The sequence below is a fragment of the Neofelis nebulosa genome, chromosome 14 (genome assembly GCF_028018385.1).
Source record: "Neofelis nebulosa isolate mNeoNeb1 chromosome 14, mNeoNeb1.pri, whole genome shotgun sequence".
Classification (NCBI taxonomy): domain Eukaryota; kingdom Metazoa; phylum Chordata; class Mammalia; order Carnivora; family Felidae; genus Neofelis; species Neofelis nebulosa.
In genome coordinates this window covers 8012689-8125471 of record NC_080795.1, presented here as the reverse complement: position 1 = coordinate 8125471, position 112783 = coordinate 8012689, and the positions used below count along the sequence as shown (strand labels likewise).

Genomic DNA, 112783 nt, shown 5'->3' with positions numbered 1-112783 from the left:
TTTCCGCAGGGCAGATCCTCAGGAGTCAGATAAATGACAGAGGGAGTATATCCAGACTGGACTGAGGGCTAAAGATGAAGAGGTCAGGATGGATCAAGACCATGTCTAGAGGGAACATGGAAACAAGCAACGGTGAGGCCAGTCCAACTGTGTGGAAGGCCCAGGAGGGGCAGCAGAATCCAGGGATAAGCTGGTAGGCCCCGGGGCCACAAGACAAGAAACTGCATATTTCGAATTAAAGGTACCTGTTGGAACTTAAATCCTCAAGTCATAGCCACAGGCTTGGGTTGGCAGCGAGTGTTCAAGGACTCTGGGCCATCTCAGATCCCATTCCGTTGCTTTTCCAAAAGGCAATAATGAACAGCTAGTGAATGAGTGAATTATTTATCGTAACAAGCTATCATTGAATGCTACTACTTTTAAATTGCTAACTGAAGAGATATAACCTGGTATTTAAGGATTGTGTCAACTGGTATTGTGAACTCCCAAAGTCTAGCAGTGCCTGGCATACTTATTTGTTTAATGAGTGATTAGGGAAAAGTACATTTCTTGTGTCTGTATGCTATTTGCATTTCCTCATGGGAAATTAACATTTAGATGCATTTTTTTTCTATTTATTTACTAGAAATGTCATTTAAAGAAAATGAATTTGAATAAAGGGAGCACATGTCTTAAAGAAAGTAAAAACACTTCTCCCGTCCCTCGTTGTGGGGCAGGTTAAGAAGGGATTCCCCAGAATGGCAAATTCCCCAGAGTTCTTGTGGAGTCTGAGTTCTTCATCAATGCCCAGAGCGAGGCTGTCAGGCCTAAAAGAATTAAAGCGAATTCATCCAAGATCCATATCTAGTCTAGGCTCAGACACAAGTCACTGTAACAGTTACAACAAAGACCTTCAGCATATAGGTTTACTATTTGTAATCTCAGCTTATTATTGCCGATTATTTCAAGGGTTAAAAAAATCATGATTATACTTCATTTGAGATAATGATTAATTAGTCCTTAATTTAGGACTTCCTAAGCTTTTATTTGAAATACTGCAAAAGAATCTCACCTTTCCAGTTGGAAGGAGGAAGGCTTGTGCAGTATTTCATCCTGGGTTATAAAATGCAAATCTGGTAATTTTTTCCAGCTTCAGTGACTATGTCTCCCTATCAGCTAAGGATGAAATCTGAATTCCTAAGCATCTGAGATTTCATTACAAGATACCAAAGCCTCAGAATGAAAGTGTTCTTTTTTATTCTCCAGAAATTTAGATCTGCACTATCTGAACGGAAGCCATCAGTGACCAGCCCCCTGTAGGTACCGAATACATGAAGTGTAGCTGGTACCAGTGAGATGTACTGTAAGTTTAAAATACTTACAGGGGTGCCTGGGTGGCTCGGTCGGTTAAGCGTCCGACTTCGGCTCAGGTCATGATCTCATGGTCTGTGAGTTCAAGCCCCGCGTCGGGCTCTGTGCTGACTGCTCAGAGCCTGGAGCCTGTTTCAGATTCTGTGTCTCCCTCTCTCTCTGCCCCTCCCCTGTTCACGCTCTGTCTCTGTCTCAAAAATAAATGTTAAAAAAAAAAATTTGAAAAAAAAATACTTACAGTATTTTAACCAGGGGGTGCCTGTGTGGCTCATTCAGTTGAGCGACCAACTCTCGATTTTGGCTCAGGTCATGATCCCAGGGTCATGGGATCGAGCCTTTTGTGGGACTAGGTGCTGAGTGTGGAGTCTGCTTGAGATTCTCTCTCTCTCTCTGCCCCTCTCTCCTTCTCATGATCTCTCTCTCTCTAAATTAAAATAAAAAAAAAAAACCACACTGGATACTGAAAACTTAGTAAGAGAAAGTAAAATATCTTATTAATATGGATTTATATCATTTACATGTTAAAACAATATTTTCAAAATTAGTTTCACCTGTTGTTTATTTCTACCTTTAAATGTGGCTACTAGAGAATGTAAAATTACATTTGTTGCTTATATTTCTAAAAAAATTTTTTTAAAATTTATTTATTTTCGAAAGACAGAGAGAGAGAGAGAGAGAGAGAGAGAGCACTGGTGCGGGAGGGGAAGGGAGAGAGAGAGACACAGAATCCGAAGCAGGCTCCAGGCTCCGAGCTGTCAGCACAGAGCCCGATGTGGGGCTTGAACCCACAAACTGTGAGATCATGACCTGAGCTGAAGCCAGACACTTAACCAACTGAGCCACCCAGCTACCCCTTCTCCTATTACGTTTCATTGGACAGTGTTGATCTGGAGGATTCCCATTAATACTCTTCAGGATTTCCAAGAGGTGTCTTGCTTAATTACAGAATGCCTTCCCCATTCAAAGCTGGAGAAGTAAACCACTCCACTCTTGCAGAAAGGAGAGTTTTATCCTACGAGGTCTCCAGGAACAGAATGTCTCCCAGGAAAAGTAAGGAATTGCCCACCAGGCTGACACTAACTTGCGTCTCTCATCCGAGCTCTATCTACCTCCTAAACCTCTCTCAGATCTGCCTCTGCCTTTGGTCCTCGGTGCCACACACACATCACTGATGTGGACGAGTGCCTCCTTCCACGCCTCTTGCTTCCCGGGCAGGCTAATTCCTGAGTCCGAGAGATCCCTCCAAGGGAAATCTTCAGCTGCGGTCCGTGGCCCCACAGGGATCAGGGGTGGAATTCACGCAGTGTGTGGATGTGCGTGGCAAACAGAAAACGAAACAAGCTCGTAGCAGTACCTGTGCTCTGCCACCAACGGACATTTACACGGTTTCATGGAACATTCTAGTTGTTGCACCTTTCTTCAAACACCATTTACAGGGCTCACTACTTGGCAGCAGCTAGCAAACCCTCCAGTAGATTTTATTTAATGTGTTGATTTAAAAAAGCTAGCACTCGGGGAGCCCGGGTGGCTCAGTGGGTTAAGCGTCCGACTCCGGCTCAGGTCGTGATCTCGCGGTTTGTGAGTTCGAGCCCCGCGTCGGGCTCTGGGCTGGCAGCTCAGAGACTGGAGGCTGCTTCGGATTCTGTGTCTCCCTCTTTCTGCCCCTCCCCCGCTTGTTCTCTCTCTCTCTCTCCCTCTCTCAAAAATAATGAACACTAAAAAAAGAATTTAAAAAAGCCAGCACTGTGTTCAGGTTGCAGGCACAGGACTCTTCAGCTTCACCAGGAGTTTGACATTTACTGATGTCTAAGCAGATGGCTGCTTTTGCCTTTGTGCCTTCTAAATGCTGTTTCCTTTCTTGGAATGTCTTGTCCCAAGTTGTTAACCTGGAAAGATCCTACTCCTGTATCTCCTCCTGTGATAACTTACCATGATGTTCGAAGGGCAGCCTTTTCATGGTACACGGGACGCTGTGTCACGCTTCTTGGTTCCTTGAGGGGACGATGTGGGTCTTTATCTTCTTTACCATTCACCATCCATTCCACTGTTTCTCAAAGTGTGGTATCTAGCATTGTTTTAGGTAGTTAAATGGATGAGCATCCTTTCTATTATTATATTGTATACAAATACTAAAAGGGATAGTGAGTTTTCATTTTTGGCCGTATTTGAAATTGCTTTTCAAATACATTTTTTTTTTTTTTTTAACATTTATTTACTTTTGAGAGACAGGGACAGAGCATGAGCGGGGGAGGGGAAGAGAGAGAGGCAGGGACACAGGCTCCAGGCTCCGAGCCGTCAGCACAGAGGCCGATGCGGGGCTCGAACTCACAGACCACGAGATCAGGACCTGAGCCGCAGTCAGATGCTTAACCGACTGAGCCACCCAGGCGCCCCTCAAATACATTTTAAGTTTTAAAAATTAGCTGAGTTAAAAAAAACTGCCGCTACACATTGACAACAGGTGTGGTGACATTATGAGGGTAACAGACAACTGCCTGAGGTCTGGGAAGCACTGGCCTGGCCGACGTCTTTCCTCTGCCTGGTTAGGCCATGATCTGGGGGTACATGAGGACTTGGGGAGCACTTCCTGTTGTCTCTTGCACCCCTCTGCTACGGCCTCCAGAATTCATCGGGCAGCCTGAGATAATAACATTTGGAAAATGAGTGAGCTGTCCCCAAAAAATGTTTTATGCTAGTTTTTCAATCATTTTATGACAGAAACCATTAAAAAAAAGTCAATGAAAGGAAATATCGGAAGTGAACGTACTACCTTTATATCAATAGACCAAAATCTAAGTGAAGATATTTTTTCTTCTTTTTAAATTTTATTTAAATCTAAGTTAGTTAACATACGGTGTTAAAATGGTTTCAGGAGTAGAATTTAGTGATTCATCACTTACATTAAAAACCCAGCGCTCATCCCAACAAGTGCCCTCCTCAGTGCCCATCACCCATTTTCCTCACCTCGCCAACCCTCCCTGCCACACCCCCCGTTTGTTCTCTGTATTTAAGAGTCTCTTATGGTTTGCCTCCCTCTCTGTTTTCATCTTATTTTTCCTTCCCTTCCCCTATGTTCGTCTATTTTGTTCCTTAAATACCACAAATGTTGAAATCATTTGATACGTCTTTTCCTGACTGATTTATTTCGCTTTAGCATAATGCATTCTAGTTCCATCCCATTGTTGCAAATGGCAAGATTTCATTCTTTTTGATCACTAGCATTCCATTGTAAATATACCACATCTTCTTTAATGAATGGATATTTCTGAAGAAATTATAAATTATTAAAAAAAACTCACGGAAGGATTAAAAAATGGAAGAAAAATATGATTTTAAAAAATGAAAATATCTTGCTTAAAAAAGCATCAGGCTTAGTTTTCCCGGACTTCTAGCCAAGGGTTGAATGAACCAATAATGCTAATGTTACTTAGGACACAGGAGAAAAAAAAAAAAACAAAAAAGGAAGCATTCCCAAAGCATTCTGCCAGCATAGTCTAATTCTGATACCAAAACCAGGCAAAATGCACAAAAACCAAATATAAACAAAGTAAACTTACCAAGTGAAATCCAGCAGTGAACTAAAACAATACATTATGATAAAGTAGGCTTTAATGATACACGGCCATATTCTTGAATAATTTGACATTTTAAGAGTATTTTAGCACTTTATTAAATAAGAGCAAAAAAAAAAAAAAAACCTCTAGGATACAGTAGTATCTTTAATTCTAAGGCAAGCTCTAACATTGAATAGAAATGCTTCTAAGCTTTCACTGCAAAATAAAAAGCAAGGAGCAGGTGCCGTTATCATAACATTCCTGGCAATCCTAACCAATACAATAGGAAAAGAGTAAAGATTAAAAGGCACACATATTGGCAAAGAGAAACTCGTATGAGGGTGTCATGACTGCCGATTTAGAAAATCAAAGTGAATCAGTTGAAATGCTGGAACTGTTCCAAAGAGTTCAGTGAAGTGACTGGATGTAAGAAAGTAAGAGCGGTTACATGCAAACAATAGTGTAAGAACAAGAAAGATCCTATTCAAAATCAAACCATAAGTGTGAAATACCAAGCAATAAACTTGGCAAAAGTACTAAGATTTATATGAGTATAAAGGCTTTACGGAAAGACACAGATCAGAAAGGGACATTTTAAGTCTTTGGATAGAAAGATTCAATGTTGTGACATCACTCTTTCTAAACTGAAAACTGTAAATCCTAATAGGGACTTAAAAATAGAACTGACAAGAGGCGCCTGGGTGGTTCGGTCGGTTGAGCGGCCGACTTCGGCTCAGGTCATGATCTCACGGTTTGTGAGTTTGAGCCCCGAGTCGGGCTCTGTGCTGACAGCTCGGAGCCTGGAGTCTGCTTCGGATTCTGGGTCTCCCTCTCTCTCTGCCCCTCCTCCTCTCATGCTGTGTCTCTCTCTGTGTCAAAAATAAATAAACATTAAAAAAAAAAAAATGAAAAAATTTTAAGTTCACCTAAAAAAGTAAAAATGCTCAGGAATAGCTGAGAAAAATTTGAAGGACTAATGATGAGGGATTTGCAATTATTAGCACATACAATGAGAACTACAGTAATCAAAAACGCGGCACAGGAATGGACGAGTGACCGATGGGACAAAAAGAATTCCAGACGTAGAATTACACACACACACACACCACACACACACACACACACACACAGAACTCCAAATTAAAGGACAAAGTTTAGTTCATTTAATAGAAAATGGTGTAGTAACTGGCTAGTATTCATTTGGTGAAAAGATTAGATGCCTAAGAGCACACGCACTTGCATAACAAATATATATGAAAAACTGTTCATCCCTCACTAGTTATTAGGACATGCAAATTAAAATAACTTTGATCAGTCTGGTAACAGTAAGAATTGAAAACATGCAACGCTCTGGACAGTTGGGAAGAGTGGCCCTTTCCGTGCATAGTTGGTGAGAATACACATTTTTGAAGGGCAACTTAACATGACATACTAAATACAAAAATTAGCATGACTTTTAACCTAAGTTTCAGTTCTAGGACCCTACCCTACTTAGAAATCCACACTGCAGTAGCGTCTGCAATTGCAAAAGCGAGGAACAACCGCAATGTTCACAGTAGGGTAACGGTTAAGGACCGTCTCAGATCTGTACTATGGGACTGTTGAAAAGTGACAGCACAGGGGCGCCTCGGTGGCTCAGTCGGTTAAGCGTTTGACTTCGGCTCAGGTCATGATCTCACGGTTCAGGAGTTCAAGCCCCGTGTGGGGCTCTGGGCTGACAGCTCGGAGCCCGGAGCCTGCTTTGGATTCTGTGTCTCCCTCTCTCTGTCCCTCCCCGCTCTCACTCTGTCTCTCTCTCAAAAATAAATACAAAAAAAAAAAATAATGATAGCGCAAATGTTTACGTATCAAAATGGAGAAACTTGTACGGCTTATTAAACTCAAAATCAAATGTCAAAATATTATCCTATTATGTTCCATCCCACTGTGTGTGGACAGCTCTGGGAAATGTCTCGAACTACAACATACTAAGGTGCTGCCCACCATTGCCTTTGGGAAGGGGAATGGAAATGTGGGAGACGAGGTGCAGACAAAGCGCTCCAGGCAGGAGGCGAGGGTAGGGGGTGTCCCTTTTTGAGTTGTTCACTTTGTACTCAAATTGAAAATACATCCTTTTTTTTTTTTTTTTTTTTTTTTTATAAAAGCAACTTTGAAGAAGTCTTGTAATTTAACAAGAAGAAAAAGAGAGTTGGACTAGAACAAGGGCTGCTAGCCTCATTTCTGTTTTATCGGAAGCAACTCTAGAAGCTTTCCTTTTATCTGTTTTCCATATTTGGCCTTTTGGTAAGATTTTATTCGAACACAGGAGCTGCACGATAAAGTTCTTTTGAACACTACCAATAGTCTACAAACGAGTCTATGTTATGTCTGCGTGTGATTTAGTGGAGAGTATTTTAATCTCGGCTAGGCTTCCCGTTCTACTCGTATGTATGTTCAGGAAGATAAATTAGTTTTAATATTAACAATATACAAATAAGAAAACGTACTGTGGAAAAAAGATACACATGAAAGGTTAAGGGACACAAACTAAAAAACACTTGGTGATTTCGGAAATCTGCTTTTACTCCTCTAACTCCTACCTCAGTGGCTGAGTACAGTCATGTTCTAGTTCTAGAGGCCCCGTAGTTATGACCAAGGGTGCCATTATTTAAAAAACGATGACAGACTTACGATACACACACTGATGTTCTGTGACGAGAAAGTATAAAAACAAAGAATGTTGATAGATTTTGATGTTGCGGATCAATAAACAATTCATCCTTCATGACCGGCTCTATTGCCACAGGACAACTGGGAACACATTGTAAAGTTTCAAGAGACAAAAATTAGCATTGCTTCTCCATTCCCCAACAAAGTTGTTTTATTTAACAGTTATTCTCCCAGTACTTACTGGAAATTCCAGTTTATTTCAATTCCCCTAGCTCCATCCCAGCCAAAGCCATGTTTTGTCTAATGTTTAACATGTCCACATTATTAAAAGATAAAGGTCCCAGATCCCTGACAGAGTCCTACAGTCCTATCTTTTTACCTACTTGTTAAAATGACTAAACGCACTTTTTATTTATTTTTTAAATTTTCAAAAAATGTTTTATTTTTGAAAGAGACAGAGCGTGAGCAGGGGAGGGCAGAGAGAGAGGAAGACACAGAATCGAAGCAGGCTCCAGGCACCGAGTGTGTCTGCACAGAGCCCAACGCGGGGCTCGAACCCATGAACCGTGAGATCATGACCAGAGCCGAAGCCAGATGCTCAACCAACTGAGCCACCCAGGCGCCCCCTAACTACACTTTTTAGATGAATAATTACGCAACACACATTCCTCCTTTCATTGCCATTTTAATAGAAAAAGAATATAAACCCCATTTTACAAAATATACTTATTATTTTTGCAATGGAAATTTAAAACACATTAATTTTATAAAATCAGAGAATGTTAAAAAGCAAATTCTAGACGGAGCAAAGACACAAACACAGTAAAATTCTAGAAAAAAAAAAAAAAAGCTTAGATCAATGTATGTATTTTCTGGGAATGGAAAAATGTCTTTTAAGAAAAATAAACCCAGAAGCAACAAAGAAAAAGACCGATAGGTCTGACTACATAAAAATTAAAAACTCATGTATGGCAAAAACAAAAACAAAATAGCTACAGAACAAGCAAAGGCCAGTAACAAACTGGAAAAACATATCTGCAATACCTACTGAAGGCAAAGGGCTCTTTAATTTATGAAGAAGTCATGTATATTAATAAGAAAAAGATAACAATCCCTCCAAAACTGATAAAATATAGGAACAGTAAATTTAAAAGGGGAAAAACTATTAAGACCAAAATATATGAAAATATGCTCAAATCTCATTCATAATTAAGGAATACATACAAACAATAAGATACTATTTTTCTGACACATAAGATAACAAAACTAAAATGCTTGATGACGCCTGCAACAGTTGACAGTTGCAAAAAACTGAAAACCGTCCAGGTGTCCATCAACAGGGACCAGTTAAATTAATACAACATGATGGAATATAAGATAGCCACGAAAAGGAATGAGGTAGAGCTCCACGTACGTAAGGATATGGGAAAGGTCTTCAAGATACAATAATGAAGTGTACATAGTTTAAAAAAACATACGTTATGTAAAAAACGGGGGGAGTACTGAACAGTGCATCAATGAGAGGGAAAAAAGTGTATTAAAGTATACTGCAATTCCTTTTCTGTCTTCCAAAGGAATTATAAAATACTGTTAGCTGTCGTTATCTTTAGATAAATGAATAATGGATAGGGGAAGGGGTAGGAGAGTTCTACTTTTCATTTTCTACCCTTCTGTACTGTTTATGTTTCTACCCTTAAAGGCTTAATATTATTTATCTCAGCAGGGGTCTAATGGGCAGACTACAGCTCATTCACTGTTTTTTTATATCGCTGTATTAGAAGAAACACGGTGATTGTTTTTTATACCCACTTACACACAAAGATGTTAAACCAAAACATGTGCGATTCAAAAATATATATAGACACACACACACATACGTATATACACACTGTCTGACATTAAGCACAGGGGAAAGCCTACCTTTTCCATTTCAGATACTGACTATCCTCATGTATACGGCACACAGCTAATGTTATCCAAAGGTGTCCAAGTACCTCATTAATAGTCATGAATCTACCGTAAGCTCCTGTGTCATACGGTGGTGTAAGATCGTGGGTACAAGATATCAGTGAATGCAGACAGAAATTCAAGGGTCTCATCTGAATAATGTTCTGACCACACATGATCCATTTGTCTGTCCTTATACCACCTTCACAGTTACGATTCAGAGGCTGATCTTCGAATCAGGTCCCCAAAATAAGCAGTGATTGTCTTCAATTTATTATTAAGAAAGTTTTGTTCTATTTCCACTTGCCCTCCAGGCCCGGCTAGGGATGCCACCTAAAAAAAGGAATGGAAAAAAGTCACACATAACAGAAGCGTGACTTCAAAATAAATCCTTCATTTAAATGCTTTCTCAAATAGTAAGACTCCGGCTTTTCAATTAAGTCTTTCAAATAACAAGGCATCTCAAATGTCCATCGTTACTTTCCAGGCAGGTATTAATGTAATATTTGGTGGCAGAAATACTTGTTTCAAACACATTTGATCATATGGGTAAGACCATGTGCTGTGTTTCTTGGGCAGAACCCAATCTCTCCAATGGCAGAAGCTAACGCCCTCAGAGGGAGAGAAAATGAACGGACCCTTCCCAAACATCAGGTTTATTTATTAAATAGAAACTTAAAAAAAGAACTCCCTTCCCTGACAGCTTTTGGTCCTGTTCACCTTACCTTCTTCAACTTGCCCTTTCACACATTCAACGATATTCATCGAGCACCTGCTCCCTAATGCTGGGATACACCAGACGGCAAGATAGAAATGATCCCATGCTCCTGTCAGAGTTCTGGTCTCTGCTGTATGCTTTTTCCTTCTCTTGTGCTGTTACCCTGACCAGGACCACTTCCTCCACCTGTTGCTCTTGTGTATTTTTTTAAGTGTTTCTTTAATTTTGAGACAAAGCATGAGCAGGGGAGGGGCAGAGAGAGTGGGGGCCAGAGGATCCAAAGTACGCTCTGCACTGAGAGCAGTGAGGCTGATGAGGGGCTCAAACTCACAGTGAGATCGTGACTTGAGCTGAAGGTGTATGCTCCACTGACTGAGCCACCCAGGTGCCCCTCGTGTGTATATTTTTAAGACCCCCTACTTTTTGAGGTCTACGAGGAAACAGTGACCAACCTTTTTATTAGGAAGCTAAAAAAGCATCACCTCCTCTCTACCTCCCTCCACAGAGTTAACATCAAAAGGATGGTTCAAACTAGCAATGCTGCCCCCAAAGGTCTACAGATAAAATTTTGGTTCATTCCAACAACTTTTCATTCTCACGTCTATCAACTAGCAAATATATTACCTTCTAAACCCACGATTCCGTTACCAGAATCTTTATCAAGATAGCAGCGAGAACGATCAGGGGGAAGGGTATCACAATGGGAAAGTCCTGGGGGTCTGATAACTGAAGCACTGACTGATATTTGGGGATACCCAAAATATCAGGGGCAGGTTCCAACGAAAGGAGACCTGTAGTTTCCGTAATCCATTCTGTGATCCTAATCGGCAAAGCTGAGTATTTTGCAGGGCTGCAGCTGGTTTCGTTCGGCATGGAGGCTGAGAGAACTAACCTCAGCGGCATTACACGTGCTACACCAGCATCTGGCAGAAGGGAAGATTTTTTGTGCATCACCAGTGAGTGTGTATTTTAAAAAAGCATTTCAACTTCCTCTTAGAAAAAAAGTTACAGCTACAGAAATAGGGAAGAAACCACAGGTCATTCTAAAAGAAGCTGTCCCACTAAAAAAGTTAGTATCAACATCAATGCCCACCTGCAAAAAAAACAAACAAAACAAAAAAACAAACAGAGCCCCCCCCCCCCCCAAAAAAACAACAACAAAAATACCACACACCAAAGAGATGGCTGTGTTTTTATCAGTAGGAATAGCGGACAACTCAAGTCAAACACAGTATCTGTCATAGTGATAGAAAGCACACGTGTATCCCACTATTCACTAATAAAGAGTACATTAGGGGCGCCTGGGTGGCGCAGTCGGTTAAGCGTCCAACTTCAGCCAGGTCACGATCTCGCGGTCCGTGAGTTCGAGCCCCGCGTCGGGCTCCGGGCTGATGGCTCGGAGCCTGGAGCCTGTTTCCGATTCTGTGTCTCCCTCTCTCTCTGCCCCTCCCCCGTTCATGCTCTGTCTCTCTCTGTCCCAAAAATAAATAAAAAACATTGAAAAAAAAATTTAAAAAAAAAAATAAAAAAAAAAAAAAAAAAATAAAAAAAAAAAAAAAAAACAAAAATAAAGAGTACATTAAAGTAAAACTTTAGAAATTAAAAGTAGTCAACTAGTCTTTAAGTGGCAATTATAGGAATAATTGTTTCTTCTATTTTGGTATGTTTATGCCAGTCTGATTTTTCTTTATTCATTTCTTTTTTTTTTTTTTTTTTTTTTAAGTAGGCTCCACACCCAACAGGGGGCTTGAACTTACTTACAACCCTGAGACCAAGAGTCACATGCTCCACCGACTGAGCCAGCCAGGTGCCCCTGTTAGTCTGATTTTTCATAAGGACAAAATGACAAATTTTGTCTTTAAACAATAAAAGGCATTCTCACTAGTATATCTAAAATATAATTATTTCATGGTAAGTTTTCCAGGAGTTAGACATAATTCAGGTGCAGTATTTCTCCTGTTCCTTTAAACCAGTGATTTGCTCAAGAGGAAGTGACAAATCGGCAAGCTGAAGTTTTGTCGAGGGAGGCGGGGGTTGGGGGTGGTGACTGGGGAGGAGAGAGGAGGACAAGGCAGGGGGAGAGGAGAGGGCAGGTTAAGAGAACTAGAGTTGAGACCACAGCAAAAGTCTACTAGGAGAGGTCTAGCAGAAAACCAAGAGCAAAGTCAGAGGCAGATCTGAATACCAGTTCCACCATCAATTTAGAAGGATCTGAAAAACAGCACTACGTATGTCCCTGAAAAGTGCGTTTTGTGAGCCATAAATAGAATTATAGTAAAACAGATCTCTGAGGGGCTCCTGGGTGGTTTAGTCAGTTAGGTGTCTGACTTTGGCTCAGATCATGATCTTGAGGTTCGTGAGTTCGAGCCCCGCATTGGGCTTTCTCTTGTCAGCACAGAGCTCACTTCGGATCCTGTCCCCACCCCCCCCCCCCCCTCTGCCGCTCCCCTGCTCGTGCTTTCTCTCAAAAATAAACTTAAGAAAAACCCAACAAATCCCTGAGAAAGTGGGGTACTTTCTTTTCCCTTTCTCCCCACTTTTTAGAGGGTTGCCTGGACCCGAGTGCTCTAGATAGAAAAAAGAATGGAGATGCGCTCACCGCGTGAGAGTTTTCTCGGGTCTGTTGCAAAATGCTTAATGAATTCTTTTATTCAAAAACTATTTACTGAATGCGTGGAGGTTTTTGTTCCAGGTAGTGAAGTGTAGCAAACACACACACACAAAATCTCAACCTTCATGTAGGCTGGGAGAGGCAGATGACAGACAAAAAAATAAGCGTGCACTTTTCCTGACACTGAGGAAAAGGTGGGTCTATGTCAAAATATGAGAAAACTCCTATCTATTCAGTGTTTAGAAACTTAAAGTGTTACTCTCACATGTTCTAATTAAAACAAATTTCTAACTTTAGTGTTTTTGTACTTTTTCATGTTTTTAAAACCATATATATTTTATTTTTTTTAAACTTCTTTTAAATGTTTATTTAACTATTAGACACACACACACACACACACACACACACAAGCTGGGAAGGGGCAGAGAGAAAGGGAGAGAGAGAATTCCAAGCAGGCTCTGCACTGTCACCCCTCAGTTTGATGCAGGGGCTCAAATTCACACACCATGAGATCATGAAGAGTGAGAGGCTTAACTGACTGAGCCACCCAGGCCCCCAACTATATAAAGGCTAGGATTCTGGAGCTGAAAAGACTATAAAGACTGTGTAGTTCAAACCAGTAATACTTTGTTTCAATCAAACTTAATGCCATTGATTTCCAGTTGTCTTTATTTTTCACTAGCAGGTTTAACTGAAAAAAGGCTATTTGATTCCTTCCTCTTTCTTAAAGTTTAATAAATTGAGAGAGAGAAAAGGAGGAAAGGAGAGAGGCAAGACAGGAATGGGAGAGTAAAGGGCAGGTAGGTAAATAGATAAAGGTTATTACCTCTGGATCACATAGTATGTTTCTGGCATATTACCCAAGGACACTAGACTTACCAAAAGAAATCCCAATTAGTTTGGACTGAACTAGAACTAAGGCTTGTAACCCTCATCAACTAGATGTTAAAATAGTTGTTCCTTGGGGACTGGGAAAGGAGAAATGGGTAAAGATCGTGGTAAAGGTGGTAACTTTAATAAAAACAAAAGATTTAAGAGTCAACTAAACATTCAAAAGTGCATTTCCTTCCTCCCTTCCTCTTTCTTTCTCTTTTTAAGTAAACTATGCCCAATGTGGGGCTTGAACTCACGACCTGGAGAGATCAAGAGTCTCATGCTCTACTGACTGAGTTGGTGAGGCACCCCTGCATTTGTTTTTCAAAAGCAAACTGATTTGAAGTAAATAGGTACGGCAGCTGAACAGATAAAAGAAAATAACCACTAAACTGGATCCTAATGGAAAAATACACAATCAATACTAAGGGCAGGGACTTTATTATAAGATGCACAAAAATCAGAGCACTGGAAATAAGTCTTTTTATTACACTGCAGAAGTGATTATATCTGCAATATGCAAAAACTTGCCTAGATGCAAATTACATCTGGTGAAAACGAGGAGTATTTTTTATGGGGCCTACAGATTTCCGCCATTTATTTGTTTATTTATTTGTATGTATGTATGTTTATTCCTTTTGGAGAGACTGAGAAAGACAAGAGTGTGAGCAGGGGTGGGGCAGAGAGAGAGGGAGACACAGATTCCGAAGCAGGTTCCAGGCTCCCAGCTGTCAGCACAGAGGCCGATGTGGGGCTCGAACTCACGAACCGTGAGATCATGACCTGAGCCCCAAGTCAGACGCTTAACCGACTGAGCCACCCAGGCGCCCCCGCATTTCTGCCAAGTAGCGACAGGAGCAGCAAGCCATCTGAAGTATTATTGGCCGTGACCGGAAACAAGTGCCTTATCTATGGTTCCTTTGCCCTTGTGTTTTGTGACAGCCAATTAATAACTGCACACAAATGAAAGCAAGCTGGATAAAATATTTCTGATGAATAGTTCTCTGGGAGATAAAAGGAAGTATTTTTTATCGGCAGAAAACCAGGGAATACTCACAACTTAAGCTGAGTTCCATTTATCTGCACATGATAAACAGGAAGATTTCTATGCTGGAGTGAATGAATCTTAATTTTTTTTGCTAAAAGTTTTTCAGATAACTTAAAGATTACCTCAAGCTCTCACAAGTATCATTTCTTGTTTTTTTTTCAAATATTTACTTGGTGCTTAAAATAAATATGATTTTTAAAAGCCACCACTGTCAACAGGAGCACAGTGGTGACGGGTCAAAAAAAACTCTGCTGAGCACCAAAAGCTTTCCTACATTAGTTTCTCGGAAGAAGGCTACCAAAAATCAGTTCACTGAGCTTTGCTCCTTACCTGTTCTCAGAGCTGGATACCAGAAACCCGAAGACTGCTCTTAAATCCAGCTAGTTACATATAGCACAACGGCCCAGAGAATCCAGAGGCCCCGGCTGCTTGCACAGGACTTGTTTGTAGCACCGTGTGGTATGCTCCTACTTTTTATCTACATCATTTACTGAAAAAATTTACCCAAAGGAGCAAAAGAAATGTAAGCTTCTGTCCAGGATCTTATCTGCCTTTCCAGATGCACTTATGGGGCCAGGTGCACGGCCCCTCTGGAGAACGAGAATATACGCAGCAGAAGAACGAACAACACTGCCCTTCTGGCCAGCAGCAAACTCCCCAGGGAAAAGCCAGCTACCGAAGCTGGTCGAACGTATCCTTAACCGCACTGTACGTACTAGGCAGTAGGTTTCACTAGGGATAGAAGTGGTCTAGACACCTGGTACCAGTTCCTAGAAGAGATAAGAGGATCCTCGTGGAGACAAAGCTCAGCAGCGAGTGCCTTTCAGTTTGCGGTGAAGTTCCAGCCCTCTTTTTTCTCACTAATCAGGAATGAAACAGAACTGACCCAGCCGAAGTTCTTTACAGCTCCCTTGCTTCTCTCGTACCAACTTCTGTTCACTGCTTCCAGTCTGAGGGTGGGCTAACTCACTGATAGCAGATGGACCTGTTCCTCTTGGTAGTGAATCCCTTGTCAGTGGGAGACGGCAAGGCCCTGCCACTGTGAGACAGAAGGAGCAGTCAAGTCACCGAACTCCTCCAGTCCGCACATCGCCAACTTCAGGCTGGGAACCTGACTTGCCTGCTCTGGAGCCTCGGCGATAATCCAACGAAACGTGCAGGGAAAGCCTCGAGCTCTAAGGATGCCAACCAGCAAGAAACGTGTATTCAACAGGGACATAATTAGAAGCTGTTTGTGTTGTATACAAATGCAGGATGAGGGCACTTTTGAGCACTCGGAGTCTTAGGGGCTGGCTACTTTCAGGTTCAACGGCTTTAGAGGTTACTATTCCTACATGTAGCAGATCCAATCCAGTTCCTGGTCCTTCTTCTACTCTCTCCTGCTTCTGGTATCTACACCCAGACTACGGGCCCTCCACCCGTCGGGACGACTTCATCATACTGACCACGTGGATTCGGTTTTGGCTATACGACCGTGCTGCCATTATACCAGATTTCTACTACGGAAATTTCTTTTGGAAGAATCGGACACAAATTTCTCACCACAGAAACCGGCAAGGCCCTAATTTTTCATTTCTCATATAAACAGATACTATAACAGCTCGGAACTAACATTTGCAAAGAAATCGGTGGTAGATTTTCATTGCACTCAGCTAAAAACAAACACTAAAAACGCCAATGAACTGAATTATATTTAAAATATTTAACATTATATTTAAAGTAATCTTTTTCCAAATAACATTACCTCAAGTTTCCATATTCAGCCTCACTGTTCTTCTATGTGGTTTTAGAAATGTCACCTGTAAGTCCTCCTTTCCTGCCTGCCCGCCCACCTGACACAAGAAGCTGCTGGAAGCGTGAGGACTGCTGTTAAGCAGGAGCTCTCCCCTTCCCAGACACCATGTACTGGCTCCTGCGGGAGCCTCAAGCACTCGGCCCACTGGGAAGAAGGGCTCTCCTGATTCAATCTCACAGCTTTTAGGCCTGGGGCTGCAACGTAAACAATCACAGGTTCATTTTTACCTGTGGTACTAGGTCAGCTCACAAACCTGGTCCTGCTTCCTCGGGAAATAAAACAGTTGGGGACTGGCCTGCCTGTCGTCACGGCGTGTGCGGGGGAGGTCACCGAAGGGCAGGGCACGTCTGCCGGCCCGGTGCCCGGACTGACACGAAACACGGCTGCCTCCCAGTTCATTTTTCTTTTTCTTTTTTTTTTTTTTAAGTTTATTTATTTTTGAGACAGAGAGAGACAGAGCATGAACGGGGGAGGGTCAGAGAGAGCGGGAGACACAGAATCGGAAGCAGGCTCCAGGCTCCGAGCCGTCAGCCCAGAGCCCGACGCGGGGCTCGAACTCACGGACCGCGAGATCGTGACCTGAGCCGAAGTCGGACGCTCAACCGAGCCACCCAGGCGCCCCCCAGTTCATTTTTCAACACAATCCTCAGGGATGCTGCGCAACGCTGCCCTTTCTGTACCGGTACGCACAAACTATCAAGAAGAGTCCTTTAAAGAGAAGGCTAGACATTTCAGGAGACAAAGATAAGGAGGCGCTGTATCCCACCAGCCAGCAGCCGCCCCTCTCAGCACCCCAACGTCTGCCCAGCAGACGGGTTCCTCCACGTTGGAGCTGCCGCCCAAAGGGACTTCATACCGACCTTCCGCTCTGCTCAGACATCTCGATCCATATTGTGTACGTGCACTTTTTAAAACAGAAGTTTCCCGTATTTGGAATGTCTGGTGGAACCAAAGCTAGTATTGGCTGAACTCTGATTGTCAAAGGAAGATTATCATCCAGTAGATAAATACATACATCCTGGGCCCTCCGAACTGAACCTAATCAGTTCCAAAGTTTCAATTGTGACTTCCCTCCAAAGAGCCTGTCGCAAAAAGACTTTCTAAATTATTCAGTTCTTGAGTTGGACAGTGAGAGTGTGGATAACAAGGGAATACGTGTCCTGGAATAACACCCACACAGAAAAGGGGAGTAAGAGACTGAGGTAATAGGGGACCTAGAAAAATGTGTTACTAGACACAGAAAACAACCAGCCTCGTCTCCCATGTGGACAGACTACAGGACAAGCTGTATCAGTGCTGAGTCCATTCTCACTTTAGTTACCCTAAATACAAACACCATGAGTACAAATCTCCCTGCATGGGAAATGAACTGTTCTTAATAGACATTTCTGTGGGAAAAATGCGGCCTGAGTTTCAAACAGCCAACTCATGAACTTGGGGAACCCAGCCCATGTGGAAGTTCAGGTTGCTGTGACATTCTAAATGTTCCTTAGCAAAAAAGTGGACTTCTCTGTAATGCCGCTTTCTCTCATTCTTGCAGAACTGTCTTGTCTCCCATTGTAGAAATACTATATATGGATAGATATTTTTCATTTTAAAAAGTTGACTCCCTACTGTAATTTGATCCAAATTTAATACCAAACAATATAATAACACTTGAAATCTCATTTCCTTTTTGACTTTTATTATTTTTTAGTGTCGTTACTCCCTCTACAGGTAGAAAATGTGAATGAACTAATTCTGGCAGGTTTCTGAACTAAACCAAAAACACAAGTTAAAGAGAAAAAAATTAACTTCCTCCTTGGGAAAATGTTAACTTAACTAGAAAAAACATACTCACTGTAACTTTTGCAATAAATAGTGAGTTTCCTATTGTCATCCAAGTACCCCAAGAAGCCCATCAAATATTTAATAGAAGGATCACATAACCACTTATGAGACTAGCAATATGGAGCATAATATTTATGTGAGCAAATAAGAATTATGGAATCAACAGGCTCGACTTTACTTGGGAGCACAGGATGCAGATGAGAGTCACGTGAGTAGGAGACACAGTTTAATATGAGATTTGATATAAAAAATGCATGAAGCAAGGGGACAGTGCTTTTTCTTGTAACGGTACAGCACACAGTGTTTGGGAGGTCTAATATTCAAACACTGTGGCTCATAAATAGATGACAGGTGACAAGATCTAATTTCACCTCCTCTAACCCACAGAGTAAGAGCTCCGGCTCGTTCAGATCATTTACCCTTCTGTTAACCCAGAGAATCTCAACTCTGACAGCATACTACAATCATTTGGGGACTCTTCAACTGGTAGTTTTAAAAAGCTACTTGCTAAAATCATAAACCTCTCAGAAGAAAACACAGGCAAGAGTTTCACGACATTAGATTTGGTAACAATTTCTTGACTATGACACCAAAAGCACCGGCAATACACAGGAAAAAGAGCCAAACTGAACTTCATCAAAATTACAAACTTTGTACAGCAAAGAACACTATCAAGACAGTAAAAAAGGCAACCCACAGGATGGGGAAAAATACGGGCAAAGTATATACTGAGAGGGGATTAATACCCAGAGGATACACACGTGAACAGATGGTCCTCAACATCATGAGTCATTAGGGAAGTGCAAATCAAAACTCCAATGAGATACCATTTCCTACCCATTAGAGCGGCTATTATCATAACAAAACAACCAACAGAAAAAGCAAGTGCTGGTGAGAATGTGGAGACACTGAACTCCTGATGAATTGCTGGTAGGAATGTAAACTGGTTCAGCTGCCAGGGAGTAATTGTAGGGTGGGTCTTCAAAAAACTAAACAGAATTACTCTATGATCCGGCAAGTTTGCTTCTGGGTATATACCCGAAAGAACTCAAAGCAGGAAAAGATACAGGGCACCCACAGCAGCATTATTCACATCGGCCAAAAGGTGAAAGTAGCTCAAAATGTCCACTGATGAAGGGACAAACGGTATGTGGTATGTCCACACAACGGAATACCGTTCGGCCTTAAGAAGGAAGGAAGTTCTGGCACATGCTGAAACGTGGATGACTTCAGGACACTATACTCCGTGAAACAGGCTAGATACCAAAGGACAAATACCGTATGACTCCACTTATTTGGGGCACCTAGATCAGTCAAATTCACGGACACAGAGAGGAGAATGGTGGTTGCCAGGGGCAGGCGGTGAGTCAGTGTTTCACAGTACAGAGTTGCAGTTTGGGAAGATGTAAAAGTTCTGAGGCGGATGGCGGGATGGTTGCACGACAGTGCGAATGTGTCTGACGTTTACAGATGGTTTATGGTAAGTTTTGTTGTGTGCATCTTACCACAATAAAAAACAAAAGCCACTCAGGCGACTCCAATTAGCAGCCGGAGCTGAGAGCCAGTGTTGCAAAGACCAAGGAAATACGTCATGATCGCGAGAGTGTGCCCAACTGACACAAGAGTATGTCGGTTCAGAGTGTATGTTTCTGATGAGAGGACGAGAAAAACAGGTGATCGGGGAGGTGTGTTTATAAATTAAGTTCTATCATTTCACAAATACAGGAGCTTCTATTCTGTCCTCTAGGGAAAACATATCATCTCTCCATACTGGTCCTCTTCAAGGTGTTAGGAGCATGTCCCTTCTCCTCACAACAACTTTGCGATAAGTCACAGACGCAGGACGTTATCGAAGGTTTATGGGCTGGAGGTACTGTGTTAAACGCGGAACCCCCAGCCTCGTCTACGCCTCGGAACCGTCGCCGGACAGCTGGTGAGCGGCAGGGCCGAGACTAAACCCGGTCTGTTTGATTTGCTCTCTCTCTCTCTGAGCCCATTAACTGAACGCTACCCACACATTCCCACTGCTGTGTCTTTGGCGCTCCGGCCACCTTCTGCTCAACTCCTACCATCGAAGTTTCTTGGACTCCGAAGTCCAGTTTACGTCCTACATCATCGGAGCGTTTCCTGAAGTCATCCAACCAGAGAGCCAGCGCGTTCAATCTCCACCTTTCTCGTGAGAAGGTTGCACTGTCGTTATTTACGTCCCCGTGGCGAAAGCCCTGGGACGGTGCCGGGCTAGGAGGCCTGTTGGCTACCGCAAGCCAGCATTGGATGAAGACACTACAAAGGGAGGCCGTCAAACGAACGAGACCTCCGGAGACCCGGGATGGTCTGAACGTGTGTGCGCAGGATGGAGGGCAGCGCCTCTGGCCTGAGGCGGGAGGCACGGGCCTGTGGGAAGCCGGCCCAGGAAGAAGGAGAACAAGAACTCGCAAGTTCCGCTCCGGCTACTCCCTCGGCCAATTGCCTTGTATTGGCTGAGCACGACAGGGTCAGCTCTCGGAGTATCAAATAGGAGAGAAAGGAAAACTCCAGACCTAGTTATACTAGTAAAATCAAAACATGAAAGACAAAAGATTTTCAACAGAACGCTCACCACACAGTAACTACGTAGTAAGTGTTTATACAAAGCAAACCAACAAAAACATGAAATAAAGCCACCATCAAATCCTCACAAGGCAGTTGTACCAAATCCAACTCTACCAGAGAAAAAATAACATTACTAAAATAAGTGTTTATGGTAAGAATGGAATGAGGACATTTAACTGTTAGTCTAGCTTCCCACACTCCAAGACTATGGTTAAAACTGCTTCTGGCCAAATTAAGGTTTCATCTGTCTATGTATTTCTAGGTAGGGTCCTCTTCTGAGGAATACCTAAAAACTCGATTCTCGAGGTAGGCTTCGGTAAAGACAGATCTTGCCTAGTCTCGGTATGCACATTTGAAACACAACACACCCGGTCATCCTTCCAGAACATATTAAAAGCCCCGAGTATTCTATTTATGTATATGCACGCCAGGAGCTGAGGAGATGAAGCGCATTAAACAGGCAAGGATTTAACTACCAAACACCTCCAGTTTTCTACTATTAGCAAAAAAGCCAGAGACTTCTCATAAATATGTTCTCAAAGAAATGCCTTGTATCTTTTTTCTGCCCGTTTTTCCTAATAGTTATGCCACAGGCTCAGAGAAGTTCTGCAGTAGTGGCTTACTTACCTGGTCAATATCAGCATTTCTTGGAAGGAAATAAACAATATTATTAGTGATCTTCTGGGAACGCCTGAAAATTTCAAAGGTGGACAGCAGTTAAGGAATGGTAACAAAAAGAGCAGTTCATTTCTGAGCAGAGATATGTTCTTGCATCATATCCCAAATATATTTTGATAGGTAACAATAAGACACACATTTAGATCCTCTAATGGAACCTAAAAGAGAATTAAGTAGGAGATTTTGTAATTCAGATGGGTCAAAGATTAGCAGTTAAAACTGTTCGTTCGATTATCCTTGTGGAAGGCAGCCAGGAGTCAGAAATACACTGTCTTTCTACCATTTCCTAATTACTGTGAGAGTAGAAAGAAGAAGAAAGCACAATACCATCTCTTTCCAGTAAAGAATAAAAGACAAGTAAATCTGGTCATTGTGGTTTACATCCTAAATTTTAATTAGCAGTTTAGAAACACGCTTCCTGTTAGAGTCAAAGAGGTGATTCCTCTGGGGAGGACAGATAAAGAAAGGGACAAATAATAAATGTTACCATGAAAGAAAAATTTGCTTCGGTGTCTTGGAAAAGTGAGAGGAAACACTGGAAGAGACAAAGAGAATCAGCTCAAGCCAGTGTAAGTTGAAGAAAAGTTAAAGGATGGTCACCCAGACTCGTAAGGACAGGTCTTGAGGAATCTCCCAATGTCCAGGACCATAATTTCAAGCAATTAATACTTCCTACTTCTTGTTTTATAATGATATAATTGGACAGTAACCAAAGGAAATATAACTTCACATTTGCCATTACTCTTGGCAATCAACCAGCACTTAATGTTTACATACTGGCTTTTTATGCAAAATAAACCGGAACCTATCAGGTGCTACTAGTGAGTATCCCCCGCCTTCACTAACCTCTCTCTCCCTGAAACACACACACACACACACACACACACACACACACACACACACTCATTCATACGTACGCCCTTCTCTCTACAACCACTGTTTGAGTAAACTGCCAGCCTTGCAAAGGATATCCATCTGGAGACATCATGGTCCTAATGTCAAAGGTCTCTGCAGTAGCATAGTCTGGTCCTCCCCAAGGGGGGCTAAGAAACACAACATCAGCCTTTAAGTGAGAAGCCAGCAGGAGGAAATCTCCACAGATGAACTCTATCTTGTCTGCTATTCCATAAACTTCTGCATTATTGCGAGCAAGATCAATCTTAACAGGATCAATATCAATGGCAATCACTGAAAGTGGGAAAACAAGAGAGGAGTTAAATGACACCCAATGTTACATAGTACAGTTCATCTTCTGAGCAGTCTCCTTTCTTCTCTTTACAAGAACTTTTTTTAAAGACTAAGGGAGTTTTTGGTTCATATACCGGGGATAAAAACTTAATTAAAAAATTTAACCTAAAGTAGAAAGATGCACTTGTGTAGTACCAAGAAAATGGGACTAAGTGGCCTGGCTTTCAAAGCTGTGTCACTCAGCCAGCTTTTCCAAAGCAAGTAGTGACAGTAGTCACACAGTATCTACTGAGAGGTAACGTGTTCAGCACTGTGACCTGAACGGCGTGAGCAGCAAACACGTGGAAAGGTCGCTGACTGCATGTCAAGCCTGTAACCACACTAGGATTTCAGAAAAGACCCATTTCCTAAAATGAGACACAGCCTCCAAAGACAAATTTGACAACTTCTACAGAAGAGCAAATTGAAACACATTTGACAAACCTATAGAGCCAACTTATGAACAAGAAATGTAAAAACATCTGCTGATAATGTTTAATGAGACATCTTAGGGAGGAGGGAACTGACAACGTTATGTTTTCACCGAGAGGGCTTTCATTTAATTTACTGCAATTTCATAATTAGCAATGCAAACATAAGTTGATTTGAGCTCACTCATGATGTCTTACAGCAAATAACTCAAGTGCACCTGTACGTGCACCAGTGTGCTTGTGGCAATATTTTATATTTGCAAGGTCTAAGTGGAACCCTAATGCATACACCACGGTTGTCATGGAAACACAGTTGTTTTCTACAAAATGCTGGTTTCAAAATTTGTTAACACTTTTGAGAAATAATGCACTAAATAATCACTTGAACAATGTATACGAGCTCCAATTACATGTTGAAAATTATGCATTTACAATGCTATTTTTCTGTTCCAAATAAGCTAACATTCATAACAAAAAAGATGAAAATGTCCTTTTTAGCTGTTCAATCTGCTCCACTTGTAGTATAGAGACAGATGGAAAGATATGCCGACAACATCAAAAACTCAATGGGGAAAAATGATTTTCAACATCAAATATACTCAGTCAATTCTCACGTTTTCATCTACATTCTCCTAGAGGCGGTTTTATTTTTAGGCCTAACAGAATGTAAGCACTCAATCTATTATGTACATGAAATGCCGACAAACGTTGGATGACATTATATAGAACTGCACTGTCCAATAATGGTAGCCACCAGCCATATGTGGCTATTACCTTTAAATTGATTAAAATGAAATAAAGAGTTCAGATCCTCAGTCACCCTGCCACATTTTAAATGCTCAATAGCCACACGTGGCTAGTGGCTATCACACCTAGACAATGCAGATACAGAACATTGCCATCATCACAGAAAATTCTATTGAATAGCAAGGATACTGAAGTAGATAGAGAGGGAAAAAATCTTTAACGGCAAAATGCAAAACCTTGTGGATTCTCTAACACTCAGGTGAGTAGATGCATAGACCACAACCATCTGAGTGGAAGGAAGCAATGGCACAAAGGGATCATGTCAATCATACACAACGCTACTTTCTCATATGTGTATGGGCACGTACACGTATGTGTGTGGATTCATATATATTCAGCTGAAGAATGATTATGTGCGTATGTGTATATATATATCAACACACATAGAGATATGTAAGCACACAATCAATTATAATTCAAATGTTTTGAATCCCCTAGCATGGAGCAGTACCTATAACTAACATTAGAGCATCTGCGAGCTGTTGCTGCTTGTTTGGGAAACAGGTCACAGGACACCACTACGCTGAACAGGCTTGAGGGGTCCTAGGCTTTCCATTCCAGATGGTGCAAAGACAGAAGCCAGGTCATGACAGTACCAGAGAGGCATGGTATTCGCTACCTGCTTCTCTTTCCTCCCAGAAGCTGGCTACCTGTAAGCGTGAGTGATTAAAAGACCCTAAGGCGCCTTGATGAAAGCTGGATCTGGGAGAACATGCCAGAAATAGACTTCCTTTAGCGTGGGACCCACATTAGACATTTTCCTTTACCAAACGTGTACTAAGCTGCAGAAAGCCTTGGCTACGGACCTATATTCAAAGAAATACAAATCTTCAATATGGACAGTTTCCATAGTATTTGAAAAAATATCCAGATCTATTTGCTGCTTTATTGGAGAGCGGATATTTTATTTTATTTTTTTAAACGTTTATTTATTTTTGAGAGAGAGAGAGAGAGACAGAGCATGAACGGGGGAGGGGCAGAGAGAGAGGGAGACACAGAATCGGAAGCAGGCTCCAGGCTCTGAGCCATCAGCCCAGAGCCCAACGCGGGGCTCAGACTCACGGACCGTGAGATCATGACCTGAGCTGAAGTCAGACGCTTAACCGACTGAGCCACCCTGGCGCCCCGGAGGGCGGATATTTTAATTGTCATGTTATGATGCAATGTCAAAATGAAGACCAAGTTGACAAGTTGACAATGATTTTGAAAAATCATTTTCATGCAATATACACTGATTTGAGCTCACAGGAAGGGTTTATCTGGCAAGTGCAGAGAAGAAATTGCAGAGTAAATAATGAATTCAAGGAAAACAAGAAAATAATTCCTATTCCAGTAACTCTGAAAACAACTTTCATTCAGGCTATTGGGAGACCATATAAGGTGGGCAATGCCCTGCCCTGGAGCATGATTAAATAAGGGTCACAGTTCATCAGCATGGGTCTTAAAATCAATGTTAAGTTTTCCTTCATGATTTTTAGCTTCTATATTAGGCTTCCAGAATCATGCTTTCCTAGTCAACATTAAGAACTTCATATAAATTAATGAGACTTAACCTTAATTCACTGAAATGGAAACTACATGTATCATAGAAAGATGTCGGGGAAAAAAAAGCATCTTCAGACTATGACTCAACAACTGATGTCTTTGATATTACGCTTTCAAAAGAATTTAGAAAGAACAGGGATATCAGGAAAAAAACCTTGGCTTCATGACTCAGCTATGCCAATTTGGGCAGATTGTTCAATTTTATAAAGCTTTCTTTTCCCTGGGAAACAGCACACGTACTACCTACTTGACAAAGTTCTTGGCAGATATACAGTAATAGAGGTTTTCTTTTCCGGGATTCCAAAGTCAAACATGAGGAGGACCTAACACTTGAAAGATTTTTAGAGTCTTATGATGTTTAAAGCTGAAAGGTACTACAGACGTTATCTCAATTTAAGGTCTCCTTTAAACTGAGGTTAAATGATGTCCAAAGTCACAGAGGAGGAAAAGCAGGTACTCCCTGTCCACTCTTCTTCTAAAGAATGCCTTCCCATTTCAGAATTGTTGGTTTTCTATAATGTTATTAATCTTGGCTTCACCAAGCTGTGTCTGTGTAATCCTGGGCAAATTATTTCATCTCTTTATTTTTCTGTTTATCTGTGAAACACAGACAGTAAAAGATACACCTCACAAGACTGCTGACTAATAAATGTATACATATTAAGCACTTATGCTAGTACGTGATGCAGGGTGTATGGCTTGATATATGCTGTTGTTATTATTATTATCATTATGTATTTCTTAAAAAATTTTTTTTAACGTTTATTTATTTTTGAGACAGAGAGAGAGACAGAGCATGAACGGGGGAGGAGCAGAGAGAGAGGGAGACACAGAATCGGAAGCAGGCTCCAGGCTCCGAGCCGTCAGCCCGGAGCCCGACGCGGGGCTCGAACCCACGGACCGCGAGATCGTGACCTGAGCCGAAGTCGGACGCTTAACCGACTGAGCCACCCAGGCGCCCCTATTATTATGTATTTTAAAAAAATGTTCATTTACTTATTCTGTGCTGTTAGCACAGAGCCCAATGCGGGGCTCGATTTCATTGTGAGATCCTGACCTGAGCCGAACTAAAGAGTCACACGCTTAACTTGACTGAGCCACCCAGGCGCCCTGCTATTATGATTTTGGATATCTGGGGTTATGTTACTAATTATATACAACATAGATAGGCTAAAGCAAATGAAACTTTTTAACTCAAACAAATGGAAAATAAATCGCTTTCTTCCATTGTCGGCTAATTACCTGTCTTTCCTGTTAAGGCAAACTGAATGGTATTTCCTCCGACTCCACAAAATGCATCTACTACAATGTCACACTTGAAGGACTGGCTGACCCGGCCAGCAATGTGTTCAGCAATCTTCTCAGGGGTCACTGAAAACCAGCCCTCTGCAGAGGAAGAGCATCCCGATGAAGATGGTTCAATTTCAAGAAGCCAACCCGAGCACAAACGTCACAGCAAGCGTTACTATATATGCTATACCCGAACAAGATCTAGTCTCTCTTTTCAAGACCCTATAAATTGCTTCGTTTTTTTTACAGAAAGTTCAGTAGAGCTTGTTATAAAAAGCAGTACTATTCCCATTCCCGATTTGCACAGAAGCAACCGTCTCAATTCTTGCCTGTTGCTTTTATAATATACTTCTAATAACTGAATGCAACTTTCGTTTTTCTGTTTGAAGTATTAATGACTATTAAGGAAAATGGAAAGTTGGCTCCCCAGACCCCACTGCGTTTCCAGATTACTTTATTTCTAACAGGGAACTATTGAGCCGGATTTGTACTCGACACTTTGGAAAAATGTGTACATTTCAAAAGGGTCAGGAAAAGCAAGAAGCTGACAGCAAAAGGATGCAAAGCTGTAGGAATAGACCCCTCTTCATTTTCAGAAACAGGGTCCTATGCCCACTCCAGAAGAAAGAGGATACTGACTTCCTTTCCCAACAGAAAAAAATTAACATTTTTTTTCAGAAATTTATTTCTCTGGAACAAAATCATGCACCAATTTTCCTGTTCTCTTTCCTTACCAAAACTTTAAATGGCTCCTCATTGTTGGAAGAATACAAATATAAATTCCTTTCATAAATTAGAAAGCTTTTTTATCCAGCCTTATTTCTCCAAACTCCTATGTACTTTCTTCGATACACAACAAGCACAACATTTTGTAAATTATTAGAAGAGGTTCACAGAACCCAAAGTTCTAACCACAGATCAAGCCTCCTGATTTTGACAGTCAATAAAGACCAATGTTTAGGGAGCCCCGATATGAAAATAAGCATCAATTTGCAGAAATGAATGAAGGAAGGTGTTCCAGACATAGCAGGAACACTCACAGAAGAACTCCGCTTCCAGAGCTAATTCATTAAATTACACCTTCTGCACTAGGTATTTCTTCATCAGATGTTCTGCTTAATAGTCTATTGACTCTTTTTGCTATCCATCCTAAAATGCCACAAATCCAGATTAAACCTGAATGTGAAGTTTTAAAAATACATATATACTCAAACTAAGAGACACTGTAGGAAATAATTGGCCACTTTTCTTTGGAAACTGTCAGAGTCAAGAAAGACAAAAAAGGCTGAGGGACTATTCCAGATGAAAGGAAAAGAAAACAACATGAAAACTAAACGCAATACGTGGTCGTCAACTGGAAGAAAAAACGCCATAAAGGACATGATTAGGGTAACAGATGAAACTGCAGTCTGGACCGCAGAAAAGAATATTGCAGCAAGGTTACATTTGTAATTTTATCACCATTACATAAAGTATCTTTGTTCTTAGAAAACACACATACAAGTATTAAGGGGTAGGAGCGCCTGGATCAGAAACACACACACACAGAATGATAAAGCAAACGTGGCAAAATGTTACCAAGCAGTCAGATACGGGTAAAGGGCATTATGAAATTTTTACTATTCCTGCCATGTTTCTGTAACTTTGAAATTATTTCAAAATAGTGTCAAAAAAACCCCCACATATATTTTACCTCTGTCCAATTTAATCCCATCATCAAAACGGGAGAAAAGCCTGTATCTCTGGGCCCAGTACTTTGCCAGCTCAGGAACAGCAGCTATCTCGGGAGGCAGGCCAATTACCTTTTTGTTCCTGTTTTTCTTTGTCTTCTTCTTCTTTTTACTTTCAGCTAAAATAAAAGAATATAAAAAATACAGATGCTCACTATGAAAAAAAGGAAATCGTAGATGAATTTATCTAAAAGTATAGCCACATTCAGTATTTACAATTTGGGAACGCACTCCAGAACATGCGTGCAACGGCACCCCTGGAGAAGCAGGAGGGCCTGATGCACATAGCACTGACTTTACATGACAGCTTCTATTTTGCTGTTTATAACCTGCCTGGGCTTGGTAAAGAAACCCAGGCTCACTAAGATCCAACTTTTAATTCCTCAAAAGGAATGAATGAATAGTATTTTATCTACTTACTTCTCAAGATTGTTAGGGGATGTGTACAGATACTACATAGGTATAAAAGTTATTACTTCTGTTAGATAAGGTACTACTTTAGTCGGTCAATTATAGAAATCCAAGCATTGTTCTTCCCTTCTTTAAAATAAAACCTCCCAAGGACTGACTGAGTCCTAACTTGGTCAATCCTCTGAACACAGACATGACCTGAAGATCCTATGACCTAAAGGAAATTAAAATAGGTCATGGCTTTAATGCTAACAGAAAAGGATCTCACTCATTCAAAGATGGACTTTTTCTTTTTCTTCTTTTTTTTAAATGTTTTATTTATTTTTGAGAGAGCAAGAGACAGAGTGTGAGCAGGGGAGGAGGGGCAGATGCAGAATCTTAAGCAGGCTCCAGGCTCTGAGCTGTCAGCACAGAACACGATTGTGAGATCATGACCTGAGCCAAAGTGAGATGCTTAACTGACCGGGCCACCCAGGCGCCCGGCGACGGACTTTTTTCTTAAACAATTTTTATTAATTTGGTTATCTTGTCTCAGTTCTGAGATCAGAAATAGCAACTTAGAAAGAGCATTATCACAGCTAGACATAATGAGAAGAATTGATGATGACAAATAAAACTACTGCTTCAATGATTCTCAAGGACAGAACTATGTCTTAATACGTCATCCGGTCATTGCAAACAGCACAAGGTGTCATCAACACTAACATTTTGAATGAACAATTCCTTATTGTGCAAGATCATCCTATACACGACAGAAGGTTAACCCCAAGTACTAAATGCCCTTACCCCCAGGTCATTCTAACAGCCAACACCTTCCAAATGCCCCCGAGGTGGGTGGTATGGGCCCAGGTGAGAACTACCAGCACTGTGACATGAGGTAATTAGGGAAGGAGGGAAGCGGTAGGGGGGAAATGGGACCGAGGAACCAGACAACCTGGTACTGAGTCCTAGCTATGCCACCTACTAGCTGTGTGATCTCAGGCAAATTCTTAGTTTCTCTGAGCTTTACTTTCTGTATTTATAGAATAGGGATAATTCCATCTACCTCACTGGGCTATTTTATAGATTAAATGAAAATAAGGCACATGAAATCTGCAAGTACCATTTGAACATCAGTTGTACATGACAATAAAAAAAAATTTAAACTACTTTAGTATGCTTTTTAGAAAGGCAAAGGAGTATGTGATACAAACAATACAGCTCTCTACACACATACACACACACACACAAATCAAAATTCAAATGAGGTATTTTCCTCATTAAAAAAAAAATTATTTTAATCCTTATTTAGTTTTGAGAGAGAGAGAGAGAAAGAGCGTGAGCAGGGGAGGGGCAGAGAGAGAGGGAGACACAGAATCTGAAGCAGGCTCCCGGCTCTGAGCTGTCAGCATGGAGCCTGATGCTGGGCTCGAACTCACGAACCGCGAGATCACGAACTGAGCCGAAGCTGGTACGCTTAACCGACTGAGCCAGCCAGGCGCCCCAAAATAAAAAGAATTATTAAAAGGAACACCAGAGCAATACCAAATTTCAAGAGGGATAAAAGGGACTGCCAGTCACTTTTAGCCCAGGGAGCAGAGGGTAGTGGCAGAGACCAATCTTGGTGGAACAGAGACACTCAGCTTTCCCACACGCGCGCCCTTGTATCTCATCACGCTTGCTCAGCCAAGAGTGTAGTCTTCTGGTGCCAAACCATAGCCACTAGCACATTTACACTTACTGTGCATCGTCTCTACTTGAAAATGAATGGCGGTGAGAGGCGCCTGGGTGGCTCAGTTAGTTGTCTGACTCTTGATTTCGGCTCAGGTCGTGATCCTAGGGTTGTGGGATCGAGCCCCACATTCTCTCTCTGCCCCTCCCCGTGTGTGCACACGTGCTCTACCCCCACCTCAAAGTAAAATAAAATAAAATGAAATGAAATGAAATGAAATGAAATGAAATGAAATGAAATAAAATAAAATAAAATAAAATAAAGTAAAATAGCGGTGCATCCTTAGGTATAGACGGTTAACAAGTGACAGCTAGGGAAGCACATTATCCAAATTCATCAGTAAGCTGAAGCACAGTCTTACTTTCAGTGTTGACCTGTACAGAATCTGGTGTAATCTGAGTAACACAATCTTCCTGATGTGTAATAGCTGTTACTGTGCTGTCTCCTTCATTTTTTTCTGTTTCCAGTTCACCAGCTGAAGACACGGCGTGACACTTTCCAGGTTCTTGATTGCTCGTCTCAAGTGGGTCATCGCCTTTTTTAACAGACATTTCTTGCTCCTCTGAATCACTGCTTGTGCACGTGTCTTGCACGTTGTCATGAGAAACTGACTCCTCTGATGCTTCCTCATCCATTGGTTCATTCACCCATTTTAGAAATTTTTCTACCTGAAATTGTCAGTCATCACAAGCACGAATTAATTCTAAATTGCACAGAATAGTCCTACCTGCTCTGACCATTTGGACTTCACTGAGAAGCTGAGTCATAATTATTAGCTCCAATAAGTACACTGTATCATACAAGCTAATTACGCAAAAAGTAATTCTGAGCTAACTGCACAATTTTCTTATCTGGACATACCATGACCTTATTAAAGATTTCTTGAGAAGGAAGAAAATATCAGCTTAAACACAAGGTGGTGACTTTCCTGTAATCAATTAGCACTAAGAGGATAAAGCTGAACTGTTCCAGTAGCTTTCCATAGAGGCTTCTGACAATATAACCATACTATGTGATATTGCCATTACACACGTACCTACTTATTATTGTCATTAATGTTATCTTTTCCAATCATACAGGCCTTTCTTCAATGGCTGAGGCTATAGTCTATGTTAAATTGTACTCAGCATCAAAGATAAACTCTAAAAAGATTTAGTGCCCATCTGAAGAAAAAGAACAATGCAAACTGCCCTTTAACGGAGTGAAGCCTGTAAAAGGATTCCTAAAAACTAGGTTTCTTAGAAATGTTAATAAGGTCAGGTAACTTCCTTGCAAACTTCTGTAACAAGAATATTCTTTTAAACAAAAACTTTTTTAAGCTTATTTATTTATTTTGAGAGGGGGAGGGGCGGGGGGGGGGTGGAGAGAGAGAATCCCAAGCAGGTTCTGCACTGTCAGTGCAAAGCCCAATGTAGGGCTCAAACCCACAAACCATGAGATTATGTCCTAAGCTGAAATGAAGAGTCAGATGCTTAACTAACTGAGCCACCCAGATGCCCCTACAAGAATATTCTTCATAACAGAGTTCATGACCCTAAGAGTTAGGAAATTGGAAGATGAGCATAGACAAACCCAGAATCTTCAAGGGGACTGTGCCTATGTATCAGACAGATAACTAAGGACACAACAGCCATATTTCTTTTTTTCCTTGTCAATACATAGCAGGTATGTTTCTGCTTTGTCTACAGATGGATGTATAGGGGCAATCACATCCAACAAATAAAAAGTTCTATAGGACTGACTGACCTGAAGTGGGAAATGTGTTCCAGACATAACCAGGGCCACTAAAATATTAAAATATCACTAGCAACCAACCAATCTAAAATGAAAAGGAAAACATGAAGGCAGCAACATCAGTCTGTTGCATGTTTTGGAAGAATGCTGAAGCTAGGAAGGATAATGTACCTTAAGGGTAAAACAAAGTCATTACAGGATCTGAGATTTTGTTCTGTTGTCCAAAGGAGTTGCTGGAGAAGTGACTGATACAATGATACAAAGGTTTCGCTCATGAGAAGGTGTCCTCCCTGCCCACCACCCCCCAACGGAAAAGTATCACTCATCAAACCAAGCAAAAACTATTCTAATTACTTTTGTTTTTCAGGTGCTGGCACAGCAGGTATAGCAGAGTCCAAGAGAGGGGACACGAATATCCTAGTGAACACTCCAGTTAACAGTGTAAATCACTAAATTCGCATGAGACCATTTGGATGAACTGGTTAGTGCAATGTTTAAAATTTTTTTTTTTTTTTTAACATTTTTAAATTTATTTTTGATAGAGGGAGAGACAGAGCACAAGCGGGGGAGGAGCAGAGAGAGAGGGAGACCCAGAATCCGAAGCAGGCTCCAGGCTCCGAGCTGTCAGCCCAGAGCCCGATGCGGGGCTCGAACTCACAAACCGCGAGATCATGACCTGAGCCGAAGTCGGACGCTTAACCCACTGAGCCACCCAGGCGCCCCATAGTGCAATGTTTAACTGATCGCCTCTGGATGATCTCGTAATTCAGACTTACAATAAAAGCTGTACTAGAAATTGACTTCCAGGATCCTACTTAGCCTGAAGCAGATGAGAAAGTCTCACTGTTACTACATACACAAGGCAATTTTATCTATCTTCCCAGATACTTTATAGCTTTCAAAACATAACATTACTACCAACTTATTCTTTTTCAAATTTAGTTCACATGCTATATGCCTTTAGGAAGCAAGGGGAAGAGAATTTTAGGCACCTTTATATCTGCTAGAAGCAGGATTTCCATTTGAATACCATTTGAGTCAAGCTCACAAAATGAGATTCTTTCTGTAAATATAGAACAAAATTTATACAGACCTTAGTCAAAGCTTTGCTTTTCTTGAAAAATGTTTTATCTGACTCTTCAGTAAAGAAGATGTGTTTGTTTTTCATATTTATTTGTCTTCTCATGTCCAGGAACTTTGACTTATACTTCACATTCTTCTGCAAGTATCTGACCCGCCGATGACTGAAATTTGAAATTCCACCGTATCTGTGACCAAACCAAAGGAAGATGACTCAAACCTTAAGTTCTGTGAGTTTGTTTTCTTATATGAAAAGAGAATAAAACGGACAATTTTCACTATTTTTCGATTAGCAGCCACCATTTTAATTTCTTTTCTAAATTATAAAAATTATGAAATAAAGTTCAAATGCATAGGAGTTGTATGTTAATTTTAAGTAAATCTGAAACATCAGTTGGGAGTATCAACATACCTTATATATAGCAGAAAGCAGGTATTACATAGTAAAATGTAATAAAGAAATCGCAGAAACATGTAACCCCGTTGCACATCAGGGAAATATAATCTTTTCTCATGGTGAGATGATACCAAAGCTCTTTCATACATACATACCTGGACTTCAATTATTTTAAAAGTGGTCACTGACTTCTTAACCTAAATTAATCTGAGCTTACCCAAGAAGCAAACCCATATTAACAAAATAACTAGAAAATATCTGCTGATCTAACCATCTGAATTTTTCTAGTCTTAAAAGATAAAGATCTGCTACAAAGACTTCTATGACTATATCAAGCCTTATTGAAGTACTTCTCCCACAGACTATAAGAAACTTAAAGTGTAATATACAATTTAGCACTTACAAACTCCTGAAGTTTAGTGTTAAATATCAGGTGTTATCTTCTAGCCATATTATAAACTTTATAAAAAAGTCCATTTTATCCTTTTCTTCTTCTTCTTTTTAAAGAGTAGGAGCACACAAGCAGAAGAGGGGCAGGGCAAAAGAGAGAATCTTAAGCAAGCTCCATGCCCAGCGTGAAGCCCAACGCAATCTCATGACCATGAGATCGTGACCCGAACCAAAATCAAGAGTCGGACACTTAACCAATTGAGCCACTCAGGTCCCCCTTATCCTTTTCTTCTAAGTAGAACTGGGAATCCTAAACAGAAGAATAGTTAAGTTAAATCCCAGGTCACAGAATAAATCTCCAGGGATGTATCCTAGCAAGAGCCACTCAAGTAACTTCTCAATAAAATTACATGTGGGTAGAAATAAATTCTGTCAGGAATTTAAACATGGCACTATCAAGAAGACATTTTATATTACTCATCTTTGTGATCTTTAGCCTTAAATAATTATACCAACGGCAACTGCCTTCAAGTACCGTAAGGGAGAGATAATTGATAATTAAAAAAATATTTATAGTATTATGAGCATGTAATCCTTAACCGATTTGGATTCAATTTATAAGTCAACTTTGAGATCTATGTCCTTTCCTTGCTGACTTCATAATATGTAGGTATCAGCTAAAACTGCACAACTAACAAAGAAAGTCTCAGCCCTTAGAAACATCAAAGACCTTAATCTTGGTTTAAATCACTGGTGCATGTTGACATAAATGGTAGGTCTTTAATGTGCCTTAAATACTCAGTTTGGTCTTCATGGTATGTGCAATAAGCCCTTCACTTTTCTTATATTTAATGCCTGGGCATTTAATACCAGAGAAAACTTACACCTTCTGTATATAAATGTTCATAGCAGTTTATTTGTAATGGCAAAATACCATACATAGTCCAAATGTCCTTTAAGAGATGAATGGTTAAAGAAACTATGGTACATCCATACAATGGAATACTACTCAGCGGTATGAAGGAATGAACTATTGGTACATACAATAACTTGGGAAGAACCTCAAAGGAACATGCCTAAATCTTAGGAACAACCCAGAAGTACATACAGGGTAATCAATTAAACACACAAGGATTAGATAATTGTGTGAGCACTGATAAGTCAGGGTTGCTTACAAGTCTCAAAACCTTGCCCTGTATCCTCTCCTTAGGAAATGATATGATCCCAACCAAGTCACTGCTTTATCTATGAAATTGTAATAACGATATTGGATTGTATGACGTGCAACTGAGTAAACGATGTATGTGAATATAGCAAATGTGTGGTGATCTCTCCACAAGAGAGGTTAGTGTTTTAACTATACTATCTCAAATGCTATCAAATCTATAACTATCATTAGCTATCAGAGAACTTTAAGACAGCTGAAGTGTTACAATTTTGGGAAAACAACAGTATTTATACATAATTACTTTTGTCCTGAGCCATGCTTGAATCCCAGAAGGGAACCATTGTCATCAAAGTCTGAATCTGGGTTTTCATCGATGTCCAGCTCGTGGCTAAACAAACAAAAGGTAAAACAGTGATAAACTATTATATCTAGAGGCCACCAGTTAATGAAAATATCAAAAGGTACACAGAGTCAATCTACACACACTTTCTAATCACAACAGTCAACCACAGCTCCAGCTCACAAATCCACGAAGACAGGAAAGAGTACTTTAATCAGATTTTCCAAATAAGATAACGTACCCAGCAGTATTTGGAACACAGCAAAAAGCACTCAGATCCTAAACTTTGTCAAGTAACTCTCTCTACTCTTGAACATGGCACAAATACAGATCTCTCCATTTGCCTTTGGAAAAACACCTGTAAAAACTACAGCCTTCAACTAAGCTCCTAGAATGTTACCTTTAGAAGTTTTCCTCAAAAACAAAGAAAACATTTGAGAAGTATTAATCCAACCAAAAAATTAAAAAAAAAATATGAAGAATAAGGTTGTGATACAAGTGTGTTATCAAGTAACCCATGATCACTGATCTAATGGGGATACCTCCCAGTGACCCCTATGACGTACGTGACAGTACTAAGAGAAAATGGTGAGAAATAATTCTTACAAATTAAATTAAGCTCACTGAACATTTATGGTGGACCTACTACGTTCCAGAAATGTAAGAACACACAGAGTCTCTGCTTCTGGGCACTTAAGGAGGAATTAACATGCACTGCAAACCATGTAGAAGGAACACAATGGAGGCATGCTTTTATGAAAGTACTAGGTTACTGGGCCCCCAAAGTTTGCATATTATTTTTTCTAGAAGCTGTATGTAACATAAAAGTCATATGTGGAACACTTCACATCCTGTCACAGGAATAAAATGTTTTTAGCTAACATCGAAGTTCTGCAACATCCGTCCTTTCCTTGTATCTTACAGAATTAGCATTTGACTCTATCCAACCTACGTTACTTGTCACTTTAATTTTACATATCAATAGTATACTAGAAGAGCACTGCCTCCAGAAGAGTTGGTCTGGGCATCAGCCTTGGAACTGCCATTGTTTTGCTATGTAACTCTGGGCAAAAGCACTTACCCTCATTTTGTCTTAATATTCTCACGTACAGACTAAGAGCATTAGATACTTGAGATCTTTTAGCATAAAATTCTGTGATACCATATACTTAGATTTTTGAAGAAAAAATCAGAACGTCCTTGAGAGAAACCATATCTACGGACACATTATTAAAAGCTGTCACCTACTGACACTACCATCAGATATATTACATGCTAGTTCTAGTCTTCCTAACGATCTCATAAAAAAAGCATTGGTTCCATTTTATAGACAAGAAACTGTGGGATTTGACCGTGTTCCAAGGCTAGTACGTCTCACCTTTTCTCCTTTTCTCCAGGACTAACAGTAAGTACTGTAATACAACAAATGCTTATAGCCACCCCCTCATGGACACAAGTGCTTCTGCTACCCCACTGTGGAGAGGGAGGTAATGTGTTACTTGCCTCCTCTTGAGTTTGCTTGGCTTATGTTCAGGTGGATCTTCTTCACTCTCGTCTCCATCATTACCGTTGGAGTGTGGTCTTTCTCTGATTGCGTTTGCTTCGGAAGAGTCCTGTGAATCTAAAGAGGCAGAGATATTGCAGTGGAGTTCTCTGCTTGGTTTGACAATTCCTCTGCCTTTTGCAAAGGCGATCAAATACTTTACTGGCTTTCTTGCAATGAACTGTATGCGCATGTCAGGCACAGCGCCAGATCGAATCGACCTATTTTGTGTATCCACATGCAGAGTCTGAGCGTAAAATTGTAGCTATGCCTATCTATTAAAGTTTCCATGATCTAACTACTTAGAAAGCAAACGAAAACTTTTTCCTCCTAACTGTTCAAATCTACATAAATTAATCCACAGTTACTTTTGTGAAAGCTTTCTAATCACACACACTAACAGCTATCACATTTGACTGAATTTTAACTTACATGACTCTGAATACAGTGTTTTCAGAAAAATGATTTCTCCTTATTAAGAAGCAAATACATTGGTCTCTAATATAGCCCTTAAATTGACAATGGAAGTAACAGAAAGGTAAGCACCATCATTTAAAAAGAATGCTTTTAAACTTGTGGCTGCTCTGACTGAGGCACCTGTCTTTGTTCTGTATTTCTTCAGACTGGCACAAAGTGAGTAGGGGGAACTAGAAATGGAGAGTTGTCTGTAGTGTAGACAATGGGATACTCTGATTGTGTAGGCACAGACTATTGCAGGAGAATATGCAACCGCAAACAATAGAAAACCTTTATGCTTACATAGAAAACATGCAACATATACCTTGTGTTGTGATCTCAAGGGAGGATCCAAAACAAAACCTCGAATTCTCAGATTGATCCTGATGGCACTCACCCCAGGACTAATTAAAGAAATGGCCAATTACACACATAATTAAGGGAAAAGGTAACAAAAATGGCCAATCTATGCATGCAAACTACGAAATAGACCACAGAAGGCAGAGACTATGAGGTTTACTATGCTTCACAAAGGGAACAAACAGGAAGGGAGGATGGTCAAAGAAGTAACATGAAGTAGTAAGACAGTGGCCAATACATGGGCCAATACACAGATTTCTAGTTTTATGGTCAAAATCAGCACAGAAAGTAATCGAGAGAGCAGAGAGGAGTGTCAAAAGACTAACATAATCACATTAAAAAAAGGATGAAAATAACACCAAAATAGAAAAGAATGATAATACTGAGGTAAGCTCCATTGGGAGAGCACAGAGAAAAAAGAAATAAAAAAGTAGGTAGGGTCCTTTAGGAACTCTCTCTAAAGGGAACTCTCAGCTAGATGAAAATCAGCAATCCAAGGAACAAAGCAAACCCAATTGTTAAATAAAAGGCCAAAACCTTTTGCTTCGTATAGGAATGAGGCCGAGAAGAAAGTCCTCTATTACAAACCAGACTTGTCTGGCACCAAACATCAAGGATAAAACATAGGCCAAACATAAAAATTTCTTCCTCTCTCATTTTCCTGGTGCCATCAGTTAGAACCCTTTTCCCTAGCAAGAGCATTCTTAATAACCACCTCTGACTTAACATACCTCTCACTGGCTTTCTTTCATCCTTTCTTTAGTTCTTTAGACATCAATTTGCATGACAGGTTTTGTTTTGTTATGTTTTCAATCACTTAGGCTGGAGTCAACTAAGTTCTTTATCCTGGATATTTAACGAGGATCCTGAGGTCAACTCTTCTAGATAGAAATTACTATCATGCCCTGTTGAGATTTCCTACAGAGCAAGACTTCATTGGTTCCAAAATAAATTTCCAGATATAACTTAGAGTACGATTTGCCTGACATCCATTGTGTACTCTGAACCATTCTCTAATATGCCTCCTATACATACATTTGCCTCACAGAAACTTGGAAGTTCCATGTCTATTCTAAATTTCTCAAGGGAGTTCCAAGGTGTTTTTTGTTTGTTTCGTTTCTGTGTTTTATTCATTTTTGAGAGCAAGAGAGACAGAGCACAAGTGGGGGAGGGAGAGGGAGACAGAGAGGGAGACACAGTATCCGAGACAGGCTCCAGGCTCTGAGCTGTCAGCACAGAGCCCTATGCGGGGCTCAAACTCACAGACTGTAAGATCATGACCTGAGCTGAAGTCGGACGCTTAACCGACTGAGGCCACCCAGGTGCCCCAAGGGAGTTTCAAGTTTTAATTGGCCACCGAGGTACAAGTGGAAAAAATGATACTTTTGAGAACCCTTTGCAAACATTTTTCTGATTTATATGAAAGGGAAATAAACAACTTGTGATATATGGAGTAAATCATTTTATACTATAAAATGTAGTTGGCATTGTGTAAGTCTTGCATAAAGGATTAGTGTCATTTTGCTCAGTGGGTTCATTTTCCTGTTCAGTAGGATACATCTTGGCCAGTCTTACCCTGAGCTGGTCGGTTTGCGCTTCTGTTCCCAGACACGTTGCTGTCCTTGGCTCCTCCGTGACATGGTTCACTTTGGCCAGTGGCAGGGCATTCTCTGCCGCTGCCGACTTCACTTAGCAACTGACATCCATCGAAACTTACTGAAGAATCTAACCGGCTCTGTTCCACTTCCTCTGAATTCAGACTTAAGTTACTAACTCCATCAAGTATTTCATTATGCTCTTTATCACCTGAGCTAGAGCTTTCACTATCAATGGTAATAGATGAAGATGGAAAAGACGTTAAGTCTGCTTTTATGCAATTTTCATCTTTCTCGTCGTCAACTTCTATTTTAGGCCCGCAAGTATCTGTATCACAGGTTTCTGGGGCATCAAAAGTCCAACCCTGAGCTTCCCAATACTGAAATTGTTCCAAATAATACCAATAGAGTTGACTATGATGTTGTTCCCATTCCTCCTTTGTATCAGGAATGTTCCAAGGTTCAGAACACAGTGTCTGACCTGGATGTTTCTCTTGCCAGCTTTGCCATAAGAGCCCTCCTCCATATTCATTCCAATACTTTTCCCACTTCTCCGTAATTTCTAGCTTTGGGCATAATGTATTTTCAACAGGAAGGTTTTCAGTTTCAAGGTCCTTTTTGGTTTGAAGTTCACATGTTTTGGTGTTCTCATACCGTTCAACTGAAGACGGATCATCTGAAGCCAAAATGTCATCTTCTTCATAGTCTTGTCTCCAAGCTTCTCTCATGATTTCATGTAAGTACTTCTTTTGCTGTTTTTTCTTTTTCTTTTTGACTTTCACTTTATTTCTAGTATTCATAGACACCTACATAAGATAAATAACTTGAATATCAAATGCACCTCATAAAGTATAAGAGAAAGTAGAATCCAAGTCTCTTTTACCATGAAATTAAATAATAGATCCTCAAACCCTCATCCTGGGCTTTAGTTACACACACAGATTAATTTTACTCTCTATGTTTACAGGAGGAGGAAAAAATCAAACATAGACATATATCAAAACTTGCAGTTTTGGTTAACTTATAAATATGTACGTTTAAAAAGAAGTGGGGTGCTCTAATGTATGAATGTGTTAGATTTGGGATAAAATAATTCCATGTGGTATTTTATGAAGAAAACGAAGAAACAAATAAAAGTAACTTACACTTTTAAAAAATTCTTTTTTAAAAAAAAATATTTATTTACTTATTTAAAACACAAGTGGGAGAGGGGCAGAGAAAGAGACACAGAGGATCCCAAGCAGGCTCCACACCACTAGCACAGAGTCTGATGTAGGGCTCGAACTCACAAACTACAATATCATGACCTGAGCTGAAACCAAGAGTCAGACGCTTAACCGACTGAGGCACCCAGGCGCCCCTACCTACCTCAAAAGTCTTATGTGCAGATACACCACCAAACTGGAGTGGTAGTCCCATACTTCTCATGAGTTCAGCCTCAGAATCAAGTTCACTTTCATCTAGGCCTAAGCCTTTGCTGTCATGTGACTCTGCCGTGCCACCTCCCTCCTCTTCCGTTGCTTGGTCTCCTACAGACAGCATTTGTTAGCTTCATTTTAGGGAGAAGGTAGATGTAAGTTTTATCGTCCTCATTTCAAAGAGGAACCTGAGATCCAGAATCATGCAAGTGTTACCATTTTTAAGGAGTTAAAAAGACTAGTAAAAAACGGCCAACTGAGAATCAAGAGACAACTTCTAGTCTGGCTCTGCCTGCTACCAGCTGCCCATTCAAGTTACACGTACTGAGTACCTCATCTGTGCTGGGCACAGAGCCCTCTGCACCGTGCAGAGTACTGAGGATACCGGGGGGGGGGGGGGGGGGGACATGGTGGAGTAATCACAGGGAAAACACGTTTTCGCCACAGGCAGTATTACTCAACTAGATCAGTGAAGTTAAAATGATGATTTGTGGAGTTACTTTAGGAGCTAGTAATAAGAGAGGTGAAAGGCATGTCTTTAGTCGCCTGGAGGGTACTTTATTTTTATTTATTTATTTATTTTTTTTTTGAGGGTACTTTAATCGCAACTGGGATTTATATTCTGTGACTCTGGGAGAGATGATTGAATGAAAGCGTTCTGCTATTGAAAGTCTGAAATCTACTGAGCTGGAAGATTCTTTCAAACTCCTGATTCTAGGTCTTACAAAAAAACCTGTTGTATTGTAACGAAGTAAGTTTTGCTTTATACTAATATGGTTAGATAAAAAAAGCGTATCACACCATTAACAGGACAAATGCCATTCAAATGTTCCATTAGCCATTTGAAATGTGAGATAAATGTCACTTTACACATTAGCCTACTCAATTAGGGCTGAGCTGCACTCCAGCTAAATGACTGTAGGCGACAGAACGGTGAGTCTTACAAAGCAAAAATGGAGACTATAAAGAAATCTTTTGTGTACAAATCCTACTAAAACAAAGAGGGAAAAAAACATCTCTGCCTAAGTAATAAAGGGGACTCCACTTACCATTCCACTCAATGAACTTATGACAGTCCAAGAGAGAGCAAATAGGAAAAACAAATGTGCTAAGTTTTATGTTCCTTTCATAGTATGTGTTTTATTCATTGATTGATTGATTGATTTATGAAAAAGAGAGAGAGAGAGAGATAGCATGCACACACAAGCAAGTGAGAGGAGTAGAGGGAGAGGAGAGAATCCCTAGCAGGCTCCACGACGACACGGGGCTCAATCTCACAACCATGAGATCATGAGCCACCCAGGTGCCCCATGGTATGTATATTTTACGTTTAGCAGGAGCTCGGGGTGTGAAGAAACCTTATTTGTACATTACATTGAAACACAAACCAAACACTTTGTCCAGCAATCAACTGAAGAAACACTGACTCGTTCCATTATTGTGAGAGTTAAAGGACTTTTAAGGGTAACACGACACACTTTACTTGTGCTGACTTTAGCCTAGAACTCATGCTAGTTTTGCCCATATCTAGAGAAACAAAAAAGATCTGTGTGGAAAGAACAAACGCGGTCTCAAAGGGAAGTCTGAGAGAGAGCAAGATGGTTTTCGGAAACTAGATAAGGCTCAAAGTATACAACAAATTCTATTTGTTATTTGGGAAAGTGAACCCAGATGATGGGCTCTTCACTTCAGTCAGAAGACTATGGTCTTATCCTGACTTATCCTGACGCTTATCCTGAATACCTTATTTATACGATTGGTAAAGTATATAAACAAGGAGGTCATTAGACTGAGGTGGCTCTAAGGCCTTTGTTGTCAATGGAAGCAAACCAAAAACCTAAGCCAGAATCCAAGCGCTCAGATCGAAGAAAATAAAACTTAAGAACAACCAATCACAAATAGCCCGTAGGCTTCCCCAAACGAGCCCAATGCTTAAGCCATAGCCAATCAAGTAATTTCCTTGCTTTGCTTCTACACCGTCTCTATAAAAACCCCTCCTCTAACTCCTGTCGTGGAGTGGTGCTCCTATCCAGGGAGCCGGCACTGCCTGACTTGGAGAGGTGTCTGCTCGAATAAACTCTTGAAAATTTTAATATGCCTCTGTTTATCTTCCAACACAATAAAATTTTGCTGGGGGGAAAAATATGCTCTCTACTTTTCAAAGCTGCAAATTTCAGCCTGCTCTTATCTAATGGCAACAACTCAGGAAGGAACGTTACATAGAGCAAAAGAGGCTACCTCAAGTCCATAGAGGAGCTAGCAGGAAAAGAAAAGATGTGCTTTGAAAAGGATTCTAGAACCATGTCATAATAAAAAATAAGGACTATAATTACTGGTTGTCATTTATAATATTTTATGCAACAAATCAACATGGCATTATAACAAATTATATTTAAAATCAATACAGTATTATAGTTACTTTGAGTGAAAAGGGACCATATGGTTTTATACTGTATTACCTGCATTGTCACCATTGCCTTTGACATAGTAGCCTTTTAATCCCAAATTGCACAATTTTCGATCTCTGCAAAGCAAATTAAACAGTCAAAAATGAAATAAATTATAAATCTGGGAAAAAAATTCAAGGCAGCATAGATTTAAAATGTTAAGGAACAGAAAAGCAATCTGCTAATATATCTTCCTCATCTGTAATACAGAGGAAAGAACACATATCTCACGAGGTTATTACGAGGATAGTCCATCTAGGACAGGGAATATATACCACATAGGAATCATTTATAATTACAACTACTAATTAGTATAATTAAAGGGTAGTTCTGGCATTGTGGGAAGAATTGATCTTATAATACATAAACAAGAAAGTGTTCTCTAAACTTGCTGTAAGAAGTGAGCATAAAAGTGGAAAGATCTAGGGGCGCTGGGTGGCTCAGTCTGTCAAGAGTCCAACTTCGGCTCAGGTCAGGATTTCATGGTTCGTGGGTGTGATCCCCACATCGGGTTCTGTGCTGCTAGCTTAGAGCCTGGAGACTGTTTAGGATTCTTGTGTGTCTCTCTCTCTGCCCTCCCCCCACTCATGCTTGGTCTCTTGCTGTCTCTCAAAAATAAACATGTAAAAAAAAGGTGGAAAGATTTACCTTACACACACATAAATCCACATGTAGACCCTACTCCATTTGCAAATCAGCCAAGTTATTATTGCTTAGTAGACAAGATAGTCACAGTCCAAGCAAAGGTTGTTTTGGGGACTAACATACAATGAAGTTCTTATTTAGATATTTTATCAAACTGATACAGAAATCAAAACAAAACATTCAGTCTCAACAATTTTTAATTGAATAATTATTTAAGTAAGCTCGGTGCCTAATGTGGGGCTCAAACTCATGACCCCAAGATCAAGAGTTGCATGCTCCCCCAGCTGAGCCAGCCAATACCCTAGTCTCGACAATTTTTAACAACAGTGAATGATTCAACTTTTCTTTACATACCTACTTCAAGAGTTGTTTTCTATCTGCTAAGATCAGAGATTACTTAACACAAATAAACTTGACAGGACACTTTGAAAAAGGAGAAAATTGTGCCATTTTCTTCCTACCATTAAACTGAGCTGTAACAAACTCCATCAGAACTGCCAGAATAAAGCCACCTGCAAGTAATACCTGATACTATTTTTCCAGTGTAACCACAATGAATTCAACCAAATAAAATTTTTGTATACTTGATATATTTCACTATCCTCCTGTTTATTTTTTGATACTTTATAAAAGATAAAGTGATGACTCACAGTAGGACAGCAAACATGCCAGGGGATGCAGTGCAAATGTGCTCTGGCACAATGCCCACTGGCCCCCAAGAACACTGGACAATGGAGAGGGCTCTGGGGGTGGGGGAGAGCAACAGCTACACAGAGGGCATCAACGGCGTGCCTGTCAGCACCTGAGGATACGGGGCACTAGGTGCCAGATGGAGGAAAAGGCTAGTAAGATTGCAAGACTGGTTACACTGAGCAAATAAGTAAATGCACTGAGGATAACGATAGCCAAGATATTCCTACACACCTACATGTATTTATGCACGTATGTAAAATGCAGATACACCCTGCCTAATTCTATCTGCTGAGAGAGCATAGGGGAAATGAAAACCCAAGAGCAGGGAACACAACGAGCACCCAAGTCTTGGTTTCTGAACACTCCACTCCGCTAAAAGGAACCAAGGTACCTTCAGAAATGGCAGTTCCAGGTTGAAACATGGACTATAAAAGATTATGCTTGGGTCACCTTCTGTGCCAGAAGGTTAGGAGGAGGTCTAACAATGCCAGGGACACATCAAAATGATATACAAGCCACCTCAGGAGGCCCCCACCAGCTAAAGCTGAGACAATATGAACATCAAAATAAATGACAGTAATAAAATATAACTTATCAATAAACGAACAATCCAGAGTTCACGTTAATGTAAATACAGGAGTAAACAAATATGTGGAGAGAAGGGAAAGTGCTCCATACAGAATGCCAACTTATAAAAGTAGAACGATACAGGCAGAGACTCACTCTTTGGCAATCTTCAAGAGGTAGCAGATTCAGGCAACAACAGGGTATTGGTATAGCACTGGAGTACTTTCCTACAACATACTAATGAATGCAAAGGGAATCACTGTGACTTTACAGTGAAGAAAACTGGGAGACTCCAATGATTGGGCAATGGAGGTTAACGTCACCAGTGGTGGACTGATCTCCAGAAAGTCATTGCTGAAGCGATGCAGGGCCAACCACAGGATCACTTCTGTGGCATTCCTGCCAAGAAGGCACGGCCCCATCTCTGTTCCTGTTGAAATGTCAGAGAGACCCAGGTTAAGTAAGGTCAGCCTACAGAAGGAGAAGGTAAGGTCTGCACTTCTTAAAATGTTGAGGCCACGAAAGGGAGGGAAAGGGTGAAGAATTTTTCCAAAGGAGATTGACAAGTCAAAAGTAAACATAAGAGGAACTATGTGGAATTCTGGATCAGAAAGAAAAGAGAAACACTGCTGGGAAGGCTGGGGGAAATGTGAACCCTCGACAGCGGTTATGAAGGAGAATATACTTGTTTTAGGGAAACGCACAATGGAGTATTTAGGAAAGATGGGGAATCAAGTCTGCAGCTTGCTCTCAAATGGTTCAGAAAAGATGGTGTATGTGGGGCCTGGGCACGTGTCTCTGTGTCTGCAGAGGGAGAGATGGAACAAAGGCAGCTAACTATTAAGATCTGGTGAATCTGCGTAGAGGGGAATATGGTTCACGGACCCATTTTTTAAGTTTGAAATTATTTTAAAATGATTTACTATGTGGCCAACTAATCTTTGACAAACAAGGAAAGAATATCCAATGGAAAAAACAGTCTCTTCAGCAAATGGTGCTGGGAAAACTGGACGGTGACATGCAGAAGAATGAACCTGGACCACTTTCTTACACCAGACACAAAAATAAAACTTAAAATGGATGAAAGACCTGAACGTAAGACAGGCGGAAGCCAGCAAAATCCTAGAGGAGAAAACAGGCAGCAACCTCTTTGACCTCAGCTGCAGCAACTTCTTATTTGACATGTCTCCAGAGGCAAGGGAAACAAAAGAAAAATAAACTATTGGGACCTCATCAAGATAAAAAGCTTCTGCACAGTGAAGGAAACAATCAGCAAAACCAAAAGGCAACCAACGGAATGGGAGAAGATATTTGCAAATGAGATATCACAAAAAGGGTTACTATCCAAAATCTATAAAGAACTTATCAAAATCAACACCCAAAAAACAATCCAGTGAAGAAATGGGCAAAACAGACACTTTTCCAAAGAAGACATCCAGATGGCTAACAGACACATGAAAAAAATGCTCCACATCACTCATCATCAGGCAACTATCAAATCAAAATGAGATACCACTTCACACCTGTCAGACTGGCTAAAATTAACAACTCGGGCAACAACAGATGTTGGTGAGGATGCGGAGAAAGAGGATCTCTCTTGCACTGCTGGTGGGAATGCAAACTGGCGCAGCCGCTCTGGAAAACAGTATGGAGATTCCTCAAAATATTAAAAACAGAACTACCCTGTGACCCAGCAATTGCACTACTAGGTATTTATCCGAAGGATATCCAAAGGAGTGCTATTTCGAAGGGACACATGCACCCCAATGTGTACAGCAGCACTAGTGACAATAACCAAAGTATGGAAAGAGCTCAAATGTCCACCGACGGATGAATGGATAAAGATGTGGTATATATGCACAATGGAATATTACTCGGCGATCAAAAAGAATGAAATCTTGCCATCTGCAACAACGTGGATGGAACCAGTGTATTATGCTAAGCGAAATAAATCAAAGACTAATATCATATGGCTTCAGTCACATGTGGACTTTAAACAGATGAACATAAGGGAAGCAAAAATAATATAAAAACAGAGAAGAAGACTAACCATAAGAGACTCTTAAATAGAACAAACTGAGGGATGCTGGAGGGGTGTTGGGTAGGGGGCGCTAAATGGAGGAGGGGCATTAAGGAGGACACTTGTGGGGATGAGCACTGGGTGTTATATATAAGTGATGAATCACTAAATTCTATTCTTGAAATCATTATTACACTACATATTAAATACCTTGGATTTAAATTAATAATAATAAAGGTTAAAAACAAGAAAAGCATAAACTTTCTAAGAATGAATAGCATCAGATATATATAATAGGTAAATCTTAAAGAAAAAAATGATTTAAAAGAATTAAGTAATTCCTTTAAAAGAATTAAATAATTAATGTCTGTTGTTTTCATAACAAAAATCTACTACTCCATCATTTCAGCATTTTACTACATTCTATTCTAGACTATGTACATATTAACACAAAATTTTTACACAATTGTAATTATAGTGTAGATATTTTATATTCAGACGTTTATTAACGTAAGCTATTTTTTCATGTTACTACTGAGCCATCATGATGATTATTTTTAAGAGCGCCATTACATGTAATTATGTCTTCTTCATATATATGGTGTATGAAAACCTGAATGTGCAGATGAAACAGATTACTCTAGAGCTCATAAAACAGTATGTTAATTTTTTTTAACGTTTATTTTATTATTTTTGAGAGAGACAAAGCATGAGCAGGGAGGGGCAGAGACACACACACACACACACACACACACACACACACACACAGAATCCTGAGCAGGCTCCAGGCTCTGAGCTGTCAGCACAGAGCCCAGTGTGGGGCTCGAACTCACCAACTGCGAGATCATGACCTGAGCCAAAGTCAGACACTCAACTGACTGCGCCACCCAGGTGCCCTGACAGTATGTTAATATAATGTCCTCAGAAAATAAAAATTAGTTACAATATGAGGTTCTATTTTCTGCCTTCTAGGAGAGGTGTACAATAACCTTTAGTTTAGTTTAGTATGAGAGTCAACTCAATACTAAGAAGGTATTAGGCACCTATGCTAATGCTCGTTTTCTGTTTCTGCTCCAAAGTATGGTACTCTATTTTTCAGTTTAATAATCTATTCTAGAATTTTGCTAACAGTCAATCTGTTATTTTAAGATGGTGAAACAGACCTTTTCTCTACCTGGAAAGTCAGAGTTACACTATTAAGCCTCTGAACTGCCAGCATGTCTCCAAGTCCCCAGGACTTCTCCTGGAAATAATTTCAAGATCATATTTCCAAGTTGTTTTCGTTCTAAGGGGTTATAATTTGAGCATTAAGTGATCTAAAGGAAAAAGCCATTCTTTTCTCTTTACCTATTTTGAACTCAGAATGCGGCTTCTAAAAGCAAAGTAGAGCTTCAAAGTTTTAATATGTATGAAATTATATGAAGTTTAAAAAATGAACATTTTGGTTCAAAAAGACTAAATTCAAAGTAATCAGTGATTTATATGGCAATTAAATTGTGTTTTATTCATTTATTTTTATTTTGAGAGAGAGAGAGAGAGTTCGTGTATACCAGGGGGAAGAAGTGTGTGTGTGTTGGGGGCGGGGGGTGGAGGGAAGGGAGAGAGAGAGAGAATATTAAGCAGTTTTCATGCTCCATGCCAGCCCATCGGGTTCCATCCCATGACCATGAGATCATGACTTGAGTTGAAATCGAGTTGGAAGCTCAACAGACTTGAGCCACCCAGGAGCCCCCTAAATTGTGCTCTAAATAAAGTTGCTTTAATTGAAATCTAGTAGCATATTGTTTTGTAGGGGTATGGCATGACAGTTTTTTCTCAAATTTTTACATTTTTTTTAAAAACCTCTCTTTAATGTTTATTATTTATTTTTGAGACAGACAGAACACGAGCGGGGGAGGGGCAGAGAGAGAGGGAGACACAGAATCCAAAGCAGGCTCCAGGCTCTGAGCTGTCAGCACAGAGCCCGACGCGGGGCTTGAACTCACAAACTGTGAGATCACGACCTGAGCTGAAGTTGGGACCCTTAACTGACTGAGTCATGCTTAACTGACTGAGCTACCCAGGTGCCCCATCAACTTCATGCATTTTATAACTCACATTCCCTTTTTTTCTTTCCTTTTTTTTTTTTTTTTTTTTTTTGTGGAAAGGAGGCTTCATGAAGATAGCCCCGAGACTCATCTGGCTGCAGGCTAAGAAGTAGGTATGTAGACTTGGCTTTCTTCTACTTTTTACAGAGTTCTGCTCGTCGCTCCCTCTCTCACTCAAACATACCCCAGTTTACTTCCACTCTCTAGACCTCTTTTCTTTTAAAATTTTTTTTAACGTTTATTTATTTTTGAGACAGAGAGAGACAGAGCATGAACGGGGGAGGGGCAGAGAGAGGGAGGCACAGAATCGGAACTCGAACTCGCAGACCACGAGATCGTGACCTGAGCTGAAGTCGGACACTTAACCGACTGAGCCACCCAGGCGCCCCTCTCTAGACCTCTTTTCAAAAGCGACTTTTCTCAAAGAAATCTCTGTGATCTTTGGAGAAAGGTTAGGTTTTTGCTATGACAGCCCCCTGTACTCCTCTCCTATAGCACCTACGACTGTAATTCGCTAAATAATTATGTAACAGTTGTCTTACTATGGTGTAGCAACAGGCTGTGTCTTACACCTCAGGGCCTACCAGGGTACCTAATACAAAGAACCACAGAAAGCATTTGCACATGCATGCACGTATGCAAAGATGGCAATATTTTAAAAGTTAAACATCGTGTTTAACTTCTTTTTGGATCAATTTTCCGATTACTCCACACAAACACAGTAACTGTAAGCACTTATTCAAACTTCAATTCCCCCACATTAAACTACATTAAAAGTACAGCACATGAAATTTACTTCCACAGGTTGAATCTAACAATAAGCCTGCGAAATCACTGGAAATCATTGTGAAAACATACCTGTTTTAGGGACGGAAAAAAGAAGCGTCTTAACTCACACACCCGATATGCGAACAGTAATCCCTATAATCCGATTCCTTAGTTCCTTGTTTCCCACCCACTGGTTATCTTCCTTCCACGGAGGGCAATTTTTACCCCAAATATTTCCCAAAAATACAGCTGAAAACTGATGGAATTATAGTTAAATCTTTTATCTCGGGTAACTGGAAGCTCTTTGCGCATATGCACTTGAATAAATCTCAAGGTTTTCAAAAAATGTTAACCAACAAAAGGTACTCATCTTCAAGTCTTCACCTTGAGCTGTCACACCCCTGAAGGGGCGTTGACATTTCACTTCCCCCGATTTTTAAACGTCCCCTCGGTTTATAAAAACGAAATCAATCAGCTGCCGCATCTTTTCACAGCAGCCGACAAAGTCGATTTCCCCCTTCCCTTAACGGTAATAGGCGACCTTCCGTGAACTCTGAGGACTTTTCTTTCCTGAAACCACCTTGCCCACGGGTCTTCGACTTGAGCCACGGCTTCGGGGATCAATCACACGTGGCTTGCGAGGCCTACATTTCTGGGCAAGAACCGGGCTAGAAATGAAGAGGGACGCGTTTTTACTTACTCCACAAATGCCCTGGAGCACAGGCAAAGGATCTTACAATCCTCCTCCCGGTCTTCAACGAAGAGAAACATTTCGGCCACGCGGCTCCACTTGTCGCAGCACATTTTCCCACTTCGGAGCAGGAAGCCCTGCGACCAGCGGCACGGGACCGGCCTTCCCGGCCTCTGCTTGGTTCCCGGACACCGAAAAGAGGTCTCGCCGGCGCGCCCGGTGGGGGGGGGGGGGGGGGAGGGCGGGGGAACGTCAGGAGTTTACAAACGGGCCCGGGGGTGCTCGAGCCCGCAGCGAGCGGAGGGGCCGCCACCGGAAACGGTTCCTGGCGGCCCCGGAAGGGGCGGGGCGGCAGGCGGTGCTCGGCCCAACGCGGTCCGGGCTGCCGCGGGTGTTTGTCTTTTTCATCACAGGTTGCTCGTGGGGCAGAACGCTGGTCGCTGAAATTTCTCCGCTTCCCTGGGTCGCTGAGCCCCCGAAGGGCTCCCGCCGCTGCTCGAGGGTGAGGGCGAGCCGCCTCCGCCCCTCCCGCCAGAGGCGCGTCGGTCCTCCTCTTGTCCTCCGTTTCCGGCGCGCGGCTCCGCATCAGTCTCGCGGGGCTCTGAGCCGCCAGGACCGCGAGTCTCGTCTCGGTGAGGCAGTCCCGGAGTCCCCGGCGGTTCCCGCAGTACTCGGTATAAGCTCGGGCACCGGAGTGGCGGGGAGGGGTGGCCCTGCCTGGGTCACAACGAGCCCTTTCACTCCGCCGCGCATCACCCCCCCCCCCCCCCAACCCCCGCGCTTAAAAACCTCGTTTCATCTCAACTTAGGCGGCGAGGCGAGGTGTCACAACCTCACTACAGGCCTCTGGGGCTTGCCCGGCGACCTCTGGTTCCGGGATCCGAATCGAGCCTTCTGGGGGGATCACGGGCGTGTACGGGAGAGGCCGCAGGAATAAGTGGTTAAGAAGGCTTCCGGACGAGTCAGGCTTGGAATCCTGGTTTGATGCCCCTTTGCTGCCTCTGTGATCCGGGCAAGCGAAGTAACCCTCCTGAGCCTCTTTGTGATCATCTGTAAAATAGGAACGGTGAATAGTAGTACCTGCCGCCTCGGGCGGCTGGAAGGACTAAACGAAACTGTGTATCCGATCGCTCGTGTGCTATTAATAGTTTGAGTGGGTACCTACTTTGTGCGCGCAGGCACTGCGTTGGTCCCTGGGGTTGGCAGCCTGTGGAACAGATTTCTGCCCTCAGGCTGCCGATGCGTAAGAAAAATGCGTGTGCACATAACCAGGACGCCGAAAACTGGAACACCACTGCTAGATTTGAAAAAGGAAGTTAGTATTTGGTGTGTGGTATTCGTTGAGACTGCCCGGGCAGCTTCCTTAAAGAAGCAAGTTCAGACTTGGGGGTGGTTGGAGCATTTCAGGGCTTGGTTGTGCTGTTAATGCTGAAATGGCATTGCTACTTCTTTAGCCTCTGTTAAAGCTGAGATAAAATCCAGATGTTTAACACAGTCCTTAATGTTTTGGTCGCATTTACTATTGGATAGAAATAGAAGATTAATTTTCGAATGAAATGTTTATTTCCACCTGGTGTCCGAGATAGGCTCATAAGAGTGCTGCCCAGTTACAGATACACCCGTATAGATGTGCAACATTTGGGGGGTGAGGATAGGTTAAGGAAAAAAAAAAAGGTAGAACAGTAATTATCAGAATGCAAGATTCTAGCTAAAAGTTGAAGGACATTCTAGGGTTTAAAAAAAAAAAAAAATCCCAAACCTTGGAAGGTAGTTCATATCAGAACTTAGAGTTTGAAACTTGAAATCTAAAAGGTAATTGTTTTTATTTATTTTTAAATTTTTAAAATTTTCTTTAAATTTGTTTTTGAGACAGAGTATGAGCAGGGGAGAGTCAGAGAGAGAGGGAGACACAGAATCCGAAGCAGGCTCCAGGCTCTGAGCTGTCAGCACAGAGCCCGATGCGGGGCTCAAACTCATGGACTGTGAGATCATGACCTGAGCTGAAGTCGGACGCCTAACCAACTGAGCCACCCAGGCGCCCCTGGTTTTTACTTTTTTAATGTTTATTTTTGAGAGAGGGAGAGAGAAGAGAGCTCGCACGCGAGTGAGAGAGAGGGAGAGAGAAGAGAGCTCGCACGAGTGAGCTTGGGGAGGGGTGAGAGAGAGGGAGACAGAATCAAAGCAGGCTCCAGGCTCCTGGCTCTCAGCACAGAGCCTGATGCTGGGCTCGAACCTACAAACCGTGAGATCATGACCTGAGCTGAAGTTGGACACTTAAACCGACTGAGCCACCCAGGCGCCCCTAAAAGATATTGTTTTAAAGATAAAATTACTAGGTTTGCCAGATGTTTTAATGGAGATATTAGATAAACTTCAGTTTTATTGATGGTTTGAAGTAGAATGCTTATTCGCTAGAACTGAGTCCTATCCCCCTGTTAAACAATTATTAAAAATGCAGAAAGGAAAAGGGAAAATTAATTTTATTTCAGCGAGTATTTAATTGGCATTTTCAATGTATCCTTAATGTGGCTTATATACTGAAAGTAAAAAATTGATCTGCTGCCATCCATGGTGCTAAAAGTACTGATAACGGGTGTTTAAAAAATAGATCTATTTCTGGGTGCCTAGGTGGCTCAGTCAGTTAAGCGTCCGACTTCTGCTCAGGTCATGATCTCACACCTCAGAGTTCGAGCCCCGTGTTGGGTTCTGTGCTGACAGCTCAGAGCCTAGAGCCTGCCTCAGATTCTGTGTCTCCCTCTCTGTCTGTCCCTTCCCTCCTCATGCTCTGTCTCTCTCTCCGTCAAAAATAAAATAAAAATGTTAAAAAAAAATTTTTTCTTTTTATTTTCTATAACTTATTTATTTTTTATAATTTCATCCAAGTTAGCACATGGTGCCACAGTGATTTCAGGAGAAGATTCCTTAGTGCCCCTCCCCCATTTAGCCCTTCCCCCTCCCACAATCCCTCCAGCAACCCTGTTTGTTCTTTGTATTTAAGAATCTCTTCTGTTTTGTCCCCCTCATTGTTTTTATATTATTTTTGCTTTCCTTGCTTTATGTTCATCTGTTTGAGATCTTAAAGTCCTCCTATAAGCGAAGTCATATATTTGTCTTTCTCTGACTAATTTCGCTCAGCATAATACCCTCTAGTTCCATCCATGTAGTTGCAAATGGCAAGATTTCTTCTTTTTGATCACTGAGTAATAAATACTCCATTGTATATATAGACCACATCTTCTTTATCCATTCATCCATCAGTGGACATTTGGGCTCTTTCCACACTTTGGCTATTGTTGATAGTGCTACTATAAGCGTTGGGGTACATGTGTCCCTTCGAAGCAGCATACCTGTATCCCTTGGATGAATACTTAGTAGTGCAATTGCTGGGTCTTAGGGTAGTTCTAGTTTTAACTTTTTGAGGAACCTCCATGCTGTTTTCCAGAGTGGCTGTACCAGTTTGCTTTCCCCCCCCCAATTTTTTTAAACAGATTTATTAACTTAAGTTTTTACAGAAAACAAGAAGTCCTCTGTTCTGATTTATTAGTTTTTGAAATGTTCTTATTTTAAAGTGTGTAAAGTCAATTACAATAAATGTGCTTCACTATCAATGTCAACATTACGATATTTTTTTAATATGTGATGCGAGGACTGTGTTTGATTGTAGATTTTTTTTTTTTTTTTGGTTGGAGTAACCTGTTATTTTGGTAATGAAAATACTGTATCTCCCCCCAAACCACTTTTAACCATTATAGTTTTTAATTGGATCAAAACAAAGTGGTAAGGAGTCCAGTATAGCCCGTGGTAAATTGGAGGGGGACAAGGGCCAGGCAGAAGTGGTGGGAAGACAGAAATTGCAATCTTAATATTTTCAGCTTTCTGTTAGAGAGAGAGGGACAGAGATCTTACAGAGAATGTAGTGAAAACCAGAGTAGGAGGTAGGAGCTGGATTTTCATTTTGGTCCTTGGTTCTTCACTAAATTAATTTAGTAACTTTGGGCACGTGAACTTGGCTTTCTCTTTTAACTGGTTTCTGCAAAATTAAGAGGTTGCATTCTTTGACTTGTAAAGCCAATTTTCATATTATTGAAAGTAAGTATCCACTCAAAGGCTTGTAATTCAGACGCCTCTGGTAGTTCTTTAGTGGCAGGTTTTAGGGCACTGTCTTGGTCCACATTTTTTGTCACGGATTTGAAGGAACACAGGTAAGGTCTATATTTAGCTGGTATTTGTTAGGTGCCTACTATGTGCCAGACATATTATTGTAAGTGCTTTACATATGTTTTCTCATATGGGTTTTTTTAATTTTTTTTTTTACATTTATTTATTTTTGAGAGAGAGAGAGAGCGAGCACAAGTGGGGGAGGGGCAGAGAGAGAAGGGGACACAGAATCCGAAGCAGGTTCCAGGCTCTGAGCTGTCAGCACAGGGCCCGAAGGCAGGGCTTGAACTCACAAACTGTGAGATCATGATCTGAGCTGAAGTCGGACGCTCAACTGACTAAGCCACCCAGGCGCCCCATTCTCATATGATTTTTTAATATTTATTTATTTTTGAAGGAGGGAGAGATAGAGCGTGAGCAGGAGAGGGGCAGAGAGAGAGAGAGAGATACAGAATCCAAAACAGGTTCTGGGCTCCAAGCTGTCAGCACAGAGCCCGACATGGGGCTCGAACCCACGAGCTGTGAGATCATGACCTGAGCTGAAGTCAGACGCTTAACCTACTGAACCACACAGGCACCCTGATTTTCTCATATGATTTTGTTTACTGATGTATCCTCAAGTGTTTAGAATAGTGTGGAGCACGAACTACTTGCTTAATAAGTATATGTTGAGTAAATGAATTAATAACCCAATGACATAGTCTTCTCTGGGCCATCCCCTGTCTTAGACGCTGTATTTATCCCCTGTGGTCTAGTCAAGGACCGGTCCCAACATTATTCCTCTCCTGCATCATCTCTTTCTTACTCTCCCATTGACCCATTACCATTGGTATTAAAGCTTGCTGTTTTCTTTCATCTTAAAACAACAACAAACTTGACCCACATTCCCCTCTAGATACTCACCCTACTTTTCTGTTCCTTTTTGTGTCAGCATTTCTCTGCAGAGTTGTCCATATTTGCTGTTTCCAATTCGTTGCCCTTTTTTTTTTTCATGAATTTACTCCACCTGACTTTCATCCTCACTGTATCAAAATATTTCTTAATTATCAGGGTTTGTCAATGTCTCTGTGTTGTAAGACGCAGTGATCAATGCTTATTTCTTAGGCCTCTCAGTATCATTTGAAACAGCTGAATACTCTTTCCTTACTTTGACACACAGGGTGCCATTCCTGGAAGGAGAGTGTTGGTTCCTCATGGTTTTTCCAACTTCTAAAATGTTGAGGGCTGCAAGGCTCAGTCCTGGGGACTCTTTTTATTCTAGATGCGCCCCCCCCCCCCCCAGGAGGAATATATGTCTGTATTCCTCTAGTCCTGATCTTCCTGCTGACCTGTATGTCCAGCTGCCTGTTAAAGGTCTTCACTTGGATGTCTACTAGAATCTTAACATGTTCTAAATTGAATTTCTGATGTCGAGACCACTCCCAAACCTGTTCTTCCTGTAACTCCGTCTTTTCTCAAGCTAGCTAATAACAGTGGTGATCATAGCAATATTAGGTCTGCCTAGGTCACACGGGAAGTGACAGTGTCTCCTGGAATACAAGCCCACATTGCCAAAACTGCAGTCCTCCCAGACTTCTCTCTTTCACTCACATTCTACAGACGTTCATAGCAATTCCAGTGGCTTTATCTTTACGATAGATCCAGAAACTGATGGTCTCTTACAGACAGACCTTCACTCTGTTAGCCTTGTCTGAGCCATTTTCAGCATTTCACTTACTGCCTTAACTTCTCTTTTGCTCCCTATGCAGTGTATTCTCAACACAGTGGTCACTTAAAGCTGCAGTCAGGCTGTCTGTCTCTTCTGGTGCCCTCTCCAGCTCACTTAAGATGAAAGCTGGCCTAGAGAGTTCCACAGTGCTACCTCTCTGCCCATTTCTGACCCCTCTCCCTTCACTCTTCTCAGCCTGCTACCCTGCTGCTCCTCACCTTACCAAGTACACACCCTCTGCGTCTGCTTTTATTTTAGCCAGGAATTCTCCAAATTCCCACATCATTTGCTTCCTCACTTCCTCAGGTCTCCGCTCAAATGTACCTTTCAGGAGTCCTTCTTGGGCTATGATATTAAAACATTGCAACCCCCTCCTACCCTCTTACCCTGCTGTAGATTTTTCTCCATAGCGTCATGACCTAGCGTCATCTAACGTAGTGTATCTATTACCATATCCCAGTTTTACAGATTTTAGCAAGTTGAGGCACAGGTGGGTTACTGTACCTGTTGCTCTCAATATCAAACTGGAGTCCATCACGGAGTGACCGGAGTGGTGAGAGGTTATGACGCTAGGGTCTGAGGAGTGGTTGAAAGAACTGAGATTTTTTTTTTTTTAATGTTTATTTATTTTTGAGAGAGAGCGTGCGCAAGGGGGCCAAGGGGTGCAGAGAGACTGGGAGACAGAGACTCCCCAGCAGGCTGTGCACTGATGGCTCAGGGCCTTGACGCGGGGCTCCATCTTAAGAACTGTGAGGTCATGACCTGAGCCCAAATCAAGAGTTGGACGCTTAAGCAACTGAGCCACCCAGGCGCCCCAAAAGAATTCAGGATTCTGACTAGAAAACGGGATTTCACAGCTTATCATAGCTGTGCCGTGTCTCACAGAAGTTCTATGGTGTAGAACTAGGTCAGGCAGGGAAAAGTTACAGTCAGGTAAGTATGTATGGACGATCTTTTGTGGATTGATGGATGGTTTGGAAGATGGAATTGGACAACTTTTGAGTTTCCGGTTCTGAAAGGGCTTAAATCAAAATCGAGGATGACCATTTTGGAGGAGGCCCTTTCCTGCAGCACGGGGGCACAGTTCAGGGACTGTGCATGAAGATGTCCACATAACTTCTGTCCCTGGATGTGCGCCTGTGTGCTGTCCCTCTTCGTTGTATGTGTTTGTTAAGTATGTGTGATAACTGAAAGTGTAATTGAGCATAAGAGGTATAGTTCTATTACCCATTTTGAGTGGGGGAGGTACTAAAGAAGGTTTTAAAATCACAAGATTTTATGATCCTGTTAAAATCGGAAATGAGACTAGTTTAGAGGGGGCAATTGTATTAAGCAGTAAGGGTCGGATCAAAATGATTGGTTTTTAGGCCTAGGAGAAGCTCCTTTTAACATATTTGAGAAGCCATCATAAACTTTAACTTATGAACATTTTTTAAAAGCTCTTTTTGTGGAGGTGTAATTCACCATAACGTGGACCATTTTGAAATGTACAACTTGATGGTTTTTGGCATATTCACAAGGTTGTACGGCCATTACTACTATCTAATTCCGGAACCTTTTCATTCTTCCCAAAAGACACTTCCATTTCCATTAGCAGCCACTTCTCATTGCCCTCTCCTCCAGCCCCTGGAAGCCACTTGCCTCTCTGTCTCTACTGATTAGCTTCTTCTGGGAATCTCATATAAATGGAATCATGTAAAAGGCGGCCTTTCGTGTCTGACTTTTTTTTACCTCGTATGTTTTTAAGGTTCATGCCTGTTGTAACATGAGCCAGTACCTCTTTCCTTTGTATGACTGAATGATATTCTATTGTTTGGGTGTAGTACATTTCGTTTATCCATTCATTAGTTGATGGGCATTTGTGTTGTTTCCACTTTTTGGTCCTTAGGAGTAATTCTGCTATCAACATTCATACACGAATTTTTGTGTGAATGTGTGTTTTCAGTTTTCTGGCATACGTACCTAGCAGTAGAATTGTTGGGTCATAAGGTAACTCTATGTGTAGCTTTTTGAGGAATCGCCAGACTGATTTATTTCCACACTGACTGCATCATTTTTACTCCCACCGACAACATATGAAGGTACTAATTTCTCCACATCGTCATCAACACTTACTTTCCATTTTCGTAGTTCTAGCCATGTTACTGGGGGAAAACTCCAATTTTAAAAAGTAGTAGGTTTTGCTATGTTTATATTGCCTTCTAAATGACCACATCCTGATACATTATACGGGTTCAAGTCTTCAGATGGGTTGATGAGAATATGATGTAATTGAAGTCCACGTCACTGTATGGTAACAAATGGCAGCTACATTTGTGGTGAGCCCAGCAAAACATTCAGAGTTTTTGAATCACTGTGTTGAACACCTGAAACTAACATAGCATCGTGTGTCCAATATATTTCAGTGAAAAAAATAAAGCCCAGCTTGTGGGCTTAGCATGTGCCGTGTTTAGCTTCTCTTATCATCGCAGGCCCACATTTCTCACAATCAATGCTGTTGGTGACAAGGAAATTAGACTAAATCCTCCACCCCTGGAAGACCAAGTCAGATCGCAGGCCCTGCCAATAAATCAGGGAGCAAGATAATCTTGGCATAAAGACAACGAACGTATAACTGCTGTTGTGTATCTGTCTCTACCTCTTCCTCCACCCCTTTCTTTACTATGTCTTCTTGTCTCATCTCCAAAGGGTTTGAGATGATTTTTGTAAAGACTATGTCGTATGCAGTGATGACAAAATGTCTCTAAGAATAGAATCAGAACCTAAGAAAACAGGAATGAAAGAAGGAAATCTTGTGTAGAGAACATGATCATAAGAGCTAATGTAATTATATCATTGAAAATCATATTTGACCATCAACTTATTATTTGGCAAAGTTACTAAAAAGAGACCTGTTCAGTTATACATTTTACTTTCATACTTTTTCTCCAAAGAATCAAAAATTTTGTATAGCTCTGAATTTTTTTTGGTGCTTATTTGTTTTTGAGAGAGATAGAGAGACACGGTGTGAAGTAGGGGAGGGACAGAGAGAGAAGGAGACACAGAATGAGAAACAGGCTCCAGGCTCTGAGCTGTCAGCACAGAGCCCGACGTGGAGCTCAAACTCCCAAACCGTGAGATTGTGACCAGAGCCTAAGTCCGGTGCTTAACCTACTGAGCCATCCAGGCACTCCTAGCTCTGAATTTTAAAAGAAAGTCTTAGGTGGGGCTTTATATACTAGAAATAAGTGTATAGCGTTGTCCTCACTAAAGCATTGGTCACGAGAATGATTTAACTGTGATACACTAGTGTGGGGTTATATTTGTCACACATATGTGAATGCCTTTTGCTATTTATTTTATGGAAATTCTAACTCTAGATATTAATGATTATATTTTTTAAGCATATTTTTCTTTGTATACTGTGTTTTCCAGAACATATACACTGAAGATTGGGACAAGATATTTGCCTAATTTTTGGTAAGTGACTGGTTTAGAGATAAGTGGCATAAAATAATTGTATGGCTATAGTTTCAGTCATTGAAGCCTTAAGAGAAATTTTAGTGACTACAAGATAAAAATGACACTGATAAATTTTTATTATTGCATAATGTCAAAAGAATAGAGAAATTTTTTGTAAACCTGCTTGTAAAGGACAGTACACACAAATGTATGTCATCATTTCCTAAAGAATTGGGTTACTTTTATTGACTCAAATATTGATGCTTTTGTGAAGAGCAGTTATGTCAACATAGCCCAATTTAAGATACAAACATTCAGTGTGTGATCCACTTAAGATGTAAGTGAAATTGTTAAGATCAATCCGAAATCTCATTCTTCATCAGGTTTATTTTCCTTCTCAATTATAGCTTGTGAGTTATTTCAAAAGCTAAACCTGACATGCTTCATGAGCATGCAAATGAAACCTTATAATTTTCACATTTAAATCTGCAACAAAGTTAACCATGAACAATGTACTCCTTTTTGGTATTAAGAAATGATTCTATAGGGGCACCTGGGTGACTCAGTTGGTTAAGCATCTGACTTCAACTCAGGTCATGATCTCACGGTTTGTAAGTTGGAGCCCCATGTGGGGCTCTGTGCTGACTGACAGCTCAGAGCCGGGATCCTGTCTGGGATTCTGTGTCTCCCTCTTTCTCTGCCACTCCCCTGGGGGCGGTCTCTCTCTCTCTCTCTCTCTCTCTCTCTTTCAAAAATAAACATTAAAAAAAAAAATGAAATAAGAGGCGCTTGGGTGGCTCAGTTTTTTAAGCATCCGACTTCAGCTCAGGTCACGATCTCACAGTTCGTGGGTTTGAGCCCCATGTCAGGTTCTGTGCTAACAGCTTAGAGCCTAGAGCCTGCTTCGGATTCTGTGTCTCCCTGTCTGTCTGTCCCTCCCCTGCTTGCTCTCTGTTTCTCTCTCAAAATAAATTAACATTAAAAAATTAAAAAAAAAAGGGGGGGGGGGTGTCTGGGTGGCTCAGTTGGTTGAGCGTCCGACTTTGGCTCAGGTCACGATCTCGTGGTCTGTGAGTTCGAGCCCCGTGTCGGGCTCTGTGCTGATAGCTCGGAGCCTGGAGCCTGTGTCTCCCTCTCCCTCTCCCTGTGTCTCCCTCTCTCTCTGCCCCTCCCCTGCTCATGCTCTCTCTCTCTCTCTCTCTCTTTCTGTCAAAAATAAACATTAAAAGAAAAATGTAAAAAAATGATTCTGTATAGTATTTATGTAGACTGAAACATTTAACTTCTCAGTTGTGAAGAGAATAACATTGGATTATTTTTCCCTTCTAGTGGCAAAATTAAAGACCTACCATGACAATGAAGAAAGAGACTGAATTTGTCATTTTCACCTAAAGAAAGATGATAGACAGAAATCAAACCTGCGGTATAGGACAGGATTCTGTGCCCTATATGACTTGTCTGATTCACATCCTCGAAGGATGGTTTGATGTGGAGCAGTTGGAGGACTATTTGAATTTTGCAAACTATCTCTTGTGGGTTTTTACACCACTAATACTTTTAATACTTCCTTACTTTACTATCTTTCTTCTCTATCTTACTATTATTTTCTTACACATTTATAAGAGGAAGAATGTATTAAAAGAAGCCTACTCTCATAATTTATGGGACGGTGCAAGGAAGACGGTGGCGACTCTCTGGGATGGACACGCAGCAGTTTGGCACGGTAAGCAAGAGTCCCCTGCTGTCTGTGTTGCCGTTCACGTGTGTGGCACTGAAACTGTCTCACCGTTCGTGATACTGAAAAGTACAAGGGATATTTCCCTAGTTCCTTTCATCTGTCTGCATGCAGTGTGCGTTTACATGTCTTTTTTTAAATGATTGTGTTTTTTTTTGTTTTTTTGTTTTTTTTAATTTTAGTGTTTGTTTATTTTTGAGACAGAGAGGCAGAGTGCGAGCAGGGGAGGGTCAGAGAGAGGGAGACACAGAATCTGGAACCGGCTCTAGACTGAGCGGTCAGCACAGAGCCTGACGCGGGGCTCGAACCCACGAGCTGTGAGATCATGACCTGAGCTGAAGTCGGAGGCCCAACCGACTGAGCCACCCAGGAGCCCCTAAATGATTGTTTTCAAACACGTTACTTTTTCTTAAAGAACCATACAACAGTGTAGGCTGTTACGATAACGTAAAATATAAAAGTGCATATGTGAGACATCTAAGAGTAAGAAACTAATTAAAACGGTGTAGAAACCTATTTTGAAAATAGGTTTAATTATTTAAATGCTTTAATTATTTAGTGTTTAATTCCATCTTGTTCAAAGTAAGTTTGCACTTTCCTAGTCAAATTAGATTTTTTTTTGAAAAAGAATTATTAACTAATAATGTTAAATATAATTTTATACCAAAATTTATCCATTTTCTGTTTGCTTCATTTCAGAGGTTATTATGTCTCTTGAAGAAATGAGATAGCAATAAGTTTCTCTCCAGGATATTCATTCTTTTCTTCATCATTTGAGAGATTGTGATGTTTTACATTGAATGATTGGTGGTTCTTTGGCCATCATGAGAATTGCCCTCCTGTGGCCTGTTATCAAGGACTTGGTGTTTTTCTCTACCAGTTTTTATCTTATTCATCATTTTTGCTTAAGGACTATACAAAAATTCAGTAGGTGTTTAACAAAGATGTGCTTTCTATTTCATGTTAAGCATCAAAATCGTTTCACGGAAATACACAGAAGGAAGCACAGATTTTGAAATAGGTACTGGAGGAAATACATATCATGGAAGTATAAGGCTGCTGTTAGCACAGATTGCCAGTAACACGCTTATTAGGCCATTGTGTCATCATTTTGATATGACCTACGTTCTTATAAGTCTTTTGAGCATTTAGTATGCCATACACTGTTGAATGCTTGATATACATTAATTCTTTTAAAACTTAGAATAGATAGAGTCTACATATTATCTCCATTTTGCGGTTTTCCTGTGAGGAAATTGAGGAACAGGGAGGTTGTTATTTGCCCAAGACACGCTAGGAAGCTAGGAAGACGAGCCAGGGTACAATCTCCGCTATCAGGCTCTAAAGCCTGTCCTCTTGGGATCTGTGCTCTGTGGAAAGTTTGTCCCAGGTTGGGGATTCAAGGTCACACGTCATGGTGAATACCTGAATAGCAGGTTTGCAACCAGGAGCCATATACCTTTGATGTACTGAATTCAGAATATTTACTCGTGAATACTAGTGCTCCTGCCGGTCGTTACAACTCTCATACACTCTAATGGTGGTTTTACATGAGACAAGATGATACTTCCGCTTTCCACGTGTGCCCGTCTGCAGAGACTGCGTCGGTGTCGGCCGCTGTCGCTTGTTGTCTTTAAAACAGGCACACGGAACTTCTTTGGCATTGTTGACAATACTTACTGGGAATATGTATCCCCCTCTTACGTATACGCCCCCCCTATTTCAGGATAATGTATAGCGTGAGGAATTTGAATTTATTCATATTTCAGGAGACATGATTTAATTTAGGTAACTTTAAGCACTAAGCTCATTTTGTAATAGAATATATACTTTTGGGGTGTTTTTATTTTTCTGAGGTACTTTTAAAAATACTTTTATGGCTCAGAGGAAGTAAAAGGCATAGTTCTTAGCCTCTTTTAATGTTTTTTTATGGTAACTTGGCACTGTATTTTATTAGGATAAGTGATACTCTTTTAAAAGTGAGTTTTCCTTATTCGATCATTAAAAACAAGGAAATTCTGCCATTTACAACAATATGGATGGACCTTGAAGACATTATGCTAAGTGGAATAAGTCAGACAGAGAAATATAAATACTGTATTTATGGCACCAAGAATTGATAATTGATTTTCTCTATGCCCTTACCAGCACTTGTAATTTATTGTTTTTTTTGATAATCGCTATTGTAACAGATGTGAAGTGATACCTCAGTGTGAATACCCTGATGGTTAGTGATACTGAACATTTTTCATGTACCTGTTGGCCACCTCTATATCTGGGAAAATGTCTATTTAGATCCTTTTTCTGTCCATTTTTTATGGTTGTCCATTTCTCCTCTTTTTTTTTTTTTTTTTTTTTTTTTTTTGCTATTTTTGAGTTGTATGACTTCGTGGGTTGCATATTAATTGCTTATCAGATATATGGTTTTTGCAAATATCTTCTCCTATTCAGCAGGTTGCCTTTTCATTTTGTTGATGGTTTCTTTTGCTGTACAGAAGCTTTTAGTTTGATACAGCCCCACTTGTATATTTTTCTTTTTGTTGCCTTTGATTTTGGAATCTGGTTTAAAAAATCATTGCCAAGTCTGGTATCAGGGAGCTTACTTCCTAGGCAGTCTTCTAGGAATTCTGTGGTTTCAGGTCTTAACCTTCAAATCTTTAATCCATTTTGAATTAATTTTTGTACGTGGAAGATAGTACATTCTTTTCTTTATCAGTTTTATTCTTTTGAACGTGACCGTCCAGTTTTCCCAAACACTGTTTATTGAAGAGACTTCTTTCCCCATTGCATATTCTTGGCTCTTTTGTCAAAAATTGACCGTATATGTGTAGGTTCATTTCTGGGCTCTCTATTCTGTTCTACTGATCTGTGTGTCTGTTTTTATTTCAATATCATGCTGTTTTGATAACTATGACTGTTTAGTTTTTCAACAGTTTTTCAGACTGTTGCGTAGTTTGAAATCTGGGAACATGATGCCTCCAGCTTTGTTCTTTCTCATGATTGCATTGGCTCTTTGGGATCTTTTGTGGTTTCATACAATTGATTTAGGATTATTTGTTCTATTTCTGTGGAAAATGCCATTGAAATTTTGACAGGGATTACATTGAATCTGTAGACTGCTTTGGCAGGTATGGGCATTTTAACAATATTAATTCTTCTAATCCCTGAGTATGGGATATCATTCCATTTGTGTTTCAAGTTTCTTTCCTTAATATCCTATAGTCTTCAGGGTCTAGGTCTTTTTACCTCCTTGGTTAAATTTATTGCTAGATATTTTATTCTTTTCCATGCAATTATAAATGAAATTGTGTTCTTATTTTCTCTTGTTGTTAGTGTACAGAAACACTAATTTCTGTAGATTTCTGTATATTGATTTTGATCCTGCAACTTTACTGAATTTATTAGTTCTAACAGTTTTTTGATGGAGTCTTTTTTAATTTTACTATTTGTTATTATTATTTTTTAATTTAAATCCAAATTAGTTAATATATAGTGTAATAATGAATTCAGGAATAGGATTTAGTGATTAATCACTTAGGTATAACTCCCAGTGCTCATCCCAGCGAGTGTCCTCCTTAATGCCCCTTGCCTGTTTAGCCCACCCTTCCCACCCCCCACTCATCACCCCACCAGGAACCCTCAGTTTGTTCTCTGTATTTAAGAGTCTCTTATGGTTTGTCTTCCTCTCTGTTTTTATATTATTTTTGCTTCCCTTCCCTTATGTTCACCTGTTTTGTGTCTTAAAACCCACGTATGAGTGAAGTCATAGACTTTCTCTGACTGACTTATTTCACTCAGCATAATACACTCTAGTTCCATCCACATTGTTGCAAGTAGCAAGATTTCATCCTTTTTGATCGCTGAAAAATATTCCATTGCATGGTTTTGTGTGTGTGTGTGTGTGTGTGTGTATACAACTTCTTTTGTGTGTATATGAAGATATCTTTCATTGTGTGTGTCTATATGTATATATATATATATATATGTTTCTTATGTATGTATATATATATACATATAGACACACACAATGAAAGATATATATATCTTCATATATATGAAGATATATATATTCATATATACACATATAGACACACACAACTATCCATTCATCAGCCTATGGACGTTTGGGCTCTTTCTGTACTTTGGCTATTGTTGATAGTGTTGCTATAAACATTGGGGTGCATGTGCCCCTTCGAATCAGCACTCCTGTATCCTTTGGATGAATACCTCTGTATCCTTGGATAAATACCTAGTAGTGCAGTTGCTGGGTTGTAGGGTAGTTCTATTTTTAATTTTTTGAGGAACCTCTTTACTGTTTTCCAGAGTGGCTTCACCAGTTTGCATTCCCACCAGCAGAGCAGAAGCGTTCCTCTTTCTCTGCTTTTTGGTGGGGTCTTTAGGGTTTTTTGTATGTAATATGTCATCTGTAAATAGTGACAGTTTTATTCCTCCCTTTCCATTTTGGATGCCTTTTACTTCTTTTTCTTGCCTAATTGCTCTGGCTAGGACTTCCAGTACTATGTTGAATACAGGTGGTGAAAGTGGGCATCCTTGTCATGTTTCTGATCTTAGAGGAAAAACTTTCAGCTTTTTATCATTGAATGTGATGTTAGCTGTGAGCTTGTCCAAATGATACATTGCCTGTATACTCACTTTGTTGAGAGTTTTTATCTTAAATGGATATTGGACTTTGTCAGATGCTTTTTCTGCATCCATTGAGATGATCATATGATTTTTATTCTTCATTTTGTTACTGTTGTGTATCACGTTGATTGATTTGCAAATGTTGAACCATTTCTATATCCGTATAATAAATTCTACTTGATTGTGGTGTATGATCCTTTTAATCCATTGCTGAATTTGGTTTGCTAATGTTTTGTTGAGGGTTTTTACATCTGTGTTCATCAAGGGTATTGATCAGCCTATAATTTTCTTTTTTTAAAAAATGTTTATTTATTTTGAAAGAGCGTGCGAGCAGGGGAGGGGCAGAGAGAGAGAATCCCAAGCAGGCTGCACACTGTCAGGGCAGAGCCCAACGCGGGGCTTGAACCCATGAACCATAAGATCATGACCTGAGCCGAATCAAGAGTCAGATGCCTAACTGACAGAGTCATCCAGGCACCCCTATAATTTTTTTTCTTGTGATGCTCTTGTCTGGTTTTGGTATTAGGGTAAAACTGGCCTCATAAAATGAGTTTGGGAGAGTTCTCTCCTCTATTTCTTGGAAGAATTTGAGGATTGGTATCAGTTCCTCTTTGAATGTTTGGTAGGATTTACCAGTGAAGCCGTCTTCTGGACTTTTGTTTGTTGGGAGGTTTTTGATTACTGCTTCAGTCTCCTTGCTTGTAATTGGTCTGTTCAGATTTTCTATTTCTTCATGATTCAGTCTTGGAAGGTTGTATGTTTCTCAGAATTTATTCACTTCATGTAGGTTGTCCAGTTTCTTGGCATGTATTGTTCATAGGAATCTCTTACCCTTTGTCTTTCTGTGGTATCAGTAGTGAGGTCCCCTCTTTGATTTCTGATTTCATTTTTTGAGTGCTGTCTTTTTCTTGGTGAGTCTAGCTAAAGGCTTGTCAATTTTGTTTATCTGTTCAAAGAAACTGCTCTTGGTTTCATTGATATTTTATATTGTCTTTTTATTTCCTCTCTAATCTTTGGCATTCCCTTCCTTTTACTACCTTTGTTCTTTTTATAGTTTCTTGAGGTGTAGTTATGTTGTTTATCTGAGATTTTTCTTGTTTTCTTGAGATAGGCATTTATCATTATGAACTTCCCTCTTAGAACTGCTTTTGCTGTATCCCGCAAGTTTCATTATGGTTTATTTCCATTTTCGTCTATCTCAAGGTATTTTTAAATCTCTCTCTCTCTTTTTTCTAATGTTTATTTTTTTTTGAGAGAGACAGAGTGTGAGTGGGGGAGGGCCAGAGAGAAAGGGAGTCACAGAATCGGAAGCAGGCTCCAGGCTGTGAGCTGTCAGCACGGAGCCTGATGCGGGGCTCGAACCACGAGCCGTGAGAACATGACCAGAGCCAAAGTCAGATGCTTAACCGACTGAGCCTACCCAGGTGCCCCGAATCTCTTTTGCTTTCTTTTGCTTTCTTCATTTCTTCATTGTTCAGTGGACTTTTTCTTTTTGCTGGGACCAGCTGAGGCTGAGGTCAGTAATGACACCTGACAGCAGTGAGATGGGAAGGAGGAACAGATCTTATGACTAGAACCATGATCACATTTCAACGGCTCCTCAGAGTGTTAAGTTCCAAGTCTTGTGATAAACTATGCAGGGTATTTTCCTTTGAAGCATTGGTGGAGCTTACTGAAATCTGTTGTATCCCCCACCTCCGCCAAGAGGACAGGGCTGCCATGAGAGATGTGCTGGTGGTTGGTAGCAGTCTAGAGGGCAGTAGACGGGTTCATCTCTTTAGCGTCGGAGGAGAAAACAAGTATACTCAGGAAGCCAACCTTGAACTGAAGCACGTTAGAAGGAAGCCTCCAGAGATCGTCCCCCTCCCCATTTCCACCAGCCTTTCATCCTGTCATTTACTCGCCCCTCCTTACAGTGACTTTGTGGGGTTTATAGTGTGGCAGGAAGGAAAGACGGGGGGTGGCGCGGGTCTTTAATTTCACTTGTACTGCAGGAGATTTCTGCAGTCTCTGCAACATATCAAAAAATGTGTTTGTGAATGAAATCAAAGTGTGCAACGTGGTTAAGTTACCCATTTGTATGTAACAGTTTAAACGGATGTTTTATTTTGCACTGAATCAAGAGTTTAAGAGTTTTCTTATTTTTATCAATGAATTATTTTCGTATATGTGCTGCCGAAGCAAGCGCTCAATGAATTGTTTTATGACTCACCGTTAAATTTTACTCTAGATTGTGTTATCTCAGGGAAGCTATAACTTAATTGACGTCTCCTACCTTGGCCCTCTTCACTACTCCCCTTGATCTGCTCATTACCCCTTTTACAACCTGCTTGTAACAAGACGAATCTCCTCCTCTAGAACTACTCGGTATTAAGCTTACGCAGAAGGGTCCAGACTGTGTTTTAAAAGCCAGTGGATTCAAGAAAGTGTACTTGATGTTTTAGAGACGTGTAACTCCTTGGGTAGCCTTGATTAACAACCAAAGATAGTCTTAAGTTTTAATATGTCTGTTAGATTGGAACCCAGAGGTTCTTTTTTATCTTATAAATTTTATGATTCTAAGATCTTACATGGTTGTTCCATAGAGAGCAATAACGATTGTTGCTTTTATTCATAGACTTTTTAAAAATTAATACTCCAAGTATTATACAAAGAACTTATTTTCCTAAATCATTTGACTAGAAGTGCCTACGTTACCCTCTCTTTAATGCTTTTAGTGCATATTTCCTATAAACAAGGAAGTTCTTCTATTTAACATTAATAAAACCATTCAAATCAGGAAATTAACATGGAAATATTACTGATCTTTAGATCTCATTCAAATATTTTGCTCTCCATTTGATTCATTGTTTTTTGTAACTTCATTCTATCAGCTGAAATTTCTAATCTGATTGTGCATGTGTTCCTTTTTCCACTAAATCCTTTAACATATTAACCATGGTTAATTTAAAGTTACCATCCGATGATTTAAACTTTTGGGTCTGGTTCTCTTGATTAAACAATCTCTTGACAGTGGATTTTTTTTCTTGCTGCTTTGTATGTTTCGTAATTTCTTTTTTTATTGAATTCTGGGCATTGCTTGTAAAAGAAAGTAGAAAATGAGGTAAATAGTATTTATAACTGAAAATTGACCTTTTTCTGTCAGGCCGTTAGTGAGTGGGGTGGCGTTTAATTCAGCCTAGCCTATAGGTGGACTGGAGTTGTGTTTTGTTGTAGCTGTAGGTACCTTCCGTTCAGCACAGAATGCAAACTCCTGCGGCTGCCTTGTGCACAGTGGTGTTTCCCGGCACCCCTCCCGCGTCCTCAGTCCAGTACGTCTGCCACAGCTGGGCACATTGTTGCCTTTATAACTGCACGTGAGGCCGGCGGTGGGGTGGGGATGGCAGGGGCACTCTTCGGTTTTCCTGGTCTGGCTGGGACCGCACTCAGGCCCGGTCCCTGAATGCCTGAGGCCCAGGTGGGAGGCTTTCTCAGCGTCCTTTTTCCTCTTCCCAGTGGCAGGCAAACTCTGCCCTGCCTAGGTGGGAGTTTGGGGTTGGCAGCAAGTTTCTTGCCCTTCCTTCCAGGGGGAGTCGATCTCTCCTTGATGTCATCTCAGAACCCGGGCCTTACTGTCTACCTCCCAGGGGCAGATGCATTGGCTTCTGCGCTCCCCTAGCAGTGGTGGACTTTTCCCTGAGAGTGCGATGGCGGGGTGAGGCAAGGGTGAGAGGAGGGGACTGAGCTCTGTCCTTTCCAGCATCAGGTGCTCTTTCCCTGGAAGGGGTGGAAGAGTTTCTTGCACTTCTCCCAGTGTCAGGTGTCGATTTTCCAAGAGAAGCTTCCAAGAAGCGAGTGGGGTTTTGTTCTCGATACCATTTGCAAGGGCTCTTTTCGGTCTCTCGCCTACTGTGCCCCCACTTTTTCTTGTAAGCACCCACTGAGGCCTCTGGAGGACTGTTGCTGAGTGAGTGTGGACTCTTGCTTATGTCTGGGCTTCCCAGGGATTCTGCACTCAATGGCCGCCAGCACTTGGCCTTTAAATTTGTTAACATCTCAGTTACTTTGTTCTTGCTTACTTTTAGGGCACCAGTGTCTTCTCCATACTTAAGTTTAAACTTCCCTCTCATTAGAGGCGCTTATCACCCATTGGAGCTCTCGGTTCAGCTGATGGAGAGAGCGACCTCAGCTTTCTGACACACCGCTTATTCTTGCTTTTAGGGCGGGAATGAGGTTCTCTTACAGCTAGACTTTATTCTAGTTTTCTCCTTTTCTGTTTTTGTAGCCACCTTCTCCAGCAGTGAGAAACCTGGCTCACGTTATCCTTAATGTGTAGGCTCATTAGACCAGTCCTCCTGTATTTAATCCAGCTCTCATCACTGCCATCATCCCGTGCTACTCAAGGGTACCATCTGACCCCACTTGGGCTGACACCCCATACTAGGTCCCTGAAGTATCTGAATGCTATCCTCTACCCCTGTGTTTGTCCCCACTCCTGGCTTCCCTCCCTTTCCCACCCAGGCCCCAGCACCCTGTTCTAGGCTGTTGCCCTCTGGGGGTGTACTCCCAACTCTGCTTGGGCTCTGGTTCCCCACTCTGGACCACCTCATGGGGATGCCCTCCTCAACCTGCCTGAGCTGGAACATGCCTTGCTGCTCCCCCCCCCCCCCGCCGCCCCAACTTCACCGTGGCCCACCTAATCGCTGTGGGACCAATTTATGTGAAGAGGGAAAGAGAAAGAGGAAGGCTCGTGTACTTCAACGACAAAAGACCGAGTTCCTGAGTTAGTAACCATCCTTTAGTGTAAATAGACTAATAAATATATTTTAAGCATCTGCATTTTGTCTTTCTAACAGGTTATGAAGTTCACGGGATGGAAAAAATACCAGAAGAAGGACCAGCACTTATAATTTTTTATCATGGAGCTATTCCCATAGATTTTTACTACTTCATGGCTAAAATTTTTATCCATAAAGGCAGGACTTGCCGAGTAGTAGCCGATCACTTCGTCTTTAAAATCCCAGGTAAACTTTGACTGTGGATAGTGGTGTTAACGTGATCAAATTATGTTAAAGTCTGTGTCCTTGAGCTCTCTAGGATCATTTGGAAAAGCTTTTGCCTTTTTAGGGTAACACGCTTAGAACTCTAATTTGGGAGTATCTAATTATCTGATTTATGTAATATATCTAAATATAAAAACATGGTCAAAAATGTCACCTAATGTTTTTCTTTATTAACAGCTATTTTGTTATTATTTGTCTAAGTTAAATCCTGAACTTCCACTTAAAAAAATAAATTGTAACTTTTACCAAGGAATTAATTTATATTTTGCCATAGAAAGTAGTTGATTTTTCATATGATGAATTTTTCCATGAGATACTGATTTTTGGAGTTTAACTTCACAGTAATTAGAGTTTGATTACTGTTGGTATTCTAGCAAATCAAACTTACTTAAAACATCAGTGAGGGTATATTTTGTCTTCATGTAATAACATTGCTTCAGAAATCCTATCCTTAAGAGTCTGTGTGTCTTTTTCGTACTTGACTTGCCTGCTAGACTTACAGCTCTTAAAGTTAAGGACTATATTCTTCTTACTCTGTTCATAAAGGCTTATGCTTTTTAAAAATATTAATGAACCAAATGATTTCAAACTGTTTTTAAAAAGCCATTCTAAAATAAACTCCTTGGTAGTAAGTCTTATTTTCTTTTGTCACTGAATCACCAGAAATGAGCCAACAAAGTTTATCATTTGTTCTCTGGCATAATAAAAGCAAAAGCCACCCATCAACCAGAAAGACAAACACCAAGCAGTGAATTAAGTAACAGGGCCTTTCATAGGCATGGTTAATCTTTTGGGTGTCCTTGTGTACTAAAAAGCCATTTGTACTCTGATTAAACTAAATTGTCCAGGAAAGGTTTTTCTTTAGAAAGTAATTGTGATCACTTTATAATAAATTTGAAAACTAGAGAAAAGGAGAGCATCATTATAATCTTACCACCCTAACATAACCAGTTATTGTTTTGATTTATTGTACTTCATTTTTCATTTGCATAATTTTGCATGTTATGCAATCACTTTTGTGTTCTTCTTTATAAAATTGTGATGTTAGCATTAACATCGTACCATGCTTTATAAAGAATCGTTTTAATGTAGGGCTAAAATACTTACTTGACTAGTTTTCTCTTAGAGAACATTAGCTTGCTTGCATTGTTTTTCTTTTTATATGTAATGTGCATATTTTTATTTAGCATTTGGCTTGAAATTTCCCCTTTATGATCTTGTAATTTATGAAACCCATTATGAAAATGTATCTAATTAAATCAGTGAGCTTTTAATATAATGGGGGTGAATAGTCTTTCAATCTTAATAATATGTATACTCTTGCTTTAGATCCTTAAACCTGTGAGAAGTTTGGTTAGTCTGCACAGTCTTCACTACCCAATTTTCAGTTCTCAAGAATAATGTATACGCTAACATCAGCCCTCCAGAGTTCCAGCGTAGGATTTGGTTAAAATATTTAGTTACTAACAGGATTATTTCTTTCATCCATAAATAGTTGCGCTTTGAAAAACCGTATAATAGTAAGACCTGGAATTGGCTGTTACTGAATTAAATACTCACTTTATTAAAAACTCTGAAAAAAACCAAACCTCTTAATGATTTTGCTATTATTGATTTTAAAAATTTAATTGTGAGAGTAACATCATCTAACTTCGAATTTCAGTTGATTTGATTATGGCTTGCCAATTTTGGTAGGGCTAAGCATAGTCAGATTTACATTCTCCTGAGTGATTCTCTTTCTTATAGGGCTAAAGGAAGATTAGATTTGTGATTGCTGATGGGATATCATTTCTGACTGCTCTAGTAAATATTATAGACAGTGTTTGGCCCTGAGATGCAGTGGAAGGGGCTTTGGAGTAGACATACCTGGACCGGAATCTCTGCCCTGCCATTTGCTAGATGTGTCACGTTGAGCAAGAGACTCATTGAGCCAACTTTCTTTGTCTGTAAAATGGGGGCCAGAATCCCTGTTTTCCATGGTTTTTGTGAGTTTCAATTAAGAGTTTGAATATGTCCAGTAGCCCGAATAGCAGGGGATCCGTGAGGAGGTGCTCAGTAGGAGGTGATGAGTAAGTCATAGTAGCCGTTACTTTACCAGCAATATTAATTGTACGTAAACCCTAAGAGTTCTTGTTGATCTAAAAAGAAGTAAAAAAAGGAATTTACTAATTTAAGTGTAGATATTAAGTTCTGTGGGTTGCAAATGTTTTTGTTTTGAAGAATTGGACAAGAAGTACTTAAGACATATCTTCATGCTAATGTTTCTTACAGGGTTTAGTTTATTACTTGATGTATTTTGTGCTCTACATGGACCAAGAGAAAAATGTGTTGAAATTCTGAGGAGTGGTCACTTGTTAGCTATTTCACCAGGTGGAGTTCGAGAAGCCCTAATTAGTGATGAAACCTACAACATCATTTGGGGTAATCGTAAAGGCTTCGCTCAGGTTGCAATTGATGCAAAAGTGGTGAGTTGTATAAAACCAATTATTAAAGTAAAGCTAGGTTGAATTTAAAATAAATGCTTACATAGTGAGCCAGAGTATATAAGAATTTAGATCCTTTCATTGCACTACTTAAAAATCAGCGTACGCGTAACTCTTTGTAAGGTAGCAGTGGAGAAGTTGTGCGTGGGATGTCACCTCCACCTCAGTCTGGAAATTTGGCAGATAGCCACCAAAGTTTTATTTCGCATTTCAAAAGCTGACTTTTAATCAGATTTGTAAAATTTTTTGTATTCCTTCAGTCATACCTTGTTCAAAAGTGTCACCTGTTCAGTTCTATGTATTTTAGTCCTTTGGTATGATTGAATTGGCATATTTTCAGTGACGGTCGTTGGTTGGTTTCACTGCAATTCTTTTATCTGTGACCAATTTATCTACTCGTAGGAATGCGTAGCTGCTGTTATTTTTTTATCAGCAAATGTGGTCAGCTCTCTGATTGTATTGAAGACGAGAAACAAATATTACTGTAACTTAGGTCTTTTAAAAAGATTTTGATGAAAGAACTAGCCACTAAAATTAAGTGTTCCTCTGAGATCCACTGTAATTATTCTGTTTAGTAGACTGGAGAATGTGAATGCCGTTTTGTCCTTTTCTTTTGCTTTGGAAAGTATTTCTCAACTTTTTGGTTTCCATATTGTACTTTATCCTGTGAAACACTTACTGATCACTTGTGGAATGTTCCTGTGTTTTCTGTTTTCATTTTAGAATGTCTGTCGGGAAAAGAAGTGGTAGCGCCTTTGACCAGGATGGCGTTCTTTTTCTGGGCCAGTTAGTTAGAGGCTGCTGACAGTACTTCCCTGCGTCAGTGTTTTTCGTGTGCCCATTGCTGCTACGTAGAGACCGGTGTGCACACTTTTAACTTGCCTGTTCAGCTCGCAGATACAGGCTCTTGATTAAAAACGAAGAGATTACAGATGACTCATTCTGACCCAAGACGGATATTTGAGGAAGAACGGGATTTTTCTTTTTTTTTTTTTAACTGCAGAATTAAAAGAAAATCCATTGAGTTTTAGTTTGTCCTGTACACATGTACATGTAACTACCAGAAGTTACTGCTGTGGCGCACTACTAATGTGATCCCAGAATAAGAGTTACTGCACTTGCCCGAGTGTTTAATAATAGACAACATACACATTTAAACACTATTGTCCTACTGTAGATTATAAGCTCCCTGAGGACGAGACCATCTACAGTGATTGGCATTTGGTAGTCATTGAATTGAATTGAATTGATTTTTTAAACACAACGTTAAGCACTACTAGAAAGGGACGTTTGAAGTTGAACTTTATGTTAATAGTATTAGTGATACAGAAAATGAATTTATAGCACATTTTATTTCCCAAAGAGGCCTTTTTTTGAAAGCCATATAGCTTTTTTTTTCCTTAAGTTTATTTATTATTGGAGAGAGAGAGAGAGAGCACGAGTGAGGGAGGAGCAGAGAGAAAGGGAGAGAGAGAGGATCCTAAGCGCGAAAGGCTTGAACTGTCACGTACTGTGAGATCACGACCTGAGTGGAAACCAAGAGTCAGATGCTTAACTGACTGAGCCACCCAGGCACCCCTGTTTCTCAAAGAGTCTTAAGCACTGATGTATAAAACAAAATTTTAGAATATATGTATAATGTAAAACAAAAGGATATATGCACCATTGTACAAAAATTAATGGTAATGAATGTAATATCTGTTAAAGCAATGATAAAAACTAAAAACCTAACCAAAGATAGTTTAGTTTTCAGTTTATATTTTGAAAGAATTATTTCTTATGAAGTTTTAAGATAAAAATGACAAAAATAGATTTGGAATTAAATTGATCATGAGATTCTAATTTCTCATCCTTAACTTCACAGATTTAAGGAACATTGCCTGGACGAAGGCCTGAAAGAAAGAAATTACAGAGAGAAAGGAACTATTTTTTTCAATCTTTGGTAGAGTTTCTAGATAATTAAGTAAGATAATCCAGATCATTTAATTAAAGTTCCTGTATAAAACTTGGGAAAATTTTATAAACCGCCTTTTTTAAGTTTAAAAACAAAAATCTTTAACATTGTTGATTTACAAAATTGCATTAAATGTTTGGTAAATACTGTATCACCCCAACCTTTTGTAGTGCTTCTAAAGGCTTCACGTTGGTACTCCTGTATAGTCAGTAGGTGACGTATGTCATTATTCCAGTGTTGCAGATGAGGGAACTCAGGCACAGAGAGATGAAGGGACGGAGGGGTCGGGTCATACAGCAAGGCAGAAGCAAAGCAGAGCTTACACTGCGGGACTCCTGCCTGCATTTCACCGTGAGTCTGCCGACCTGGAGGTTAGGGGGACCCTCCGGATACGTGACGGAGCTCTTTCAATCATATATGGATCTAGATGTGAATGCTACAAGTATCCCATCTGGAAAACCCCTTCACAGTCCTCACAGAACTATCGTAAACTTCCAGTAAAAATTTAAGACTGTTGCAGGAATAACTGCATTTAAATTGTGACATTGTAACAAATTAAAGTGAAAAAAATCTAGATTGTCAGTGCAAGTTTACAAAATATTGGTAACAAATATTTAAGGTTTATCTGAAAGTTACAGGCTTTTTAATATGATCTAAATCACTCATTTTGTGAAATTCCTGAGAATTATCACTTTGATAGGAATGTTTAGGTGACTTCATATCTAAATAGGTTGGGAAAATATTAGCCCATTTATTCAAGTTAGAAAACAAATAACTGATGTAAAAGAAAATAACAGTTGCTTTAATAAAATTGTTAATATGTATTATCTCAATGCACAAAATGACCTTTGTGATAGGATAATTATTGTTATTTCCATTTTGGTGATTTGTCCAGTGGTGCTCGTTTACTTTTAGTGGCAAAGTTTAGACTCTCAGACCATATTCACCTGATTCCCCAAGACTAGTTTTAACAAAATACACATTCTCTTTCTCTTGCACACACTTACACAGAGATACATGTATACTGCAAACAGTTTCATCCTAGGTTACTTATGCAAGTCCCTCATATACAAAAGGTGCATGAGGAAAGGGAGGAATAATTGTACTACAGTATCTGGTTGTAATAAAGTAATGCTTATGGTCTTAAGGCTGTCAGCTTGAATGCAAATCTAAGCGACCATATGCCCAGACTATAGCCTGGAATACTGAGCCTGCTAGGGTAAGCATTTTCCTGTTTAGGAAGTTCTAGAAATATCTAGCTTCTGGAGAGTAAGCTTTTTAAACGATGATATGTAACGTCAAGAGTCTTCATAAAGTGCACGCTTCAGCATAAACTTAGGGGTTCCTGCCACTCAGTAGACATAAATCCAGCAATACTGGTCAGAGAAGACAAAGGGTGTGTGTATATGTGAGCTGAAAGGTTTCTGTTCTTCTTTGGGCATTTTATGTTCTCAACTCTAAAGACATTTTATAACTCTTTAAAACGTTAGACTGTCAGCCAGTTACTTTATTTCACAAAACTAGGGGTGGTTTCCTTGATCATAATCTGAATTTTTTACCAAAGAGTCCGTGTACTTTGTTTTATGTTTTAGCTTTGTGGATTAACGCCATGAAACTTTAAATTCTTCCACCGGAGTGCTTTTCTTTTCCTGACTTCTTTTTTTCCTAACTGGTTTTAAGATTGCTGCTGCCTGTTTCTGACATTTTGTATTCAGAGAATACAAACTAATCCATTACAGGCATTGTGTCTGTTCTGCGTACTCATTCCTTCTGTGATTCCTTCATCGCACTTCGTTTTAGCACCTAGTCTGGTCCAGGCACTGTTCCGGGTGCTGGGGACGCAGCTGTGGGCAGAACAACGTCTCCGCTGTTAGGGGTCTTCCTTCCGCTGCGGGGAGAGATACAGTAAATAAATGGTCAGTGGTTCTATGTGAGCTAGTAAGTCGTAGGAAGAAAGCTGTGCCTTTAGTCCCTTTCCTTCAGTCCACCATAGTTTACTGTTCCCCACAGCTGAGTAAGAATGGCTTTGTAAAATGTCAGCTTATTTAAATATCTCAAGCCCTGCTCACCGAGGCAGGGAACTCTGTATTCGGCACAGACTGATGGTAGACTGGAAGTAAAGTGATACTCAGCTTTTTTTTCTCTCTGAAACATCGTTTAATTCGTTGGATTTTGTGTACATATTAAGGTGTTTCTATTCAATTTTTTCTGTCTACTTCAGTTTCACCATGGTCGAACCTCCTTACGTGATCCTTTGCTATTTCATCATTGTTTTAGGACATTTAGTTAAGGTCTCCGTTTAAAAAACCATGCTTAATCAGTGATATTCATAGGATAATAAAAACCATGAACTTGTGAGCAGAAATGCTCTAAAAATAATGATAAAAGGAATTGTTTTCTGTATATGCTTTTCCTTTTTTTTTTTTTTTTTTTGCAGTGAGTCTTATACTTTTCATTGATGTTGAACATTTTTAGATTTCATAAGCTCACACAAAAAAGTGTTTCAGTAATTCTGTGACAGCATCTTGCCAAAACCTGTCATTTAAATTCATATGTATTTCCCCATACAGGGACCTCTGCCTTGTAACTTTTCTCCAGTCAGCATACTCTTCAGTGGACCGCTAAGATCAATTTACCATATTCATTTTATTCCGTGAAATTAATGATCTTGGTAATCCTCATTTTGAGTTTCAAGGGTTTATGTGGAATGATAGGAAAGTTGGCAAATGAAATATTATATATTGCCACTAGAGGGTAGTAGTTCCAATTTTTATTTTTACAAATGATCAAGTTAAATTTAGTCTGATAAATCACACTAGTGATAAAAGTATACCTTTATTTTTAAAATACCTCATTTTCATAATCTTAAACAGGCCCCCAAAAGTTTGCATTACTGACTCAATGGTGATATTGAATGGATCAATATATTTACTTTTTAATTCAAATTCTCTCTAGCCCATTATTCCTATGTTTACACAAAATATTCGAGAAGGATTTAGATCACTTGGAGGAACAAGTAAGTTCTGATTCATATGGTTTTTCTAATTATAATGTAATATTTAGATTATAGTAGTTTAAATATTTGGGCTTTTGAACCCTATAAGAAATCCTTTTGAGTTATTACTTTAGATAATGAATTTATTATTTAGATGCTTTTCTATTTAAAGTCTAAACGATAACTCATTCTAAGTAATGGCAGTTCTTAGATGTTAGATTTTTGTTGAGAATCTCATCTACATACTGAAGCTTATTTGTTGTGGGCTTAAAATTACAGTGAGTTATCTAATTTCCTGGGTTGAACCACGTTGTTGAGGTTTAGAACAAATGTACCCATGACTCAGACTGCCTTCCTAACTCACTGCTGCATGAGTTTCAGCTTTAAAAATGGATGACAGTATGATATTGAATTAAGATTAACGACACAAGGATGTATCATCTGCTTTGGTTCATATCTGTTACTTCTTATTTTTTGCTTTTTAAAATATTTTGAACCATGATATGTTTATATTATAAAGTTCTTTTTGCCTAACTTTAATTTATGGGTAACAAAATAAGCTTTGAGTGTAGTTAGAGGAGAGATAACATTTAGATGTGCTTTTTCTTTGCAGTTTGTCTGTTGTTTTCTTTTTATTTTGAGACTTTCATAGTTTTTATATCCTGTGGTTTATATATTATATTCGATTGATTATATTTTGTATCCCTAGCAATATATTGTTCCTATCCCCATGCAGATCTCCTCTTGAAGAACTTTAAATTTCTGTTGTCTGTTTTATGTCTGATGTTGGTATATCGTTGATATTCTATTACATTTTTTAGGTATTATTCCCCCCCCCCCTTTTTTTCAAATGTAAAGTGGAAAGTGATGTGATATTTAACTGTTGTGGATTATTTCTTACAGTAGAATTATTTCTTCTAATTTTCTCCCAGGTCATTTCTTCAGAATTTAAGTTGCATACCAAAAATTATTCTAATTTTGTTTCTTTAATTATAAAGTGGTTTAAAAATTACTGTTGACTGCTTTTTGACTTTCTTTTTTACTTAGTTCATCAGTTTATTTTATTTATTGCCATTTGCAATCCTGCTAAATTTTGTTGGTCACTAACATTAGTAATTCTTTGCTACTCTGCAGTTTTCTTAATTTACAATATTTTTTTCTTTACCTGGTTTATTGGTGCATTGTAGTTTCACGTTTACGTGAATTTATCTTACCCTTTTCTTTTTTTTTTCTTTTATTCATACAAGCCTGTTTTTGTGAGTCTCTAGACGTTTTAGCTTCTAGCTTTGGGTTATAGTCTTTACCCTTTGTTTTGTAATAATAGTAATTGATTTGCCTTTTTAAAATTCTCTTATTTTTGAAAGCTCATTTAAAAAAAAAAATGAACAAACCTATTTTGGGGGGCATTTTTAGGTTCCCAGAAAAATTGAGCAGAAAATGCAGAGTACTGACACAGCTTCTCACCACCCCCCAGTTTCTCTTATTATTAACATCTTACATTAGTATGCTCCATTAGTTACAAGTGATGAAAAGCTCATCTTAAAAAAACGTATATTGTACTAATTGCCCGGGGGTGATATTGTTTGCCACCTTCCTCTAAGTCTTACATATTAATTTGAAAGTTACAATCATGTGCTCAGAATATTTAACCCATGAAAATAATTTGTTTACTTTAAAACAGGGTTATTTAGATGGCTTTATGAAAAATTCCGCTATCCGTTTGCTCCGATGTATGGAGGTTTTCCTGTGAAATTACGCACCTATTTAGGTGAGCCTATTCCTTATGATCCAAAGATAACAGCAGAAGAATTAGCTGAAAAGGTAAATTATTGTTTCTTTCTTAATCTTTGAACAGAGTTTTCCTTTTAAGTACTGTATTAAAAATGACTTCACTACTTTATCCTCCAAACGTGTTCTAGATCAGTTGTGATTTCCTCCCCGCAGGGGACGTTTGGCAGGATCTGGAGACTGTTTTTATTGTCGTGACAGGCAGGACCCGGGAGGTGGTGGTGCTACTGGCATTTAGTGGGTAGAGGCCAGGGATGCTGGTAAACATCGTACGATGCCTAAGTAAGCCCCCCACCGCAGAGCTACTCAGTTTAAAATGTCAAACGTGCCGAAGTCGGGGCTCTTGGCACTGGTAAGTAGAAGGTTTCATAAGTGATGTTCAGAAGAACAAAGATTTGACCTCCATAAAAAGAAAAGTACTGTTCTTGCTTGATGGAAGGATCTTGGGAGGAGAATGGAAGAGTGTTGAAGGGTGTGGGTGATGAAATCCGATTGCTCCCAGCTCCACAACTTGCCGTGTGACCTCAGGGAGTCCACAGCTCACTCCGTTAGTGTGCAGAACCGGGAAGAGAATAGTACCCACTCGTAGTTGTCCCTGAGCATTACATGAGGTTACGCAAGTTCGTTGTTGAGAACAGTGAGTGGCAGATAGTAAGCGCTTCATGAATGCTGGATATTAACACTGTTAACACCAGTGAGTCCTGTTGTCCTAGGAACTTACAGTCTAGTGAGGGAGCTAAATAACTAAATGGGTGCTTATATGGTGACGTGTTACCACGGTGGTGTGCTTACGGCAAGGTTTTTTAACCTGGGCACTGTGGGCGTTTTGCTGTGGGTGCTGTCCTGTGCACTGTGGGATGTTTACCACCACCATCTCTGGCCTCTATTCACTAGATGCCAGTAGCACTCCCCATCCTCACCCCTCACTCGTTGTGATCATAGAAAATGCCTCTAGACCTTTCCGTATGATCCCCAATGGGGCAAAATCCGATCTGATTGAGAACTTCTGTCTTAGGACATCATGGAAGCACAAAGGGAAGCTATCTAACTTGGATTAGGGATGCCTCCTTGAGAGAGGTGATGCTTGAATTCGGCTTTGAAAGACAAGGAATTAGCTGGACAGAGGGTACTGAGGTAGAGGAAACAATGTATAAAGGGATGGTGTTATGAAATAGCATAAAATCTTTGGGGAGTTGAGAGTGGTCTTGTATAGCTACAGGGATATCATAGCCGATGGAGCTAGAAACACAGGAATGGTCTGGACTAGGATGGCCTATAATTGATTTTGTTTCCTGAAAGCAGGTGGGGGGGTGCTCTTGAACATAGGTGAATGGTATAATAGGTTTGCGTTTGGCAAGATCACTGGAAGCGATACGGAGGCTGAATTTGAGCGAGACCAGTAGAAGCTCAGAGGGGAAAAAGACTGCTTTGTGAAGGAAAAAATAGGAAAAGCTTCCTGGAGTGAGGGCATTTGTGGTGGGTCTTGAAAGAAGGGCGTGGCTTGGTCCTGTGGACTTGGGGCTGGAGGAAGAGTATGAACAAAGATGCGGTGGTTGCAGAGTTGACCATATACCAGCAGTGTTGGTTAGAACGGCAAGGTTGGAAAAGGCTGCCTAATAAATTCTCCAGGGATTTTGCAAACGCATTAAAGGCTCCAAGAAGCTCTGCAATGAAGTCTATTTAACTGTTTCAAAGGGCATTTCCCAGTCTTAGCTGACCAAAACCTCCTTGTTTTTCCTGGATTAGCAGCTGTGGAATAAACTTGGGGAATCAGTAGCTTGGTGGGTAGGGTTTGGTTGAGATGCTGCTGGATAAGTAAGTAGCTACATTTTTAGGCCCTTAACTATCAGACTAGGGAATTTGTCTACCAGATAACATTTCAGTGAGGAAAGGTCTCTGCTTGGGAGTGGCTCATATCAGTTTCATTCACATTTACGAGGCCCAAACAAGCAGATGTATAATCCGTTTCTCTACAATGGTTGGCGAAGATGACTGTAGCAATTGTGATCACTTAGATACATATGATTATAAGTGCACTCTTTAAGAGCAGGGCTCATGCTGTTGAATTCTTGGGTCTCCAGTTCCCAGCACCATGTTAGGTATTTAATTAGATCTCAGTAAATGTTTGATGAATGAGTGAATCACATAGTGGTCTCTTTAGCTACTTGAAGAAGAGCAAGGGACAGATTTGAGAGATTTTACAGAGATAGAACGTACCAGACTTGAAAACTGATTCTATAGCTACCTGTAGGATATGTCCATATATATTATATGCATAGGTGTTTAAAAATACTTGATGATGAAAATTGAGAAGTTATCCGCGTCCGCGTGAGACAGTTACTGAAGTCATGAGCTTCATTCACAAAGCAGGTTAGAGACAGAAGACTGAGGACAGACGGGAGGACAGGGAAGAACACACGAGGGGCATGCTGAGGACGACAGCCAAAGCTGTGGAGACGTGGAGAAAAGTCCATTTGTGTGAGAGAAGCCAGCCGGCGAGGGTGTTTACACAATAGGAATGACTGGTAATATTCATTCCTGCAAAGAGATCAGGGAAGATGCGGATGAGAAAAGCCCACTCAGCTTTTGCAGTTATATCTTCAGAAAGTGTGAAACTACGTGAAAGCCATAAATTGAATGGCTTCTGTTGAATCACCTGGAAAATGGTGTGAGTGTGTTTTGATTGTGACTTTTATACCAGCCGTAGGTATGTGTAGTGTGATTTCTTTCAAGTTTTTTAATTTTTTTTTTTTAACGTTTATTTATTTTTGAGACAGAGAGAGACAGAGCATGAACGGGGGAGGGGCACAGAGAGAGGGAGACACAGAATCGGAAGCAGGCTCCAGGCTCCGAGCCGTCAGCCCAGAGCCCGACGTGGGGCTCTAACTCGCAGACCGCGAGATCGTGACCCGAGCCGAAGTCGGACGCTTAACCGACCGAGCCACCCAGGCGCCCCTCTTTCCAGTTTTTTAAATTGTAGTCAAAACCACAACGTTTATTAGCTGTTTTTAAGTGTATGCTTTATCAGTGCCAAATATATTCACGTGTGCAGCCAATCTCCAGTCTTTATACCCCCTGAAAACCTGCTGCCCATTCTTTCTTTTTTCTTTTTCATACATACGCGTCAGCTTTTTCTTCTGGTTCCTTCCCGGGCCACGCGAGATTCTTGTTTTTCCCCCAGGTTTGTCGGGATACAGGCGACCAATAACACTGTAAAAGTTTAATGCGCAGCGTGAAGATGCGATACATGTGTATATTGCGAAATGATGGCCACGGTAAGGTTGGGTGCTCCCAGCACCTAATTGCCATTTTGTGTGCCCGTGGTGACGGTATTTAAGGCCTTTTCATTAGCAACTTTCTGATATATAATACGGTATTCTTAACTGTAGTCACTGTGCTGTACCTTAGATCCTCAGAACTTGCTCATCGTGTAACCGGAAGTTTGTACCCTGGACCAACATCTCCCTCTTCCTCCACGCCCTGGTAACGCCCCTATTCTGCTCTGTGTTTCCACGAATTCACCTCTTTTAGATTCCACATATGCGTGGAATCATACACCACTCAGCGCTTCTTCCTCCCCGCAGCCCCTGGCGACCACCATTCTGCCTTCTATGACTATGAGTTTGACCGCGGTAGAAAAGGGGAGTCATACAACGTTTGTCGTCTTGTGACTGGCTTGTTTCACTTAGCATAATGTCTTCAAGGTTCATCCATACTACAGCACGTGACAGAATTTCCTTCTGGTTTTTAAAGCTGAATAACACTCTGTTGTGTGTATGTACCACATGTCGTATCTTCATTCGTTCACCAATGCACGTTAGGTTGCTTCCATTTCCTCTGCTGTTGTGAATAGTGCCGTGGTGGATATGGGTGTACAGATATGTCTTCGAGACCCTGCTTTGAATTCTCTTGGATATATACTCAGAAGTCAGATTGCTGGATCACAGGTAGAAAGAAAAAACTCCAGCTTCTCCCTCCCGGAGGGAAAAACCTAGTTCTTCCATACTGTGTCTTTCTTGCACTTGCACATCTTTACTTTTACACAGAACATGACTTGCGACACTTCTGGTCACCAAATGTGTGGAGGGAGGCTTTGCTCCCACCAAGCAATTTTCTGACACCAGTTAGACATCCTGTCGCTTAACTCATTTCGGACACTGTCTACCTGGAAATAGTATAGATCCCACCGGTTAAGGAAGGAATCAGTCCCACAAGACTGCTCCCACCCCACTCCAGATGCGAATCACGAGTAGTGGGTCCCCAGGTAACCTGCAACTTCTGTTCAGTTTGGCTACAAATTGGAGGTTCCCAGGACCCCTCCCAGGTTCAATTATTTTGATGTATTGGTTCACAGAACCCAGGAATACACTTACTTACTTTACCGGTTTATTAAAGGATGTGATAAAGGATATAGATGACCAGCCAGATAAAGAGATACGTAGGGCAAGGAATGGGAGGGCCTCAACTGCAGGGCCCCTGTGGAGTTAGGGCACGCCACCCTTCCTGGTGTGGATGTGTTCACCCGCCTGGAATGGAAGCTCCCTGAACTCTACTGTTGGGATTCTATGGAGGCTTCCTCACATAGGCGGGATCGATTGTTAACTCCGTTTCCAGCTCCTCTCCCCTCTCTGGGGCATGATGGAGTAGAGCTGAAAATTCCAAGCTTCTAATCATAGTTTGGTCTTTCTGGTGACCTGCCCTTACTCAGAAGACATCCAGGAATCCAATAGAACAGAAGACACTTTTATCACCCAGGAAATTATAAGGATTTCAGGAGCACTGTGTGCTGACTGGAGTCAGACCAAATATTAGAACGAAAGATGTTCAGTGCCCTTATCGCTTAGGACATAGTAAGAGTTTTAGGAGCTCTGTGCCAGGAACCAGGGGTAGAGACCAATATATATCTTCTGTTATCTTGCAGTGCAATCGTTCTTTTTTAATTTTGGGGGGGGGGACCCTCATCCATACAGTTTTCTGTAGTTGGCCATGCCATTTTACATCCCTACCAATAGGGCACAAGGGTTCCAGGTTCTCTGCATCCTCACCAACACTTGTTACTTTCTGTTTTTTGTTTTGTTTGTGATAGCAGCCAACCTAATGGGCGTGAGGTAATATGTCATTATAGTTTTGATACGCATTTCCCTGACTAGTGGTGTTGAGCACCTTTTCATATGCCTTGGAGAAATGTGTGTTCAAGGTGTTGGCTCATTTTTAAAGTCATGTTATTTGGATTTTTTTTGTTGTGGAATTGTAGAAGTTCTTTATTCTGGATGTCCTCTTTACTATATATATGATGGGCAAATATTTTCCCTCATCCTGTAGGTTCCTTTTCACCCGGTTGATTGTTCCTTTTTATGTACAGAAGTTTTTGAGTTTGATGGAACCCTGTTTGTCTATTTGTGCTTTTGTTGCCTGTGCTTTTGGTGTCATATTCAAGAAATGGTTGCCAAATCCAGTGTTAGGAAGCTTTCCGTCCTATATTTTCTCCTAGAAGGTTTATAGTTTTAAGTCTTATGTTTAGGTCTTTAATCCATTTCGAGATAATTTTTGCTTATGATGTAAGGTAAGGTTCAACTTTATTCCTTCTACTGTGGGTGTCTAGATTCCCCACCACTGTTTGTTGAAGAGACTGCCTCCCCCGCAATGTATGGTCTTCGCACCCTTGTCGAGGATCATTTGCCATACGTGCAAATGTTTATTTCTGTGTTGTCTGTTTTATTCCATTGGTCTATATGTTTGCCTTTATACCAGTACCACACTGTTTTGATTACTGTAGCTTTGTAGTATGTTCTGAAATGGGGAAGTATGAAGCCTACAACTTTGTTCTTCTTTTGGCTGCTTAGGGTCCTTTGAAATTGCAAATGAATGCTGCTGGGATTTTGATAGGGATTGCCTTGAATCTGTAGATCACCTTGGATAATATGGACATCTTAACAATATTAAATCTTTTAATCCATGAACACAGGAGGTCTTTCTATGTATTTGTCTCTTTAATTTCTTTCAGCAGTGTTTTATAATTTTCAATGTATAAGACTTTCTCTTCCTCAGTTAAGTTTATTTCTAAGTATTTTACTCTTTTTGATGCGTTTATAAACAGGATTGGTTTTTTTTTTCAGATTGGTCATTGTTAGTGTATACAATTTTTGTGTTGTGTGTGGATTTTATATCCTGCAATTTTGCTGAATTTGTTTATTAGTTGTGTTTGTGAAGTCTTTAGGGTTTCCTATATATAAAATCATGTCCTCTGTGAACAGAGGTAATTTTACTTTTCCTTCTATGCATAAGTCTGATTTCATCCTATAGAGCAGGACTTATTACTGCCTTTTACACATAAGAAAACTGGATAATTTAGTTAGTTTTACTAGGGTGTGTTGTGCTAACAACCAGCCAATCTCAGAGGCTAAGACAGGAAAGCTTACTTCTTGTTTATGTTATATTTCCCCTGAGGTCCCTGTCCTCCTTCTCCTGGATTCAGGAGGATTCAGGTGGGATGTTGCCATGGTAAAAAGAAAATGTCAGGCACCGAGGTGGCTCAGTCGGTTAAGCATCTGACTCTTGATTTCAGCTCAAATCAAGGTCTGATGGTTTTGTGAGATTGAGGCCAGCCTCATGGCTCCATGCTGACAGAGTGGACCCTGCTCGGGATTCTCTCTCTCTCTCTCTCTCTCTCTCTCTCTCTCTCTCCCCCTCCCCCCTCTCTCTCAATAAACAAACTTAAAAAAAAATGTCAGGAGTGAAACTTTTTAAAGCTTCTGTTTGTAGGTGGCTCACTTACTCCCACTGACATTTTATTTTATTTCTATTTTATTTATTTTTAAATGTTTATTTAGTTTTGAGAGCGAGAGAGAGAGCAGGGGAAGGGCAGAGAGAGAGGCAGACAGAGGATCTGAAGCAGGTTCTGCGATGACAGCACAGAGCCTGATGCGGGGCCCATACTCACAAACCGCAAGATCATGACCTGAGCCAAAATCAAGAGTCAAACACTTAACCGACCGAGCCACCCAGCTGCCCACTGACGTTTTATTGGCCAGTGCTGTCACATGGCCACCGTGGACTTCACGGGGACAGGATCTGTGTTCCTCCCATAGGATGGTCCAAAAGAGAGAGGCCTGGTAGGCAGAGAGAGTGACTAACTATAATCTGCTCTACCAATATTGGGACTCAGCCAGACCAGACACTTAGAAAAGAATGTACAGTTGAAACAACGATAATGTCACATTAGATGAGACCGTTCAAATCAAGCAGCTGACATGTAGGAAGCTTCACAGAGGTTAACAGTGAAGAAACATTATGCGCCCTTGTCTTTGCTTATGTGTCTCTGAACTTAATTCTTAGAAAACTTACCTCTGGGGCGCCTGGGTGGCTCAGTCGGTTAAGCGTCCGACTTCGGCTCAGGTCATGATCTCACAGTTCGTGGGTTCGAGCCCCGCGTCGGGCTCTGTGCTGACAGCTCGGAGCCTGGAGCCTGCTTCCGATTCTGCGTCTCCTTCTCTCTCTGCCCCTCCCCTTTCTCTCAAAAATAAATAAACGTTAAAAAAAAAAAATTAAACAATCAAAACACAGAAAACTTACCTTCCGTTACGCTGCTGGCTCATTAAATATACTCAGCACTTATCACCCTCCTTCATCCTGAAGACAAAGCTCCGTGACACTGGCTTTTAGAGTCCGCACGTGCTGTCCGTGCGACATGACTCTTGTCTCATCCCGCGGCGATGCCTTACTGATGAGGCTGCGGGAGCCTGACGCCAGGGTGAGGCCTTACCCAGTGACATTGCTTCTGCCCACGTGCACTTTATCGTTAACACATTTCTGTGCTGCCCCCGACCTATGTGTTCTCCTGTAGGATATGTGAATTCTGTTTTGTTCTTTTACAACTTTTTCCTCCCTATGTCTTAAGATTTAAGTGGCTCAGAGCCAGTTAGGAACCCCTTTTACAAGTACCATGTATTTTTAGGGACAAAGTAGAAGGTAACAGAAAAAGGGCAGAAAAAGCCTGGTGTGGAAGATTAGGGACCTGGGTTATGATCGTCACCCGTGTTACTCACCACCAATCCTACCACTAGGCAGCAGCATCACTTTAGAGAAATACGTTCTTCCCCAGACCCCGATTTTCTTATTTGTAGAGCAGAGAAATTGAACTAAATGCTCTTCGGCATTTCTTTTAGGTCTCAAATTAAGTGAACCCTGTTCCCTTGTTTTCCTCAGTTAAGGAAAGTATATTCTGACAGTTAAACTCCAGTGCCTTGATTTTTCATATGAGAGCAGGATTTACTCACATTCGTGTCACTGGTAGGGTTAGGTATTTTATATAGTAAAACAGATAAATATAGTAAAAACTTACCAGTTTAAGTAAGGAAGAAAAAGGCCTTTCTGAATCATCGAAATACCTCAGTTGTCATCTCCAGTTGCTTCATGCGCTTTATTTTCAGTGCCTAAAGTAACAAGTAGTCTACCAAAGCATCGTAGAATTTCTTGGGGGAATTTACTTAAGTACATAGTTGCTGTATTCATATTTTGGATTGTAAGTTGTCATTATTGAACTAAAGTATACTGGAAATAAAGAACACTTAAAATTTTCCTTTTGTAATACATTGTCATGATTTTCCAGTCTTCATTGTTAATAATGTAAGCATAAACTATAGGATAATCATCCCTGAATTATCACAAATTCAAAATTACTAGCAGCCAAATTAATGTAGAAATGAAACCTCATTTAAAAAATGGGTGATAGATTGTTCCGGCATTTGATTGCGGAGAACCATTTTGTAAGCACTATCTAAATCTAAATTAAAATATACTATGCTAATGCTGAAGAGGGCACTTGGGATATTTCCCGAAAGTTCTCTCAGTCTTAATCTCTCTATTGTTCTGTTTCTGTGTTTACAGTGTCTGTTTCTGTCTGTCTCTTTAACTCTCTCTCTCTAGTCTCATGCGCACATACACACATACATAGAAATATGGGTTTATTTATATGTACACGCATATATCGTATACATGTGTCATAAAGGTGTAAAGAAGACGGAGAGAAGTGGATAATGTGAGTGGTATTTGGGAGGTAAAATAAATGGATGTGCTGATGGATGGATTGGCTATTGTGAGTGAGAAGCAAGAATTGTTAAGGATGGCTTCTAGGTTTGGGCTTACTTGGCTAGGTTGATGGTAGCGTCTTTGCTGAAACAGGGAAGGAACTAAGGAAAGGACCAAGTATGAGGTGCCTTTAAAACACTCAAGACCATTCCTGTCTGAAGCTGAGCGGGCTGGAGGTAAATGTTTAGGAGTCATCAGCAAATGAAAGGTAATTAAAGTTGTGGAAAGGGGAAAGATTACTGAACCTTTGAAGAATAAGTCAGTGGCAGATTTGGGGATTATAGATCTGCAAGGAAGATTGAAAAGGAGCAGCCTGAAAGTTAGAAGAAAACCTAGGTTTTCCTCCAGTATGAGAATTCCAGAAGCAAGATCAGGGGAGATTGAGAGGTCAAGTGAGATTAAAAGAATGTCACTGACTGGAGCACCGTGGTGGCTCAGTCAGCTCAGCATCCGACTCTTTTTAGGCTCCGGCCGAGATCTCACCTGAGTCGGGCTCCGCCCTGACAGCGCAGAGCCTGCTTGGGATTCTCGCGCTCTCCCTCTCTCTCTCTGCCCCTTCCCCCCACTGGCACGCACACTCACACTCTCTCGAAATAAATAAATCAACTTAAAAAAAAAAATGTCATCGGGTTTGGTGACAGAAGAGTATCATTGGTGATTTTGCAAGCGTTGTATTTTCTTAATGCATTGCCCCGATATTTCTCCACCCCAAACCCTTCCTTGACGCTTCAGTTCATATTAAACAAAGTCTACCCTTTCTCACTTGGTGTTTGACAGCCTCATGATTTAATTGAATTATAATTTTAGAGCCTTCTACCACCCAGCTTCAGAACACATACCTGAAAGTCCAGCCAAGCTCCCTAACCCAGCTGTCCTTAGCCAGTTGTTTTCCTGTGGTCTTTTGCTTCCTGCTCTTGTCTCCACTGTCACTGAAATCTCACTGGTCCTTGGAGACCCAGGCCAGACGGTACCTTGTTCGTGTGTCCTTCCCTGTCACTGCCCACCAAATAAATGGGCTGTCGTCTGAACTTCTAGATACTTTCTTTTCACATCTCAGGTGGTAGATACAGCTTACAAGTGATCTTCGTTGTTTTTCTTTTTAATCTTTTTTTTAAGATGTTTTATTTTTGAGAAACAGAGACAGAGTGTGAGTGGGGCAGGTCAGACGGAGAGGGAGACACAGAATTCGAAGCAGGCTCCAGGATCTGAGCTGTCAGCACAGAACCCGAGGAGGGGCTTGAACCCACCAACTATGAGCTCATGACCTGAGCCGAAGTCGGACACTTAACTGACTGAGCCACCCAGGCACCCCCAAATGATCTAAGGTTTTTATTACTTTGTACTTGTCCCACTTACTAAGTTGCAAGCTTGAGATTAGAGACTTGTTTCACTAATGTTATAGCTTCCAAAGCATCTACTGTTTTCTAAATAAATGAATAAATTTTAAAGAACATACTTCACAAGAGACAACCTTTATTAGTTACTTTTAGTCATGCCAGGTACCTGAAGACATGGTTGCAATTTCATTTAGCCCTTATAATAAGTGTATGAAACAGTTCTCCTTTTACAGTTATGCAAACTTGTGGTTCAGAGAAGCATATTTTTAAAATACGTCTTTGGGGGGACGCCTGGGTGGCTCTGTCAGTTAAGCGTCCGACTTCGGCTCAGGTCATGATCTCACGGTTCGTGGGTTCAAGGCCCACATCAGGCTCTGTGCTGACAGCTCAGAGCCCGGAGCCCGCTTCGGATTCTGTGTCTCCCTCTCTCTCTGGCCCTCCCCCGCTCACACTCTGTTTCTCTCTGTCTTTCAAAAATGAGTAAGTGTTAGGGGTGCCTGGGTGGCTCAGTCAGTTGAACGTCTGACTTCGGCTCAGGTCATGATCTCACGGTTCGTGAGTTCAAGCCCCGCGTCGGCTCTGTGCTGACAGCTCAGAGCCCGGAGCCCGCTTCGGATTCTGTGTCTCCCTCTCTGTCTGACCTGCCCCACTCACACTCTGTTTCTCTCTGTCTTTCAAAAATGAGTAAATGTTAGGGGTGCCTGGGTGGCTCAGTCAGTTGAACGTCTGACTTCCGCTCAGGTCATGATCTCACGGTTCATGAGTTCAAGCCCCGCATCAGGCTCTGTGCTGACGGCTCAGAGCCCGGAGCCCGCTTCGGATTCTGTGTCTCCCTCTCTCTCTGCCCCTCCCCCACTCGCGCTCTTCTTTCTCAAAAATAAACAAACATTAAAAAAAATTTTTTAAATACATCTTTGGGCTAGAGCTTCTTAATTATATTTAAAGGAGATGAAGCTGAGACTCTTAACTCTAGAGAACAAACTGATGGTTACCAGAAGGGAGCCGGGTTGGGGGGGAACAGGTGAAACTGGTGATGGGGATTAAGGAGGGTGCTTGTGATGATGAACAGCAGCGTGTAATGTATGGAAGTGGTGAATCACTATATTGTACACCTGAAACTAATATTCCACTGTATGTTAACTGGAATGAAAAAAAACCCCTTTTTTACAAAAATAAAAGGGATGAGGGTCCAAGATTTAGAAAAAGAAGGCTTATTAAAAGCTTGCCATCTAAAATAATGCATGATGTGCACACAGATTTTTTTTAGATAGCCACAAAGTGTTATAAAAGAAAAGATTATTGAAATTTGTCATGAATTTAATGGGAAGCAAATCGTTTTAGGAGACACCTTGTTATATCCTAATTGGCTTTTCCATCGCTGTGACTTAAAGTCCTCTTAAACTGTCTAGAAATTGAGGCAGTGAACTAAAAGTGTATCAGCTCATTCGTTGTTCTCACTTTTTCCTCTTGCGTTGCCTGATGTAATTGTGTGTATGTGATGAAAGAAACGTGCACACAAATTTATTCATGGGTAGGAAGGAGTAAAACTTCCTTCCCCACCTGCCCACTGGAAAGATGTCCTACGACTTTTGTCGTTCCTCTTAGTGTTTATTGTATGCAAAGCATTGCTGTGCTCAGTGTGGAGAAACACGAAGCTGTGTCTTAAGGAGCTTACAGGGTGGTGTAGAAAACAGCCGTGTAACATTAACTGTGCTTCCAGCCTGGCAAGTGTGAGAACCACACGACGGGTGTGCTGAGAAGGAAAGCATTAATTTTGGGGAGAGAGGGATGCTCAATTAGGGAGGGCTTTTTGCAAGTAGTACTATATTAAAATCTTTACAAAATGAATGATCTATTTTGAGAACTAAAAGAATAATGGCTTTTCTTTTGTTTTCTTAATAGACAAAGAATGCTGTTCAAGCTTTGATTGATAAGCACCAAAGAATACCAGGAAACATTATGAGTGCTTTGTTAGAACGTTTTCATAAAAAACAAAAGATCAACTCGAAGACGATTTAATACGTTTATATTAGTATGTTTGTGTCTCTAGTACTGTCTTCTAAATTTTGTAGGTTCTATAATTAGTATTTTTTAAAAAGGATGTTAATAAGCATCTTTTGCTGAACTTGTTTGTTTAAAATTGTATCGATTTTGCTTTTGCAATCAATTGTGTCAAAATTAAGCAGTAACTCATTACCTGCCTAATAATTCAGAGAATGGTGTTTCTTTTTATAAATTCCTGATAATGTATGATAACTGTATAGATTTTAAAAACTAGGTTTATTAATAACAGCAATTTAGGCTAAACACACATTCCCAAATAACGCGTCTAATTTCTGTATCTGTTGCATTGGGCTAATTTTGCAAGATGGCGGAATTCAGTAGGGACACTTTAAATTGGAGAAGAAATACTCCTTTATCTGCCCTTCATTTCTTTCCTGACCTTGGGCAAATCACATAATGTTCTTGTGCCTCAGTAATTCACTTTTTAAAAACATAATAATGCTATGTTGAGAGGTGTTGTTTTAAATTCTTTATATTTGCTGTGACTGAGAACTGTAGAACTGAAATTATAAATGAATTAAACAATACCAAGAATTTTTAGAAGCTTATGTATATATTAGGTCCATAGGATCTTTAAATAATTTCTTTAGGTATGATGTCAAGTTGCCAAGCACAATGGAAGAGGTATACTGTTTTTCAAATTGAAGAAAAAAGAAATTCGGAGAAGTAAAATTTCTAATAATTATTCTTTTTTAGTATTATTTTTTAACAAGAATCTGTAGACAGACGATAGAGGGTGTACCGTGCTGTAACATGGCGTTTAATAGTGGCAGGTGGGAATCACGGTTGTGTTCCGCGTTCCATGTAAGGGGCTGAGTCTGTAAAACCAGAGCAAGAAAGCTCCACTCTTACTCGGTACCATGGCTTATTGAGTGTGATTTTGCAGTCAGTCACATGGTGTATTATTGTTCCATAAGAGTATACTTGAATGATGAATTTATGTGAACACAAAGCTTTCTGAAAAATTAATGGCTTTCAATTTGTTGTCTCCTTGAAATCTGAATTTTAGAAGTATTTAAACAGAAGAGTACCAGAAATCAAATGCAGTATCTCCCGCTCCCTTTTTTAGATACTAAATTACCTGGACTTTTGTATAGATTTTTGTATAACAAGTATATATGTATGATATGTGTGATGTATATAAAAGTAAGCAACATAAAATAAAAGTAAAGCTGAATTACAGTTCATTGTCTTGTGAAATTACATGTGCGACATTTTCTTATTTTAAAGTAATTTTTTTGTTTTACTGTTCATACATTTTTCACCCACAATCCTATGTTGACAATCATCTATGTCAGCCACAATGAGTAAACCTTACTTTCTAGTGTAAGAAATATATTTTAATTTCGGTTCCAATGAAAAGAGTCGGTTAATGATTATTTGCAGCTTTTTTTCCCTCTGGCAGTGAGCAGTGTTTGTTTGAAAATCGATAAGTATTTCCAGAATGAATGAATAAATGATTATAAAACAAATGAGAATAATGTTTTGGGGCCACCATTGGGTTTTAAAAATGGAGGAAAGAACGATATTCATTGCTAATGTAGCAAAAGCTATTATTGTTTATACTATTTAAGTTTTACTACTTCAAGCCATGTTCTCTACCTGGAAGCTGTCCTGTCTTGCTCAGGACAAGATCTTTATCTTTGCTGTTTGAATTTAGATGCCATTTAGAAGAATGAGGGGATAGGAGTAAATACAGAAACACAAATAATAATGGAAAGGGGGTGTTGTTCACTCTTTGTGAAGGGAGTTTTTCATAAGCCTGATGAAAGCTAGGGACTCTCCAGAAGCAGGAACATGGCATACTTCTATGGGAGATTTTTCATATCCTTTTTAAAAAAACTTAAACTTAGAAACAATATCAAATTTGCAGAAAAGTTGCAATAGTAGCACATAGTACTCCCACATACTCTTCACCCAGATTGGCCAATTGTTACGTTACATTGGTTTTATTCTCTTCACCCACCCCTCCTCCTATCTCTCTCCCCCATCCCATGTATATATTGTATAGATATTATATATATTATATATCTATATAGGTAGATGCTTTCTTTCTTTCAATTTTTTCTTCTCAATTATAAGTCTGTCCATTTATAGCATCATAGAGCAATGACTGGAAATTTATCATTGATATCTCGTATTACCTGGTCTGAAGACCAGATTCACATTTCACCAGTTGTCTCCATATTCTTTATATCAGTTTCTCTTCCGGATGCCTGGTTCATAGCAGGATCACGTATTGCATTTAGTTTTACTATCTCTTGAGTCGCCTTTAGTCTGCAATGATTCCCCAGCCCTCCTTGGTCTCTGACGATACTGACATTTTTGGAGAAGACAGACTGTTTGCTTTGTAGATACCCTTTACTCTGTTTTTCTCTGATATTTTTGTCATGATTTGAATCAGGTTATGCATTATTCCAGAAATACTACATAAATGATGCTGTGCTTTTTCAAGTGTTTCACATCACGAGGCACATAATGTCAGTTTGGTTCATTAGCGATGGTAGTAACTTTGATCACTTGGTTAAAATGGCACCCGCCAGGTTTCTTCCCTGTAAAATTTTCCTTTGTATCGAGTTTATGGAGAGATACTTTGAGACCATGTAAATATATGTGTCTCATCAAACTTTCACCCACCGATTTTGGCATTCTTGAATTGACTCTTTCCTGAAATAGGTACTACTGTGAGGTTTTCAAAAGCGTGATCTTCTAACTATTATTCTACATTTGTTAGTTGGCATTTCACTCATAATAGAATTTTCCAGTTTCTGCTCTCCCCACAGACTTGATATTATCACTGTGGACTCTGAGATTCGTATTCTGTTTAAAGGATTCTACATATACTTCTAAGTGATTTAAATATGAGACCCTCTGAAGTTTATAGCATTAGGAACCTTTGAAATGATAGATGTTTACAAGGGTAAGAGATATGTTTTTGTATTTGTATATGATTACTGTTTTTAAAATATGTTTTTGTTACCTTTTTTGGAAAAATGTATGTAACAAAATTTGTCATTTTAGCCCATTTTAAGTGTACAATTCATTCACCTTAAACACATTTACAATATTGTGGAACCATCACTACTGTTCCATTTCCGGGACGATTTCATCATCCCACACGGAAACCCTGTATCCATTAAATAATAACTCTCCATTCCCTGCTTTGCTCAGCCCTTGGTAACATCTGTTCTTTCTGTCTCTCTGAATTTGCCTAATCTAGGTAGCTTATATACGTGGAATCACAATATTTACCCGTTTGTGTCTGGCTTATTTCACTTAGCAAAATCAGTTGAGGTCTTTTCTGCCACCAGATGACGTAGTTCCAATGGCAGTTCTTTCATCTCTGGCATCAGCTGGATTTCCTACAACTCCATTCAATTCTGACACTATTGGAGTTAACATAGACCCTCCAGGGTAAGGGCTCGGTCTCCTAAGACTGGCCCCACTTCAGATGCCAGCAGCAAATAGGGCCTCCAGGCTACCCCCACTTCTGCCTGGCCTACTACAAATTTGGAGGTTTCCATGACCTCCTCCCCTTCCATTCCCCCTCCCCAGGTTGGGTTAATTAGTAGAACAACTCATAGAACTTAGGAAAATGCCATACTTACTATTTTATTATAAAGGATACAATTCAGGAACCACCGAATGGGAGATGGCAAGGTATGGGAGTGGCGGGAGGGGGGGCGGGGTTGTCAGAGCCTCCATGTTCTCCCTGGGTGCCCCCCTTTATAGCATATGATCTGTTCACCAGCCCGGAAGCTCCCCCAAGCCTCATCATGGCATCATTCGTTGGCTTGTTGGCCACTGGTTGGCCTCTCACCTCCCTAGAGGTTGGGGACGGGACTGAAAGTTCTAAGCCTCTAATCACATAGTTTTTCTGGTAACTAGCCTCATCCTGAAGCTATCTAGCCTTCCCTCATCACACCCAACTAGGAGTCAGCATAAAACAGTTATTCTATCACTCAGAAAATTACCAGGATTTTAGGAACTCAGTGCCACGAGGTAGGAACAAAGACCAAATTGTGTGTGTGTGTGTGTGTGTGTGTGTGTGTGTGCGCGCGCGCAAAATCTATCTATGTATATATAATAAATGTGTAAATATATATTTACACATATATATTACTACGCCACAGTGTTTTCAAGGTTCATATAGATGTGTCAAGATTTCATTCCTTTTTATGGCCCAAAAATATTCTATTGTATGTATATAGCACATTTTTTGCAAAGTGTTGTTTCTACCCTTTGGCTACTGTGAACAGTGTTGCTATGAACGTTGCCGTACAAGTAAGTTTCTGTTTGGTTCCCTGCTTTCAGTTCTTTTTTATATATACCTAGGAGTGGAGTTGCTGGATCATATTGTAATTCTATGTTTCACTTTTTGAGGAGCCACCAAACTGATTACCACAGAGACTACCATTTTAAATTCCCAATAGCAATGCACCAGGATGCCTTTTTCTCCATATTCTCGCCAACACTTGTTGTTTTCAGTTTTTTCACTTATTTTCAATAAGTGGTATCTTACTGTGGTTTTGATTTGCATTTCCCTAATGACATGATTTTGAACATTTGTTCATGTGCTTATTGGCCATTTGCGTTTCTTTGGAGAAATGTCTATTCAAGTCCTGTTGTTTTTAGACTTCTTTATATTCTGGATATTAATCCCTTATCAGTTACATGATTTGCAAATATTTGATCCCATTCTCTGTGTTGTGTCTTTACTCTCTTGATACTATCCTTTGTTGAACAAAAGTTTTTAATTTTGTTGAGATCTAATTTATTTTTTCTTTTGTTGCTTGTGCTTTTGGTGTCGTGTCCAAGAAGTCACTGCCAAATCCAATATGAAGCTTTCCCCCTATTTTTTTCTTGTAAGAGTTTTATAATTTTAGTTTTTAAGTTTAGATCTTTGATCCATTTTAAATTAGTTTTTGTGTATAAACGTTATACTTTTGCATGTGGATGTCCAGTTTCCCTGAACCGTTGGTTGAAAAGACTGTCCTTTCCATTGTGTGGTCTTGGCACCCTTCTCAAAAATCAAATGGTTAGAAAGACAGATACCATATGGTTTCACTCTTATGTGGATCCTGAGAAACGTAACAGAAACCCATGGGGGAGGGGAAGGAAAAAAAAAAAAAAAAAAAAAGAGGTTAGAGTGGGAGAGAGCCAAAGCATAAGAGACTGTTAAAAACTGAGAACAAACTGAGGGTTGATGGGGGGTGGGAGGGAGGGCAGGGTGGGTGTTGGGTATTGAGGAGGGCACCTTTTGGGATGAGCACTGGGTGTTGTATGGAAACCAATTTGAGAGTAAATTTCATATATTAAAAAAAAAAAAAAAATCAAATGGTCATATATGCAAGCATTTATTTCCGGACTCTCTGTTCTGTTCCATTGTTCTGTATGTCTGTCCATTTGCCATACCACTGTTTTGGTTACTGCAACTTTGTGGTAAGTTTTGAAATCTACAAGTATGAGCTCTCTTTGTTCTTCTTTTTAAAGATTGTTTTCGTTATTTGGAGTCCCTTGAGATTCCATATGAACTTTAGGATGGGTTTTCCTATTTATGAACAAAAACTTGGGATTTTGATAAAGATTGTATTCAATCTGTAGATTGCTTTGGATAGTATTGTCATCTTCATAGTATTACGTATCCAATGAACAGGAGATATTTTCCATTTATTTATATGATCTTAGATTTCTCTGAGCAATGTTTTATAATTTTGCATTTTATTCTGTTTTAAACAGTTGCTTTCATAATTTACTTTTCAATTACTCATTGTTAATGTATAGAAATACAAGTGACTTGTGTGTTAATTTTGTTTCATCTTTGCTGAATTCATATATATTTTTTAAATGTTTTATTTATTTTTGAGAGAGAGCACAAGCAGGGGAGAGACAGAGAGAGGGGAACAGAGGATCCAAAAGAGGCTCTGCGCTGACAGCTGCGAGCCCGGTGCGGGGCTCAGACTCACAAACGGTGAGATCATGACCTGAGCCAAAGTCCAGTGCTCAACCGAGCCACCTAGGCACCCCGTGCTGAATTCATATATTGTCTCTAACAGGGTTTTTCTTGGTGGAATCTTAGAGTTTCCTGTGTATAAATTCATGTCATCTGCAAACAGATAATTTTACATCCTCCTTCCCAATTTGACTTTCATTTATTTCTTTTTCTTGCCTAATTGCTCTGGGTAGAACTTTTGATAATATGCTGACTAGATGTGGTGAAAGTATGCATTTTTGTCTTTATATGATTATTTTTCATGTTCAAAGATGAAAGAATAGATGTGGATCTCCGTATCTCTTCCGTGTTGTGTGTTGACTTCTAAACATCGGGCTGGTTTGTGGTATGAGGGTTATTTTGAATTCTAGGTGGCTTTATGGTATTGTTTTAGATCATAATTCAACATCTATGAAACATTTTTTTTTTTTTCTCTCTTGGTCATCCCATTTAATTTCCCCCTCTTGTCCTGTTCTTACCTCTTCTTTAACATGTGCCATCATCCAGCAGTATTGAAAGCCAAGTACTCATGATTCACTCAAAATCTTTAAACGCTACATTCAACATTATTTCCCTATTTCAGACTGTTATTTTATAGGTCAAAGAACGCATTCATCAACTGGTAGGCAAAATCAAATTCCCAGCAGGAACTCTCACTTTTAAAGGTAGGCTGGGGGCACCTGGGTGGCTCAGTCAGTTAAGTGTCCAACTCTTGATGTCAGTTCAGGTCATGATCTCAAGGTTGTGGGATCAAGCTCCACATTGGGCTCCGCGCTGGGCGGAGCAAATATGTTTACAGCTCAGCCATACAGTGTACCATGTTGAAATGCAACATCTGGGGTTGATACCATGGTCCCAATATGACCAGAAGTGAGTACGATAAGACTGTTTCTTCTTTTAACCTCGTCACTCTCAACAATGAGTTCCAGATTCACCATCTGATCCTTTTGGCTCATACTGAATTTATGATCAATACAAAAATCACAGCTTTTTTTTTCACAAGAACTGTTTTAAAGCCACAGATCGTGCGCAAAAGGAGGGTGAGATGAAAATGTCCTTCTCTGAACGAGACATTGTTGACCGTCTACCCGGGATCCATTATTTCCTTCCTTTCTTCTTCCGAAAAGAATCCTGACTTTGTTCAGGTATCCTTCCCTCCTCCAGGAAGTTTGTGTATCTCAGGGGATGCTGTCTCCACTTGCAATGCCAAGGATGGCCCAGTTTGTCTAAGAATAATCTCATGTCCTTGATCTGTTAATAATTTTGACCTGGGAGATGGAAGTAGGAGTGAGCCCAGGGCCTTTGGGGAAATTCTTTTTCGTTTTTCTGGGTGAGCTCCCGGAAGTGACCTTTTCTCTCTTTGTTTGGATTTATTGCACATGGATGTGAGTCCTGGATCTGCTGTGAGCTTGTGATTTTCAGCCTGTGAAGAAGCCAACTTCACTGGAGGCCAAGTAGAAAGATTTGCCATTAGATTAAGTCAACCCCAAAGCCATTCTACCTCTGAACTTCTACTTACGTGAACCAGTTACTCTCTCTCGTGTGTAAATCTGCTTAAATTGAATTTTTTATTACTCGCAACTTACATATCCTGACGGATATGGGGATCAAATGATATAGCGTGTGATTTGTTATAGGCTAGCTTCTTCTCTAACAATGGGGAGTAGCATGGTGTGATGGTCACATGTAAGGGCTGTGTGTTTCAAGTTCCTCAGTACCTTGGGCCTTCCTCCTCCCAGTTAGATGACCTTGCAGGGAATTATTTACCCTCCCAAACCAAAGTTCACCTCTGTGAAAAGCAAGAGTAATACAAGCTCCTGTCTCACAGGTTCGCTGAGAGGATTAGTGGAAATCATTTCTGTAAGGCGTTTAGTACTTTGTGGCATCTAGTTGCACGATTATAAAGCACAAAGTGTAAGTAAGGCCTGGCTCATGATAGCTGCTTGGTACTCAGTAAATATCTGCCATTATTATTTACTTCCCTGGTATGTATGTGTGTATATGTACCGTTTAACTGTTGGACCTTTGTTAAATGCTTCATATTTATGCCTGTTAAATATTATATTCTCTATTTTACCCTATCATTCCAAGTTGTAATGATCTCTCTGACTCTATCGGCAACATACTGACATCTCTCGCTTTCTTTCGTTAGGCCTTTTAACTCTCCCCCTAAGTGTTGTCTAAATATGGGGAAAACAGTATCTCAGAGAAGTGAACTAACTTGCCAGCAGACTGCTGATCTGTCTACCGAAGGCCTTGACTTTTCCTCAACTACCGTTGCCGCCTCCGGCCTCAGCCCTGCCCGTGGTCCAGGAGGGCTAGAGGCGATCTTGCTCCGGGCTGTGGAGACCCAGCATCAGGCCGAGGCTCGTGGGTCCTGCGGTTCATCGCCGTCCTCCTACAGGACAGACGTGCTTTTCCTCCGGCTGCTAAAGACAGAGCTGGGTGTCTCCCTTGGCATTGCCCTCTGCTGAAAGGGCTGCAGCGTCACCCGAGGGCACACCCCTCCCCAACGGTAGCTCACCGCCAGTGACTAATCCAGTGGGGGGAGTAACATAGGCCTCGTCCCTGTCTCAATTCAGCCTGTCTCTAAAGGGCCGCCCCAGCTCCAGACCTCCCCCGTGGAGTTGGCCCTCACGGTCCAGAGACCGTAGCCCTCTGCGTGCTAACATCCATCTCAGAAACCAACTGCCCAGCTTCTCTGGCTCTGTGCATATACTCTAGTTCCAGCTCTGACCAGGTTCCTCAGACCCTAGTTCTGATCATGGACATCTCAACCCTGATATATGTATGTATTTTTATGTGTGTGTCAGTTCTTATCTTCCACCCCTGGCACCTGTGGGTCTTATGCCCACCCATCTGCTGGAGCCCTGAATGTTGCCTGCCTGTATAGGTTCCTGGATTTAATATGTGGCTCTCCCAGATCTCTTGCTACATTAACTTTCTCCAAAAAAGAATCAAAATCAGGGTTGTATGACTTGTTTTTAGCAAGTCAACACTGGTGTTAGCTGTTTATCTCTTTTTTTTTTTTTCTAAGTGCTGACGAGCCACCTGCTTCATCAACAGAGCTAGAATTATCTTAAGCAGGGTGTCTGTGAGTTAAAACGATGCACGTCGCTTTCAGTATCGGCATTTTCTTTCTTTATGGGGCCGGTGTTCTCAGAATCCACCTCTGCCCCTTCTTGAAAATTAAGACATTCGTTCAAGGTCCCCCGGAAAATTTTGGTCTCTGTACTGCTGTCTAAGATTCCTTGGCTGTTCGTAATTATAAATTCTAATTCGTCTGGCCCTGGAGATTTGAAAAATCAAAAGCAATTAGAAATTACCATGTTTTGACCAACGTACTTTAAGCATCAATTCTTTTAAAGAAAGCTTATTTATACTTCTCTAGTTTTAAGGTATTTTTTTTTGTAATTTTAATTTTTTTTTTTTTTTTAATTTGTGAGAGAGAGAGAGAGAGAGCACGAGCAGGGAAGGGGCAGAGAGAGAGAGAGGGAGACGAAGAATCTGATGCAGGCTCCAGGCTCTGAGCCGTCAGCACGGAGCCTGATGTGGGGCTCGATCTCACAAGCCACAAGATCATGACCTGAGCCAAAGCCAGTCGCCCAACCGACAGAGCCACCCAGGCACCCCTAAGGTATTTTCTGATGAAGAAAACCAAATCTAAGTTAAAAGTGAGTGATTTTGCTGTGCTATTAAATGTTTTTATTACCTAACATTCTGTTAGGAAACAGTTTAATACTCACTTCCTAGTTAGCTGCCATTTACTAAACCCTTTACAGACATGACTTCATTCTACCAATCCTATGAGGTAGTAATCATGATCCCTTATTACAAAATATATGAAATGGTCCTGTTTCTACCGAGAAATAGAAACGTAGGCCCCCAGAGATGAAGAAACTTGCCCGTGGTCATGTCACGGTTGGGAACAGAGGGGAGAATCCCGCCCCCGCTCTCCCTGTCTGTCTCAGAGCCTGCCCCTTTCCTCTTCCGCATACTGCTCCTCACTGGGCCCCAGCCCCACACATGGGTCTGTCCTTCTCTTCGTGCTATTTAAAAGGCTCTCTCATTTTCTGTGATGGTTAATTGTGTGTGTGTCAACTTGACTGGGCCTCAAGTTGCCCAGATATTTGGCAACGTTATTCTGGGTGTGTCTGGACGAGATTGATGTTGGAAATGGTAGACCGAGTAGAGCAGATGGCCTTCCCTAATGTGAGTGGGTCTTACCCAATTTGTTGGAGGCCTGAATAGGAAGAATGAAAGGTGAGGGAAGCAAGAATTGGCTCTATCTGCCTGTTTTTGTGCTGGGCCAAAGGTCTTCTGCAATAGGACTGAAACTTAACACCACACACTGGCTTTCCTGGTTCTCCAGCTGGCCGATGGCAGATCATGGGGTCTCCCACCCTCCATAATCGTCAGAACCAATTTCTAATAATAAATCTCCTTCTGTACACCTACATCTCCTGTTGGTTCTGTCTTTCTGGAGAACCCTAATATATTGTTCTCATTTGCTGCTTCTGCCTGTAATGCCGGTCTAGAGTTGCGGGTCCTGCCATTTTGGAACTTGTACTCGGACATTTGCCATTTCTTCCACCTTTCATAAATATCTATTAAAACTTGAGATTTGATGTGTGCCTTCTATTTCTTTTTCTTTATTTTTATTTTTAACATTTATTTATTTATTTATTTTATTTTTTTTCTTTTTTTCAACGTTTTTTTAAATTTTATTTTTGGGACAGAGAGAGACAGAGCATGAACGGGGGAGGGGCAGAGAGAGAGGGAGACACAGAATCGCAAACAGGCTCCAGGCTCCGAGCCATCAGCCCAGAGCCCGACGCGGGGCTCGAACTCACGGACCGCGAGATCGTGACCTGGCCGAAGTCGGACGCCTAACCGACTGCGCCACCCAGGCACCCCAACATTTATTTATTTTTGAGAGAGAAAGAGACAGAGCATGAGCAGGGGTAGGGGCAGAGAGAGAGAGGGAGACACAGAATCCGAAGCGGGCTCCAGGCTCGAAGCTCTCAGCATGGAGCCCGACGCGGGGCTTGAACTCATGAATTGTGAGGTCATGACCTGAGCTGAAGTCGGACGCCCAACCCACTGAGCCACCCAGGTGCCCCTTGTGCCTTCTATTTCTTCATGCATCGCATTGATATTGTGAGGACTTACATTTTTGGTCCCTGCTACTTCTGAAGTCATCTTCCTTTTTTAGAATCTCCAGATACAGAAATGTGGCTATTTTTATACGAAGTCAAGAGTGTCTGTGTTCAGAATTCCTTTGCTTAGCTTTTAAGGCATCATGGCCTTTTACCTTTCCAACCAGTTCTGTTGTCACAACTGAGTTAGGACAAGTTTTCATATTCTTCTCTCTACTGAATGTGAGACGTGCTTAACTTCAAGGCAAGTCAAGATTTATGAACTGCGTTTTGTTTGTTTCTTCTTGGTCAAATGAGATCCTCCGCAAAGGAGATCAAAAAACTTTTGAGATCCTCAAAGTTTTCATATTTTGCTGATTCGTGTCCATTTTGGAAGGGAGGTTTTTTGTTGTTGTTGTTCTCTTCCTTTCCTTGCAGCTGCCTGCTCTGTAAAATCTCCTCTTTTATTCTCTATTACTTTTGAGCCCTTTGTTTTTTTTTTTAATACTGCAAAGTATAACTTTTTGTTTAAAAAAAAAAGCTGTAAATGCACAGGAGAAGTATAAAGTCAGTAGCAAATTTTTGACACCACATTTCCTTCAACTTGTCAAAATGACGTGTTTGTGTTCTCCTTCGTATTTAGCTCTTTTAGCGTGAGGGGCAGGAACCATTTCTTTTAAGAAATGTATCCGCTATTAGCATATCTCACACAGATCCTTCAAATAAAGATGGTTGATTGATGGTATTAGGTGAAAATGAAAGGTACCCTCTTCCTCAATGATCTGTCTGAGGTAAAACAAGGCCCACCTTGATGAGTGTTTGAGTGACGTTCCTGGTTACCTCGTGCCCTAGTGCCCAGTTCCAGAATGATGATTTGTCACACTATTTTTAGTTCTTGTTTTTGTTTTAATTATTTAAAAATGTATCTGCAGTTCACTCTTTCTGATGTATACAGTTCTGTGGGCTTTGAAGGCATCAGTATGTACCGACCGTGAAAATCGAGATGTAGAACTATTGCGTCATCCACCCCCGAATTGCCCCGTGTGTCTTTCTGGAGTCACCCTTCTCCAACTTGCCATCCCTGAAGATTTGCCTTTTCCAGAAAGTCATATCAGTGGAATCATACACAATATATAGCATTTGGGGTTTGTCTTCGTTCACTTACCATAATAAGTGGATTCACCCGTGGCATTACATGTGTTGCCAGTTGGTTCCTTTTTCTTGCTGAGCATTATTCCATTGTATGGATGTACCATAATGTGTTTCACCATTCCTGAGCAAAGGGACATTGGGGTTTTTTCAGCTTCTGGCTATTGCAGATAAAGCTGCTATAAATATTTTTGTGCAAGTCTTACATGAACATAGGTTTTCATTTTCCTTGGATAAATACCTAGGAAGGGGATTGCTGCATGTCTTGGTTTCCTGGGATTTCTGTAACAGATAACCACAAACGTGGTGGCTTAAAACAACAGAAATTGATTCTCTCACAGTTCTAAAGGCCAGAAGTCCAAAGTCAAGGTGTCAGCAAAGCCACACAAGGGAAGAGTCGGTTCCTTGCCTCTTCTGGTTTTTGATGGTTGCCAGCTTCCTTGGCTTGTGGCCACATGGCTCCAGTCTCCATCACTATCTTCAAGATGCACGTCTTCTTTGCATGATTGTCTTCCAGAGTGTTGGCCTTTAACTCCAGGTGACGAGAAACACATTTAGTTTGCAGACAGCTCTCCTCTGAGGCTTATTGATGGAGTTGAAGATGTATGGGGAATCTAGGTGTCATACCAGGCACATTTTTTTTTTTTCTTTTTATGAGTGTTTCTTGAGTCTTGCTACTTCCTTCTGGGCTCGCTCTCTCTCTCTCTCTCTCTCTCTCTCTCTCCCTCTCTTTGTTCTGAACCACTCAGGGTTCTTGCTTGCAAACAACAGAAACCAATTCTGGTTAACTTAAGCAAGAGAACACTTTTAGTAAGGATATCCGATACTTTGCGTGATCAGTGGAACATCTCCATTTCTGGCCTTCAAAAACACGCAGTCACCGATGGAACCTACTTATGATGCTTTTGCACCTGGGATCCTGCTCTGTGTCCCAGGCGTCTTGTCTCTGCCACTCATGTCAGGAATAACCTCTGCCTCATCACTTTTACGTTCCCTCTCAAGGTTCAAAGTCCTAGGTGGAAGCATCTAATTGGCTAAGTCAGGACCCAACGACCATGCCTTAGCCATGAAGGAGTTGGGGAGAAATTACAACTCTCTCTTCACGTTAGCTGCCCTCCTGGGAGCATTCTATGCCCAACAAATTTGGTTTTCTTCAAAATGAGAAATGTGTTTAGCTTCTAGGTAGCCAAAACAAAACGAAAATCACAAACGTTTGCTGCAGATACCACACAGTTCCCTTTAGTAATTTTTTTTTTAGGTTCGCTGGGGATGACTATATTTCTCCTACTTCTAGTCCCACAGAGGATGAGTGTGTCTTATTTTTAACCTCTACTACTGCTTGTTTTGGAGCCCAGGAGGACGCATAAAGCTTGACCTCCCAGCATTATCTTGACCAAATTTTCTCACACTGCCCGGGTATGTTAGCTAATGCCTATCGCTCGGTGAGCCCTTGTTCCTTTTGTTTACTGTATCAGAAATGTCATAACCAAAATTACTTCATAATTTTTAAACACACACACACACACACACACACACACACACACACACACACTGGGCCAGTGGCAAAGATATCTTTTAAGCATACCCAGTTAGCATGTGACTCTGTAACAGGTTTGAAACTGTGCCCTCTCTCGTAGACCCACTCGACCACCTCTTTCTTGCCTCTTTGGCTGGCCCACTGCCTGAACCCTGTTGCTCTCCCACTTTTGGGCCTCGTTAAAACTTTACACAGAAGAGTATGGTATCTGTGTTTCTGAGCGGGCCTCCAGTGGGCTGGATGATGCTACCTGGGCACATAGGAGAAGTACCTGCCCTTGAAGTGAATACCAGCAAAGTGGGGGGGGGGGGGGACGGGCGGCAAGTGATGAGTGGAAGTTAGACATGATCATTCTCCTCCTTTCTCTCTGCCGTGAACTACTCTGAGATGCAGTTCCTCTTAACAACTCTTCTGGAAAATCCTATGTGGTGAATGAATATACTGCAGAGCAACCTGCTGGTTTTTTGTTGTCACTGAGTGAAAACCAGCTTGAGCGGCAATGCTAACATATCCCAGTACTCTGTGTCACAATTCTTTCTTCTTGCACCTCGTTTTACTTTACCATCACTGCCCTGGCCTTGCTAACCATTAGCGTCTTAATCCTTGCCTCTGGCTCTGCCTTCTAGAGGATCTGGGCTAAAGACGCGGGGTTTAAGACAACAGCTCTCAGTGGACTTACCCTGTCCACAGCTACCGAACGTGACTGGTGTAAGGCTCATTTCCATATCCATCCCATTCCGAAAATCCAGGGAAGAAGGAGAGTTTTTCTCTTACTCCTAACAGAGATTCTAAATAATTCCAATCTTCCAGAGCATAATAGTTTTGATGCCGTAAATTTATGTTTTTACGTTCATTTATTTATTTTGAGAGAAACAGAGTGAGCAGGAACAGGTGAGGGGCAGAAAGAAAGAGAGGAGAGAGAACCCTAAGCAGGCTCTGCACTGTCTGTGCAGAGCCCGACGTGGGACTGGAACTCAACGAACCACAAGATCGTGACCTGAGCTGACATCAGAAGTTGGACAGTTAATGGACTGAGCCACCCAGGTGCCCCTGATGGCTATAAATTTATAAATCTGAGCTGCCATGATTTACAAAGCTATGCTTCTGTACAGAAAGGTCAGGGGCAGGGCGAAAGTTGGGGTTTTAGTAATATCAAGCAGATCAAGAACAGTATCAATGACGGTGACCTGGCAGTCCAAGGTGGGCACCAGCAGTGGAGTCCAAGAAGGCTTGTGCTTTTCCAGTCCCCCTCACATTCCTATTGAGAAACCGAAGCATGTTAGCAGACTCACAAGGACTAACCAAAAAAAAAAAAAAAAAAGACACCTTCTGTACAATAACCATCTTGAGTCACTGCTCCTCGCATGAACAGTGGTTCTGCATTCTGTTAATGATTTATTATTCCAGCATTTCTTGGTTTATTTCAAAAGCCTAACCTAAAGTACCGAATGAGGAATAATGGATCTCTAGAGAAATCATTTAACTCATTTAACAACAACATTTTACAACAGAATTCATAGGCGCTCCTCACTGAAAGAAATCCATTTTTACAACGGAGCCTACTGTCGTTCTCCCAGACTTCCATTCCTCTCCTCTCCTCTTGGACTTTCAACCACTGTCACGTAAATTAATTAAAGACGAAGCCAGCTTTCCCCGCCCTCTCATTGTCTCCTGAGTTTGATCTTAGCTGCCTAGGTAGAATATAAACCTCTTCAGGACTGTGACTCTTTCTAGTTTCTTTGTGTCCTTCGGGGCATAGGGCAATGCTTGGCCACATAATAGATGCTTCACATCTACCTGTTAATTAAAAACGTGCACAGTGAGTAAATGAGCAATCAATCACTACAGAATTTGAAACCTCGGTATATGGGTTTTAGGATGCGTTTGTCTGCATGTGACAGAACTTCCAGACGTTGGGAATTTATCTCTCTTTCGCTCAGAGGAGATCCACGTCCTGGACCCTTCCGTCATGATCTCCTGCTGCCCCTGAGTCAACTCATAGTCCGTGACGTGGCTCAAGATCCAGGCTCGTCTTGCAGTCCAGGCCACGGAGGGGAGGGCGGGCAGGAGATGGCTTCGTGTAAACTAAGGCACATAACCTGGTGCAGCTCTGACCTGGGTTCAACTGAGCCAGGCGGGAATCAAAGTCCGGTTCTCAAGTCAGGACCCAGATGCTTGGAGGCAGTCAACGTTAACGATCAATAGCCACTGAGAGATGCGGGGTGAGTGACGAGGCAGCCATCAGAGGAAGGGGAGCCAGGGAAAGAAAGACCTAACAAAGCAGGCCCTGGTAAGGAGGCCCTGCCCTCGGAGCTGGGGATACCCGATAGGAGGCCAGGCCATGTTAGGCCACTTTTCAAGAATCAGGAAATACACACACAGCAACAGACGGTTTAGAGTCCGGCCCCTCCTTTCTGAGATGATTTTTCACCTTATAGTGGAGGTGTAACAGCCAAATAGAAGTCTCTAGGGAAACTTTTTTTTTAGTTTTGGTTGGAACAGTTTTTCCTGTTTAAATCCTATTTGATAGATTTCTGAACTACAAAAGTAAAGCGTGTTCTTTGTAATGACTGAATTCGTCCAAAGGCATATAAAGAAATTAAAAGGATCCCCCTCATGCCTCCCCCTCTGTGAGCCTCTGAGGTGTGTGTTGTCAGCCTCCTCTTGTGCAGTGAACACCTTCCCCTCCTTCCTCATAGATGCCCAGACATATTCAAATGGATGTGCACTAGATGGGAATGTTGTCCTTTGGGGTGTGTGTGTGTGTGTGTGTGTGTGTGTGTGTGTGTTTGCAAAAATAAAATCCAATTATACACATGGTCTTGAAACCTGCTTTAAAAAGAAAAAAACAGGGGCTCCTGGGGGGCTCAGTCGGTTAAGCATCCAACTTCAGCTCAGGTGACGATCTCGCAGTTTGTGAGTTCGAGCCCCACGTCGGGCTCTGTGCTGACAGCTCAGAGCCCGGAGCCTGCTTCGGATTCTGTGTCTCCCTCTCTCTCTGCCCCTCACCACTCACTCTCTCTCCTCCCTCTCTCAAAAATAAATAAACATTTTTTAAAAACCTTAAAAAAAAAAGCAAAAACATATCTTGAACACCACTCCAAATGAACAGATATAGACCTAACTCATCCTTTCTGATAGAAGCATAATATTCCACAACAAATATACCCTTTACGTCATTAAACCATCTTTTTACTGCTGGATATTCGGGAACCCATGTGATAGTCGCCTATCTATGTTAGAATATCTCCACATCTAAGTTAGTGTTGCAGAACCTGGGAAACATCAACATTCTTCATGTCTCCCTTAGTTGGGGTGCATAGTGGCGTCCAGAATTCCATTGAGGACTTGAGGTGAGAAGATTACCACCAAGCCTTCCGAGGGTAAGTATTCATTATGTGACCGTGCACGACTGTTTAGAAATTTTGAACCGTAAGAACCTCACCAAATCCCGGAAGCGGGATGGCTGGAGTGAGTCTGTCTCCCCAGGGAACAAAGCATTAAGTAATTAAGATGACAACTGTGGGCTTGGGGTCTGCGTGGAGCTCTGTGTGTCAGTCGGGAGGAGGAAAGGCATCTAAAAGCAATAACCTCCAGGATTGAGGTGAAACAGAGGCAGTAAAAATTGCTAGTCTTATCGTTTATAACCAGCTAACGAGACCTGTCAAGCGCCATCATAGCGTTAAGCTCTTCGTCATGGATCCCCCGCAGCGTGGCCTGGGTTCCAGGCATGTCAACCTCCCCTAATGAGACTCATTCATAACTGGCCCCCTTCAGTTCAGTGAGCACCGCATTACCCAGCAGCTGGACCTTCTCTTGTTGTGCCAGGCCCCCTCCCAAGGCCTTGGGGAATCTTCCCTAGCAACCTGACAAGGCTCGCAAGGCGTAATTTTAAATGTGGTACATCCGTGAGGGTCCTGATTTAATAGCAGCAGCCAACAGCTGTTGAACACTCCTCACAAGCCAGGTGCCATTCAGAGAGCTTGAAAATCCGTTTGCCACCTGGTAAAGTCAGCCCATTAGGGGAACGGTGTCAATATACCAGGAAAGGATCACGGTATCACTTTAATTTTGGTGTAACAGGTGTCTCTTAGAAGCAAGTGCCTTCAAGGACTTGCCTCTTGCAAGCGAAGGCCTTGACTCTGGGCCGCAAAGCCTGGTTCCGTGGGTGGACTCTTCTGTCCTAGATGCCACTGCCGGGAGCTGGGCCCCAGCCTGCCAACCAGTTGTCCGAGTGTGTGTATAAAGCAGGGGGTATCCACTTATGATAAGGTCTGTGCCTTTCAGATGGCTGGAGATCCGAGGATCCCCACCTTACGCCAATGATTTTGCAAAACCAGCCAAAACATCTCTTCACCGTGAAGGACCCTGATCAAGAAGTGGAAGTCGTAGTCATCTGAAATCATTTTCTTCGAAACGTAGTCCGGTAACCCAAGTCCTGTATCATTCTAATTTATGAAAAATGGGAGAAAACTAAATGTATTCATATTCAACTGATAAGAAATTGAACTGTTCTGTGAAAACTACGGGCAAATACGCACGAAAATGGAAGACTAGAGAAAGCCACACTGAGGTGTTAAGATGAGGTGCCTCTGCATTTAGATAAAGTCCTGTGTTGTTGACAGGGATCTGTCTCCACCCACCACTTGTTTGTAGCCGTACAAGGTTTTTTGTTTCTTTTAGTTTCTCTGCACCTTGCCGCCCCCCCCCCCCCCCCTTTCTCCTCTGCTTAACTGTACAATGCCCTCAATTCTTCTTGCTTTCCTTGGACGACTCTTGTCCAGCTAAAATGGCACATCCGTTTTGGTCTTCTCTGTCCCCTTGCAAGTTGGGCTGCCATAGATTTCCTTTGTCACATTTGTAGTTTCTTAACGTATATGATCTGCCAGAAGCATTAGAGCACTGTGGTTAAGCGCTTGGGTTCCAGAGGCAACCAAACTGGCTTTGAATGTTGCCTCTTTCGCTTCTTGTCTATGATAGCTTGGGCAACTCACGTGACCTCTTTGAGAAAAAAACAAAAACAACCCCAGAAAACACACCAACAGAAAACCCAGATGTAACTCACTTGGCACAGTCCTGGTATATACAACTGGATACATGTCATGTATTATTAGTCAGCAATGGTTTGTATCATTGACCACTGTGTCCTTGGTTCCTTCCAGAACACTTGCCATGTGATACATAGTTACTGAATAAACCACAAAGTGTATGAAAAGCTAAAAACATTTTCTTGTGATGAAGTCGCTAGAGTTCGTAGAATAGAAGGGGTTTAATTGATGTATAAAAATGTGCCGATGTATTTAAATCCCAAGCAACAAGTCCTACTAGCTAGGAA

General features: G+C 40.8%; 2 protein-coding genes across 7 annotated transcripts; one reads left to right on the top strand and one right to left on the bottom strand.

The window, feature by feature from the left end:
- Nucleotides 1–8222: 8222 nt before the first annotated feature.
- TGS1 (trimethylguanosine synthase 1) lies at nucleotides 8223–51426 on the bottom strand. Of its 2 annotated transcripts, none has more exons than XM_058699604.1 (13): nucleotides 51206–51426; nucleotides 43738–43802; nucleotides 41229–41389; nucleotides 39841–40666; nucleotides 37410–37527; nucleotides 35868–35954; nucleotides 33625–33799; nucleotides 31159–31465; nucleotides 28639–28794; nucleotides 26898–27041; nucleotides 22617–22833; nucleotides 21595–21673; nucleotides 8223–9833 (listed from the first exon to the last, which is right to left on the bottom strand). In XM_058699604.1, exons 1-13 carry the CDS (start codon nucleotides 51307–51309, stop codon nucleotides 9711–9713), a joined length of 2562 nt encoding a protein of 853 aa, XP_058555587.1. In that variant the 5' UTR covers nucleotides 51310–51426; the 3' UTR covers nucleotides 8223–9710. The 2 variants fall into 2 exon arrangements, with proteins under 2 accessions (XP_058555587.1, XP_058555588.1); XM_058699605.1 differs by having other exon boundaries at nucleotides 9751–11141.
- Nucleotides 51427–51689: 263 nt separating this feature from the next.
- TMEM68 (transmembrane protein 68) lies at nucleotides 51690–112472 on the top strand. Of its 5 annotated transcripts, none has more exons than XM_058699610.1 (8): nucleotides 51690–51828; nucleotides 60477–60521; nucleotides 61833–62226; nucleotides 71718–71885; nucleotides 74196–74389; nucleotides 79317–79377; nucleotides 81038–81177; nucleotides 111736–112472. In XM_058699610.1, exons 3-8 carry the CDS (start codon nucleotides 61902–61904, stop codon nucleotides 111772–111774), a joined length of 927 nt encoding a protein of 308 aa, XP_058555593.1. In that variant the 5' UTR covers nucleotides 51690–51828; nucleotides 60477–60521; nucleotides 61833–61901; the 3' UTR covers nucleotides 111775–112472. The 5 variants fall into 5 exon arrangements, with proteins under 5 accessions (XP_058555593.1, XP_058555589.1, XP_058555590.1 ...); XM_058699606.1 differs by lacking the exon at nucleotides 111736–112472 and adding an exon at nucleotides 93471–94814; XM_058699607.1 differs by lacking the exon at nucleotides 111736–112472 and adding an exon at nucleotides 93471–94814 and having other exon boundaries at nucleotides 51767–51870.
- The last annotated feature ends 311 nt before the right edge of the window (nucleotides 112473–112783 follow it).

What these genes read in the sequence shown, in the direction of transcription:
- TMEM68 (XM_058699606.1), top strand. Translation starts at nt 61,902, where the DNA reads ATGATAGACAGAAATCAAACCTGCGGTATAGGACAGGATTCTGTGCCC. An exon ending in CTTCGTCTTTAAAATCCCAG is followed by an intron (nt 71,886 to 74,195) that starts GTAAACTTTGAC and finishes TGTTTCTTACAG; the next exon opens with GGTTTAGTTTATTACTTGAT. An exon ending in TAGATCACTTGGAGGAACAA is followed by an intron (nt 79,378 to 81,037) that starts GTAAGTTCTGAT and finishes ACTTTAAAACAG; the next exon opens with GGTTATTTAGATGGCTTTAT.
- TGS1 (XM_058699604.1), bottom strand. Translation starts at nt 51,309, where the DNA reads ATGTGCTGCGACAAGTGGAGCCGCGTGGCCGAAATGTTTCTCTTCGTT. An exon ending in CTGCACATAAGACTTTTGAG is followed by an intron (nt 40,667 to 41,228) that starts GTAGGTAGGGGC and finishes TATCTTATGTAG; the next exon opens with GTGTCTATGAATACTAGAAA. An exon ending in ACCATGATGTCTCCAGATGG is followed by an intron (nt 21,674 to 22,616) that starts ATATCCTTTGCA and finishes ACTGCTGTCCAC; the next exon opens with CTTTGAAATTTTCAGGCGTT.